Below are 121,896 nucleotides of genomic sequence, written 5' to 3'. Positions count from 1 at the left end.
CCCCGAGCAGATCAGGTCCCGCCCCTTACCCGTGCCTCGCCCCGCCCCCCGCTAATCCGGCCCCACCCATCACAAGACCACGCCCCTTCCTAGACCGTACACTTCCCGTCCCCAGACCTTGCTTTGCCTTTCGCGCTGGCCACGCCGTCCCCACTCCTCACCCCTAACCTACGCCCCACCTCTCCACAGACCTGGCCCCTCCCTTTGCCCCGGGCCCCGCCCCCTCCGCCGGCTGGACCCCTCTCCAGCTCCACCTCTCATCAGACCGCGCCTCCTCCCGACCCGGACTCACCCCAATACATCACCCCTCGCCCTGATCTTGCCCTGGCCCCGCCCTTCATCCGGGCCACGCCCCCTCTATAATCTACCCCGCCCCTTCCGATCCAGCCCCGCCTCTCTGCAGGTTGGATCTCTCTCCAGCCCCGCCCCTCAGACCACGCCTCCTCCCTTCTCCAGCCAGGCTCATCCTCAGACCACGCCCCTCCTAAAGACCACGCCTCCTCCAGACCCGGACCCACCCCAATCCCTCACCCCGCCCTGGCCCCGCCCCTCCTCAGAGAGGGCTCCGCCCCACACCCCGGGACCCACCCCCTTTTGCCATCTGGACCCAGCCCCGCCTTGCCGTTCCTCAGGCCCCGCCCTCCCGACCCGGCCCCGCCCCTCCGCAGGCTCCGCCCTTCAACCCGTTTCCCGCCCCCTCTGTGGTCCGGACCACAGACCCGCCCCGCCGCTCTTCAGGCCCCGCCCCAGTCCCGGCCCCGCCCCCGCATCCCTATCCCTGGCACGGCGCGCGGGGCTCCCGTCACTCGAGCGCGCGGCGGCGGAGGCGGCGGGGGCGGCGGGAAGATGGCGGAGTCCGGTGGCAGCGGCGGCGGCGCTAGCGGCAGCGGCGGCTTCGGCGCGGGCCAGGGTCCCGAACGGCGGAGCAGGTGAGGCTCGACCCGCAGGGTGTACCCGCACTGCCCGGAACCCGGGCCCTGTGGGGAGGCCGGGGGTCTGAGCCCCGGCCCGGCTCCAGGGTCTTTCCCGGAGACTGCGGGCTTAGGGGGACCGTGGGTGCCGGGGGACCGAAAGCTGCTGAACGGCGGCTGCAGCGGGCTGGATGCCCGCGGACCTCGAGGCGTCTGCATGCGGCCCTGGGGCCTGAGGCTGGAGGTCTCACGGGAGCCGAGGGACTGGGGCGCCAAAGGGGTGGGAGACAGGTCTGAGCAGGGGCCATGGGCAGTCCTGATGGTGTGAAAGGTGTCTTGGAGGCTCGGGAGAGGGGACTGAGGCCGAAGGCTTCCCGGGGTTGGGTAGGACCCTTCGGTGGCTAAAGGTGGTCCTGGGAGCATGCTGAGGGCACCTGGGAGGGGTGAAGAGGGTGAGAAGCTGCAGTGGGGGGTTCAAGTGAACCTGAGAGCCTGGAGGGGGCGTCTGAAGGGGTCCCACCGGGTACTGATGTCAGTGAGGGGTCTTGAGGAGCCTAGGGGTCCCAGGAGTCCTGAGGGGCTGGGGTGGGTCTTGGAGAGCCTGAGGATGGGGAGAGGGCCCAGAGGGTCTATAAAAAACAGAGGGAGGTCCTTCTTTGGGTCTTCTGCCTCCTACCCCCAGGTTAAAGGACTTGAAGCAAGGTCTTGCCCTCAGACAAGGGGGCAGAGTTCACCCCTTTGCTCAGTAGGAGGCCCCTTTCTCCGTGGCCACGTCTGGTGATGGGTTGCTTGAATCCCGGAATTTGCATAAAAATCGTAGGTGTTTGTATGTGTTATTCTGGATTCTCAGAGGGGAAGAGCACCTGCCTTAGGGAACATTAGCTCCTGCTTTCCCCGCCGGGCAAAGCCAGCATGACCCAGGCCTTCCCACCCCGTCCCCCAGGACAGCCCGCCACCCTCCGCTGGCCAAGGAAGAAATTCAGGCTCTTTCTTGCTGGTGAGCTCACAGGAGCCAATAATTTCGGTCAACATGGTAAATGAAGTTGGTCAATACTCAAGTGCTGTGGAGTTGGTTCTCATTGCAGGGCTCTGGGCTTGTGCTGGCAGGAATGGCATGAGGCCTGGGTGTGTGAGCTGGGCTTTGGTAGCTGGATGGCATGGAGCTAGGATAGTGGGTTGGGGAGGAATGGCCAGGCCAGGGAACAGAGGGCGCAAAGGCCTTGCCTGTTCCCAGGGATGCCAAGTGGCACCTTGAGGCTTAGGTGTGTGGGCAGAGTGAGGCAAGGAGCCGAATCTGGTCTACCAGTGGCTATGGGGAGCCAGGGAGGTGTATGACAAGAAGAGTGTACGGGGTTGAGGTAGGGGTGGAGCAGACTGGAAGCCTGCAGTAGGGCACAAGGAGGCATCAGAGGGTTTGGGGAGACGTTTAAGGAGTAGCGTGGGCAAGGCTTGGTGACCAGGCATGAGGTGGCAAGTAAGGGACAGACAAGAGGGGGCAGCGAACGCTAGGTCCCTCCCTGTGTTGGGCCCTGGGGTGGGATAACCTGGGACTAGGGCCCTTTTTTCCTCTCTTTCTCTTTTTTGGTGGCTGGATTGTACAGGGATCGAACCCTGGACCTTGGTGTTATCAGCACCATGCTCTAACCAACTGAGCTAACCGGCCAGTCCAGGGCCCTTTTGTGTAAACAGCTTTATTGAAGTATAATTGATTAATAAGTTGATGTATTTTTTACTGGACAGTTCATTGAATTTGAACACATTTACTGAGTTGTGCATCCATCACCACAATCCAGTTTTTTAGAATGCTTTCATGAACCCGGAGTTCCCCCAAGCCTGTTTGCCATCAACCCGCTGCCACCTCCAGCCTTTGGGACATCCTGATCTGCTTTTGCTCTCTGCAGATTTGCCTTTTCTAGAAATTTTATATAAGTGGAATCATACAATATGTGGCCTTCTGTGTCTCGCTTCTTTCCTTAACATAATGTTTTTGAAGTTCAACCATGTTGTTATGAGTATCAGAAGTTCTTTTTTTAAAAAATAAGTTGAAGGCTGGCCCGTGGCTCGCTCGGTAGAGTGCGGTGCTGATAACACCAAGGCCACGGGTTCGGATCCTTAAAAAAAAAATAAATAAATAAAAATAAAATAAAAAATAAAAAATAAGTTGAACGTTTATTTATTTATTTACTTATTTGGCAGCTAGCTGGTATGGGAATCTGAACCCTTGACCTTTATGTGATAATAGCACGCTCTAGCCAGCTGAAATTCTTTCTTTTTTACTGCTGAGTGACAGCAAACCTGTGTCCATCTATATACCATGTGTATGGGTGGACACAGTTCATCCGTTTACTGGTTGATGGACTGTGGGGTTGTTTCCATTTTAACAACTGCAAATAAAGTTGCTGTGAACATCTGGGGGTGTGTCTCTGTGTGAACACAGACTTTCATCCTCATGGGTAAATTCCTAAGAGCAGGGCGACTGGGTTGTGTGGTAGATGTATGTTTAACTTTTGAAGAAACTGCCAAGCTCTTCTCGACAGCCTCTGTACCATGTTACGTTCCCACCAGCGGTGTTTGGGGTCCAGCTGCTCCCTATTTTCACCAACACTTGGTAAGGCTAGTCCTTACTTTCAGCCATTCTTATAGGTGTGTGCCTGTATCTTACTTTGGTTTTAATTTGCATTAATGATGTTCGGCATTTTTTTTATGGGCTCCTCGACTATTCATATCTTTTTTGTTGTTGGCAACTGGTGGCAATGAGGGTGGCTGGGCTCTAACCAGCTGAGCTAGCTGGCCAGCCTGTATTCATATCTTTGGTAAAGTGTCCTTTTAAATCTTTTGCCCATTTTTTAATTGGGTCGTCTTTTCATTATTGGATTGTGGGAGTTTTTTATATATTTTGGATACAAGTCTTTCATGGAATACATGAGTTCCAAATAATTTTCTCCCCGTCTGTGGTGTCTCTTTTCATTGTCTTAATGATATCTTTCACAGGGCAAAAGTTTATCATTTTGATGAAGTCCAGTTTATCAGTGTTCTTCTTTTATGGATCATGCTTTTGGTGTTGTGTTTAAGAAACCTTTGCCTAAATAGAGGCACTTTTTAAAAGATGTCTTTGTCATCCCTGAGATACCCGTTGTGTTTTTTTTTTTTTCCCCCCTTCATCCCAGTGAAAAGTCACTATCGTCTGAAACAACTGATGGGAGCATCTTATCTCCAGTGGGGAGGACCCCTAATGTGGCAGGATGGGGCCTCCAGAAAGAGGATCAGGTTTTGAGGGAGACTGGTACAGGATCTTTTCCCAAAGATCTTCTGAGATGTAGAGGCCTTTTTTGTGTTGCTCGTACATATGTTACTTCATTTATTCCAAAGGGCTGGCCAGGTGTGGTGCAAGACCCCCAATCTGCCTCAACATGCCCATGCTCCGTTCTTCACCCTTCTGGACTCCAAGGTCATGACCCTCAGAGCCACCTGCCTGACCATCTGAGCTCAAGGACCCTTAGAACACTTTTTCTGGTCACCTCATTGTGTTTTTTTTTTTTTTAGGTAAATTTATATAACATAAAATTCACCCATTTAAAGCAAACAATTCAGTGGCATTTAGTACATTCACAGAATTGTGCAACAATCATCTCTGTCTAGTTCCAGAACATTTTCATCCCATGAAAAGGAAACACTATCCCTATCAGCAGTCATTTCCTACTTTCCCTCCCCGAGCCCCAAGCAGCCTCTAATCTGCTGTCTGTCTCTGTGGATTTGCCTGTTTGGGACATTTCATGTAAATGGAATCACACACCATGTGGCCCTCTTCTGTCTGGCTTCTTTTACTCAGCATCATGTTTTTGAGGTCCATCAACATTGTAGCATGTTAGTGCTTCATTCCTTTTTATGGCCAAATAATATTCCACTGTATGGATGGATCCCATTTTGTTTATCCATTCAACACTTAATGGAGATTTAGGCTGGTTCCAACTTTTGGCTATGATGAGTCATGCTACTGTGAACATGTGTGTATACATTTTTGTCTGAACACCTGTGTTCAGTTCTTTTGGGTGTATTTCTAGGAGTGGAGTTGCTGTGTCATATGGCTGTTGTATATCCTCCATTGCGCAGGTCACCACCTGATATTATCTGGTGTGTTCATTTGTGGAAGTGCCTTGAGGGTGGAAAGCATGTTTCTCTCTTGTACCTGGAACATGGGTGGCACAGAGGCAGCAAGTGTTCAAGGAATGTGGCTGGGAGGGAGAGAGGAGGGATGCGTGGATGGATGGATCATTGGGGTTGTGGAAGTTTTCTGTTCTCCAAGGCTTGTAGTCTGGTAGGTGGGAAGTCCCGAGGACTGGGTCATTCCTTTGCCTTTTTGGGGAAACTTGTGGAGCTTCTGAGGGGCAGGGGGAGGCTGGCCTTGTCTGTGAGGCTGATTCTCTAGCCTGCCACGCAGCGCCTGCATCTGACTTTTTGTTCCATGAAGGGGTTTTGTCATTTGGCCAAAGGTGGGGGCTGTTCCTGTCACCCCCTTGGCCCTTCCACCACAACTCAAGAAACTATCCCTGGGAGGGACTGCACTCCCCCACCCCCCACCGCCCCCAGCATCATATAATGTGTTTGTTCCAACTTCTCTTTTCTGCAACCAAGGGGAGAAAAGAAAGAGAAAAGCTTATTCTGCTTCCTTCCTATCTCCAGGGATCAACAAAAACCCGTTGCCTAGTGGAGATGGTCGTTAATGACCGAGCTGAGCCTCAGGGATGGACCAAGGGTGGCTGCCTCAGCCGGGGGCTCGATGGGGGAGGCGGGGTTCTAGCTGTGGGCTCACGTGCACAAAAGACACTTGTTTTCTAGCCAGCTTCCTCCCCGCTCAGGCTTCAGGCCCTCGAGGGGGTCCAGGCTCCTTGGAGGGAGAAGAGGTTCGGACCATGTGGGGTGTTGATGGAGGGTGGAACCCTCTGGGGAGTCGCACCTCCCCAGCTAAAATTCCATCACTGGGAGGTACCAGGCCGGCAGAGTTCGGGAGGAGCCTTCAGGCCACGCAGGCCCTTCAGACATGGGGCCTCTGGTACTTTCCCTCCTTGGCCCATCCTACCTGAAGGTGCCTGGACGGGGCCCAGTCTCACTGACTCACACTACTCCTGGGGGAAGAGGCAGGTGTGGCGGGGGACATGCCAGCTGCAGGTGTTTCTGTGCGGAGTCGTGGGCAGTGGGTTTGTCAAAATTGAGGCTGGCTCAGTGGCCTTTGCTTGTTTAAACTTTCTCAACAAGCCTAGATTGTCTCCACTAAGCCTCAAGGCCTCGGAAGAGTCCAGACCCCCAACCCCTGTAGGAAGACCTTGGGGACGAATTGGTCTTCCCAAAGATTCTTGTTCCTTTGGCCTCATCCTCCTTTTAGAAGGGGGGACAGGCAGGATTTTGACCCTTCAGAGACTGGGACTTGATTCCTCCTCTCAGGAAATGTGGGCGGATCTGGTGGCATTAGGCACCTCATTGGAGCCACAAGTGTCTGTGGCCCCCATGTCATCTGTGGCCCCATGTGCTTGCCACATGAGATTCCTCATCTGGGAAATGGGGCCCCAGCCCACTGGGCGGGGTGGCTGGGAGGAAATGAGCTGGGGAAGGTCACATGTGCCTCATAAGTGTTAGCGCTGCAATGGTGACATTGCCCTGCAGTGTTGATGTTGCCAGCGTCTTGTCCATGGCACCCACGTGGGCCACATGGGTCTCGAGGGGATCGTGAGGTGCCAGCAAGCCTTGGCAAAGGAGTTGTTGCATCAGGCGGGGAAAAGAGAAAGTCGGCCCAAGCAGTTGGGAGGACGATGATGCCATTACTCAGTGGCTGTGAGAGGGACAGAGGCAGGGGGCAGTCTGAGCTGCCTGGCAACATGGACAGGGCAGGTGTGGCCACGCGAGGCCAGCGCCCAGGAGGAGCAGGGCTCAAGCACAGCAGGTGGGTCTTGGAGGGGCGCTGGGTGGGGGTGGTGAGTCTGGGTGAGCTGGAGGGAGCTCTGGGCTGGGCACACGCAGGCCACTCAGTCTGCCCCACAGCTGATCTCCTCACTGGGGAGGGACGGAGGGACCTGAGACCTGGGATGCCAAGGAGCTCTGAAGTGCATACCCTGCCCTGGATTGTGCAACGCCACTGTCTCGCTACTAGACCCTTTCTGGCCAGTAGCTGCAACCCCTGGGATGGCCTGCTTTTCATCACTATAGTCCCAGGGAAGCAAGGTTTTACTAGCCTGCACCACATCGTGACATGTTGTCCCACCTTCCTCACGGTGGCCACTTTTCATCGTGCATGTGTCTTTCTCTCCGCTTTCTCCTTACTCCTGCCTTTTGGTTTTCTGTTTCCAATTGTTTTATTGTGACCTGCCTTTTGGTTGTAAGGGATGTTTTAGATTTGGGATTGAAGGCCCTGGGGGAGGAGGGGGGGGAGGAGAGGAGGAGGAAGGGCCAAGTAGAAACAGTGACTTGGGGCCTTGGGCCTGGAAGGCATGGTTGGGATTGGCTGCAGACATTGGGTGACATGTGTCCTGGCATCTGGCTCCTTGTCCTTGTGGACAGGGTTCATTTGACACCTTCCTCTGCTTTCTGGCAGGTGTCGCAGGCCTCCTGTGTGGCTGCTGCTGTGCTTGATGCCAGGCATATGGAGGTCATGGGCAGATGGCCCTGCCTGTGGGGCACTCATATGCCAGCAGGGAGTTAGAGCAATGTTTGTGTGGTCAGTTCCTCAGGATCTCCATAAATGATCCCAGTTGGAGGTTCCCAAGTCTCTTCACAAATGAGGAGGGGGCTGGTAGGGTGAGGGGGCTGGTAGGGTAAAGGGAGCCAGTGCAGGGTTTGGGTGAGGGGCACCTTGGTCAGATCCTCCATTTTGTGAGAGAAGAGGTAGCCTGGGCCAAGGTGGTGCTGGGGCATGGACTGGGGAGCGCCACTGGACGACTGGAGGTTGAACTTGTGTGACAACTGCTGACCAGAAGCAGAGGGCTCTCAGGTTTCCACAGTGCATTGACTGGTGGGTGCGAGGGGGACCTGTGGGGTGGGCAGGAGGACAAGGCTCCTCTTGGGCCCGAGCAGCTACACTGCCCGCAAGTGTCCAGTGGATGCAGAGGTGACCATCTGGCCTGGGACTCGCCGTCCCTCCTCTGTTCCAGAAAAGCCCTTCGTGCCTCTCCTTACTCAGGGTTTGTACCAACTGGGCCCCCCACAGTCCTTGAGGGCCTCAGGTCTTCCAGCCAGCAGTTCCCAGCCCAGGAGTGTCCCTCCTTGAGCGGGTCCAGCCCCTCATCCCACCTCCTCCTCCTCCCTGCTCTGAGCTACCATTGACTCTTGCCCTCTGGCCACCGTCTCCCATTCCAGCCAACGGGATCCTCCAAAGGCAGGCATCAGACCATGCCGCTCCCCTGCCTGACACCAGGGGCTCCCTTGCTGTCAGAACAAAATCCACTTCTCGATGTGACTCGCCTGCCCCATGAGCTTCTGTAGCCCTGCTGGCCCTGCTGCTCTCCAGAGCACACTCGCCTGGAATGTGCTGTCCCAGCGATTTGCACGGCTCACGCGTTGCCTCCTGGGGCCTGGCCATGCTGTCCACCGTGGCGCCACCACCCACCCTCTGTGTCCCCTGCCCTTCCCTGTTGTCAGGGTACATTCTACATGCTTAAGATCTGTGTCCCCTTAGAACGTGCGCTCCCCGAGGGCACGGCTTTACCGGTTCCACTGCCATTGGTGGCCCCAGCCCCAGCCCAGTCCCTGAGTATAGATCCAGCAAATGCGTCCCCCCACAGCCTGCGATGGATTGGCGAGAGAAACTGGCCTGACTGAGAGGCTTCTGGGACAGCCCTCCATGCCTGGCTGGACAAGGGTCCTTCCTCGCTCCCTCACTTTTTCTAACCGGTAGGGGTGGGGTACTGTAGCATAGACTTATAGGCACATCGTCAGTGAGCCAGCCCCATCCTAGAGACACCCTGCACACTGCCACTTAGCGTGTGTTCCATGTGGTTAACGAGCAGAGCTAGCGCTGTCTCTTACAGCTAGAGACGCAAGCGACAGCCGCTCTCCCGTGCAGCTGTGTGCAGTGGGAGGTGGGAGCCGAGCCCTGGGTCCCCACTGCCGGCAGGCCCTCATCCTCTGGTAGCCGCTGTGCAGCTGTGCGGACGAGCTCTCTTAACACTTGTTAACCCCAGGCCTCTGGTCCCCTCCTGCCCCCGCCCTTCCCTGTCTCTCCAGAGAGCGCCTCTCAGAAGTCATGGGGCTGTCCCCGCAGGCACCAGCGTTCCCTCGCATGCCTGCCTGCAGAGCAGATCAGCAGACCCCTCCTGAGTGGCCGCGTGCCTGATAGCTTCGTGTGCCACTGCCACGGCGTGCATGGAATCACTGCGATCCGGGAGGAAGTAGCCGGCTCCTTCAGGGACTCGCAGACCTTGCCTGAGAGAGCAAGGGCTTCCGGAACTGAACATGCTGGGCCAGGAGGAGATCTTGGGGGTGGACCTTTGGGCTTTTAAAGGCCTTGAGGGGGGTCAGTCGAGGATCAAGGCCAAGGATGTTCTCTGACACCACAACTGTGAAATTCCACAGGGGTCAAAGATGGAACTGGGTGGGAGCGGTCTGGCTGGCTCTCTGGAGTTCTGCTCTTCATGGGATGTTAGCATTGGAGGCAGTCTGCTGAAGGCAGCGGAGCAGGGAGCGTGTGGTCACTGGAACTTTCTGTTACTGGAGCTGAGAGGGGGCCATTTTCCCGGGGTGGGGTGCGAGGGGTGGCAAGGTGGCTGTGAGGTAACAGGCACTAGGGGAGCCCTGCTGACCACCCCCGAGGCAGCCTCTTTGTCCTCATTGGCCTGAGTCACCCTCCACATGGAAAATTTCCAGGGCTGTCGTTCAAGTCATCACCGAGTGTTCTGGTTGGTGAGGTCTGGCCAGTCCCAGGAGGACTTCTCTTGATCCCTCTGTCTGCCCCCCACCCCCCTGGTTTCTTGTGGGTCTCTGTCGCGTGAGGCAGGGCAGTCGGGAGCACACAAATGTTTATGCTCCCAGTGAGTCACTTGGACAGATGATGGGTGGTGTCTTCCTTGCCGCCGCTGACGGCATCGGGCCCCTCTGCTGTCCCTAGTCGCGCCTCCAGCATGTTAGCAAGTGGAGTTGCTGAACTTCGTGTTGGTCGGGGGTGTGGGCAGCTTGCTGACCTTTTGGAGGAGTTGTGGTGGGTGCAGTGGAGCCGTCTGTCTCATCACAGACTGGCGGGGCTCAGGTTGGGGACGGCTGCTGCTCATTTGCCCTCGGAATGGCCCTCAGCATGGCTTCCTCGCCCCGACCCAGCCCCGGTCCCGGTAGGCAGCTCGTGTTCAGTGCAGGCAGAGGCGGCAGCTGGAGGAGCATTAACTCCACGGCAGTTTTTCCAGAGGCTCCTCTGGAATGCTGTAGATGAATCTGAGGCTTCTGACATCCAAGGCCCCTGTGGTTACAAGAGCCAGAAACGTAACAAAGGATCCTCCATTAAAAACCGAAAGTTTAAACCAAAAGTTTAAAAGTTTAAAAGTTTAAAGCATAAAAACAAGTACAAGGGGAGGTCCAGTTTTATGTACTTTGGAGTTGAAGGCTTGAAGGACTCCGCTGGAATCTGTGACTCCCATTTCAGTTCTGCCTTCCGTCTTGTCTGGGTATTACTCACCTGGTGGAAAGGTGACCCCACCTTGCCCCCAACCAGTCCAGTAACCCCACGGGGAAGGTGAATCTCCATCTTGGTGTCTCCAGCAGAAGTCCCAGGGAAGGCTCTGACTGGGTCAGAGGGGCCACCCCCATCCTGGGACAAGTCACTGAGGAAAACAGCGAGCCCTTCTGAGAAGAGGGGAGGAATGTCGACACCCCTAAAATGAAAATATTCCTGACAGGCCCCTTCTGACACTTAAATGCACGTTGTCATCAGAAGACCCCAGGCCGAGCCATGGGGATGCCCACATCCAGCCCAGGTCCACTGGGATGGGCATGAGCTGTTTGCCAGCCCTGTCCCTTTTGGGGCCTCAATGTCTGCCCCGCCAGGGGAGGCAGTGGGCTGGGCTGCCTCATGGCACGTTTCCTCTCTGAGGTGCTGGAATTTGGCAGTGCTGGAATTTCACTGGGGTCCTTTGGGGCTGTGCAGTCATGCGCCTGCTTGCCTGATCTATAGAGCAGAGGGGTTTTGCTCACTCAAGTGGCCCTGTTTCCCAGCCCAGCGCAGCTGGATAAAGTCGGGGGATGGGCCGTTGCACAGAGCAGTCTCATGTCAATGGGAGAGAATGAGCAGAGGGTGCCTCAGCACAAGACCTGCCGGCTTATGTGCCCTGGGTAGGGGGACCCAGCTGGGCTGTGAGGGCCAGGGAGGGCATGGCAGGGACTCTACTTCTGCAGAGCTCCAAGGTGGAGGTGGCAAAGGCACTGAGCATGGAAGAGCCCGTGGACTGGGGAGTGCAGTGTGGGGAGGAGGGTCTGGGGGACCGGGAGGTGTCAGCCATTCAACACAGGGAACAGCATGAGCACAGATGTGCAGGCCAGATGTCCTGCAGAGAGTCTTGCCGCGGACTTCCTGGTCAATCCCAGTCGAAGGATAGCATACCTAGCACAAGCACTTGGGCCAGGAGGCCATGTGGGGGGATGAGCAGTGAGCAAAGTGAGGAGTTGGGCTCTAGCCCTGTGCTGCCACCTAGGAGTCATCCATCTGCCACCTCACGCACCTGTTCACCCTTCCAGCCACCATCCATCCTTCCATCTGTCCACCTACTCTCCCACCCACCCATTCACTCTCCCACCCATCCATACACCCTTTCACCTACCCATCTGTCCTTCTGCCTGTCCATCCATCTACCCACCTGTCCATCCATCTACTTACCTGTCCATCTATCTACCCATCTGTCCATCTGCCCTTCCACCCTCCCATCCATCCACCCATTTACCCATCTACCCATCCACCCACCCATCTACCTACCCACCCATCCATCTACCTTTCCACCTACCCATCCATCCTTCCACCTGTCCAACCATCTACCTACCCACCATCTACCCATCCACCGCCTATCCACTCACCCACCCAGACATCCATCCTTCTACTTGTCCATCCATTCACCCGCCCATCTATCCATCCATCCTTCCACCTACCCATCCATCCTTCTACCTGTCCATCCATCCACCTACCCTCCATCTACCCATCCACTACCTATCTACCCACCTGTCCATCCATCCACCCTTCCACTTACCCATCCATCCATCTACCTGTCCATTCATTCACCCACCCACCACCTATCCACTCACCCATCCGTCCTTCACCCACCCATCCATCCACCTACTACCCGTCCATTTGACAAGCATGACTAAGCTTCAACACATGCTGGGTGTGGTGGTGGGCACAAGGACACCACAGGAGGCAGAACCTTCCCTGCCTGGACCTCATGGGGCTCCCATTTCAGCCTCGGGGATGCAGGCTGGAAAGAGGTGGACGATGTGCCAGGTGGAGTGGCAAGTAGGGAAGACAGCAGGACTGCCTGGTTGAGGATTATGGGGCAGGCTGGCTGATGAGCTGGGGACTGGCAGGTGCCACCCTTTGCCTGCTGAGCAGGTTCCCTCTCTCGCTGGGCAGCTGGGAGGATTAGTGGGGTAAATCCACATCCTTACCCTGGGCTGGACCGGAGGGGCCGCCATCCTGCTTTTCCTGCTGTCAAGCTCACATCCGTCCTTCCGGCTCAGGCAGAATCTTGGTGAGGGGTCTCAGCCACCTGAGCCTCAGTCTTCCCAACTGTATCATGGTGGTGATCGTGGGGCCCACCTGCCTGGGCCTGTGGAGAGGCAGATCTTATGGCCGAGGAAGGCCTTCACCGGCTGGCCCTGGTGTCTCTCTGCCTCTTGTTTACTGTGTGGTGAGTGCCTGAACCTCTCTGTGCCTCAAATTCCCCATCTGTCAAGTGGGGATGGTAGTGGTGTCCCCTTTTAGGCTGCCTGCTGAGAGGCTAGCCGGGAACCAGGACTGCAGCACCCTGGCAGACAGCCCTGCACAGTGTGGGTGCTCACTTGGTTGGTGCGGACTGTTCTGATGGGGATGCTGTGACATGTGTGTGGCCATGAGCCAGGACAAGGGGTGCTGTAGAGGCAGAGAGCTTGCTGCTGGCCAGGGAGGTGGGGTCTGAGCACCCCCTTTCCTCCTAGGGTTTTTATCTCGGTGGCGGAACCTCCTTGCTGGCCTTGAGTAGCAGCCGGAGTGGGGTGAGTGTGGGATTGGCGAGCCCCCAGGCTCTCCTGTGCATCAGCAGCAGCCAGCACCCTACACATCCTGGACTCCGAGGGGCATCAGTCAGAGGCTGGGGTGGGGCAGGATATCATGGCCTGGCCTTAGGGACACTGGGCTCCTGGTGACCCCTGAGAAGTGGGTGTGGGGTGACTGTGCCGACTCTTCTGCCCCCTTCCTTCTCTGTGGCACCTCCCATGCTCCTGGGACAACACCCTGCAAATCACTGGCCCTCTAACCCCCCATTTTCTGGAAGGTTTGAGGAAGCTCAGGGAATGGGGGGCCCAGGGGCTTGCCCGGCCCTCTGGTGGGGCTGGTGACATGCAGCATGGGCAGGCCGCAGCCTTCTGCTCCCAGCACTGCCTCATCGGGTCCTTGGGGGCATTGGTGATGGTTCTCTTGAGGTGAACGTGGGTTCCAGGACCCGTCTGCCTGCCTCCCTTAAGGCCCAGTGTGACTGGGGCAGCTGGCTACCCTATCTGAGCCTCAGCTTCGCTGGCCACCAGTTGGGGGCTTTCTGGAGGTGCCAGGCTCGGGTGCAGGCAGGTTGTACAGTTGCCTCCTGCCAGGCACTTTCTGATGCCCTGTCTCCTATCATACTGTTCCTGCTTGATGGGCACAGACAGGCCAGAGCCAAGTACGGACACACAAGGGATGGCTGTGGATTGTGGGACCACGAGGAAAATGAAGGTGGGTGAGCTGGGGGCTGGTGCCCAGGGCTCAGGAAGGACGCATGTGTGGAGGCCACGAGATGGGGAGAGGAGCGAGGCTCAGGCCTGGCACTGCCTGGCACACCTGGCTGCCCAGGACACTCACAGATCTGCTCCCCAGTGCAGAGATGGCCTTGGCACTGGGGGTTCTGTTTTGAATTATTGATGAGGATGTAGGAAAGCAGCCAGCATGATGACCAGGAGGGAAGTCACAACCCAACTGCTGATGTCCCAAGTTCGAGGGACATGGCTTCTCCTTTCTCTCTCTCTCGATCTCTCTTCCTCTCTCTCTCTTAATCTCTGACTGAATTTCCTCTCAGGTCTCTGTCTCTCCCTTTGGGTCTCTGTTCTTCCTCTCCCGTTCTCTTCCCCCTCCCATTATTGTCCCTCCTACCCATCTGGGTCTCTGTCTGTTCCCCATGGGCTTCTGTCGCTCCCCACTGGCTCTGTCCCCCTCCTCTTGGTCTCTGTTCCTCTCTCTCTGGGTCTCTAGGCCCTTCTTCCTGGGTATCTGTCAGCAGTTTGGTGTCCTGGTCTGCTGGGACACTCTGCCGTGGGGACCGTCACTGCTCCTGGGCTCCACATTTGTCCATCCACAAGCCTTGACCTCTTCTCTGCTCTTATGAGAGCCAGGGACCAGAGAACCACAGGCGTCTTGGAAAAAGCCACCCCTTATCAGGAAGGACAACCCTGAGATAGGGCCCCTGGCTGCTTGTGGGGAGAGGAGGGAGGTGGGCTATGGGGCCCTCTGAACAGTCCCTGGAGAGAGCCACTGATGTGAGTGTGGGGTCGCCGGCCTGCCTCATCAGTTGAGAGCCAATGTGAGTTGTCAGAACACAGCGACATCATCCTGTGGGCTGGGAGCATGGCACCCAGAGCTGTGAGATGTGCCTTGGGCCTGCCTCTGTGGGCATGTGGGACCCTCGCTCTCTGCCCCATTTACCCTCGGGGACATGGGCCCAGGAGCCAGCCAGGGCCTGGGTGGAGTCAGCAGGCTGCGTGTAGATCGAGGAGGAACTGCCTGCAGCCAGGGGTGGGGGATGGGCTGCTATGGGCCTCAGTTTCCCCATCTTGAAGGAGGGCATTCGTTGCCTGACCTCTTGGGCTGGTGAGGGATTTGTGAGATTGTGTGTGAAGACCCCTGTCCAGCTATTCTCAGGGGTGGGCAGGCTTGAAGGGTCGGGGGGGGATGAGAGAGGTCCTAGTGTGGCCAGGCAGAGAGAGAGAGGGAGGGAGGGAGGGAGGGAGGGAGAGAGAGAGAGAGAGAGAGAGAGAGTGTGTGTGTGTGTGTGTGTGTGTGTGTGTGTGTGTGTGTGTGTGTGTGAAAAATGAGGCCAAGGTGGGCAGTGGGCCACTGAAGCTGCAGAGCCTGAACCGCCCCCCTCTGCGTCTCTGTCTCCCTCTCTCTCTCTCTCTCTCTCTGGGTCTCTATCTCCTCCTCTTTCTCTCTGGGTATCTCTCCCTCTCTCTCTCTGGGTCTCTGTCTTCTCTTCTCTCTCTCTGGGTCTCGATCTCTGCCCCCCTACCCCCGGTCTCTGTCTCCCCACCCTGGGTCTCTGTCTCCTCCTTTCTCTCTGGGTCTCTGTCTCCCTCTCTCTCTCTGGGTCTCTGTCTCCTCCTTTCTCTCTGGGTCTCTGTCTCTCTCTCTCTCGCTGGGTCTCAGGTGAGGCTTTTGGGGGATGGTCTTGGTGATGTTCCAGTTGCTGGCCTGGAGCTGGCCAGGGCAGGGACTGGAGTGGGCATAGGCCCCTCAGCTGCACTGATGTCCCCCTGCTGTGCCCTGAAGTCCAGCATCTTCCCCGTCCATGTATGGTGGGACCCTGGGCAGGAGTGGCCTGGACACCCTGAGCCACAGTGCATCGGTCCTGAGACAGCCAGCTGTGCCATGCCACCCGCTCCACCACGGCGATGAAAGCAAGCTGGCTTTGGGAGGGACGTGCTCTCCTCTGGAGGGAGTGAGGGATGTGCGCGTCAGAGAAGACTGTGACAGGGCAGTGTCGGCAGCCTCCGTTCTGGCCGTGCTCTGGGCTCTGTGTGGGGGTGGGAGAGGATTTTACAAAACCCCAAAGAAATGTTTCCATGAAATTCATGAAATTCATTCTTGTTATGCCTTGTTTTTTTTTGGACATTCCAATGAAAAGAACTGTTCTGGAGCTTTGGATCCCTCCTGTTGGGTTGGGAAGCCAACCGTGTGGATGGGGCCAGCAGCCAGGCAGGGGCCAGAGGAGCACCCACCCCGGCAGGTGCTTGGTCCCCCTGTCCCCCGCCCACCAGCTCCTGAGGCAGCACCCACCTCTCCTCCTGCTCCTGATCCCCCACGGGGCTCCCTCAACAGGGCACCAGCTGCAGTGTCTCCTGTGACCTCTCCACTAGGCTGTCCTGCCTTGTACTGGATTCCCCCCGAGCAGACCCTGAGGCAAGGATTCAAGGCCCCCACGAAGGACTCATGGGGGCAAGGAAGGAGCCCATGGAGGGGGTGTTGGCAACAAGCAGGCCACACGGGGGTGGGGAGAGGGGGGGATGCTTTAATAGGTGGTCCACCTGGAGGTGTTTGCCCCATCCAGTCCCACTGGACCGATGTCAGCTGCAGGCAGCGCCCAGTGGCCCCCTGTGCTGAGGAACCCCAAGGGAGGCAGCAGGGGTGTTCTCAGGCAGGCCTGGGGGTGTCCCCACGTCCAGCACAGGCCTGGGTCCGTCTGGGGATGCCTGATGGCAGTGCTGAGGGGATGCAGATGCTGGGAGGTGTTGGGACATCCCTGAGCCCAGGCCAGGCCTGTGGTGGGGGAGTGCAGCCACGAAGAGGCCAGATCCAGGCTGAGGGCACAGCCAGGGCAGGCAGTGAGTGGCCTCCAGAGACGGCCCTGACCGGCGGTGCTGACGCACTGGCTCTGATGACTCACGTGTGGATGACCGTGACTCGGGTGGCCGTCTGGAGGCTCGGACCAGCCCAGAGCTGCTGCCGCCTTCCTGGGGCCCATGGCCCCACCGTGCTGGCCGCCCCCAGTCTGGGGCTGGCCTGAATAATGGGTTCTTCCCTCGTCCCAAGGGCGGGCTGGGAGAGCCTTAGTCATCAGGCTGGCCCAGTTCTCCTGCCTCCTGCCCACCTCCGCCCAGGCCAGGCCTCGCTTCCCCTCTAGGTGTGGGGGGCTCTGGCCCTTGCTGACCTCCAAGCTCCCATGCTCCCTAGATGCAGTGCAGCCTTGAGGGGTGTCAAGGTGGGGGCCTCAGAGACAGCTGTCCTGAATGTAAAGACGGGAGGAAGAAAACAACCTTGTGGTGTGCTGTGGCATTGCCTGGGACACCAGGAGGAGGGCCTGGCGTGGGGTCAGGGGACAAGGCTGCTCCCCATAACCAGCAGCGGGCGGGCCTCCAGGGCCGTCCTCACTCCTGGACAGGAGTGCTTGAATGCTCAATTCACCGTTGTCACACTTGAGTGGCAGCTCGGCTGTGCAAGCCATTTTGCCTGGGCTGCTGGCCTGAGGGCCGCCTTCTTTGCCTCCTGCTTGCTCAGCCCTCAGGGCACAGCTGGTGTCTGCCCCATTGTGCAGCTGAGGAGGGGGAGGTTCAGGGACCTCCAGGTCCTCAGCTAGCCAGAGTCAGCTTGGCCACAGAGACCCCAGCCTGCCCTCGCTGCCACCTCTGAGAGGCCAGCAGGGCAGCCCCTCTTCTTGCTGGAGAACCCAGAGATCTCGTGCCTGGGAGAACTGCTGGCCAGCTCCATGGTTTCCCATTCTTCAGTGAAAGTAACAGCAGGGGAGGCAGGGAAGTGTGACACCCCGGCCCCCTCCTCCGCCAAGGCAGCATTGCATTCTTTGTGCCCCGAAGGGTGGCTAGCTCGCTTCTCATCTCTGCCCCGGCAAAGCAGAGTTGCTAGGTCAAGGACATGAGCCTTTAGAATATTGCTAGGTCTACTGAAATGCCTTCCCAGCAGCGGTCCTGCCTCATACTCCCACCAGGAGTGGATGTGTCTGCTGCCAGATGGCCCGATTGCTATCTGAGGCACAAAGCTGGCCCTCAGTGAGTGCCCTCCCTTACCACGGGTTAGGGAAGACTCTTAGGTCTTTTCCAGCTGGCTATGCTTCCTTCCTCATGAGCCATCAGCTCACATCCTTTGTGCATCTTTCTTTGAGGTTGCTGGCTTTGTACTAATTTCTTGATGCTCTTTATATATGGAGGAGCATGGTAAATATATGTCCAAGGACTGAGTGGTCCCATGATGAAGTTGCCTCTGGTATAAGATATTTTTTCTTGTGAAAATGTACATGTGCATACCCACCCCCAGGGCTTAGGAGAAGCACAAGGAGTCCTCCCACCCTGCCCCTAAATCTCCTTGAACTTCTAAGGAAAAACTAGTCCAGCTGAGAATGAAATGGCAGAGGCTGGCAGGGCTGTGCACAGGATCTGTGGGACAAGGGGTCCATGGAGAGGTCATGGGGCTCCCTTGGCATCCACCACATGATGGCACTCTGTGGGTGGTTTCGAGCTTCAAGTTCCCAATTGTCTATCCCCATTCATTGGCTGGAGAGAGCATGCAGGTGGCTTGTAGGGGCGGTGTCGGATGTAGAACCCTGTCATTCTTGCCACCTCCTGAGCCCAAAGGGAAGCTGGGGAAGTCGGTGGTCTGTTGTCCCTCATTTGCCAGGAAGGGATGGGAACTGGGGAGCATTGCACCTTGTGACATCTTTGCCCCATTTCACAGCTGAGAAAACAGAGACCCAGAGAATCAGGGAATGGGCTGAATCACACAGCTGGCTGACAGGGCGGGGTCCTCATGCGCTCTGCACCGTCCATCCTGTTATCCAGCCCGTCTTCCTTCTTTGAGTCTTTAGGATCCCTGTCCAGTTCCTCATGTGTCTGATGCTCGTCCACAGAGGACAGATGCCTGCGGGTCTGTGCAGCCAGGATGCCTGTTCCATGATCATTGGTCCCATGTGTGCACCAGGGCTTCCGGTGCCATGTACACATTTGAAGGTTGTGTGGCCAGGGCACTTGGGAATCCTGGGTCTGCCCCCTCGCTGTCCTGCTGTCCAGGTTGCACAGAGGCGTCTGTCTCTACCCGTCTCCTCCTCCTCCCGATCATTTAGGCTTCTCTTCCTCAGGTGGTGCCCACTGCTGCGGGTTCCCAGAGCACTTAGTGGTTATTTACATTTACATGTCCTCATTGACATCTGTATTAGTCCGTTTTTGTTGCTTATAACAAAATACCTGAAACTGGGTGACTTATAAAGAAAAATGACACTTTGAGCTTACAGTTTCTGAGGCTGGGAAGTCCAAAGTCCATCTGGTGGAGGCAACAGTGAACCATGGGTTTCATATTGCAAGATGGTGGAAGCAGAGAGCAGAGAGAGCAAGAGACAGACTCTCCTCTTCTTTTAAAGCCCTCAGAACCACGTCTCTGACCACCATTTTTAATCCATTCACTACTGCACAGTCCTACAATCCAATCACCTCTTCAAGGCTCCACCTTTCAATTACCATAATAAGATTTCCCACCCTCTTAACAGTCACAGTGGGAGCTAAGTTTCTAATACATAAAACTTGGGGAACACAGTTCAAGCTTCAGGGAGTTTTGAGGGGACATAATTCAATTCACTACATTCCGCCCCTGGCCCCCTAAAACTCATGTCCTTTTCACGTGCAAATACATTCATTTCATCACCAAAGTCTTAACTTGTTTCAACTCAGAGGTCCAAAGTTCAAAGTTCCATCTTTGAATTAAAAATAAGTTATCTATGGGCCTGGCTGGCCTGTGGCTCACTTGGGAGAGTGTGGTGCTGATAACACCAAGGCCACGGGTTCGGATTCCTATATAGGGATGGCCGGTTAGCTCACCTGGGAGAGCATGGTGCTGACAACACCAAGTCAAGGGTGGTTAAAATCCCCTTAGCGGTCATCTTTAAAAAAACAAACAAACAAACAAACAAACAAAAACACCCACGTTATCTACTTCCAAGATACAATGGCGAAACAAACATAGGGTATATATTCCAGTTCCAAAAGGGATAAATAGGCCAAAAGAAAGGGGTAACAGGTCCAAAATAAGTCTGAAACCCAGCAGGACGTGCACTGAATCTTAAAGCTGGTGAATCTTATAACTTGACTCCATGTTCATGATCCTCTGCACACTGGTGTGGGGGTTGGGTCCCCAAGTCCTCAGGCAGCTCCACTTGTGTGGCTCTCCTGGACTCAGGTGATGCTTTAACTCTCGCATGCTGGCGTTGCACCCTGGTAACTCCACAGGTCTGGGGTCTCCATGGCAGTCCCACTCTCATGGCTCCACTAGACATGGCGCTGATGGAGTTTCTCTGCTGCAACTCCGACCCCACATTTCTACTCGGCATTGCTGTAGTTGTGAAGGTTAATTCTAGATGTCAACTTGGTTCGATGAAGGAATGCTGAGAAACCTGGTAAAGCTATCTTTTTAGGTATGTCCATGAGGGTGTTTCCCTCAGAGATTAGTATGAGAGTCTGAGTGGCTTGGGTGGGAAAGACCCACCCTCAGTGTGGGTGGGAACCATCCAATCCACTGGGGGTCCGGAGAGAACAAAAAACAGAGGAAAGAAGGTGAAGCTCTCTCTCGATCTGCTGGAGCTGGGATATACTCTTCTCTCCTGTCCGTGGACATCAGAGCTCGAGACTCTTCAGCTTTTGGGTTCCAGGACTTATATCAAGGACATTATCAGCTTCCCTGGTTTTGAGGCCTTTGGACTTGGACTGAGCCACGCTACCGGCATCCAGTTTACAGACAGCCTATCGTGGGACTTTTCTCCATAGTCACGTGAGCTAATTCCCCTAATAAATCCCTTTCATATAATTATAGCATATCCTATTGATTCTGCCTCTCTGGAGAACCCTGACTAATAAACTAGTGAAGGTTGCCTGCGGTGACACTGCCCCGCAACAGATCTCTTCCCCCAGACTTTTCCATACATCCTTTGAAATCTGGGTGGAGGCTCCCAAGCTTCCACAGCTCTAGCATTCTGCAAGCCTGCAGACCTAATACCACGTGGATGCCTCCAATGCTTCTGGCTTGTATTTTCCAAAGCTGCATGTCCAGCCACACTTGGGGCCAATTTAGCTACGGCTGGAGCATCCAAAGCAGCTGGGGTGCTGGTGCTGGAAGCAGCTTCTTGAGATGGTTCTGGGCAGTGAACCCATTGAGGGCTCCTCAAACCTGTTCCCCAAGACCATTCTGTCTCCCTATGTCTTTGGGCCTGAAATGGAAGGGTTGGCCCCAGAGGCTTCTGCAATGCCTTCAGGGCCTTTTTCTCCTTCTCCTGATAATCCCTTTCCTTTGTACTAATCTTCTTAGCTAAGGGTTGCTGGGCTTGCACCATTGCATGCTCTCTGCTTCTCTGCCACATGGCCAGGCTGCAAATTTTCTAAAATTTCATGCCCTGCTTCCCCTTTAAATTCTGGCTTTACATCGTGCCTTTGCCACCATAACTCAGCATAGGCTGTTGCAAGTAGCCACGCAGCTTCCTTAATGCTTTGCTGCTTAGAAATTCTTCTGCCAGATACTCTGGTTTACAACTCCTAAGTTCCAACTTCTACCAAGTCCTAGAGCATGGATACAATGCAGCCAAGTTCCTTGCCAGTTCACAGCAAGGGTGATCTTTGCCCCAATTTCTGATAAACTCAACGCTCTCCCAAGTGAGCTAACCAGCCATCCCTATATAGGGATCTGAACCCTTGGCCTTGGTGTTATCAGCACCACACTCTCCCAAGTGAGCCATGGTCAGCCCTACAGTCCATATTTCTATCAGCATTCTGCTCACCGCCACGTAACCAGTCTCTAAGACATTCCGAACTTTTTCTCATCTTTTTGTCTTCTTCTGAGTCCTCCAGACTTGTCCAACCTTTGCCTAACACCCAGTTCCAAAGCTGCTTCCACATTTTCAAGTATTTGTTATAAGCAACACCCCACTTCTCTGGTATCAGTTTTCTGTATTAGTCCATTTATGTTGCTTATAACAAAATATCTGAAACTGAGTGATTTATAAAGAAAAATGACACCTGTAGCTTACAGTTTATCATCTCTTCAAGGCTCCACTTTTCAATTACCATAATAGGATCTCCCACCCTCTTAACAGTCACAGTGAGGGCTAAGTTTCTCATACATAAAACTTGGGGAGCACAGTTCAAGCTTCAGAGAGTTTTTAATTTAATTTAATTCACTACAGCATCTGTACCCTCCCCTCCCCGAACCAGAGCCAGTGTCATGGCGCAGGCCAGGCCCCATCTGTGAGGTGTCAGCTGAGTGAATGAATGATTGAGAAGTGAATGGACTGGGGGAGGACCCTGGAGTCAGGAGTCCTGAGGCATGTCCCTTTGTCTCACTTGACCAGTGTCCCCTGACTCCAGCCTGGGTATCCCTGTCTGTGCTGGTTCCCGGGGCGGCCCTGAGACACAGTCTGCCCGTGGGCGCTTGGTGTGCAGTGGGGAGCAGTAGCGCTGACCAGGCACTGGGGCCTTGAGGGCCATGGTGCAGCTGGGGCAGTCTTCCTGGAAGAGCGGGCCACGTGAAGCTGCATCTATTGATTTCGGGCCCCAAGACACTGCTCAGGGCCCGGCTTGAGTCTGGATGACTGTCTAGGGGATCGTGGTGATGAAGGTGGTGTACATGCACATTGTCCAGCCCTCGCTGTGCCAAACGGTGTTCATGGAGCAGTGACAGCACCATCCTTGGGCCCCCTGCACCTGCTGAGTCTGAGTCTGTATTTTAACACCATCCCTGGTGATTCACAGGCACAGTAAAGTTTGAGAAGCATCACGCCTCCAACTCTGGCAGGGAGGCTCCAGGAGGTCATACCAGCTGTCCACAGTGCCGTGGTGGGATTTGACCATGGCCTTTTGTTCTTAGCTCCTGCCCTGACCCTCAGGTGCTATGCTGTGCAGAGAAGGTGCCAGGCAGAATGCAGGCAAGAGGCGGGTGGGTGCTGATGGCAGGAGCCTCGGCCAGGCCAGGCGGTTGGGAGGCCCTGGACACCCTCAGGGTCCCAGGAGGGGCTGTAGGGGGTGGGTTTGGCGTCATAGGCACAGGCACCTGGGACACAGCCAAGCTCCCTGCTCCCAGGAAGAGGCTGGGCCTTATAAAGTTATGTGTCATTGTCTAATCACGGTTGTGACAGGGCTGGGACAAGAAGCCGGGACATCCCCCCATTCTGGCCTCCACACCTCTCTGCTCCTGGCTCCTTTCCCCTCTTCCTGGAACACTCAGAACTGCTTCCCTAGGGACCCGAAGGCTTTGCACTGAGTGGAGGCCCCACGCCAAGTCCACTACTCCAGGTCATCCCCATGCTGTGTTGGCTCCCACTTTCTGGGAGTCTGAGCATCTTGCAGGCAGGGCTAGTGCTCGGGCAACTTGCTCTGCCAGCAGCACCTGGCCTGGCTATGGTCAGCACCCAGCCCCACAGCCCCTCTACCCACCCTTTCCCAAGAGTCTGTGCGGGGCCACCAAGGCAGGCACCCTGTAAGAGGTCAGGGACTTCCAGTGGCAATGGCTGCATTGAGTGATTGCCAGGCATATGCCTGTGTTTGACATCAACCTCTTAATGACTGGCCTTGTTTGGGGCTGGTAGGCGGGGGGGCCTAGGAGCCTTCTGTCTCCTCCCACTTTCTTGGAAAGACCGGGGCCCACATTCCTGGCTGTCTCTTGCAGGCAGGTGTTGGTCCCAGTAATGGGAGAGCAAGTTCCAGAGGGCTGGAGGCTGGGGGAGAGAGCAGAGTGCTTGGGAGGGGGCTGGGTGCCCTGGTGGGGGTGGAGCATGGGCTGAGGAGTCCTTGACCCTGGAGGTTGCAATGATACCTTCTCCCGTTGTGTCTTGAGGATGATGTGGTGTGTAAGGCCTCCTAAGCCATTCATTCACTGGTCTGGGGCAGGTGGGGGCTGTGGGGCTGGACCACAGAGGGCCTTGGACAGTCTGAGGGTGCTGGGGCCATGGCAGGGTTTATACAGGACTGGGAAGGCCCCTACACCCTTGTTTGTTTGTTTTTTGTTGTTTGTTTGTTTAATTGCACTGACATTCACATAATACAAAACTAACCATTTTAAAGTGCACGATTCAGAGGCATTCACTACATTCACAAGGCTTTGCAGCCACCAACATTTCTATCTGGTTCCAGAACATTTTCATCCCCCCAGAAGGAGTTTCCTTTATGCCTTAAGCAGTCACTTCTCCTCCCCAGACCCTGGCAACCACCAGTCTGCTTTCTGTTTCCATGGATTTGCCTGTTCTGAATATTTCATATCCATGCGATCACTCATGAGGTGGCCTGTGTCTGGCTACTTTCATTCAGCACTGCGTTTTCTAGGTCCTTTTCCACTGTGATGTATGCGGGAACTCCAAGGCCTCTGAGCATCATTCCCCGCTCTGTTCTCCCCACAGCATGGCCGATAAGAACGGGGCCCTCAAGTGTACCTTCTCTGCACCCTGCCACAGCACCGGCCTCCTGCAGGGCCTGGCCACCCTCCGTGCCCAGGGCCAGCTCCTGGACGTCGTGCTCACCATCAACAGGCAGACCTTCCACGCGCACAAGGTGGTCCTGGCTGCCTGCAGTGACTACTTCAGGTGAGCGCAGGCCGGGTATGCCCTGCAGGGCCTGGGTGGAGGTGCAACCTGCTAAGAGGGATGGCTTCGAGGGAGAGGGGCCCGTTGCTGGTCGCTCTTCTGATTTCAGAAAGAAGCCAAACGGCTGGCAGACCTGCAGGGTTTTCCAGGCTTGTATTTGCTCAGACTTTTTGGGCAGAACAGGCCCAAGGGAGAGAGTTGGCTTGTGGGTACCTGCGTAGTGGCATCTGTGCCGGGGTGGCAGAGCATGGCCTGGTTTTTATTCTAAGTCTATACTTGACACCTGCTGTAGGCCAGGCACTGTTTAGGCCTCAGGGATCCAGCAGTGATAAAATGGACACAAGTCTTTTATGTTGTGACAGCCACTCTCAGGATGTCTAAAGCGGCACAGCCGAGGGATTGGAGGGACGCTGAGAACCACAGCAACCCCCACATCCTGCCAAGGCCTGAACGAGGTCTCCTCCCTGTTACCCCGCACAGTGGGTGCTTCCCCCTCATGACAGATGAGGCCTTGGGGCATGTGGGTCTGTCAGTCTGTCCCTGTGCCGTGGCTGGGATGGAAGTCAGAGCCCCATGGAGCAGGGCAGGGGGCTGTTCTCCTCAGCTGGGGGCTGTCTCAGGGCTGGAGATGGTCTCTCTTATTCCCTTGGTGACCAGCAAGTGAGCCTCCTTCCTGTCATGTGGTGACCACGACCAAGAGAGCCACACTGTCCTGGGGGCTGTTCCTAGGTTCACCCCAGTTCAGGTGTGCACCATGGGCCGCGTGTTCCACAAGACTCAGGCGCGTGTCCTGGCACCCCCCAGCTGCCCACCCCGTGGGCTTGGCGAGGCTGTTGCGGGGAGTCATGGTAGCCAAGCCAACTGGGGCCCCGCTTCTATTTTTATTCTGGGTTTGGGGACGGGTGGGCCAGCCCAGCCAGCAATGCCCTTTAAAGGCTCCCCTGCGCTGGCACTGCAGCTGGCAAGGCCTTAAAAGGCAAAGCTCCCTACCGTCCCCGTGGCTGCCTCTGCCTTCTTCACACAATGCCTGAGGGCCTGGGGGTACTTGTGGGGACAAGCAGGGGCAGGATTTGGGGAGCTGGCAGGCGCTGCTCCTGGAAGGCCATGAGACATGGAAGAGTGACCTGTTGGGCAGCTGTTAGTCAGTGGCCCCGTGCCAGCTCTCTCACAGCTGACCTGGCCCCTGTGGCCTCAAGCCATCTAGTGCTGGGTGCGCAACTGGGGGATGGACATCTTTTGGATGAGAAAAATTCCCTCCATCCTGGGCGACTGTCTTGGCGACTGTCAGGGAAGGTACACTGACAGTAGTAAGAGTTATCATGAAATACCAGCCCACCCCATGGAAGGACCCTCCCACAGCCTCTCAGTAGGTGCTGGGCTTCTCCTCCCGCTTCCTGTCTGGGGCCTGCCTCCCTCACCAGCTCTCATGTTAGTGTCACCTTCCAGAGCAGGGCAGGGTGGTGACAGAGCTGGGGTCTCTAGTTTGGGTTCTCATGGGAGGCAGGGGATACAGTGGACGGCTGGCTCCTCTGGGCCGTGCTGGGGGAGAAATCACTTCCCTGACCACCTAGGCCTCTCTGGAGACAGTGGTGACCCCAGCACAGACCCTGCTTGGTACTATGCTCCTGGGGACCCTCTCTGCTGCCCCATTCCCCTGTGACGGTTGCTGAGGCCCAGGCTGGGAAAGTTGGAGCCGCCCATTCAGGTCAGTGAGGAGGTAGGGGCTGGGCTCTGTGAATCTGGGTGCAAAGCGCTTCAGAGCTCCAGCCTTGTCCCCTGAGCTCAGGCATCCAGGTGGGGCTAGAGATCTGTCCCCAGAGCCACAGGGTGTGGTCACCTCCTGTGCAGTCACACCTGGTTCCTGTGCCCCAGCAGTCCCCAGCAAGAGTGACCTGGGCTGGCTGCTCCTGCAGGGTTAACATGAGAGCATCAGTCTGGTCACAACAGGCTCAGGCATGGCCCCATGCAGGGGGCAGAGCAGGGAGTGGCTGTTCACAGGAAGATGTACAACTTGTGACAGATTAAGAATCTTTTTTTTCTTTTTTGCATTTTTTTTTTTTCTTTTTTTTTAAGATGACTGGTAAGGGAATCTTAACCCTTGGCTTGGTGTTGTCAGCACCACGCTCACCCAGTGAGCGAACCGGCCATACCTATATAGGATCCGAACCTGTGGCCTTGGTGTTATCAGCACTGTACTCACCTGAATGAGCCAGAGGCCGGCCCTACTGTTTTGCATGTTTTTAACGAGCATCCATTCTGCTTTCCTCTTGCTGACTGTGCCCTTCATTCTGTGTCTTGGGGCCACCATTCCTGAGGCCAGGCCATTCCTGGCTGGCCATGACACCCTTAGCCTCCCCGAGCCTACAACTGTGTTTCTGACTTCCAGGGCCATGTTCACGGGTGGCATGAGGGAGGCGAACCAGGACGTCATTGAACTGAAGGGAGTGTCGGCCCGTGGCCTGCGGCACATCATTGACTTCGCTTACAGCGCTGAGGTGACCCTGGACCTTGACTGTGTGCAGGACGTGCTGGGCGCAGCTGTGTTCCTTCAGATGCTGCCTGTGGTGGAGCTGTGTGAGGAGTTCCTCAAGGCGGCCATGAGTGTGGAGACCTGCCTCAACATCGGCCAGATGGCCACGACCTTCAGCCTGGCCTCACTCCGGGAGTCCGTGGATGCCTTCACCTTCCGGCACTTCCTGCAGATCGCCCAGGAGGAGGACTTTCTGCGCCTGCCACTGGAGCGTCTCGTCTTCTTCCTGCAGAGCAACCGGCTGCAGAGCTGCACTGAGATCGACCTGTTCCGCGCCGCAGTCCGCTGGCTGCAGCATGACCCAGCGCGGCGGCCCCGTGCCAGCCACGTGCTCTGCCACATCCGCTTCCCGCTCATGCAGTCATCGGAGCTGGTGGACAGCGTACAGACGCTGGACATCATGGTGGAGGACGTGCTCTGCCGCCAGTACCTGCTGGAGGCCTTCAACTACCAGGTGCTGCCCTTCCGGCAGCACGAGATGCAGTCACCACGCACTGCTGTGCGCTCGGATGTGCCCTCGCTGGTCACCTTCGGCGGCACGCCCTACACTGACAGTGACCGCTCTGTCAGCAGCAAGGTGTACTACCTGCCCGAGCCGGGCGCCCGCCACTTCCGCGAGCTCACAGAGATGGAGGTGGGCTGCAGCCACACATGCGTGGCCGTGCTTGACAACTTCGTGTATGTGGCCGGGGGCCAGCACCTGCAGTACCGCAGCGGGGAGGGCGCAGTGGATGCCTGCTACCGTTATGACCCGCACCTGAACCGCTGGCTGCGCCTACAGGCCATGCAGGAGAGCCGCATCCAGTTCCAGCTAAATGTGCTGTGCGGCATGGTGTACGCCACGGGCGGCCGCAACCGGGCTGGCAGCCTGGCCTCCGTTGAGCGCTACTGTCCCCGGCGGAACGAGTGGGGCTACGCCTGCTCGCTGAAGCGCCGCACATGGGGCCATGCTGGCGCCTCCTCGGGGGGCCGCCTTTACATCTCGGGCGGCTACGGCATCTCGGTGGAGGACAAGAAGGCACTGCACTGCTATGACCCCGTGGCTGACCAGTGGGAGTTCAAAGCTCCCATGAGCGAGCCCCGTGTGCTGCATGCCATGGTGGGCGCAGGCGGCCGCATCTATGCCCTGGGCGGCCGCATGGACCACGTGGACCACTGCTTTGACGTGCTGGCTGTCGAGTACTATGTACCCGAGACGGACCAGTGGACCAGCGTCAGCCCCATGCGGGCCGGTCAGTCGGAGGCTGGCTGCTGCCTGCTGGAAAGGAAGATCTACATTGTCGGGGGCTACAACTGGCGCCTCAACAACGTCACAGGCATTGTGCAGGTGTACAACACAGAGACGGACGAGTGGGAGCGAGACCTGCACTTCCCAGAGTCCTTTGCGGGCATCGCCTGTGCCCCTGTCCTGCTGCCCCGGGCTGGGATCAGGAGGTAGCTCCTGGGATCCCTAGGACCCCAACTGCATGCTGTCTCCAAGCAGGGCTTGGGGAGCGCATGTCCGGGCTGAGAGCCACAGCCCCCCACCCCCTGCTTGCTGGCCTCTAGGGGCCTGCTGCTGATAAACGCTATCCCCCCGCCCCCGGTCCCTTTCTCCTTTCTTCCTGAGGCAACCCTGGCTCTGAGTCCCACCGAGGGTGCCTACCCACCAAGAGGCCAATGTTTCGCGGCAGCAAACTCGTGCCCAAGGCAGCTTCCTTGCCTGCCCTGCAAGTCCCAGCTGGTGGGTCAGAATTGGGGTGTCCCTTCTGGTGGCCATTGTGTGGCTTTTCCTTACTGTCACCCCCCTGCCAACCTCCCAGCCCAGTGGTTTCAGACGCCGAGATGTGAGCTTATTAATGTCGGACCCATAGTCCATGGTATGCAACTCGCCTCCCTTCCACATCTTTTGCCTGTGTGTTTTTAAAATAAACTCCCCCAAAACCTCCATGACATACGGACCTCCTGGAGCAGTGAGAGGCATCTTAAAGGTCCCAGCTCAGTTCTGACAGGCAACGAGGGCATGTCTGCCTCCCCCATGAGTGCCCCCTACACCTGCCCCTCCACCTGGCTGCTGGGGGAGGCTCTAGCCATGGCTCTGTTCCTGTCCTCAACTCCAGCACCATAAGGGCACTCACTTGTCTGCTTTCAGGAGGAAAAAACACAACCAGCTCCCAGAGACAGTTCTTATGGGCATTGGGTATTCAGTTTGGCACTGGGTGTCACGTGGGGCCCTAACGAGGAGTGAGGGCTGAGACGCCCCTGTCCTGTTTGCCCCTGGTGGCAGGGCCATTGGAACGGGGCCGCTGGCTTAGATCTCACAGTGCGTCTGTATGCTGCAGGTCTGTTGGGTGATTTTTATTTCCTTTCCTCCTTCCCACCCCTCCAAGTGACCCTAGCCCAGCCCTGTTTTAGGTCATCATGGGACCGCAAGCCCACCCTGTGTGGGAAGCCAGGCAAGTGGTGAGGCCTTCCCCTTCAAGAGCTTTGTAGGGTCTCCTGCCACATTCTTTTTGTTGCTTGAACTGCTAAACCTCCTTTTTTTTTTTTTTAATGACGCCAGCACTGTCTTCTTAACGGGATTTGTACTCTTGGGGCAACTTAAAGTGTCTCTCTTGCTGCTAACGGACGATTGATGCCGTGTCTCTGTGACCCACTCACCATGTAGAGAATTAACCTCATGCCTTCGCAGACGTCGTCTCCTAATATTTCCCTTTATTTAATAAAAATGTTATGGTGAGAAGATGGAGTGGGCGCCGCGCCGAGATTGTGCGGCTGAGGCCTGATTGGTCACAGATTCCTCATGTGTCTTCTGTGTGTCTGGGGGCTCCTCTCACCCGCCTTGGCCTTTTCCAGCATTGCCGAGGAGCTGGAAGGGGGGCCGGGCTTTGGCTCGGGGACAGGGGCAGTGAGAAATGTGGCCAGGACTTCCACCCCGGCACCTGGAAGATGGAGGGCAAACCTGGGCCCAGGCTGGGACAGCCTGCGGAGGCGAGATTCTCTCCATGTCACTCGGCCCCTGCCACCGGGCGGCTCCCAGCCCTGGCAGATTCTGTCTCCATCTGCTCAGTCCCAGGGCCCAAGTGCAGATCGGATGACGAGGAGCCCCTCTCCCCAGAGGCGGTGATGGGGGAGATGCAGCGCATGTCCTAAAGGAAGCATAATGTCATCACCCTTCCATGTTGGCCCAAGAGCTCCACAAAGAGCCCCCAGCCCCCTGCTTTTGGGGCTGGCCTTGCTGCAAGCCAGGCCGCATGGAGCAGGCCACTTACTGTTTGCACGCTGGCGGAGGATGCCTGATGTTCACAGATGGCCTTCCAAGAGGGGAGGTTTCTGGGTTCATCCTCCAAACGCAGATCTGCATAAGTCACCTCAACTACAGTCCTGGTGCTCCTGCGTGGTAGCCATGGGGGCCTGGGTGAGGCTGGGGGTGGCGGCAGTGCTAAAATAGCAACCTGGTTGGGAACCTGAAAGGACCCCATGCTGCCAGGAGCACCGAAACAAAAGCAGCGATCCTCCTCGGGGACTTACCAGAACTTCCCAGCCCCCAGCCCCAACCTGAGCTCCCCCAAAGAGAACCCTTCCCCGCTGGAGGCACGGCCTCTTCAAGGGGGGCAGTGAGAAACCTTTGCCAGCTGCAAGTCCCCTAGATCAGCTCACACCTCAGAACATCTTGTCCCCAGTGAGCTGGCAGCGGTTGGGCCCTGGGCGGAGGGCGCTGCTGTATCTAACCAGATAGATTGTGCATAACCGTCTGGGCTGGTTCATGGAATGTTCTCGGGGGCCCCTGCTCCTCCCTCCCACCCCCCCACCCCCCCGGAAGAAAGGAAAATTATTTTTTGTATTGTAAACTTTAAACACGAAAAAGCTGTTTTTAATTTAGCAGAAACTGGCTTGAATCTTCACTTTGTGAACATTTGTGTCCTTCAGAGAAAGGCAGAACACGCTTGTGCACGCACACACCTGCACACGCGTGCTGTGACACGCTTGTGCATGCCTGCACATGCGTGCTCTCGTGTGCCCATGCATCACCCCGCTTGTACACTAACGTGCTTACATGCTTGCAAATGGCCCGACGCAAGCTCCCATGCATGCACACGCCCACGCCTGCACATGCCCCTAGGCCAGCCCGGCCCCTCCCCACCCCCAGTCCAGCACCCTGAGGGCTCTGGAGCCCACCACTCCCCGTCCTGGGGAAGCCATCCTGCTTCCAGAGCTTGCTCCCTTGATGAGGTCTGGACATGGTCTGCAGGAACCTCCCTCCGCACCTGGGCTCGGGCTGTGGGAAAACGCTGTCTCTCGGGACAAGACGATCGGATGCAGGCCCGTGAGAGGGAGGCCACGTGTGATTTCTGGGGCCTCGAAACAAGTGAGGGCCAAGGGGGCCTCTGGGGAGCCATGTGAGGTGGGAATCTGCCCCAGACCTGGCTCTGTCTCTAAGAAAGCAGCTCCAGCTCTGTTCCCGTGGCCGTGGAGAGTTGCTCTGCGTGATGGAGCCATAGCACCCAGGTTTTACTAGGGGCACCTGGCCATGCATCCCAACGCTCCATGCCCAGTACGGTGCATAGCACAGGGGCCCAGCTTGAATGCTTGTCACACGAATGAGGGGCTCCGGGGTAGGAGGTGAGAGCAAAGCCTCCTTCCCTCCAGTGTCCATGGGCACTGTATTTGTGGGCTCCAGGGCAGGAGGCCGCCAAGCTGTGCTCTCACCCCTGCCAGGTCCCTGCATGATTCGTGTCTTCCCGTCATCCTCATGATGGACCCTGCAGGTGGCCAGCCACAGCCATTCCTCTCTCCACACCAACAGAACCCTGACTTGGTGCCAGCAGAGATGTGCCCAGCCTTGGGGGTTGATTCAAGAGTCAGCTGAGCCATTCTTGGCAATGACTTTTGCCAGGGTTGTTTTTGTTCTGGGCACATTTCCCAGCTCTGGCCAGCAAGCTCTAAGGGGTTGGGTGTTTCTGGACAAGGGAGAGGCCTGTTGCCCCCTTCCCTCCCTTACTGTTTCCTATGAGGACATGATGGCAGGAGCTTCTGCAGCCATCTTGTGGCCATGAGGAGCAAGTGAAGAGAGGCACAGGCATGCCCCCTCCTAGAACCCTGAAATCATGGAGCCACCAGTTGCCTCCTGACACCTCTGACCTTCAGACTCCTTATTATGAGAAATGACTGTGCTGCTTATGAGATGAGTGGTCAGATATTCTGATACTTGTAACTAAACAGTTCCAGAATTACAATAGAAATGTGACAGACGCTGGAGTTTCCCCTCTTATGTAAGTCATGGTTTTTATTTGAAACCAACAGAAAATGATTCTGGCCGATTTATTTTCTTGGCATCTGGCCTGTACGGGGATCTGAACCTGTGACCTTGGTGTTATAAGGTTGCATTGTAACCAACTGAGCTATCCAGCCAGTCGTGGCCAATTTAAATAGCTGACATGCATATTGGAAAACTGGTAGCTCACAGAACAGCAAGAAAGAAGACCGGACAACCAGGCTCCAAAACCAGTAGGAATCAAAAGGGTGAGGCAGTCAGGCCCTCAGCTGAAATCATGCCAAGGGATTGGTTGGTGAGGATGCTTCTGCCACCACTGCAGATCCAGATGCCTCTGCTGGCACCACCATCTGCTGTTGACACTCAGCCATAGCTGACCCTGGAAACCAAATGGCCCTGCCCTGATGCTGTTTCTTTGTACCACTTGTGCCTGAGTAGAAACATCCTGTTGGCCCAGCCCGTATCCTATGCCAATGCCAGGGGAGCCGGGAAAGTGAATATGTCAGTGTGGTAGTCAGCTGCTGCTGCGTAACAAGCATCCCCATGTCTCAATGGCATGCAGCAATACACGTTTGTTTTTCATGTGTCTATGAGTCAGCCAGGAGTGCCTGTTCCAGGCCGGCCTCAGTTGGGCAGCTCTACTTCCAGGTGCAAGGCTGTGGAGTGGCTAGTAGCCTCTGTTCTTCCTGTCTTGCATCCTTCTAGCATCAGCAACTGGGCAGGCCATGATCTCTTGCAGTGCTGCCTGAGGGCAAGTGGAATCACATGAGGACTCCTAAGGTCCAAATTCGGGACTTATACCCTATCACTTCTGTCCATATACCTTTGGCCAACCAAATCACATGGCTGAGCCCAAAATTGAGAGTGGGGAAATATCCTTCACATGGGAGGAAGAACTGCAGGGTCACATGGTGAAGGATGTGGACACAGGAATGGGTGGGGAACGGGTGTCGATTATTCAATTGATCACTGTTGGCTTGGGGACTTCGGTTGCTGTGGGGAGGCTGACTTCCCCCTGTGAGGACTCCCCAAACTTGGATGGGGAGCAAGCTGCTGGGCAACCAAAAAGAAAAGTCCCCTCTACCTCCCCTGCAGCCTCTGCCAACTGAAGGTGGGGGAATTCCTCTCTTTTTGTCAGATGGGTGGGGTCTGTGAGTGTCCTGGGCTTTTGGATAGCAGGGAGGGGGTCTGGATGGGGGAGATCAGCTGGGGCTCTGCCAAATTTCAGGACACAGGCATTGTGGGCATTATTGGGAGCCTGCCCAAGATGTCCCTCAGCGCAGACAGTTCTGGGGGAGAAGCTAGACTGTTGGCCATCCCCTAGAGCCGACTCCTGAGTCCCCTGCCCACTCAGCTCCAGCCTCTTGCTACCATCCTTGACAATCCTACTGTGTCCCACCCTCCACCCCACACTCAATCCCGGGGATGGGGAGGATGAGGGGCCTGGGTCCTCATCTAACCATCTAATGTCTGCCCACTCTGTGGTCAGGAGTGGCCTTCATGTCTGGCGTTTCTGGCTTCTGTCAGGTCCTTCTCTCTCACTTCACAATCAGACCCTGCTCTTGGTTTGTCTATTAAAACTCTGTCTGTGGAGGGCCTGGTTTGGAAGTCAGAGATGGGGCCTGGATGGTTTTCCTCTTTGCCTTCCAGCTCCAATGGCCCTAATTCACCACTGCGTGGTGTGGGTACCCCAAATCAACTAAGATCCCATATAAGGAAGAGTAAGCAAAGTGTGAAAACTGACATTGCAAAGCAGCATTTTGCTTCCCTGACACTTAACAAGTGCTTGTGATGGAGCAGGCAGTGAGTGTTTTCCACACGTCATCTGTTTAACCTTCCTGAGAGCCTGCTGCAAGGAATGCCACTACGCACATTAAAAGGGAGGATAGCGTGGCTCAGGGGTTGAAGACAATTTCCCACTGTCCCACAGCTAGAGAAAGGACAAGGGCTGGGCCACACAGAACTGTCAGGCGTTTAGGTTCTTATCGAACTTGTCTTTAGAGGCTCAAAGTGGAAGAGTGCTATGGCTTGGATGCAAGGGAAAGAGCATTCTGGGGAGGGGTGACAGCCTGTGCAAAGGCCCTGAGGCGAGATGCAATGAGGCTGGAGCAGAGGGCGTGAGAAAGGGAAGGGATGGAGGTGATGCTGGGGAAGATGATGAAGCCGGGAAGAGGAGAGAAAACTAGCTCCTGGAGGCAGCGGGAAGTGTTGTATAAGATTTGCTCTCAAGTGAAGTTCTTCAACAATTGGAAAATCTCAGCTTCGTGGGATCAGGGCTGGCCGCAGAGTGGTTGGGTGAGCCTAGAGGGAGGAACCTCGTGCTCCTTGAGGGTCCAGGTGGGCTTTCTGGAGGAGGGGACCTTTGAAGTGGGGTTTGAAGGATGAATAGGAGTTTCCCGTGCAGAAAATGAATTTATTCAACAAATGCTTCCTAAGACACCCCTCTGTGCCTGGTCTTGTGTTAGCCTTGAGGACCCAAGGGAACAGAATGAACACAGGTAAGTATGAAATGAGGCCTAAAGTGCTCAGACTCTTCAGAGGATAAAGACTAAGCCTTAAGAGCAAGGAATTGTGTGTGTCTCTGTCCTTTCTGCATCACACAGGGAACTCTGGCTGAGCCCTGGTATGTTTGAGATGGGTGAACATACTTTCAGCTTCTGATCTTAGCTCAGTCAATGGGGGAGCAGACAGGATCCCAGAAACAGCTGCCTTCAGAGAGTGGCATATCCCTGAGTCATGGGACAAGACACTGGGGGGCCACTTCAGATAGGCCTTTAAGGAGGGTCTCAGAAGACAGGCCTGAAAGATGAGAAGGTGCCAGCCATGAAAGGATCTGAGAGGAGAAAATCCAGGCAGAGGGGACAGCATATGCAAAGATCTGGAGGTGGAATTGGCAATGAGGCCGGAGCGGCTGGGTGAGGGTCGAGGGGAGCAAAGACCTCACAGGCTGCTGGGAGGACAGTAGATTTTTTCCTATGTGTGATGGGAGCGTGGGACCTGCTTTGGTTTACAAAGCCCATGGCCTTGCTGCAAGGAGCATCAGTGGGCCACACTGGGTGGCAGCAACTTCCTTTGATGAAGGAAGCAAGTGAAAACCTCAGGGCTGAATTCTGCCCAGGTCGCTGGATACCGCAGCCTCACCCTCCTTGGGGGGGGGGGTGTCAGGGGAGCAAAGAGGAGGGCTCCTGTCACTATCTGGCCATTGCACAAGGAGCAGGCTGGCGGCTTCCTCTGAGTCATCGTCAGGGCTTACGATGGATCAAGTTACACGCTGGGACTGAGGTGAATGGGGGTGAGTAGGGAGAGCACTAGACTCTCCCTTCTGCACGTGCCAGCATGGCTCCTTGCTGTGACCTGACAGCCTCTGCTACCTGCCAAATCTTTTCTCCTCTTTCCTTCTGTGTCCGGAAACTGGCTTAGTGCAGATACATGTAAGCAATCAGGGTAACCGGAATTTATCCAGCATGTCTCACGAGCCAGGCAGCTGACACATATTAACTTCATTTAAACCTTACAAAACCTGGTGTGGGGACGGAAGCTGAGTTCACTGTCAGGCCTGAGCTCTGGCACTGGCTCCAGTGCTTAACTTACTATAGGCAGCTGCTGTCCAAGCTATCTCCTCTCTGACCTTACAGGGCAGTAGCAAGAACTAGAAGCTACAAATGTAGCATGTCCAGTTTCTCACCTGACTCACAGAAGCTATGACCTCAGTCAGTGCCAGGGATGGAAAATGGACATTGAATCGACTTGAGCAAAAAAAGGAATACATTTTTGTCTCATTTAACTAAAAAGGCAGGTGTGTCTAGCTTCAGGCATGGCTGGATCCAGGATCTCAGATGATGTCCCTCTACCTTTTGGCTGTTTTCCTCTCTGTGGGTCAGCTCTCTCAAGCCAACTCTCTTCACAGGGTGACCTCTGGCATTTCAGGCTTGTGTTATTCTTTAAACTTGATGCCCAAGCAATGGGGGCTGGGGGCGTCCTCTCTTTCCCACGGTTCAAACAAAAGTTCCAGAGCTGCATGTCATTGGGCAAACTGGGTCACATGTCTGGCTTGAACCAATCATGATGGCCAGAGCAATGGGCTGGGCTGATTGGCCAAGTCTTCCACCTTAGGGCAGGGTGATTGTGGGCAGGGGGAGTGGTGAGGCCAGCCTGATTCACAGCTCACAGACTGGAAGTTGGAACGAGTGTTCCTGGAGGGATGGTTGCTGACACCAAAAGAGGGAGGGGAGATACTTGTTAGGCAAAAGTGGTAGGAGTTGAAAGTGCTCAAAACCACATGAACAAGAAAGATGAGGGAGGGCAGTGGCAATATCCAAGACACTCCAGATGAAAAATCTGTGTGTGTATATGTACTTAATATGCATTTTACTAAGCTGTTGTAAAGTATGAATAATAGCATGTTTGGAAAATGTTTGTATCCCCCTAAAATCTCCATCATCACCGTCTCCAGCCATCCCTCATTCTAGTAAAAAGTGTGCCCGCTGTGCAATTAGAGCCATCCCGAATTCCCCCAGCTATTCTTCATGTCCCCCTACCCTTGACCCTGCTCATGCTCCGAAATTCCTGGAGTCTCCTGAATATAAACTTTTGATGTTGGTGGTTGGGATCCCTCTGCTTGGGGAGGGACAGCTAGATATCAAAGCCCTTCCTGCTTCTCTGAGTCATTCCCCTGCCATAGGGAAAGACTCTTCCCCTTTCACTGCCAGGTCTAGGAGAGATTTTGGGTCCTCCTGTTAGCACCCTGTGTGTGGCAAAGCAGGGATCATTGAACAAGACTGGACTGGAGAAATACGCAGAGAGGAGGCTAAAGCTCTGTAATTCCGATTCTTTGAGCGTAAGTGTCCAGAGAACAGCAACTGTTCAGGAAAAGAAAAGTGCTGAGGACAACCCTTGGGTTCATGAACTGGGGGCTGCTTGCAAGGTTTAGGTCCCAGCTCAAATTTCCCCCTTTTCCCAGTGGTGGCTGCAGAAACCTCCCTCCCTAATGTTGCTCTCCAGCTGGTCCACCTCTGGTCTTATTTTCCACATCACATTCATCTGTGTCTTAACCGTTTTGGGTCATTTGTTAGTTATGTCTGCCCTCTTCCGGGACAGTGCACCCCATGAGGGAAGGGAACGCATCTGCTTGTTCAGGCCTGTAGTCCAGTTTACCTGGCAAATAGTAGGTGCTCAACCAATGTTTGTACGGGGATCCGAACCCGTGACCTTGTATTGTAAGGCTGCGCTCTAACCACCATTTAGCTAACCGGCCAGCCAACCGAATGAATGAATGGATGAATGAATGCAAGGTCCTGAACTGATCCGAGCTCTGGGTCCCAGCTCAGGCGTACCCTCGGGGTGCTACCTGTGCCTGGGGGGTGCCTAACCCCAGCTTGTGATTTGGGGGAGTCTGGATCAGGCTGCTTTCCTCTTGGGGTCTCCAGCACCCCAGCCCGTTCGCGGACCTTGCCCGATAGCCGGGCGGCGGACCACTGCGCCTGCGCCGAAATTCACACGCGCGCTCCCCTCCTTTTCCCGCGTGCCCCGAGAGCGCCTCCCGGGCGCGCGCATGCGCCGTCGCCCCCACGCCTCGCGCTACTGTCCTGCGCCTGCGCCGCGCTTAGGACGGCCGGCGCGCCTGCGTATTGCCCGCCGCCCGCGGGCCCGGCTGGCGCGTGCGCGGTGGAGCGGGCGGGTGGGGGGGCGAGGAGGCGGAGGCGGCGGAGGAGGAGGCGGCGGCGAGAAGATGGCGACTCCGAACAATCCGCGGAAATTCAGCGAGAAGATCGCGCTGCACAATCAGAAGCAGGCGGAGGAGACAGCGGCCTTCGAGGAGGTCATGAAGGACCTCAGCCTGACTCGGGCCGCGCGGGTAAGGTGGCCGCCGGCGCCGACCGCAGAGGGCCGGGGGCGGAGGGAGGGAGGGGCGCGGGCCCGGCGCGTGCACGGCGGGGGCGGTGGGGCGGGGCCTGGCGCTGCCGGGGACAGGTGTCCCCACGTCCCGGGCCTCGTGGGCGGGACAGGTGCTGCTTGTCATCGGTACCTGAGGAGGGCAGGTGCCCCCACATCACTGCTACCTGGAGGGGACAGGGGCCACTGCATCACTGCTACCTGGAGGGGACAGGGGCCTCTACAGCGTTGTTACCTGGAGGGGACAGGAGCCACTCCATCATTGTTACCTGGAGGGGACAGGGACCCCCACATCACTGCTACCTGGAGGGGACAGGAGTCAATACATCATTGCTACCTGGAGGAGACAGGAGCCACTATAGCTTTGCTACTTGGAGGGGACAGGGGCCACTACATCATTACTACTGAGAGGGAACAGGTGCCCTACAGTATTGTTACCTGAGGGAGGACAAGTGTCCCTCATCATTGCTACCTAGAGGGAACAGGAGCCTCTACAGCTTTGCTACCTGGAGGGGACAGGGGCCACTATAGTGTTGCTACCTGAAGGGAACAGGGGCCTCTACATCATTGTTACCTGAGGGAGGATAAGTGTCCCTACGTCATTGGTACCTGAGGGGGACAGGTGCCCCACATCATTGCTACCTGGAGGGGACAGGTACCCCTATATCATTGCTACCTGGAGGGAACAGGTGCTGCACATCATTGCTACGTGGGTGGACAGGATGACACTGAGGCATATGAACTGGGTACTGGTTGCAAGCATTATTGTTACCTGGGGGTGGGGGCACAGGTGCTTCCACATCATTGGTACCTGCGGGGGACAGCTGTCCCCATATTGTTGCTACATGATGGGTGTCTCTCCGTCATTGTCACTTGTGCCCTCACTCCCTGGGTGTTGGTGGAGGAACAGAACTGTAGACCTGAGGCGGGACAGGTATGTCTCCCTCGTGGACACCTGAGGGAAAGATCAGATGCCCTCCCTTCTGGGGTTTTGACGGGGGTGGGGGTCAAGAAAGCAGACTCTGCTCAGTCCTGGAACTTGGGGCAGATACAGCTGCTCCTTCCTCATGCAGCCCCTATGGTGGGAACCAGGTGATATACTCCCAGTGGGACAGGGGACATCTGGCCACAGGTGGTTCCTGTCCTCTCAAGCCTAGGGTAGAGGGACAGGTCTGCCTCAGGTGGCTGGGTGCATTTGGCGTGCATGGGCAGGCCAGTTTCTTCCAGGTTCCTGGATGGCAGAACAGGTACCCTGCTAATTTCGCCTGGACAGTTGGAGTGGGGGCTCGGATCGGGTTGGGGTACGAGGCCTGGCTCTTCTCCTGGGCCCCACCTCTCTGTTCATGTAACCACGGTGAGGCACCCAAGCTCCTTGGGCCTCAGTTTCCTTCATTGTCAAGCGTGTAGCAAGACCTTCCTCGCAGGTCAAGGAGGTGATCATGTTTTGCACAGTGGTGGTGAGTCTCCACTGTGTTTTTGCAGAGTGCTGGGATCTCTGTCCTGTACTTGGGAGCCTTGGGAGGGTTGGGGTGGGAGTTGCAGAAAACCCCACCTGGGTTTCTGGATTCTGCAACCAATCTGACCAGCCTAAGGCAGACTTTCCTCAGTCTCTGATTCCTCAGGTGGAACTTTCGGGTCACCTTATTTTATAGTTGCTTGTTTCTTGGCAAGATTGTGACCTTATAGACTAGGGTGTGTGTTTTCATTTCTGTGCATTTGTTCAGCACATATCGATTGGTGCTGGCTGTCAGCCAGGCAGTGCTATGAGTGTGCTTGGTGAGCGGGCCACATCTGTCCCCGCTCCCTACAGCGTACATAATTACTCAGCATGTAGAGAAGGAGACAGTTGGTGGATAAATGAATGAAAGAAAGGAGGAAAGTGTTCAACCTCGAGTGTCCTCGCAGTCAGGGCATCTGAGGCAGGCGTGTCTGCTGCTTCTGGTCCCCAGCACACAGTATGTGCCAGCATGCAGTTGGTGTCAGATGTTTGTAGCGTGACAGCAAGAAAAGAGTAATGCTAGGTCCATGGCTGTCATCACCGTTGGAAGTCCGGTTTCTATGTGGGATTGGACATGGATTATTGTTGTTGAAAAGATTCCTTTAAAATAATAGCTTTATTGAGATATAATTCACATATCTTACAATTTACTTGTTTAAAGCGTATAGTTTGGTGGCTTTTAGCATATCCATAGAGTTGTGCAACCATCACCACTGTCTAATTCCAGAACGTTTCTTATCCCCCCATTGGAAACCCCGTCCCCATCAGCAATCACTCCCCCCACACCTCCCCCAGCCCCTGGCAGCCACCAGTCTGCTGTCTGTCTCTATGGAAGTGCCTGTTCTGGACATTTCATATCAATGGAATCACACATCATGTGGCCTTTTGTGTCTGGCTTCTTTCAGGATCATGTGTTCAAGGTTCATCTGCATCGTAATGTGTGTCAGGGCTTCATTCCTGTTTATGGCTGTGTAATATTCCAGTGCATGGATGTGTTATATTTGTTTATTCAGTCATTGGTTGATGGATTTAGAAAAGATTTTTAAGATAAGTAGATGGTAATTCTCTTGGCCCTGGTGACCATTCCCCATCTTCTTCCTCCCTCTCTCTGTGGCCTTCTGTTATACCTGGGGTTGGGGGTGCGTGGGCCCTAGCCAGAGGTGAGCTTACACTGGATTTCTCGAGACAGATCCGTGTTCTCTACTGGGGGTGATTTCGCTCCTCCAGGGCACACTTGGTCGTATCTGGAGACATTTTTGGTTATCATGACTAGAGGGTGCTCTTGGCATCTGGTGGGTGGAGGCCAGGAACGCTGCTCAACATCCTACAGTGCACAGGACACCCCACCACGGAGAATGATTTTGCCCCAGATACTGAGGTATTCCAGGGCTCAAGACTTGCACGTGGGCAGGAGCGTTTAGCACTCTGCTCGTACCCATAGGCTGTGCCACCTTGAGCAGGCTGGGACCAGGAGGGGCAAGCTCATTCCCAGCTGGATTGGCTGTTGCTTGTGTCCAGTGGAATGCTGCTGTGCTTGGTACAGTGAATGAACCCACCTGATACAGGCCCCCCTCCTGCCCTCCCTTGGTATCTGCAGATAGACCCCAGGGATTTGCCTGTGTCTGCAAACAGGTGAGGCATGTCCTGGTCGGCGCTTAGTCCTCTTCTGTGAATTCTGAAGGACAGCATGCCCGTGTGTGTGTCTGCTCATGGTTGTTGGTGGTAACAGGCACATCTGAGCTGCCTTCCCGCCATGTAAGGCCAGCCACCAGGCATTCAGCCAGATGAGTAAATCCTCACCAGGGGACAGGGACCCAAGGGCTGCGTTGTGTGGGAGTAGGGGGCCTAATGTCAGGAGACCGTTTGCAGGTCTCAGGTTGGAGGGTTGGGTGTGAAAACATTCCTTCTAATCCTCAGACTTGGGGCAGCTCGGTGTCCAGGGAGGGCTGTGGTGCTCTGCTGTGTGACTTTGAGCTGGTTTCTTAACCTCTCTCGGCCTCAGAATCCTGACCTATAAAGTTGGGACGGCTTGTTCACTCCACCAAATGACAATTTTCACTGCCCAGAAAGTACCAGGGACTGTGTTGGGTGCTGAGGACCCAGTGGCATACAAGGCATCCCAGGCTGTGCTCTTGGGCAGCCTGCATGGTTTTAGGGGCACAGGAGAGAATCGCTGCAAAGGAAGGAAGCAGATGCTCTCAGAGGGTGATAGGTGCTGGGAGCAAAGTTGCAGAGTGATGTGCTACGCGTGGCTAGGGCAGGGACTGACAGAAACACAGAGTCCCCTGAGTGTGCTCCACGTAGGGGGTGGGCAGGTGCAGAGGCCCGAAGGTGGGACAGACTTGGTGAGGTCGAGGATGGGTGGAGGGCAGTGATGAGGCTGGAGGGGCCCAGGGAGGGTTTGCAATGGTGAGTGGCCTTATCTGTTGCTTATCTTTGTAACAGCTGTATTGAGATAGAATTCCTGTAACATTCAATCCACTGTTCAGTGGTTTTCAGTATATTCAGATTTGTGCAACCACCACCAGTCAACTTTAGAACAACTCTGTCACCCCAGAGGAAACCCCATCCCCATCAGCAGTCACTCCCCATACCCCCTCCCCAGTCCCTGGTAACCACTAACCTGCTTCCTGTCTCTATGGATGTGCCTGTTCTGGACGTTTCATACAAATAGAATCATGCAAGTGCCTTTTGCGTCCGGTTTCTCTCACTCAGTGTATGTTTTTAGGGCTCATCCATGTTGGAGTGTGTGTCAGTGCTTCATTACTTTTTAAAAAAATTGTGGCAAAATATGCATAACATAAAATTGGCCACTTTAACCTTTTTTAAGTGCACAATTCAGTGGCTTTAAATGCGTTCGCGATGCTGTGCACTGTCACCACTCTCCATTCCTTCCTTCCCCAGTGTGGATGGATAGTATTCCATTGTAAGGATTGACCGTGTTTTGTTTGTGCATTTGTCCATTGATGGACACTTGTGCTTTTTCCACCTTTTGCCTGTTGTGAATTGTTTTGCTATGGGCATTTGTGTCCACATTTTTGTGTGGACCTGTGTCTTCATGTCCTTGAGTGTGTACCAAGGAGTGGAGTTGCTGGGTCGTATGATAATTCTCCAGGTCAGGACATACGTGAAGGTTGCTATGGCTGTCAGTGGAGTGGGTGTGGGTGACAGGCCACCATGGGTGTCTGGTTTGGGGGGTGGGAGGAGTGACAGCTTGAGCAAGGAGATGCCATGGGGGTGACCCAGGAATGAGTGGATTTTGGTGGCATTTTGGCAGCAGAACTGTCCAGACGTGCTGGTGAATCACATTTGGGGGATGAGGGGAAGGGAGGGGGTGTGTCATCTGCCGGCCAGGGGCTCAGGACACAGGAAGCTCCTCATGTGACTGTCATTGAGCATCTCAGACGGCCGCACCTGGGCCAGAAAACATCTCCAGGCAAAGCAGTCCATGGTGGCACAGCCAGGGCTGAGGGAGGACGTTCTCCTGGTCCTACCCTGTGACGGGTGGTGGCTTTGCACAGGCTGGAGTAAAGCAGGTGTCTGGGCCGCAGGCACGGTGCAGTGTTGGCTCAGGTTAGCTGAGCATGGAGGCCACCCCCAATCCTGGCTTTGGCACTGCTTGCCTCTGTGCCGGCTGCTTCAGCTGTCTGGTGCCATCTGCAGCCTCCACACACATACAGGGCTCCCTGAGCTGCTCTGTTGAGAGGAAAGGGTGAGCCGCCCCTGTTGCTCCCTGGCCCCCTCCCTCCCCAGACCCCAGCAGCCTCAATACTCTCCAGATTTTGAGCTGCACACCCTGTAGTGGGCTGAATGGTGGCCTCTAAAAAACATTTGTCTACTTCCCAACCCCAGACACCTGTGAGTGAATTCTCAATTGGTAAAAAGGTCTCTACAGATGTAATTAAGGTAAGGATCTCGAGATGTGATCATCCTGGATTTAGGGTGGCCCTGTATCCAATCAATCACTGGTGTCCTTATGAAAAGAGAGGACACAGAGACACAGGGGAAAAGGCCATGGGCAGAGGCAGGGACTGGAGTGATGTGGCCACAAGCCAAGGATCACCTGGAGCCACCAGAAGCTGGAGGAGGCAAGAAGGATTCTCCCCTGGAGCCTCCAGGGGGCATGTGGCCCTGCAAACACCTTGACTTTGGACTTCTAGCTTCCAGAACTGTGAGGGAATAGATTTCTATTGTTTTATGCCCCCCAGCTTGTGGTCATTTGTGCTCCCAGCTGGAGACAGAGCCTGCTGTGATAGGTACCTGTGGAAACCACCTCGGGATGGGGGTTCTGGGGGCTGCTTGCAGATGCGCTTGTCTATCCTTCTCTGGCTGGCTCCCATAGGTTGTGCAGAGTTTACCACTGAGACCTGTGGTGGACACTATTCAGTCATTGTCAGGATCTAGGGGCCTTGCTCTGCACTGGGCCCAGTGTGGTCAAGGAGACAGTAGGAACAAGGGCCTGGGTGGGAGGGACTGCCTTCTGGTTAGGAGCTGACCAAGGGGTCTTGGCCAGAAGGCATTGGGTTGTGGGGGATTATAGGGGAGGGGGCAGCAGGGGATGGAGTAACCAGAGGTTATTCAGAGAAGAGGGTAAAAGTCTGCCCTTTGCACCTGAGGATTTCTGCTCTCTGTTCAGCACCATGTAGCTTTCACCTAAGCCCAGGTTTTTGGTGCTCACCCCTGCTCAGAGAGGAGGTGTCTTCTTCCCCATCTGTGGATAGGGAAACTGAGATCCACAGCAGCGTTCTGGCTGGGAAGAGGCAGAGCTGGTGTTCAGCCCCAGGGCAAGCATGTGATGATGTGTCCAAAACAATGAGTTAAAAACACAAACTAGAATCTTCTGTCGCTTGGTAGAGCCCACGTAGCCCTGCTTGGGCCTTGGTTTCTGTGCATGTAACTCAGTTTCTCAAGCCAAGCCCATGTTACTCCTGTGACCTCAACCCGGGAATCACCATTTTCTGCTGTTCACTGTAATGGTCTTGGAGGTGGGGGGTGGGGGGCGCCATCACATGAATCTTTGTGTGCTGCCTGCAGCTCTTCTTCCTACAAAGGCCACTTCCTTTGGGGCTGGACCAGGCTGAGTGCCACACTCTCCATGGTCTGCGCAAGACAAGCTTCTTAGTTACTCTGATGGGTTGCCATTTGGAAGGCAGCGTCCCTGGGGAACCCCAGCCCTGTTCCGGGCATTTCTGTTCACCCATCCCCAGGTGACTGCTGAGTGCTCCAGTGAGCCCGGGGTCCTGCGGCTCATCAAGGCCAGTGGGAGGCAGACTTTAGAGCCATGCTGTGTGTGTGTGTGTGTTTTGTTTTTTCACTTTTTAAAAAATTGAGGTGAAATTCACATAAAAGTAACCATTTTAATATATAATTCAGTGGCATTAATACCTTTGCCATGTTGTGCAACCATCACCTCTGCCTAGTTCCAGAACATTTTCATCAGCCCAAAGGGAAGCCCTGTCCCCATGAGTAGTCACTCTCCACTCCCCTTCCGCCAGCCCCTGGCAACCACTAATTTACTCTCTGTCTCTGTGTATGTGCCTGTCCCGGACATTTCATGTAAGATGGAATCACACACTGTGTGGCCTTTTGTGTCTGGCTTCTCTCACTCAGCATGATGGTTTTGAGGTGCATCCATGTTATGGCATGTGTCAGAGCTTCATTCCTTTTTATGGCTGCATAATATTCCAGTGTGTGGATGGAACACATTGTGTTTGTCCGTTCATCTCTTGATGGACATTTGGGTCGTTTCCACCTTTTGGCAATTGTAAATAGTGCTGCTGTGGGCATTTGTGTGTAAGGGTTTGTTTGAGTCCTTGTTTTCAGTTCTTTTGGGTAGAATTGCTGTGTATACGTGCATGGTGATTTTTTTCCCCCTTTTTTAGTTTTGGCAGCTGATCGGGAATGGGATTTGGACCCTTGACTTTGGTGTTGTCAGCACCAAAAAAAAAAAAAAAAAATGCCACTTGGGACTCACTGAATTGATACCTTAATCTACTAGTCCGGCTCAGCAAACTACACCTGTAGTTTATTTTTATTAGAACACAGCCACACTCATTCATTTATGCGTTGTCTGTGGCTGCTTTTGTGAGACAATGGCATGTTTGAGTCTTTGCGACAGAGACCATATGGTCCATAAAGCTGAAAATATTTGCCATCTGACCCTTCACAGAAGGAGTTTGTTTGGCCCTTGGGCCAAGAGGTCTCACCTGCAGTTTGAGACCTGGTATCCTAGAGCAGCAAGGAGGATGGGCTGGAGGATGGTGAGAGGAAGGGTGTGGCAGGTTGTGGTTCTGCCACTTTTGGGGAGCTCTGAACTGCCTGGGAGTTGAAGGATGTAGACTCCCAGGATTCTGCTTCTGCAGGTGCAGGGTGAGGGGCCAGAATTCCGAGTGGGGTTCCGAGGACCCTGCCACACTAAGGAGCTGGGCATGGGACCAGGACTGTGCCATGTGGAAGAGAGGGTTTGCCGTGGGCAGGGGAGTGAGTTGGCTGGCCGGCGCCCTGGGTTGGTGGCATGGCAGTTGATCTGTACAGCTTGGGAGGGTCTTCCACTGTCACTGTCCCTAAGGTCAGCCTAGGCACAGTGCCAGGTGACTCCCACCTCAGCTGGTCCCATCTCCGCTCTGCCTCTTGGGCTCCTGTCTATGTGGTGGGCCTTCCAGTCCTTTCATATGGGACTGGGCGGGGTTACTTAGGTTATGCTGGGTCAGAGCCAAAGGCTGAGTATCGGTGGTCTCTGTGTGGGGGGCTTTCTGCTTTCAGCTGGGGGTGCTCTATGAAACACATAGGGGATGGCACCTCAGAGTTTGGAATTCAGAGTCCTTGGTGCTGGGGGTTTCTTTTTAAATGGGATTCTCTGTAAAATGCCATGTAGACATTGGGGTGCGGTCTGGCCTTGAGAGGGACCGGCCTGACTGCAGTGCTTAGGAAGCCTCAAAAACTGCAGGTCACTCCGTGTAGAGCAGGGTACTCACCCAGGGCTGATTCTGCCCCCAGGGAAATTTGGCGATGTTTGGGGACGTTTTTGGTTGTTATGACTGGGGGTGGGAGGTACTACTGGCATTGGGTGGGTAGAAACCAAGGACACTGCTCAACACCCTACAGTGCACAGGATGGCCCTCACCAGAGAGAATTATCCAGCCTTAAATGTCAGCAGTGCCAGGGTTAAGACACCTAATGTCAAGCCCTTGGCTGTTCTGGGATTGTGCAGGTGCAGGGGGTTGGGTGGCGGCCCCTGGCTGCATGAAGTGTAAACCTCGAGCCTGCAATGTATGACAACAACCCTGGGCATACGGTGACATCCTTCCTGGCTTACAGAAAGGGAGACTGTGGCCCGGAGAGTGAATGTCACAGAGTGCTAGCAGTGGGGAGAGCTGGCATTTGGACCCAGGTTGGACTAACCCAATAGCCTGTGTGTTTTCTCCTGTGTCTTGCAGCTCTGGGAGTTTGCCAGCTGGTCAGGGTGGGGAAGGGCATCCCATGCTGCCGGAACCCTGTGTTCAGAGGAGATGGCTCTCATAAGCGTCCATGGCATCGGGAGAGCAGCTGAGAGGGAGGTGGGCAGGTGCTGGAGGGCCCTGAGCCGGGCCTTGCTTGCAGGCGCTGGGAAGCCATGAATGGTTCCAGCAAGAGGGCAACATGAGTGACTGGGGGGGTGCAGGAAGTGGCAGGAGATGCCCTTGTTAGAGTCCGTGTGTTTTTGCCTAGTGGATTGTTGCAGTAACCCACAAGAAAGATCCTGTGGCCCCCCTCCATTGCACAGATGAGAAACTGAGGCATAGGAGGTCGCATGGCTTGCAGTGCAAGGAGGAGCTGGGATTCGAGCCCATGTCTGACCCCAGGCTCATGACTTTCTTAAGTGAGCTGTAGGGAGCCTTGTTGTATGCTGAGCCTCCATTTGTATTCATCTGGTGAGAAACACGTAGGTTGTCCCCCTGGTTTCTCTCAAGCCAAACATTCCTTGTGTCTGTCCCCATGCGTGTATGTGCACATGAACCTCTCTAAGGGATGAGCCTGGGAATGGCCCCACCTGTGTTTCTCGAGCCCTCTGCAGTGGGGAGGAGGGTGCAGCAGCTTGGGGTGTGCCATGGCAGGAAGATGATCTGTGGCATCTGGGAGGTTTTACTGGGAGGGTGGGGTGGGGACTCTCAGGTTGCAGTGTGGGAACTGGAGACAAGGGGCAGGATAGGAGGGTCCTGCTTCCCCTTGGAGCATATGAGATGGAACAGACCCTTCCCCTGATTCTGGCTGGTGTATGTCTCTGACCCCCTCCCCTCCCCTTGAGCCACCACATGCAGCGTGGCCCCAGAGCAGAGGCATGGTGTGGCCTTTGCCCTGCCCCAGCCAGGCGTGGCTGTGGTGCCACTGGCTGGATGGGGGTGCAGGTGCACAAACAAGGAAGCCACCGCATACCTGGGGGTTAGGAATGCAGAGAGTCAATATTTATTATTTGCCAAATGGAAACAAAGTGTGGCTGGGACCTCTTCCTTGGGGTTCTCAGACGGGCTCAGATAGGACAGAGCATAGGGCTCCTGTAGCACCTGGCACCCTGCCTGGGCCATGTTGCTGACCTCGGCCTGTTCCCCGCTTTCTCCTCCACAATTTAGACCCTGGACTTTCACACTGGGCTCTGCTTCCTCTTTGGTGAAGCCAGGGTCACAGTGGTCTCTGCCTCTGCATTGTGGTGAGATTTGGCTGAGTTAAGGTGTGTCTGGAGAGGGGCCCAGCACAGAGATGCTCTCTGTGTGCTTACTGCTGTTAAGATTCTGGAGGTGTGTACACCACGAACTCTTGGTGGGCACTTAGTGTGCATTGGGAGGGCATTCAGCAGGCAGTCAGGAGGCACTTGGCTGGCATAATGGAGGCATTCAGTAGGTGCTCAGCAGGCATTCAGCAGGTGCACAGTGTGTACTCAGGAGCTTGGCAGGTACTCGCAGGTGCATGGTGTATACTTAGGCACACAGTGTGTATACAGCAGGCACTTGGCAGGCATTCACCAGGTGCTCAGCGGGCGCACAGTGTATCTTCAGCAGGTGCACGGTGTGTACTCAGCAGGCACACAGTGTGTATTCAGTAGGCAGGCAGTGTGTACTCAGCAGGTGCTCAGCAGGCACACAGTACGTACTCAGCAGGTGCTCAGCAGGCATTCAGCAGGCTCTGGACTCTGACCTCCCTTGGGTAGGCCTGTCTCCAGTTAATTTGGAACCTCCTAGATTCAAGTGCTCTTTATTTATTTATTTATTTATTTATTTATTTTTTAAAGATGACCGGTAAGGGGATCTTAACCCTAGGCTTGGTGTTGTCAGCACCACGCTCACCCAGTGAGCAAATCGGCCATCCCTATATGGGATCCGAACCCGTGGCCTTGGTGTTATCAGCACCGCACTCTCCCCAGTGAGCCACAGGCTGGCCCCTTCAAGTGCTCTTTAAAAGGGCCAGTTCTCCACCACATGACCAGGCTCCCCACCTTGAGTCCTGGGAGCGTGGTGTGGGGTCCTCTACTCAATCCAGGAACGTATACCAGGCACTGAGGGGCCCCAGAGCCAGGAGAGTGACTCACGTGGTGCTTTCCGGGGTGGACTGGCAGCTTTCACAGGCTCAGGGTGGGACAGGCCTGGGGCAGTGTGGCGGGCCCTCCCAGCACTCTGAGCTCCCAGAGGGAGAACGTGAGAAGCCCCAGAGTTGTCCTGTGAGGTCACCCTGCAGTGGCCAGGGTTTGGACTGGAAAATCCATTCCTTCAGTCAGTCGGTCAGCCTTTATTGAGCACCTTCTGCATGCCAGAGTCTGGGGACACCTTGCCAAACAGGTCACATGGAGACCCTGCCCTAGGGAATGCACAGAAAACCACACCAGCAGCCACTCCCCTGGCCCCTGAGCTCATGGCATTGAGAGTGACTCTGGATGGAGATGGTGCCTCTTTTGAGTAAAGGGGGGTAATCGGGGGAGGTGACTTTCAAGCTGAGCCCTGGGGGAAGAGGATGAGCCTTGGGGACAAGGAGCCCGAAGCCTCCTGTGGGGTGGGGAGGAGCCTGGCCTGGCCAGGTGCAGTGGCTGATGCCTTGTGGACCAGGATGTGGGCTGGGGTCTGGTTCAGGAAGGTTTTGAGCAGGGTGGTGATGTGAGATTTATGTTTAGCAAAGATCTCTCTATCTGCCACTTTAGTGCAGGCCTGGGAGGAATGAGGGCAGAGGCCACAGGAGACCTGGGAGAGGGCTGGAACAGGTTTCCCCCAAGAGGTGGTGGGCACTGGGGCTTGGTGGTGACATTGGGACTCGTTACAGACCACCAAGCCTTGCTGATGCCTGGCCCAAGGTGAATCACACTGGGCAGAAGGTCTTTCACCCAAGAATCATGAGTCCGATTCCCCAGGAGGGGTGGCAAGGGGAGACTTATATTAAATGCCTTTTTCTTCATGCTCTGGTGGCCCCACACTGAAGAAAGTTACTTCTGCAGCAGAGTCTTCAGGTCTTCATTTCATACATGAAATTCCCCCTTTTCTGTATTTGGGTTCTGATACCCTGCTGGTCACGGACATTTTACCCCCAAGCGGTGTGTGTGTGTGGTATGTGGTGTGTGTGATGTGGGTGTGTGTGTGTGTGATGTGTGTGGGGTGGTATGTGTGTGGTGCATGTGGGGTGTGTGTGTGATGTGTGTGGTGTGTTGGGGGGGTGGGGGGTGTGTAGGTATGCATACATGTATGGTGTGTGTGCGTGTGTGTGTGTTTTACCCCAGAGTCAGTATGCGTGAGAGGTGTGTGTGTGTGGTTTGTGTTGTGGGGAGGAGTGTGTAATGTGTGGGTGTGATGTGTGTGTCTGTGGTGTGGGTGTGTGTGTGTGTCCGCATTGAAGGATGGGCCACTCTGTCTGAGGGCCGTGGCCCGTGTGTGAGCAGCCATTCTGTGGGCCACCACGGAGCCTGGGGCACCCAGGGAGGGAGGCCTCTGGGAAGGTGTTGCAGGCCGCCCTTCCCCTTCCCACTGGGATTCGTTTTATTGGGAAGCTCTCTGCTGCACCTTCTTTTATAAATAAAAAAAGCAATTATGTATGTTTAAAAATTTGCATTAAAATGGAAAACAGAAAAACCAAGGCATTTCCCGTTTCCTCTGGGTATCTGGCACAGCTCACCTGGGTGCGGAGGGTGGGTGGGGACATGCCAGCTGGTCATTTGCCTGGAAATCTCTGGGAGGAAGTGTCAGCACAACCAGGCAGGGCGCCCGGGGCTTACTGTGCAGGGCTGGCCGTCCTCAGGCTGGGGACATGGGGAGGCGGAGTGTGTCTGCAGAGGTCGCGACCTGTCCACATTCCCGGCTGTTGTGACCTGAGGGGGTCTCTGAGTCGGCTTCAGTGTTTCTCCAGTGACTGAAGAGAGACGCCCCGGCTGCCCTTTTCCATGGGTCCTTTTGCACGTGTGAGCATCCTGCTTTCGTGGCGCTGTGGGGATCCCTTCTGTCCTCCCAGACAGGCGGGTTTTGTGGCTGTAATTAGGACATGAGCGGCTCCTTAAATCATTGCAGAATAAACGCACAGACCCCTGGGGCTGGTATATGGCCCCAGCAGCCTGCGTCTTTGCCCCAAGCGGCCTCACCCTCAATGCGTCCAGGACCTGTTAATTCCTTCACCCCTGGCAGGAAGAGGGAGAACTTGGAGGGTCAGCTGCAGGGACTCCAAGACCCACCCCAGGGAGGGCCCCAGCGCCCAGCGCTTCTCTGCAGCTCAAACCCCACCTGTGCTGCCTCCTGCCAAATGACTCCTCCCCTCTGTGGCTCAGTTTCCCGTTTGTAAAAAGGAGATGCTAGCAGAGCCCCCTTGTAGAGTGGCTGAGCCTGTGCCTGGCCTGTAGTAGATATGCTGCTTGGGATGCCTGCCTGCCCAAAGCCAGCTGTCAGGGTGCCACTTGGTGCAACCGGCGGGGGGAGTAGGATTGTGCCCTTTGTACCTTTGTGCTGTGGTCTGGCATGTGGCAGATGCCACTCTCTGGCTTATGAATCATCTGCCCAGTTTCATGGGGGCGGGGGTATACATTCCTTTTAACTTTTTGTTTTGAGATGGTTTTAGACTTTGACAAGTTTCAGAGAAAGTGCAGAGAGTCCCTAGAACCCCTCATCCGGCTTCCTTCACCGTGAACATCACACATAACCAGGGCGCGGTGGTCAAACCAGGCCTCGCGTTGTCACAGTTCCATTGTCTCTAGACAGTGTTTGGATGTCCCCAGGTTTCCCCCGATGCCCTTTCTCTGCTCCAAGATCCCACATTGCATTTCATTGAAGCATCTCTGATCTGTGATGACTTCTCAGTGTCTCCTCCTTGTCCATCACTCTCTTGAAAGGAACCGACCAAACATTTAGGAGAATGTCTGTCATTATGATTTTGCTGATATTTTCTGGCAAATGGTCTGAGATTGTGTGTTTTTAGGGGGAATCCCACAGACATGAACTGCTCATTTTCTTTTCCCCTTTTTCCTTTTTTTTTTTTTTTTTTTATTGTGGTAAAATACATGTAACTTGAAAGTTACCACATTAACCTTTTTAAGTGTATGGTTCAGTGGCCCTGAGTATGTTCACATGGTTGTGTCCCACCACAACCATCCATCTCCAGAACTTTTCCATCTTCTCCAACATCAGTACCCCATACCCAGTAAACACTGACTCTCATCCCTTCTCTCCCAGTTCCCCGGCAACCACCATTCTACTTTCCGTCTCTGTGACTTTAATGGCTCTGGGTACCTCCTGTCAGAGGAATCATATAGTATTTGTCCTTCAGTGTCTGGTGTATTTCATTTAGCGTAATGTCCTCTAGATTCACCCATGTCACAGCATGTCAGACTTTCTTTTGAAGGCTGAATGTTCCGTGTATGCTATACACCACTTTTCTTTTTTTTTTTAAAGATGACCGGTAAGGGGATCTTAACCCTTGACTTGGTGTTGTCAGCACCATGCTCACCCAGTGAGCAAACTGGCCATCCCTATATGGGATCCGAACCCGTGGCCTTGGTGTTATCAGCACCACACTCCCCCGAGTGAGCCACAGGCCAGCCCCTACATCACGTTTTATTTATCCAGGCGACCCTTGATGGAGACTTGGGTGGTTTCCACCATTTGCCTATTGTGAATACGCTGCTGTGAACATTGGTGTACACATGTATGAGTCCCTGCTTTGAACTTTCGGGGGTGTATTCCCAGACGTGGGATTGCTGCATCATGTGGTGATTCTATGTTTAATTTTCTGAAGAATGTCCATACTGTTCTCCATTCTACATTTTACAGCGTGTAAGAGTTCCACTTTTTCCACATCCTGTCAGCACCTGCTATTTTCTGGTTTTTGGATAATGGCCATCCTAGTGGGTGTCAGGTGGTATCTCATTGTGGTTTTCTTTCTTTTTTTTTTAAAAGATGACCAGTAAGGGGATCTTAACCCTTGATTTGGTGTTGTCAGCACCACGCTCAGCCAGTGAGCGAACCGGCCATCCCTATATAGGATCCGAACCCATGGCCTTGGTGTTATCAGCACCGCACTCTCCTGAGTGAGCCACGGGCCAGCCCCTCATTGTGGTTTTGATTTGCATTTCCCCAATGATTAGTGATGTTGAACATATTTCATGGGCTTATTGGCCCTTTGTGTGTCTTTGTTGGGGACATGTGTATTCAGGTCCTTTGCCCATCTTTACACTGGATTGTCTTTTTTGTTGGTGGCTTGTAAGAGTTCTTTATATAGTCTGGATATTAATCTCTTATCAGGTATATGATTTGCAAATATTTTCTCCCATTCCATGGGAATGGGGCCTTTTTACTCTGTTAATTGTGTCCTTTGATGCACAAATGTTTTTAATTTTGGCAAAGTCCAATTTATGTACTTTTTCTTTTGTTGCCTGTATGTTTGGTGTCAGATCCAAGAAATCATTGCCAAATCCAGCATTATGAAACTTTTCCTCTGTTTTGTTCTAAGGGTTTTATAGTTTTAGTTATATGTAGTTTTAGTTTTATAGTTTTAGCTTTTATAGTTTTAGTTATAGTTATATAGTTCAAGTTTTAGTTTTTTTACTTTTATAGTTTTAGCTCTAGGTTTCTGAATCTGTTTTGAGTTAATTTATATAGAGTGTTAGGTAGAGTTCCAGCTTCATCCTTTTGCGTGTGTATATCCAATTTTCCCACAGCCATTTGTTGAAAAAACTGTCCTTCCTTATTGAATGGTTTTGGCACCCTTGTTGGAAATTATTTGACCATATATGTGAAGGTTTATTTCTGGGCTCTTTATTCTATTCTATTAGTCTATATGTCTGTCTTTATGCTAGTACTACACTTTTTGACTACTGTAGCTTTGTAGTAAGTTTTCAAATCAGGAGGTGTGAATCCTTCAACTTTTTCAAGATTGTCTTGGCTATTGGCAGTCCCTTGAGATTCTATATGAATTTTGGGGTGGATTTTTCTATTTGTGCAGAAAGTGTCAGGATTTTGATGGGGATCGCATTGAATCTGTAGACTGCTCTGGGTAGTATTGCCATCTGAGCAGTATTAAGTCCTGCTCTCCTCTTCCTGGCTCTGCAACCCTGGACAAGCTGAGGTAACTGGCTTCTGCCTCAGCTTCTCCATCTGTAAGATGCGCCATGGAGGGGGTTAACCCTGTCAGTGCGTGAACAGCACTTAGGGTTGTAGATCATGTGTGCCAGGAGGGCTGCCTGGGGGAGGAGGGTTCTGCAGTGGGACAGGAGGGATGGCCTCCAACTTGCTGGTGCAGGATGGGGTGGGGAGGGGTAGGGTCTTCAGGTAGAGGAGGAACAGCTCATATGGAGGCCCAGAGGACTAGAGGGGGTGGGTGGGAGGGAAGAGAGAGGAGCCAGGTCCTGAAGGGCCCCCGAGAGTCAAGCTGGGGAGCTTGGACACCATCCCAAGCTACAGGATGTGGGGAGGATAAGGGAGACCCAGGATCAGCTTCGAGCTTTAGGAAGAGCTTGAGAAAAGATGGGGGGAGGGCAAGGAGACGAGGTAAGGGAGGTGTTGGGCCTGGGGGGGCGGTCAGGAATTGCAGAGGAGAGGTGACTGCCCGGCTGGCCTCAGTGGGGGTCCAAGGGAGGAAAGGGGCCACCCCCAGGTTCCTGACTGTGACATCAACATCAGGAAAATCACAGTGCCGTCTGCCAGGGCTAGGAGGAGCAGGGGTGTGGGTTGGAGGAATCGGGGACATGATGAGCCTGGTGAGGGGCTGCTGGGATGAAGGAGGCTCCCGAGAGCATCACAGGAAATGTTCTGGAAGCAGAGCTAGGGTGGCCCTTGGGAATTGGCGATGTGAAGGGGCGACATGTGAGAAGTACGGAGGCCAGGCAAGGGAGGTGGTCCCCAAGTGGGGCAGGCTGTACGCCAGGCTGGAGAGGCCCTGAGGTCAGGGCTCGTGCCAGGTTGGCCCTTTGGGTCCCCGCAGTGTCTCCCGTGGGCACTTGTCCTTGTCCCCAGTGCATAAGTACTCAGATGTAGGCCAGACTGTAGCCTCCCTCCCTCCTTGTCCCACCTTGCACATGTCCCTCACACCCCTGCTTGTTCCCTCTGCCCCCTGCACCAGCATTCCACATCGTGGAAGGCCCAGTTCTGCAGTTCAGCGCTGGTGGCCGTGCAGGTGGCCCCTGGCTGGCTGCTCCCCACCTACCTGTTCTTGGCAGAGTGACTGTCTCCACCAGATGTGGGAAAGGCCCCACGCCCTCAGTGGACAAATGTCCACCCAGCACTTGCTCTGAACCTGCATGGTGCTTGGAGGTGCAGGGTTGTTAGGCTGTTCCTGGAGCAGTGAGTGCCAGGCAGGGCATGGGGGGAGCTGCAGGGAGCCCAGCAGCACTGTTGAGTCAGGCTTGATCTTGGAGTGGGCAGGGGTGCTCCTGGTGGGGCACAGCAGCTGTACAGGCAGGCGTGGAGGTCACATGTGAAGAGGCTTGTGTTGTCCCGCCTGTCCCTTGCATTAGCTGCCTGAGGGATGACTTCGAAAGGCAGGACGGTCTTGGGAAGGAGCCGTGAGGGGACAGCAGGGTGGAGGCTAGGAGGAGATGGCAAGGAGAGGGAGGTGGTCCCTGAGCAAGGGAGCCCGTGGACACCAGGCTGGGGAGGCCCTGATGGGGAAATGCCCACACCTGTTCCTGAGAGCCAGCTCCTCTCTGAGTGTGATGAGAAGCCAAGGAAAGGATTTAAGCTGGAGTGACCTGAGCAGCCTTCCCTTCAGCAGAGTCCCCAGGCTGGAAGGAACAGGACCGAAGGGCCAGCATTGGGCAGGCAGTGTGGGAGCAGTGGCCCGTCTGCGGCGGGGACACAGGCAGGTGACCCAGGCATCGGCCCTTGGGGCCCGTGGGCCATAACTGCAGGGTTGGGACCCCTGACCCTGGTCACATTCTCGATTGGGGCCCAGTGAAGTCTGGACAGATGGTCCACCATCCAGTCAGAAGAAAGGCCATCCAGGGGACCTGCAGATGCACTTGTTCCTGGGGCCCATCTCTCTTAGGTCATGCCCCAGATGCACTTTTGGCTTACCAGAAGGTCCCAGGAGGGGTGTTGACAGGCACACTGGCTCACCCCAAATCCTGCGCATAACTTCACACGGATGCAGCCTCTGGTTGGCCCCCAGATTCTCTTTCTGTCCCCCTCTTTCCCCCGCACAAATGCTGTCTGTCCTTCTTCCTGACATCTTTCTCCTTCCTGTCCAGGCCCCAACTCAGGTCTTGAGGCCACTCCTGGACAGTTTCAAAAGGTGCTGGGGACAGTCTGGCTGTCCTGGTCACTCCCTGAGCCCCTACCCCCGTGCTCACCATGTGACCTCAGGGCCTTTGCACTTGCTGGGCCTCCTGCCCAGAGTGCTCTTCCCAGCTTCAGTGTCACTTCCTTGGCTCCCTGCCCCCACTCCCCCATTTCCTGCTTGTTTACTGCATAGCCTGCTTACTCGGGAGTCCCCAACCTCCTTCCTTCATTTGCTTGCCCAGCTGCCCAGCCTGGTGCACTCTGTGCTGGTGGGTGAGCACTCGAGCTAGTGCTGCATGTCTTGGGCCAGCCGCTTTCCCTGCTGTGTGCTCCCTGGGCCTTGTCACCCTGCTTAGGCCTCTAGTCCTATTGTCTGGGGGCAGTGCCGAGCCATCGGACTATCCCCTGAGGGGAGCAGTCCTCATGGCAGGACTTTCTGGGCTGCTGGAGGGTGAAGTTCCTGGGTGCGTTGAGCTTATCCCTGACATGGGGGCTCTGGGTCAGGGTGTGGTGTGGGCCACACCTCCAGGAAACCCGACTCTCAAGAAAGCCTGTGTGTGCCCAGGACTCACCACTGGCCCTCGGTCTTGGCTTCCATCCCACCCCACGGTGTCCCCTCACACCCCAGGGCTTTGCAGGCCTCTGGGCATAGGGGCATCCACTCTGGCTGGGGCTACTAAAGGTTCACTGCTGGGCAAGCAGCAGGGGATTGCTTTGGGGTTTTGGCTCAGGGTGAGACCCACATTCCCAGCCTCGCTTGGCCCCCGTGCAGCATCCTATCTCTGCACCTTCCTGTCCCAGATGGCCTACTTCTTGGGGAGGGGCTTGGGAGGCTTCTTGGAGGGAGGGATCTGCCCTCTAGTCCTTGGGTCAGGCCACGCTGCTGCCATGTGGGAGTGAGAGACAGCGGCCCCGGGCTTGCAGCCTGCTGGGTGACCTCTGGCCATGAGGACCCTCTGGAGCCCAGGGCTGGTGTGGATGCAGGGCAGGAAGGGACTGATTGCTGTACCTTCACTCCCGGGGGCGGAGGGGGAGCTGGCCGATAAATCTCTAGCCAGAAATCCAGGCCCTGGGTTGTCGGCACTTCTAGCATTTCAGGAGAAGCCAGCAATTCTGATGTTTAAGTTAATTTCCAAAAAATTTAAAAGTTGGCCACCAGTCCACATTTTTTGGAAATGCTTCTCAGACCTCAGGAAGGCCACAGCTGCGGCCGGCCGCGCTTCTGCCTGCCAGGTTGCAGGCTCCAATGGGGGCCTGTCCAGCCCACTAGGGTGGGCCTTTCTGGGCCCCTCCACTCACCCCACAGCCGCCAGAACCTTGACAGTGCTTTTCATTTCTCCCTTGTATTGATTTTATTGAGTTAAATTACACATAACATAAAACTAGCCATTTTAAAGCGGGCAGTTCAGTGGCACTTAGTATAGTCACATTGTTATGTAATCACCACCTCTACCTAATTCCAGAGCATTCCTATCACCCCAAAAGGAAATCATGTCCCAATCAGTAGTCACTCCTTGTTACCCCTCCCCCACCCCCTGGCAACCACCAATTTGCTGTCTCTGTCTCTGTGGATGTGCCTGTTCTGGACATTCCATGTAAATAGAATCACACGCCATGTGGCCTTTTGTGTCTGGCTCCTCTCACTCAGCCTGATGGGTTTTTTTTTTTTTTTTTGGACTGGTAAGGGGATCGCAACCCTTGGCTTGGTGTTGTCTGCACCACGCTCAGCCAGTGAGTGCACCGGCCATCCCTGTATATAGGATCCGAACTCACAGCCTCCGCACTACCAGTGCCGCACTCTCCTGAGTGAGCCATGGGGCCAGCCCAGCCTGATGTTTTTAAGGTTCATCCACATTGTAGCATAAATAAGTGCGTCTTTCCTTTTTATGGCCAAGTAATATTCCATCAGGGGGAGGATTCGACCACTGCTGGGTTGTTTTCCACTTTTTGGCCTCTCAGGGGGCTCACGTGCAGGTGATTGTGGGGTGCATGTTTTCATATCCGTGGGTACATACCTGGAGGTAGAACTGCTGGTCACAGGGTAGCTCTGCGTTTCGCTTGTGGAGGAAGCAACAACTGGTTGGGTTTTACTTTAAATAGGATAGAAACCCACTGGTGTGTTTCAACTACGAGAGTGACGCGATTTGGACTGAATTAACATGCAGAAGGCTTTCTGGCAGGGGGAGTGGGAGGCCTAGGAGGAGGTTGTGCAGTTGTGCGGGTGTCTGGGTGCGAGATGACACAAGCTGAGACCAGGGAGGTGGCCGCTCTCGGGCTCTAGAGGTCAAGCTGCCGAAACTTGTAATACTGGGGAGAGGAGAAGGAGGACCTCTGAGCCCCAAACCTGTTTCCTCTACCCTGCTGGGTGGAGCTGTGGGTGGTGACCTCTACTCCACGGTGAGACCAGTCCTGGCCCTTCCCTGTGTCGTGGGCATCTACTGGACGGCCTGAGCATGCTGCAGGATGCTGCTGGCCCAACATGTGGTTGGAGCACAGCGACACAGGCAAGGGTGGACTCTGCTGGGTCCCCAAGGGCCGGAGCAGGGGCACTCAGGGTGGGGCCGTGAGGGCGCCTGAGAGGTACAAGGTGGGTCCCAGCAGGCCCGGGATGCAGCCTCCCAAATCATGAAATGACATTTGATGTTATTATGTAACTCTGTGTCTAAAAAATGGAGCATGAAAGCTATTTGGGCTGTGGTAATGAGGGCATCTCGCTTTTGTCTCCCCTGGCCCTGCCGTCCTGGGGGCTGGGCAGTGTGGAAGGGGAGGGGTGGTTTCCACCCAGACCCCACGCAGGCGTGTGTGTCACCTGCGGACGCTGCTCTCAGGATCATTTGTGCAGCCCGGGCTAGAGGCAGCGTTCGGCAGATCGCCAATTGGTGCTCACACCCTGGAGTGGGCGGGCACTTGTCCTGTGTTCTGCATCCGCAACCTCTCCTCTGTGAGGTCAGGTCAGGCACCTGTCACGAACCAGGCCTGACACTTTCAGGATGGGCCCAGCTGTCCTGGGGGACGCCCCAATGCATCATTGTGGGCGGCGGCGGCCCTGGGCTCCCTGCCCGGACTGAGGGGCTGCTCTCAGGGAGGCATCCCCATTTCAAATCGCTGGTGTCCGGCTGGTGGTTTGCATTGTGCAGTTGATGATGAGATTTAAAACTGAACTGCAGAGGGTCTGCTCCCCCCATTACAGATAGAGCTGTGTGCTCGCACATTCCAGAAGCCGCAGTGCACCGAGGGGTGTGTTTGGAGCAAAGGTGGGGAAGCAGTAGGTTCCAGAATTCTCTCTGTCTGTCTCTGTGTAGGCTGCACACACATGCATACGGGCTTGGGCCCCCCTTAGTTTCCTGGGGCAGATGTGATAATTGACATGCACTGGATGACTTAAAACAACAGAAATGTATTCTCTTATAGTTCAGGAGGCCAGAAGTCTGAAATCCAGGTGTCAGCAGGGCTGGTTCTTTGTGGGATCTCTAGGGGAGGATCCTGACTGGCCTCCTCCAGCCTCTGGTAGCTCCAGCAATCCTTGGCTTGTGGTCACATCACTCCAATCCCTGCATCAGTCGTCAGATGGCCTTGTCCCCTGTGTATGTCTGTCTCTGTGTCTCTCCTCCTTGTTTTCTAAGGACACCAGTCATTGGATTTGGGGCCCAGCCTACTCCAGTACAGCCTTATCTTACCTTCATTGATGATAACCTACGAAGACTCCAAATAAAGTCACATCCACAGATACGTGGGTTAGGAAGTGGGCATGTATTTCTGGGGGACACAAGTAATCCACAACAGGTACTCTGCCAAGTATGTCCTCACTGGCCCTTAATGAGGTCCCCAGCTTCCTCTGAAGTTGGCCCGAGAGGTGCTGCGATGTGCCCCACCCCTTTCCACCCACAGGAGCGCACAGGTCAAGGTGAGGCTGGGGTCCTGGGCTCCTCCACAGTCGCTCAGCTGAGCAAGGGTGGGCTGTGCGCTATTTGGTCGTTAGCTATGGGTTTTGTGGATGGGCGCTGCAGGCCCCTCCCACCCATGCACCAGAGGCCACGCCAACACTTCTCCATGAGAACTCATCCTCAGCCCTCTGTCATCCTGCTGGGCAGGACTCCCAGCCCCTTGTCAGGAATGAGGAAACTGAGGCCAAGAGGCTATGAACTCATCCAGCATACCTTAGCCAGGGAGAGTAGACCCAGTGCATGGGCACAGGCCCTGGGCATGCATACCTCTCGTCCAGCCTCACAGTGCTGCTGGGGTAGTTGATTGAATAGTGTCCCCTAAACACATATGTCTGCATCCTAACTCCTGAAACGTGACTATGACCTTATTTGGAAAACTGGGTTTTTTGGGTGTGATTAAGTTAAAGATGTTGAGATAAGGTCATCTTAGACTTAGGGTGGGCCCAGAATCTGGTGACTAGTGTCCTTGTAAAAAGAGGAGAGGCCACAGGTGATGGTGGAGGCAGAGACCGGAGCGATACGGCCACCAGCCAGGGCACTCCAAGGTTCTGCCGACAGCTACCGATTCCAGAATTGAGATGGGAGTCATGTAACGTAAGATTCATCATTTTGACGTGAATGGGCTGGCCGGTGAGCTCAGTGGGTGAGAGGATGTGCTGATAACACCAAAGTCCAGGGTTCCATCCCTGCACCAGCCAGCCGCCAAAAAAATAAATAAATAAAAATAAATAGAGTGAACAGTTCAGTGTCATCTAGCACATTCACAGAGTTGTGCAACCATCACCTCTGTCTAGTTCCAGAACATTCCGAACACCCCAAAAGGAGACCTCATCTCCATCAGCAGTCACTCCCCATCCCCTCCACCTCCTGTTCCCTGGCAACCACCAATCTGCTTTTTGTGTCTGTGGATTTATCTTTTTGTCTCCATGGGCATTACATGTAAATGGAATCATACACTGTGTGACCTTCCGTGTCTGGCTTCTTTCACTCAGCGTGATGTGTTTAGGTGCATGCACGTTGCGGTGTGTGTCAGAGCTTCATTCCTTTTTATGGCTGCGTAATGTTCCAGTACATGGATGACTGCATTATGTTGATCCATTTGTCTACTGGGTTTCCACCTTTCATCTGTTTTGAACAGCCCACCTTTGTAAATTTATTTCCACTTCATCTTCCATGTCCCCGTGTGCAACCCTGTTTGCCCCCATGCCCTGCCCCTGACACAGCTCTCAGGAAGTACCAGCAAGTGAAGAATGGATTAGGTGGTTGTCCACATCCCCACAGCCCAGAGGTGCTGTACCTGTGCCAGACGCAGGGCTGTCGGACCGCAGAGTCTACATGGCATCTCCATGCTGGGGCTTAAAGTGTTGGAAGTTTGTGGTGAGGCTGGCTCATGGGAGCCTCAGGCCCAGGACAGGGTTCTCAGCGGTGCTGGCTTGTGTTGCGTTGGATGGAGGACCTCAGGAAGAACTCTGGAAGATGAGGCCTCTGTTGGAGTTTCCTGCCTCATTGCCATTTGCCTGGGGCAGGAGGAGGAGCCTCAAAGAGCCTTGTGTCTCCAGTGGCCAGAGGGGCCTGTGAGCAAGAGGGGTGCCCTGTGAGGGTGCCAGGCACATGTGGAGTGAGCCAGTCCCTGCTGTGTCCGGCCCACGGCAGCCTGGTCGGCAGTGGGGCAGGCAGCAAGCACCGCCGTTCTCCTGAGGTGCTGGTGGCTGGAAGGTGCATTCAGAGCCCTGGCAGGAGGGTGGGAGTTTGTGGGTCCAAGGCGATGGCTTTCCTGCATCACTGTGGGCAGAAGCATTGCTCAGATGACACCAATACTCTGGATACGTTTATACGAAGCGTGAATCCTCCAGAGCAGAACCACGGTGTGCCATCTACCTAGTCACACCAGTGGAGAGAGTGGTGCCCTGGGCGGGGGTGGCTGGCACCGATGGGGTGTACAGGATACCTCCACAGCATCCTCAGGGCTCCCTCATTCCTCCTCCAGACTGTAAGGACTTGAGGAGGGAGTGGTGGCAGCTGTTAAGTCTGTGGGGCGGGGTGTGTGGGTGCGTGGCGTGTTGTTCCTAGTACTTGTTGGGATCTGATTTCATTTTCATGTTAAAAGAGAGAGGGGTAATGGGGTGTCATCTGTGCATGGGGGGAGTCTGTGAGGAGCCAGGCTGTGGACTGAAGGGCTGGTGGTGCTGAGGCTCAGGGCCTCCAGCATTGAACCCTGCCCACCACCCCGGCCCTGCGACCCCTGGGCTGGGGAAGGTGTGTGCTGGAGTGTCCTGTGGTTGCTGTAACAAAGGACCACAAACTGGGTGGTTTAAAACAACAGGAATTGATTCTCACACAGTTCTGGAAACCAGAAGTTCAAAGTCTAGGTGGCTTCAAGGCCGCACTCCCTGCAGAGGCTCCAGGGGGGGACCCTCCCTGCCTCCTCCAGCTTCTGTGGCTCCAGGCGATCCTTGGCTCAAGGCTGCATCACTCCAGGCCCTGCCTTCCCCTCTGTGCCTGTGTCTCCTCTTCTGTCCCTCGTATAGACCCCAGTCATTAGATGAGGGTCCTCCCAGATCGTCCTATGATTTTTTCACCCTGAGATCTTTCCCTTAACTACATCCACAGAGACCCTTTTTCCACTTAAGGTCACACACTCAGTTCTGGGGGTGAGAATGTGGACTTAACTTTTGGGGGACACAGATGAACCCACTACCGTGTACTGAGCTGACCACACTGAGTGTTTAGATAGCACCCATGTGTGGTGGGTTGAGCTCGGGGTTGGTCTCGCTGTCACCCTTTTCATTGCCCTTGTCAGTGAGGGGCCTCTGGCCCTGTCCTCTCAGCACACTGGGCCCATCTGGGAGCACCCCTCTCCCTCTCTTGGGCACCCTGCCTGGAGCTGGGGTGCCCCTCTTCACCCCAAGTACACCTGGGCAGACCTCTGTGTGCTCCTGTCCTGGGGGAGCTTAATGTCCCTTTTTCTCGGCCCTCCAGACCAGTGTCCAGATGCAAAACCCCACTCTTAGTGCCGCCCTGTCCCTCCTTGCTGACCCCTGACCTCTGCGGGCTCACCTGAAGCCCCTTCTCCTTCCCCAGGTCTGGCCTGAGGCCAGCCGGCCCTGGGCAGCTCAGCCAGCTCCAACGTCCCTCCCACAGCCTCCAGAGTGCCCCCATCCTCACGGAACACTCACTGTCTGGGTCATCACGTTGCTATGTTCTTAGGTTTGTGCCTGTCTCTATCCTGGAGAGGAGGGACCTGGAGTCTTTGGTTCATGTCCAGAGCCCAGGAGGCCTTGGTCACTCTCCTCAAGCAGAGGATGGTGCAGCCTGGCTGGCCGTCCCCATGCATGGGACCCTCGGCCAGTGCCAGGCCTGAGCTGTCTGTGGGCATGGGGCCACCAGGTCTCTGGCTGCTGCTTACATCCCCAGGGAGGCCCAGCCTCGCTGTCCTGGGCACTGATCCCTCTGCCCTCTTCCAGAAGGCACACATCTCCCTGGCCTCGGTCGGGAGCCATCTCCCTCTTCTTCCTGAGTCTTAATTCCTTCCCTGTCACCTTGCTGGTAATTGTGCAGTCTCCTGGCTCATGTGGTCCACCTCGACCCTTCCCTTGCTCTGGTGAATTTCTCTTGCTATGTGTGGGCTTTCTAGGGCTGCTGGCCACCCTTTCCTCTGCCCCTGCCCCTTCCTGCCGCCCATCCTCTCTCGGGGATGTCCCTGGGAAGCGGCAGCCTGTCCTCATCCCAGGGCAGCCTGTGCCCACATGGATCTACCATGGAGATGTTCTGGAAAATGCCACAAAGGGCAGTCACTTTCAGTCCATCCCAAAGCAGGCTGTGCGTCCTCAGTCTTCTCGAGTTGAAGCTGTGCCCTGAACAGGCTCCAGTTCCTCACTCTCCCAATCGGTGATGTAGGAACATCTTTGCACATAAATCTGTGTTTTGGACCATTTCCCTCAGGATAGCTTCCCAGAAGTGGGATTACTGGGTCAGAGGGTAGGAGCGTTGCTCATGCTCTCGGCAGATGTTGCCAAATGGCCCTGCCGACGCTCCCGGCCACCTGCCTCTCGGAGTCCCAGTCATTTCCGCCCCACTGACGTGTGCCGGCCTCATTTCACCCCTCGGCCCCTGGGTGACAGCAGAGGAAACTGAGGCCTGGGGAACGGAGAATGCTGCCCCGCGGACCCTCTGGTGGCAGGCATCAGGTTGGGACTTGGGCCTTGGGCTCTTGCCTCCCTGGGACGTTTCTTAGTGTGGGACTAGAGGTGACCTGGAATTTAGTGACTGTAGTGGGTTGGACAGTGTCCCCCCAAAAGTTTGCATTCAGGGCCGACCCCGTGGCGCACTCGGGAGAGTGCGGCGCTGGGAGCGCAGCAGTGCTCCTGCCGTGGGTTCGGATCCCATATAAGGATGGCCGGTGCAGTGACGTGTGGCCGGTCACAAAAAAATAAAAATAAAAAATAAAAAATAAAAAAAAATAAAATAAAATAAAATAAACCCCAGCTCTTTTCGGAAAAAAAAAAAAAAAAAAAAGTTTGCATTCAACCAGAATCTGTGAACATGACTTCATGTGGAAATAGAGTCTTTGTAGATGTAATCAGCTCCTGATGAGGTCATCATGGGATAAGGTGGGCCCTAAATCCAGTGACTTACGTCCTCATAAGAGACAAACAGAGACGCAGGCAGAAAAGGAAGGCCATGCGAGGATGGCAGCAGAGATTGGGGTGATGTGTCCACAAGCCCTGGAATGCTGAGGACTGCCACGGCCACCAGAAGCCAGGAGAGAGGCCTGGGACGGATTCTCCATCAGAGCCTCAGAAGGAATCGACCCTGCCGACACCTTGGTTTTGGACTTTTGGCCTCCAGGACCGTGAGGGAGTACAGTCCTGTTGTTTAAGCCGCCTGGTTTGTGGTCGTTTGTTATGGCAGCTCCAGGAACCTGATATAATGCCCAAGCATGAGGCCTTGGTGGAGCTGGGCTCTGGGGTCCCTGGACACCTAGTGCTCCTCCCTGGTGCCCTGGACACCTAGGATGTTGCCAGAGGTTGGGAACGTGCACTGTCCTGGCCCGTCCCCATCTCTCTCTGTCTCTCTTTTGTTTTTCTTTTGTCACAGGCAAAGAATGACATTAACCTGATTGGAAACTTTATTCCCAGGCTTCTTCAGCTTATTTAGTTGCCTGTGAGCAAAACCCAGAGCGAGTGTGGCATCCAAGGGGCCTGGGCTCATACCTGTTAGAGCACTCAAGTCTGTCCATCGCTGAAATCCAGTCAGTCTAAAAGCAGCTGTAAAGGGGCAGGGGGTGGGGACAGTGAACGGTTGGTTAATGGACACAGAACAGCTAAACAGGAAAGATGAATTCTGTGGTATACAGTCAAGCTGAGCTCTGTGACTAGCAGTGGTTTACTGCGTGTTATCAAGTGGCTAGGAGAGAAGAGACTGGATGTCCTCCTCATCTCAGAGGAACAATAACGTGTTGTAATGACGAATTTCGTTAGCCTGATTGGATTATCACAGTTGTATACATGTTTTGAAATACAACTCCATACCCCATACATATGTATAATCAATATGTTCCAATAATTTTTTTAATTAAAATTTTTTCTAAAAAGGAGTAAAAGAGATATGATCATGTTTTATAAGTAGGCCGTATCAGTTACTCTATATTTTTAGGTAGTTTGGGGGAAATGAAACAAAATCAGAACAAGTATACGTAATACAATTCCTATTTGGGATATGGTGACATTTGGATCTGTTAAAAAAAAGTCGTCATACTATCAAAGGGCAGCTCTGAGGAACGTCTTCAAGTTCTTTCTGTCTTAGCTTCCCGACGTTGCAGGTGAAAGCAGGAGCTGTGGCTCCTGCCTGGCCCTCGGTGATGCTGACAGGGCCATGCACAGTGTGCTATGGTCGGTCCCCCCCGCCCCCCCGCTGGGGACGCTGCCCAGCAGTGAGTGCACTCAGCCGCCTGGCAGGAACCTGACTCTCTCAACAGATCAGGGGTGGGAGTGGGGTAGCATTCAGTGTCTGTCGTCCTGTGCCCTGTAAGGTGGCCAGACTCCTGTCCCTTGGCTGACTGTGCCCGGGACATCCAGATACAACTAGGGGAGCAGTGCCTTAAATGTAAGATGTATAAATCCACCTCTGCATCTGGGTGACAGTGGACGGGCGGCCTGTGTCTGCAGTGGGCCCTGCAGCTGACGTTCGTGGGGTGGGCTTCCCAAGGCCCTCAGCAGCCCCTGCAAGGCAGCACTGGCCTTTGCCTTTAGGCTTGCATGGACCCCACCAAGCAAACCCCTTGCTTCCCCCTTGCGGCCCCTGTTCCTCTCCCATACCTGCTGGGACAAGTCCAGGGCAGGGGTGACCTAGCAAACACCACACCCTCCCAACCTGCTTCACGCAGTCGCATGGAGACCTGCATGGTCAGCCTGTGGGTGAGGGGTGGGTGGGAAGTCGTGACGCTGCAGCTCCTGCTCACTTGATCTCATCCCAGCCTTACCACACAGGGGAGGTGAGGCCGCCCCTTGGCACAGCCAGCCCTGAACTCCATGCTCTGTGAGACCCCACATCCTTGTTGCTATATCTGGTGCAGTGCCACGACATAGGGCCTTCCGGGGAAAGTGTGCCTTGGGGACAGTCCCTTCTCCCGGTTGGCCGAAACCCCCCCACCTCGCAAGTCCACTGTGGGCTCACTGGCTGGGCATTCACCACCCCTGTGCTGTCCTGGTCTTGGCTCCAGCATCACCCTCTGCAATGACTGCCCATGAAAGCTGGCCTGACCTGGTCCCTGCTGCCCTCGATTCCTGGGGCTCCCTATTCCATCTGCCTGACCATCTTCCTAGTTCACCCTTCACCCTGGAGGGTCCCCTTTGTCAGCCCTTCCCAGCCGTCTAGTGTCAGGGTCCCTGCCTCCCCCTCACTTAGCTCTGAGTGGTCATGTCTCCCTGTTCTCTGAGGACCTTGCTCTGCAGCAAATGACGTTACCCCAGGACTTCTGCCCTTGGCCCTTCCCATCAGAAATCCTTGTCTTCCAATGATGCTCTTCCATTACCTCCCAAACCCATCTCAAGGGTCGCCTATACTCCTAGGACCAACCCAGAGTCCGCCTCTGGCCCCCATGGCCTCCTGACTCAGGGCAGAGCTGGCCACCTCTTCCTCCTGTGCCCAAACCTCAGTTGACCTTGTGTCTTGGATGGGGATTGCAGAGGGAAGGGCTTGGTCCAGGCCCGTAGCAGGTTAGGAGGTGGGTTCATTTTCTCAGGCTGTCATAACAGTGCTGCAAGCCGGGTGGCTGAAAACAACAGAAATTTATGGTCTCTCAGTTCTGGAGGCCGGAAATTTAAGATTGAGGTGTCTGCAGGGCTAGCTCCTTCTGAGGCTCTGTTGGGGGATCTGTCCCTGGCCTCTCTCCTGGACTCCGAGGCTGTGGCAGCCCTTGGTGTCCTCAGCTTGCGGACCTCTTATTCCAGTCTCCTCTGTCTTCACACGGCTTCTCCTTTTGTCTGTTCTCTCCTCTTGTGAGGACACCAGTCACTGGATTTAGGGACCTCCCTGAATCTAGGATGAGCTTTTTTCAATTACATTCTAACTAATTACATCTGCAAAAATTCTCTATTTTCAAATAAGTTCACATTCTGAGGTTCTGGTAGACATGAATTTTTGGAGGGACCCAGTTCCATTTACTACAGGGACTGAGCAGGTTCACCTTGGGCTGCCCAGCTTTAAACCCATGCTGCTTCTGTTGTGTTGTGCAGCTGCCCGAAATACCCTCCAGGTGGACAATGGGTCCCCTGCTGCCTCCCACCTGTCCCCCAGCTGGCAACCCCGCTCAGCAGGCACATTGCTTTCCCTGCGGGAGGCTCATCTTAGAAATGCTGCCCAGGATTCCTGCCCGTCCACTCTCAGCTGTCTAGTCCTTCGGGGGATCAGACACCTGTGGTCACCCCTGTGTCACAGACTCTTGGGCTCCCCGGGGCTAGGGCACACCGGAGCCCAGGCCAGGGATACCCTCCCCCTGGTCCCACCCTGCACCTCGGGGGCTTTGCAGGGAGAGTCCTGGGATCCACGGGCTTTGCCTGGGATTGGCTGTGGGTGCTCCTTGAAGACTTGGGGTTTGGGGTGATTCTGGGCTCCCCAGTTCCACCTGCCAACGGTCACTTCCTGGGGGTGGCACCTGGTCCCAGCTGTCAGGGTAGGTTGGCCTGCTGGACAGACACAGGCAGATGACATGTCTGTGAGCAGGGGCTGTGGAATGAATTATTTCCCCCCCCCCGTGCATATGTGGAAACCCTAACCCCTCACCATGAAAGTATTTGGAGATGGGGCTTTCCAGAGGTAATTCAGGTTAAATGAGGGCATAAAGGTGGGTTCTTGATCTACAAGACTGGTGGTCTTACAAGAAGAAGAAAAGGGAGAGGTTTCTCTGTACCCACACATACCCAGGAAAGGCCATGTGAGGACTTGGCAAGAAGGTGAGCCCTGTAGGCCAGAAAGAGGGTCCTCACTGGGAATCAGATCAGCTAGCACCCTGATCTGGGATTCCAAGCCTCCAGAACTGTGACAATGTAAATCTCTGTTGTGTGAGCGACCCCCTGGCTGGTATTTTATTATGATAGCCCAAGCAGACTAAGAGCATTATTTTGGAAGCAGAGGTTGGGGGCCTGGGCAGGCTCCCTGAGGAGGTGGCGTTTGAACTGAAACCCGGGTGATGAGCAGGAGCCACCGTGGAAGGTTCCAGACAGAGGCACACTGGGTTCAAGGCCCAGTGGCAGGAGGCAGGGGAGGGCCTTGTGGGCTGCGGTGGGAAGTTGAGGTTTGCCTCTGAGGACAGTGAAGAGAGGGCTTTCAACCAGGGGGACACTCTAGGAGTCTTTCAGAAGACAGGAGACAGCCCTGCTGGCCAGGGAAAGAGCCTGGATTGTAACTGAGGCCCCTCAGGTCATCCTTCAGTGCCTCTGTTTCCCCACTTATAAAATGAGGTGACAACTGAGTCTCCCCTTCTCAGGGCTGCTGGGAGGCCCCACCCAGCGTGGGCGCTCAGCCAGCTGGCAGGGCCAGGGCCTCCTCCAGGAGGTGAGGGAGGCCCCTGTAAGCCAGCTGTGCTGTGCTCAGACCCCGAGGGACCCTTCACACGTCCCAGCTGGAATGTCTGTGTACAGCAGCCGCCACCAGCGAGAGAAATACAGCATGCTCGTGGCAGACCCTCTGATTGAGTCGGGTCTGGAAATTTGGCAGCGGCAGCAGACCCTGATTAAAGGCGTTCCAAGGGGCGCTCGGTGTTTGTGTATCTGGTTCTGTGTTTACACTTTCAGATGAGTGAGGAGGCAGTGGAGTGTCTTAGGGGGCTGGGGCGACTCAGCCTGGACCCACACATCTGTGATGCCTTCATTTCTGCCCCCTCATTCATCATTCCGTCCTGTGCTCGGCGGACATCTAAGGAGGAACCCTGGTGTACCCAGGCATGCGCCCTGAGGGTCAGCTCGCTCTTCTGGCTGTGGAGCCCTCAGCCAGCATGGGGAACCTTGGTGTAGCGGGCCTGCAGTAACAACAAAGTTAATGTCAAAAATTAACTCCAAATGGACCAAAGACCTAAATAGAAGAGTGAGAATTATAAAACTCCTAGGAGGAAACATGGGCACGTCTACCTGGCTGTGGATTAGGCAATGGATTCTTAGACGTTAAAAAGAGCGTCAGCAGCAAGAGAAAAATAGATTGGACTCCATCAAAATTAAAAACTTTTGTTCCTCAAAAGACACTCAGCGAAAACTGAAAAAACAGCGCATAGAATGTGAGAGAATAATACCTGCAGCTTGTACATCTGAGAAGGGATTGATATCCAGAACATGTCATGAACTTACAGTTCAACAAGAGAACGAGGCAATTTAAAAATGGGCAAAGGACTCGAATAGCCCTTTCTTCAGAGAAGATACACAAATAGCCAGCCAGCCCTTGGAAAGGGGCCCGACATCACTGATCATTGGGGAGATGCAAATCTAAACCACAGCAAGATGCTCCTTTGCTGGTAGCCACTTGGATGGCTGCTCTCAAAACCAAGCTCACAAGGGAGGTTGTGGAAAAAGTGGGCCACGTGTCACTGGTAGGCGTGAGATGGTGCACTGCTGTGGTAGACAGCGTGGCATTCCCCAATGTGTAAAGCAGAGGTACAGCTTAACCCAGCAGTTCTGCTCCTGGGTATGCACCTGAGGGGTTTGAACACAGAGTCTCACAGAGATGCACATACCCCCGTGTTCATAGCAGATTGTTCATGATAGCCAAAAGGCGGAAAACACAGCCCAAGTGTTCACCAGCTAACAGCTGAAGAATGAATACACCAAAATATGGTGTATCTGTACAGCGGAATTGGGTCAAATAAAGGAATCGAGTGCTGACCCACGCTGCAGCATGGAATAAGCTTGAAAACATGGTGCTGAGTGAGAGGAGCCAGACACAAAAGGCCACGTGGTGTGTGCTTCCATTTACATGAAATGTCCAGAACAGGCACATCCAGAAAGACAGACAGCAGATTAGTGGCTCTCAGGAGCTGAGGGAAGGGGATGGGGAGTGACTGCTGATGGGCACAGGGTTTCTTTATGGAGTGATGAGAATGTTCTGGAACTCAGTAGAGATGGTGGTTGCACAGTATACCAAATGCCACTGAGTTGTTCACTTTAAAACAGGTCAGTGGTGAATTTTATGTTTGTGCATTTTGCCACAAGTCTTATTTATTTATTTATTAGCTCACACCTGTCTGCTCACATGAAACTCATGCAGGCCCTGGGAGGCTGAGGGTCATTCTCACGGTGCCCTCTAACGAAGTGCAGATAGCAATCCAGTGGGCGGCTGGGCCTTGAGTCCCCTCTGTGGACCCTCTAGGGTCAGGGATGGGATGAAAAGTGTCTCCTCTATCCTCTTCCTGGACTCCCCTCCCCCTTCCTGGTCCCTCCCCAGGTGCTGTCACTTGAAAGCTCTAGGTCCTGTGCCTTCGCAGTCTCCCTGTTGGTTCCTGGCACTACCTAGGCCAGCTAAGAAAGAGCAGGAGATGGAGGCAGGCAGCCCAGGCCACGGATGTGAGGGATATGGGGCCACAGGGGGCTCAGCCTAGGGGCTTTCCACCTCAGACTCTCCTGCCTGTGGTCGTTTGTCCATCACCCCAGGACAGGGCAGACGGACAGAGGGGCAAAGCATCGGGGGCCCCAGAGCCCAGCTTCCCCTTAGCCTGGGAGATATCACAGCATTTCAGCATCAGTCCTATTTTAAAATGATCAGTTTTTATATAATTTTAAAAAAATCATTTATAAATAAAACAGAAATACACAGTTCATTTCCCTGGGATGTGAGACCAAAGATCAGATTCTATTTTTTTTTTTTTTTAAAGGTGACTGGTAAGGGAATCTTAACCCTTGACTTGGTGTTGTCAGCACCACGCTCTCCCAAGTGAGCCACGGGCTGGCCCTCAAAGATCAGATTCTAAGAATGGCCTTAAGAAACTTCTGGGAGGGCTGGCCTGTGGCTCACTTGGGAGAGCGTGGTGCTGACAACACCAAGTCAAGGGTTAAGATCCCCTTACTGGTCATCTTTAAAAAAAAAGCTTCTGGGAGAACAGGGTGCTTTGGGGGGTCTGGGAGCTGCCACAGGCAACTCATATGCCAGACCAGCAGTCAGACGTCCCCTGTCTCCAAACGGCTCGCCCTGGAGGCCCAACATTGCTGGGGTCCCAGGAATGCAGTCTGATCATGCCTTGTTGGGACCCAGCCCCCTTAGGAGAAGTATGGGGAGGGTCCCTGTGGCAAGGACTTCTGTAAAGTCAAGGCACACGGGGCTGTGATCTGGGACACAGGCGAGAGCTCAGTTCTCAGCAGTAAGGGATGAATGAGGTCAGGAGCTCAGTAGCCTTGGGGTCTTCCCAGGAGGCTTGGTTTGGCTCTGGAAGCCGGTGACAGGGAGGGGTGGGCCCAGACAGCTGGAGGAAGGTGTGAGCGTGAGCATGGAGGTCTGAGCTGGGTTTGGTGCAGGCCAAGAAGCAGGTTGGGGCTGAGCCGGTGCCCCGTGGCAAGTGCCGAGGTGGCCTACCGCGACTTCCTTTCAGTCCCTCACTATTCTTCCAGTTCTCAGCTGTCTCCAGGGCACCAGGGGTGGGTGTGTGGCGTGGGGTGTGGGGAGAGGAGACAAGGGCCCGGCCAGGCTAAGGTAGGCAAGAACACCGGTGGCCAGTGGCATCCTCCAGTGGAGGCCGCTGAGTGAGAACCAGAGCACACGTCATCCAGTGGCCCCCCAGGGCTGGGTCTGGAGGCCGGGGCTGCTCTGGGCCTTCCGTTGCTGCGGGCTGGGGCTGTACCTGCTCTGGGGTGCCCTGGCTGCTGCTCAGCTGAGTCCCTGTGGTCTGCAGGAGAAGCCCTTTCGATCTGAGATTGGTGACATGCCCACCTTGCCCCAGGGTGGCCTGTCTCCTATGTCTCACCTTTATCGCTGTCTTTAAAAAGGCATATTTTTAACTTAAAAGAAAAAAAAAGAGAGAAACGAGCACCAAACAAGAGAATGCGATCATTCTCCCACTGCCTGCCTCGGTCGCAAACAAGAAGGGTGTTGGGGGGCATGCACTGGACCTCGCCCACAAGCTGTGGCTTCTCTGCTCAGAGCTGTGGTTTCTCTGCTCAGAGCTGTGGTCTTGCCCAAGGTCTCCAGAGGTGGCTAGGTGGTGGCTCCCCCAGGAGGGGGCTTGGGGCTGGCAACCCCTCATACACAGCAGGCATCTCCCTCTTTCACCAGACCATTCTTTTAGTGCTGGGGGTCTGACCCCTGGTGGTGGGTGGAGGTGGCAGTAACCGAGTTCTGTGTGACCCTCACCACTCTCTGACCCTCCAACATCCTTATTGTCACCTTGTGTGATATGGATGACAGGAGGGTGCCAGGCAGGGGATCTGTTGTGGTGGGCCATGTGAGTGTCCTCTGGCCCTTGGTGAGGCTTCTGGGTGTAAAATCCTCCCAGTTCACACAGGTGGAAGGCAGAATCTCAGCAAAACACACCTCGACTGTTCTGGCCTGGGGCGCTTCGCCATGCCCTTGGGGGAGCACAGAGGGAGACACCCAGGTCAGACCGTCCCACTTCCTGCTGCTGTAATCTGGGGAGCAGAAGCCTTCACTCCAAGTTCTGATGCAGTTCATGGGGTTTGGGGGATGCCCTGGGGGTGGGCGGAGGCCTAGGGGGTTCTCCCTCTCACCCTGGAACCTGCCCCTGCCACTGCTGGAAACGCCATCCCTGCAGTGCGTGTCGTGACCAGCCAGCCCCCAGAGTGTTTGCTTCATTTGTTCTGCTTGACCTAGGGTGGTGTCGTGTGGCAGTCCTCAGAGAGCTGGGGCTCCTGAGCGTGGTGCTGGGATTGAGGTGCACGCCAGCTCCTGCAGGCCTCGTTTTCAATCCGAGGTCTCAGCTACAGGGAGCAGATGGTGTGTGCCCCAGGAGTGTGGGGGGTGGGAGTGGTGACGGCTGCGGGGCTGGTTCCCTTGCCCCAGCCTAGGAGCGTGGGCAGGTGAGGCATCCCTTGGGGCCCTGGACCCTTTGGGTCGAGAGTCCTGGCCCAGCTATTCATGCTGTGTGGTGCTAGAAGCTGTGCTGTGCCGTTAAGTGTATGTCTTCCTCAGACCCTGTATGGGTCCAGTCCCAGGGCCTTTGCACCTGCTGTCTCCTTTATCCCTGTGGTTTGTCCCCTCTCCCGGGGCCTTCCCTGTGCTGTCTCTCTGCTGCTTGGCTACCCATCTGCCTTGTCTGGCTGGCTGGCCACCACGTCCCCCACACTCAGAAAACTGCCCAGCACTGGGCAGATGCTCACTTTCCTTGTGTCTGTGAAGGGAGCTGGGAACATTGTCATGTTGGCCATCTCGGGGTGGGTGCCAGACTGGCTTCCCTGGCAGAGCTGGTGGGTGCTGAGCTCTGGTTTCCAGCCATTGTCCTGGCCTGGCTTTAGGTCAGCAGCAGCAGCCCCAGCCCCAGCCAATGTGGACTTGTGAGGACACAGGCCTCCATCCCGTGGTGAGGTGGTGGTCAGAGACCTCCCAGGACACTTGGAGAACCCAACAAAGCCCTGGTACCTCCCTCCCTCCCAGGGAAAACCCCTAAAGGAGGTCCTGTTCCAGGGTCCCTCTATCCTTGGTAGCCTTCCAAGGGCTCCACCTTGGGCAGCCCTGAGTCATGGGGTTGCAGGGCCAGATGTGGGAATCCCCCAGGGTCCCTGTCCCAGCAGTGTCATGCACTTGAGCTGGGTTCACTGAAAGTGGTAGTGCTCCACTTCCCTCCAGCGGGTGGTTCTAGGGACTGTGCCCCAGACTGGGGCACACACTGCCTCTGCACTCAGGCAGTTGTCTGATCTTTTTGAGCCTCAGTTTCCCTATGTGGAACATGGGGGAAGGGGCAGCCCTCTGTAGGCTCAGGAGAAACAGACCACTGCCTGGGAGCCTGAGGGCTTGTCTGTGAGTCATTCCTGTGCTCAAGTGTTGTCCATCTGGTTGTTTGTTTCGCACACACGTGCAGAGCTGCACTGCTGTGCCAGGACCTCAGGAGGCCGACCGTCTGATGGGGGAGACTGACAGACTTTTGTCGGGGGGTTTCAGACCGTAACCCATGGAGAAGGCGACCCCTCAGGTGAGGTGCGTGGTGTTGGGTGCAGTGGTTCAGTGGGAAGCGCCTTCTGGTGGAGTCAGTGCCTGTGCAGAGGCCTTGGGTCAGCGATTGGCTTGGCTGGTAGAGGGGCTGTGAGGGGCCTGGGAGCTGGAGCACAGTGGTCTGGCAGAGCAGAGGGTGAGATCTCATAGGGCTTCAAGGTGAGAGGGAAAAACGGAGGCCTGCTTGGGCACATAGCTCCTCCCTGACCCCCATGCCTGCCTGCCATGGCCATGTAGGGCAGGACTCAGCCCTCAGCCCGCCTGATCCCTCATCTCATTAGAAGGCCGCCCGTTGCCATGGCGATTGCTGACAGGCCTGACCAAGGCCTCTTCCATCTGCAGAATGAGGCCTGGGAGGGGCCCGGAGGTGGGGGTGTCACTGGGTCCTGTGGGGGGTGCCCTGGGAGACTGGAGTTTAAACATCTCTTCCCATACAGAGAAGTAGCTGCAGCCATCTCACTTCAGGTCTTCCCGGGGCCCTGGCCTCAGGGCCCTGCTCTGCCAGCTCTGTGGGTGCTGCTAGATTGGAGGTTCAGGCTCAGCAGAGGCATCAGACAGAGGCAGGGTTCTGCATTATGTGGGGCAAAGGTCCTGTCAACAGGGGTGGGGTGCAGGGAGGCCTGAGAAGCCACCTTTACCCAGCGGTTGAGGTGGGGAGGAAGGGCTTTGTACAAAAGGGGCACCGGCACAGGCAGTATGGGATGGGTCCCTGCAAGGAAACGAGGGTCTAGGGCTGAGGAGGGCAGACGTGGCCAGAGGAGGCTTTTTACAGTGAGATACTCACTGAGCCCCACCTAGAGGGAGTCATCATGGTAGGGTCTTCATTGAACTGCTGCTCTGACCAGAAGCTTCCGGGTCCACATCTGTGTCACTGTTGCCACCAGAGGAGCTGGTGCTCTCTTGTCCACCATGGGGGGCAGTCTCAGTAACACCCTTGTGGTCCTAGCCGTGCAGGGGTCAAGTGCCAGGTGTGAGGTCCTTGGTTTTCCCATCTGGAAAGTGGAGTGGACTAGAGCCCCTCTCTAATGGCCTGTAGCAGGGTGGGTTATGTCCCCAGAAGATATGTCCACTCCTAGAACCTGGGAATGTGACCTTATTTGGAAGTAGAGTCTCTGTAGATGTAATTAAAGGTCTTGAGATGAGAGCATGCTGGATTAGGATTAGTGTGGGCCCTAAATCCAACGGTAGGAGTGATTGTAAGAGAAAGTAGAGGAAGATTTGAGACGTGGTGAAGGAGGAGAAGCCCACATTACAGTAGAGGCATAGATGGGCAGAGTCCAGGAGGAGCTAGGCTCAAGTTTCCAGTTGTCCCTCCCAGTGAAGTTGTGCAGACAGTGCGCAACTCTCCGAGCATTGGTAGCTGACAACATGCATGGTGCACCGCCAACCAGGGAGTTCCCCCAAGCCTTCGTGTTCAGGGTTTTCTGGGGGGTTGCTCCTGTACACATGGTTGACCACTCATGTGGCTGACCTCAGTCTCCAGTCCATCCAGAGGTCAAGCAGACACTGCATGACTCGAGGCCCCCACCCTGAGTCACAGTGTGAGACTATCCCAGGTACTCAGTGACACTGTTATCAGGCAGGACATTCTAAGGGCTTTGAGGTCACCTCCCAGGAGCCAGGATCAAAAGCCAGACCTCTCTTTGGGCCAGGCTAACCCTCCACTGCATAGCTCCACTTGCAACCAAGGACAAGCATGGAGTCCCCCAAAAGAAGAGCAGAGTCCCCACACGATGTTCACTGCAGAGCCTGAGGGTCTCTTAGCCAAATGGCAGGGGCCGGTGGGAACATTGCAGGAGAGAGACTTGGATTGAGGTGGAGCCTGGGAGCTGGGAGTGTCCTGGTGGTTCCCAGTCTTGTAGATGATCCTGGACTCCGGGCTTCCTCTGGCTCAGAGGTGTAGCTCTTGCCCCAGTGTCTGGTGTCCCAGGAGCTGGTGGTTCCCTGTGAGGAAAGCGTATGCAGTGTGTGTGCTTCCTGTATCATGTGCTGGGTGTTTGCACGTGCACCTGTCTGTACAACTCACTCTGGGGAGGGGAATCCAAGGCCTGGAAGGAGTCACGGCCTCCCAGGCTGCACGGTCCGTGAGAGGTGGACGTACCACAGGCTCCTTCCATGCAGCTTGGCCACAAAGAGGGTGAGGTTGCCAGAGGTCAGAAGCCACATGCCCAGGCAGGGGGGCCCCTGCCCACCATCGCCTCCCCCTCCCCCAGCCCAGAGCCAGCTGGTTTCATCTCCTGTGGCCGTGAGGAGCAAAACAGTGAGGTGTTCATGGTGGATGTGTCCAGTTGGCAGCCACCAAGGGCCAGGGCCTTCCAGCACGTACCCTGCAGGCTCTCGGGAACGAGCAAGGTCCGTCTTACTCTCGGCTCTGCTGCAGCTTGCAGGAAACAGCTGTTTACCTGGGCGCGGTGCTGAGCTGGGCTGGCAGCCAGTTTCTGAGTTTCACTTCCCCCTCTGGTGTCCAGGGCCCCCCAGGAAGCCTGGGACAGCGTGGGAGAGTGGGGCGGCCTGGCGGCAGTTTGCAGAGCACGGCCAGGATCTGTGTGTGTGGGAACGTGAGCTGGCCTTGTTGCAGTCACAGTGTCGACCCCAGCAACCACCCCTACTTATGACAGCCACCTCCCCTGGCGGCGTGAGGATTGGTGTCCACCCAGGTTCGGGTCATCTGCCATTGTTGCTGCACATTGGAATCAGCCGCTCAAGGGACAAGAGGCTGGGTCCCAGCCCCCTCTGAGGCAGCATGACTTGTCAGGGAGCTCCTGGCCTAAGTCGCTCTCCAGTGATGTAGTGATGAGCCCAGATAAAGGAGATCAGCCGGGCCCGGCCCCCTGAGGCTGGTGGAACATGCAGAAGGAGCTAGCGGCCTTGGGCAGGATGCCTCAGGACTCAGGCTGGGTCTAGGGGACCCGCCTAGCCCCATGGCCTATGGGGGCTGCTGTAGGGTCACAGGTCCCACCCTTTGAAATCCAGCAGTGCGCTTGTTGAGCAGTCCTCTCTGATTCAGGCCATTGGAAAGATGATTTCTCCTGTGTCCAGCAGTCAATTTGCAGCTTCTGGCTGTGATAAGAAATGGCTCCCCCGGGCGGGCGAGGGGCCTCCTCTGCAGGACGTGGGGCCTCTTGCTTATTCACTAACTGCCGAGTCAGGCAACAAGGCAACTGGCTCCCCAAGTTCACGGTTGTGGGCTTTCTTGGGGCACACCACCCTGCCTAGGAAGGGTTTCCGATTCTGCCATTTTTGGTTTCTCTGAGAATCTGAGTCACGGGGTCTTGCAATCTTTCTGACTGATGCTGTTGACCCTACTGTTCAGGTCCTTTTGGTGCCTTGGGCCTGGCGCTCTGTGGGCCATGCTTGGAAGGTGCCCCTGCTCCCACCACAGCTGCTGGCTTCTTTCTCGCAGCTCCAGCTCCAGAAGTCCCAGTACCTGCAGCTGGGCCCAAGCCGTGGCCAGTACTATGGTGGGTCCCTGCCCAATGTGAACCAGATCGGGAGCGGCACCATGGACCTGCCCTTCCAGGTGAGCCCCCCCACCCTCTGCCACTGCCTCCTTGGTGGGGGGAGCCTCCCCTGGCCTCCCACCTGGGGCATGTCACACTCTAGGCCCTGCCCTGGGCACAGAGCATGCTTGACAGATGCGGCGGACAGCTGGAGTCACCAGACAATTGCTGGAGCCTTCCCTGCCCCCGCCTACTCCTTTATTGTCCTGGGGATGGGAGGAAACAGAATGGCCTGGTCAGGGCTCACCCGGATCCCCCCAGCCCGCCCCCTGTCAGCAGACTCCGCAGCGAGCCCTCCGGCTAGCCGGGAGCATTCGGCAGTCACTACACCTGTTGGCTGGCTGTGCAGCAGCGGGAACTGCTCAGGGCCTCTGGGGCTTGGCTCTGTCCTGCCTCACTAATCCACAAGCCCAGCAATTCTCAGAAGGAGGCCTGGTGGCCTGACCCCACTTGTCTGCAAACGTTTCTTGGCAGAGACCCACACAGCGCAGCTCCCGCAAGCCACTGCGCACATCCTTATCATAAATGACAGAGAGATAAGGGCCGTGGTCCTCGTCCCTGTCTGTGGTCTGCAGGTGGAGGCAGGGGTGAGGTGGGGGAGCTGGCCTGTGATTCAGGGCCACACCCAGGACTCTGTCTGGGCTCTGTACAGAGAAGTCTACCTGATAGTCACACACCCGCCCCACCGCTGGGAAATGGCTTGGAAGTAACCATATCTGCTTGTGCTGACGGGCCAGGTGGAGCTGCTCCAGGGCTGTCTGCAGGGAGCTCAGTGCCCCCTTGCCCAGTTACCCTATCTCCACCGCCACTACCACTGAGACAGGGGAGGTGACCCCCAGGCTGCCTCAGGATCTCCCAGCTGGGCTCCTCAGGGTACCTCACTGAGCAGACATGCGGGGCTGTCACTCTGATCCACAGCCTGTTCCTTGTCAAGCTCTTTCTGGGTTGGGTTTTCCCTGCTCTTCCCCTTCTGTTTCCCTCATCCCCTCTTCCTTCGAGAAGACCATCTCTCTGGGCACCTACTGAGCTGCGCCCTGTGTGGGGCCTGCTCGGGTGGAGGGGCACAGGGCCCGTTGGGGCATCTGTTGCCCACAGCCGGGGGGGCCCGGGCAAGGCCAGAGCATCTCAAAGTCTCGGTTCTTTGCATTTGCAGCCCAGCGGATTTCTGGGGGAGGCCCTGGCAGCGGCTCCTGTTTCTCTGGTAAATGAGCCCCCAGGCTGAGGCCGTGGCATCCCCGGTGCCAGCCTGCAAGACCCCGAGCCATGTGGGCACTGGGTATCCCCGAGCTCCCCACCTGACCGCCCCTGTGGCTCCCAGGGAGGTGTCCCATCCACCAAATGGAAATGGATCCGTTCTGCACCCCCATCACGGGAAGTGCGTATGGTCGCGTCAAGAGGCCCCCAGGACTCTTGAGGTCCATTTGGGGCAGATGCCACAGCTGCGCATCCCAGTCTGGGTCCAACCTAGCAGAATCTGAGCATGTGCCTCAATGCTGCATGGTCCGTTCCTCTGAACACATGCACCTATGTGTGTGTTGTAAACCAGGCTGGCAGGTGAGGCCTGGCGAGCCAGGGAGTGACCGGCTCAGCTTCAGTCTGCCTCTGGCTCTGCTTCAGCTGCCTCAGTTTCCCCTCTGGGCTTCAAGGCATCTCTGGGAGGAGATGGACAGCCCCTGCCCTCCCATGCCTAGGCTCCATACAGCAAGTTTCCCACCCTTCCTTGGTCATGGGGTCTTCTAGGCCCACAGCCTGCTGGGGGCAAATATGCAGAAGGACCCCAGCCAGCAGGGTCCTTGCTGGGTCAGAGACAGACTTGGGAGTCCTCAGATGCTTGGGAGAACAGTCAGCCCTGAACACTGGCCGGGGTGTCTGGACAGGCGGGAGGAATAGTGATTCTAGCCATTGACAGTCTTCTGGAAGGGGAGACTCATTTTAATATCAGGATCGCTTTCTGCCCGCCTGCCCAGAAAAGGTTGAAGAGCCCAGGGGCCGGATGGTCAGGCAGGGGGACTGGCCACATCCAGAGCTGGCAAAGGCAGCCAATCTTACCCCAGTCAGATGGTGAGTGGGCAGCCCAGGGCCAGGGCAAGCAGAGAACAGGCTCCTGGCAACCCCAGGAGGTCAGAGCCAGTGGGGAGCAAGGCCTGGCCAGGGGCCTTGTGCCAGCTCCAGGTGATGGAAGGAAGCCCTCTGGCCAGGCTGTGGGTCAGGGCTCCAGAAAGCGCCTGCTCTTGGCTCCCAGTGCTGCCTGGGGGAGGGGGGAGGGGCTGTTGGGGGGGCCACATCTCAACCAAGAGCAGTCCTGGGCTCGACTTGGAATCCCCCTGGGAGCTAGCGTTTGGCCAGGTGGGCCCTGCAACAGTGTTCGGCTGGAAGCCCCTGGGCCGGCTCTTGGCAGGCCCCTCCAGGGATGACGTAGGTGGGGATAGGAGGCCGGCCAGGCCTGGAGAGAGAGGGCGGAGGCCTGTCTGCACCTGGCGAGGCTGGGAAGGGGGATGCTCAGGCCGTTTGCATCCCTGGCACCCTGGCTAGTGCCAGGCCCTGAGCTTGTGCCGCTCTGCCTGGCCCATGCATGCCGTCTGCACTGCAAGCCTGCCGTCCCAGATCCCAGGCTCCCCCGGCCCCCGGTTTGCACCCCCTTCCCCTGTGCTCAAAGGGCTGGGGAACTGGGACCATAGGAGGAAGACCATCCCAGGCTGCGGAGTGATGGCTGATGGTGTCTCCGGAGCGGGGGCCTTGAAATCAGAATCTGGGGACAGAGCTGGGGCAGATGTTGGGCTATAGCTGGTGACCATTGTTTGGGTTTCTCTCTCTTTATTTCCCTCTCCTCCTCCCCACCCCTAGACACCCTTCCAGCCCTCTGGCCTAGACACCAGCCGGACCACCCGGCACCATGGGCTGGTGGACAGAGTATACCGGGAGCGCGGCCGTCTTGGCTCGCCGCACCGCCGGCCCTTGTCAGTGGACAAACATGGACGGCAGATATCCTTTTTTTCTGGAGGGTGTGGGCAGGGAGTGGGGTCCTGTTGGCAACTGCAGGACTCCACATTTGCCTAGCAAGCTCTGGTGGACCTGCCCACTGCTGGCTCTGGGTATGGAATCAGGGTAGCATCAAGAAGGAGGCTTAATCTTGGGGAAACCCCAGGGGACTTCCTGGAGGAGGTGGTGTTTCATGCTGAGGAGGCTTTGGCTAGGTCTGGGCACTGGGGGGCCAGGAAACGACTCCTGAGGCAGATGAAGCCAGACACAGAGAACCCAGATACCTGGCTGGGCAGGGGGCTGGGAAGGCTGTGAGCAAGGAGCCCACATGTCAGGGCTGTGAGCTGACGGGCCCTTCACGGATACCACAGGGAGGCAGCCCCGCAAAGGCAGTGAGGCTGTGGGGGTCTGAGCCAGACCCAGACAAATACGAGGGGGGTTCCATACCTATAAGACACAAGTAAAATTTGCCTCCATGACTCAGGCAAGCAGAGATCAGCCAGAGTCCCCCTCTCCCGGCTCAGGCAACCCCCTCTTGGTGCTCGGCCAGCCAGGCCCCCCATCACCAGAATCTGAGTAGCCTCCACTTGCTCCTGGGATCCCCAGCTCTCCAGAACAGAGAAACCTGTTCTCCAGTTCTCATTTCCGTGGGCTGGGGGAGCTCCACCAGCTGGGACCCCACCCGAGCTTTCAGGCCCCGGGAGCCGCCCCATCAGCTTAGAATGAAGAGTCGAGACCAGGGTCAGCTGCACTTAGACTCCCTGTTGCCCCTGCGGGCCCTGGATTCACAGCTGAGGCCCCCCCTCTTGGAAAGGGTGCAGCCCGCACGTGCGCTCACAGGAGTAGAGTGCTGAGTGGTAGGTGGATGGGGCCGTACCCCTGGGGAGCCCCTGGAACGGGGGCCGCTCGCAGCCAGGCGGGAAAGGCCGGCAGGAAACGCCGGTGAGGCAGCAGACGCCCCCGCCCTGTTAGCCCAGCTGCTTGCAAGCCCCACTTCCAGCAGCCGCTTGGGCTGGCATGGGGCCAGGTGCCTGCCCTGGGCCTAGAGTGTGTCACTTTGCACAGGCAGGTTCTGCACTGACTGTGTCACCCCCTTAACTGGTGCTCACGCCGACAGCTGCCCGTACAGCACCGTGTACCTCTCACCGCCCACGGACACCAGCTGGAGAAGGTTGGTGACCAGAGCCAGCTCCCTGCCCTCTTGTCAGAAACAAAACCAAACTTGTCTCATGGTTATGCGTGGAAAACCAGTGCATGGCCACTTTAAAATGACAACACTGAGAAGCACCCAGAAGTTTCTAGAAATCAGCTCTATCTGCAACACTGAGGTTACAGCTTTGGGGATCTTAAAGATTTCCCCCCCATATATGACTTTTTTTTTTTTTAAACCAAATTTGGGACCATATATGACATTCAGTGATGTAGCTTGTTTTCTTTGATTTAATGCTGTATTATGAGCAGTTTTTCGTGTTGCTCAATAGTCTTTGAAATGTGATTATAAAATTATTATAAGTTTATGGTAGAAGGTTAGAAAAATTCATAAATGTAGCTAAAAGAGAAAAAAAAAATCAGCCATCATTCCATCACCTAAAAAGGTCCAAAATAATAACTAATAGAGTTAACATAAATACCTGCAATAATACATGTAGATGGCTGTGTAACAGTGTGAATGTACTTAATGCCACAGAACTGTACCCTTAAAAATGGCTACAATGGTATATTTTATGTTATGTGTGTTTTACTGCAATAAAGAAAACATATACAGTCGTCCCTTGATGTCCATGGGGGATTGGTTCCAAGACCCCCTCAGACATCAAAAACCACAGATGCTCAAGTCTCAGATATAAAATAGTATAATAAACAGTATTTGCATATGGCCTACACATATCTTCCCGTGTACTTGAAATCTTCTCTAGATTACTTATAATCCTAATACAATGTAAATGGTTGTTATAAATTTTGTATTTTTTTCACATTTTTTTAAATTGTTTTTTTCCTTGAGTATTTTCAATCCGCAGTCAGTGGAATCCACAGTTGTGGAACCCGCAGATACAGAGGGTTAACTGTATATATAGACAATTTCAGTAAACAAAGACCAGAAGTAAGCAAGCTGTTCAAAATACTTATGTATAATACAACGTGGAATACGATACACAATGCCATAATGTAGTTAAATATCCACCACGCATTTGTCTGAGGTCAGGTCCTGTTCCCACCATCACATGCACCAACTGATGTAAAATGCACGGAGCTCTGTGGAGTAGGCACTGTTTTCATCCCCATTTAGACATAAAGAAGTGGAGCACAGTGAGGTCAGGATACTTGCTCAGGGCAAAGCTGGCGGGGGGTGGGACCAGGATCCTAACCAGCTCGTCACTGCTCAACGCCTGGCCCCAGGGTCCAAGGCTCTTTTGTCCTGATTCACTAGAACCTTTTATCCTCAGACCAAATCACTTCCAAGTCCCTCTCAGTGGCTCGGGTGTCTTCATCGGGTGCACGTGGCCCTCCCTCTCCTTCTTGAGTTGCTGGCTATGCAGAAGAACCCACATTTTGCTGGGCAGCCCCCCTGCAGCCAGGGGCAGATTGTCCTTTCTCATCAGTTCCCAGAACTGGGGTCACCAGGGCAGAGGGTGGAGCCTCTCCAGGCTCCCAGCAGTGCTTGAGCTGGTTGAATCAAGACCCTCTGCCCTCTGTCAGGTCATTTTCTCAACTAGGGAGACCCCAAGGGGCTGCACTCCTTCCAGGACCATCTCCAGGCCTTCCCTTCTCACCCATCACACCTGTTTTGTAGCTGAGCATCCCTGAGGGCAAAGTCCCCTGTTGGTGTTTGTTACGGGGGGGGACCAAGTGATGGGCTAGGGGCTCGTACCCCCAAGGCTGGTCCCCTGTGGCACCACTGGGCTCTCCCTCGGGGGGTTTCAGCAGGAAGGCACCATTCTTTCTCTAGAGCCAAGGAGCTCATAGAAGGGCAGGGATGGGTGGGGCTGGGTTAGGGACAGAGGGACATCTCTGCCCCTGCTTTTTGTTTTCAGCAGACTTTGCAGACAAAAACCATGGTCACTGTGGTGGTTCTTTTCAGTACGATGTCCTTAGGGCTTTGCTCAGGTGCAGCAGCTTGCAAAAATGGCCCACAACTGCCCCTCTCCCCCCGTCTTGTGGAGCATGTCCTGGACAGGGTGGAGATGGCAAAACGTGAGTGGGATCAGGAGTGCTCTTTCTTTCCCGTGAGGCCGAGGCTCACTGTCTCTCTCCTGTCCTCCAGGACCAATTCTGACTCCGCCCTGCACCAGAGCACAATGACGCCCACCCAGCCAGAATCCTTTACGGGTGGGTCCCAGGACGTGCACCAGAAAAGAGGTATGGACAGGGACTTGGGTGTGTTTGCTGGGTTCAGGCAAGTCTAGCAGACAGCCCTGGTGCTCCAAGAGGTCTTAAGCACATGGGTGGAGACATCTTCAAAGGAAGACTTGGACTGTGCTGTGGGTTTGATGTGGGAGCTGGGGAGGCTTAGAGGAGCTTTCAGAGGTGCTGGTACTTGAGTTGGGTTTTGAAGAGTACATAGGAGTTTTCTGGGCAGAGAAAACAACCCCTGCAGACATACATTGGCTTTCATTCAGGGATTCAGGGCATGGCCACAAAGTCTGGGGGTCATGCAGATGATGATTTCAAATGTAGAAGGCAGCAAATCCATGCAAGGGGCATTTATGAGCTCATGACAGAGCAGTCCAGGAGCAGGCCTTCAGCTTCAGGTGTGGCTTGATCCAGGGCTTCACACTGGACTGTTTCCTGGCTCTGCTGCTCAGAACCCTCCTTGTCCACAGCCCCCGAGCCCATCTCTTCCCAACTCTCACCCAGATCCTCCTCTCCAACTGGGCGCACATCCCTGGGGCCTTCAAGGAGAGAATATGCCATCCTAAAAACTGGGGTAGCATCATGCAGAGACGCGCATGCGGATGCCATGAGGCCAGCCCCAGGAAACCCCACATGGGCCTCATCTGGCCCAAGATGGGGAAACCAGAGAACAGCATATAATAAAGGCCCAAATGCCTATTGCTTTTGTGGTAGCATTTCACTGTGTGGGTGTGTAGATATACCAGGGAGGTTCTGCTCAGAGAAGGCTTGTCAACCACACCTTCACCATGGGGCCCCAGCTCAGCAGGCAGCAGAGGCAAGATGCAGAAGGGAATGTCTCTGTAATAAAAGCAGAGCCTCCAAAACATCCAGGGCTGAGGAGGTTGGACATGATGTCTGGAGCTTGTTGAGGGCTGTTCTGAGGCTGCCATCTCCCCCGGTGGGTTCCCTGCAAACAGGGCTTTTGGGGGGTGGGTGGGAGGATGTCCTCATTCCCCGGGACCCTCTGTAACCATGGAAGGGAGCTATAACCTGGGTATCAGGTGTCAGCAGGGCGGTGGGTGCAGAATGGGCACCGTGGGGCATGCAGGGCCAGGTGGCCACTCAGGGGAGAGATCTTCCGTTCTCTGTAGCCCGAGGCTTCCGAGGCCCTTTTTGGTTCCTTGGGAGGTAGAATCAACATGTCCTTGAGCTCCAAGGCTTTTGTTTTCATTTCTTTTTAAGACACAGATTCTCTTACTACTTGAATTTTTTTCTTTTTTAATGAAACCCCTTTCTGTAGCTTTAGTACAACCCTTAGAAGTTATTGTTAGGACAATTACAGCCTTATCACGGTCGTGACTCTGTGTGTCAGGGAAGCATCCTCCCAGTGCCTCCAAGGAGGCTTCCAAGAAATTTCTTTTCTGATTCTCCTTCTCCACCATCCCCCTGCCCCAGTGTTGCTATTAACAGTCCCGGGAATGGAGGAGACCGCGTCGGAGGCAGACAAGAACCTTCCCAAGCAAGCATGGGACACCAAGAAGGTGAGTGCCTATGGGCTTCTGGAAGAATTTTTCCCTCTTGTTCTTTTCAAGTATAGCCGGGGTGGAGATAAGGAACAGCGTGTCAGAGGGCATCACCTTCCCTGAGGAATGAACCACACTCAGATTTGCTGGTGTCCAGATTCAGAGAATCCCTAAGTCCATTTAATGTCCACAGCAGGCCTGATAAACTGCTAAAAACCATGCAGAGCACTAAAACCCGTTGCTAGTCAAGTTGTGCTGAAAGAGACAGAATTGCCAGGTAGTCATTCCTTCTGGGAAACAGTACACGAGCCCGCCTCAAAACCTTTCAAAAGTTTGCATCCCAGTTCTCTCATTCCTCAGGAACTTGACCGCAGGGAGTTGAGGAATGAGCACAGAGGGTTGTATGCAGAAGTGTTCATTCAGAGCTTTTGAAATTAACCGGAACAGCCTGAATGTTCAACAATGGGAGATTTGTAGTGAGATCATCTTCACTCTCTCACCAAGATGGGATTCTATTCTGCCATTTGCAACAGCATGGTTGAGCTTGGAGAAACTTATGTTGAGTGAAATAAGCCAGGCACAGAGGGATAAATACCACATGTCCTCACTCAAAAGTGGGAGCTAAGAGAGGAAGAAGGAAGGAAGGAAAGATCACAGTAGTGTCTTGGACTTGCAGAGAATATACCTCGGGGTACAGTGTGCAGTGGGGGGAAGTGGGAGGGGTAGGGAGGTTGGGGATTAATTGGGTGGGGGACACGAGGTGTAATGGCAATTGGTGGTAATGGACATGCAGCCAGTATGGATCTCGTCATCACATCTTGGGCACAAGTGGTAATGGTCAGCTTTGTACCCCATGAATATTCATAACCAATAAAAATTTTTTAAAAAGAAGGGATTCTGAAGGAATTCTAAAGGCAGGAGAGAAACTCACAATGATGCTGTAGGAGAAAGGTATTTAGAGAAGCATAAGACCCACAGAGATACATGCAAGCAGAGATACGTGCACACAGACAGACCAGGTATGTGAGTATGTCTGACTGCACACAGACTGTCCCTATGTTCCAGTTTGGCACAGAGAATGCCTATGATTGTCATACTTGGGGAAAAAAAGCTTTTTAAAGAATTCTAACAGCCCAGACAAAATCAGAAAACAATCGTCCAGCAGCAGCAGAAAGGTGGATAAAGACATGAGGGTCCATTCACATGGCTGGATGTCATTCTGTCACTAAGGAAAAGAAAGATGGGGAGTGTCTCAATGTGGAGGGGGACACCCCTGATGGCAGGGGAGGGGGAGGGCAATGGCAAATTTTTAGTACTGTTCAGAAACCCATTAACATCTCCATAATGCTCACAGAATGCTTTTCAAAGTATTCTTTAGAAAGTGTCAAAGCACTTCACAGAAATCTGGTAACAAAGCAGATGTTTACCCACAGAATTTAGGAGCCTTTGGCCAAGTAGAAACCCGTTCTGCAGGCGCTCCCAACGGAGGCTTAATGCCCACTGGGGTCGCACGCCACCCCCAGGCCCCCCGGTTACACCTCTGGTGTGCAAGGCGGCTCCGCCTTCTCAAGACCTCAGCTGGAAGTGTCTGAGGGCCCAGGCAGCAGGCAGGGAATTAGGAAACGTGACGCAGAGCCCCCCCCCCCCCCCAAACTAGATGGGACTCTGTCCGGTCATGCCTGCTGAGAGCAGAAGAGGATTCCCTCCTTTATCTTTAGACGAGAGTCTTGGGGGCCCCTGCCTGGAGCCTGCAGTTCCTGGGGCCTGCAATGATCCCATATCCTCCAGCCCTCTCTGCAGCATTAGCATCTCTGATATCCAAAGGAGGAAACAAACCAGGGCCCTCCTGCCAAGAAGTTTTCCATGGGCACCCCCTCCCCGGGGCTGACCCACAGGGCAGCCAGGGGCTCTGACCGTGGGCAATACCCCTGAGTCCTCGTAGACCAGAGCCTGACTCTGCCCTGCCTGAGCAGCTCTTGGAGGTGCATTGCCGTGTTCTTACTATGGTCATGATTTACTTTGCCATCACTAGGAGTCCAAACCTCTTAAGCAGGGAGGAAGAGCTCTTCCCAGGGTGGGTCCTGGGTGGGAGTCACACCCCTGGGTTGCCGCTGGAAGGTGGGTCAGGTCAGAGCCTGGGCAGTGGCCTGTGAACTGTTGAGGGCATCTGGTCCAAGCCTCCTTGGGTTTCCCCAACTTAGTGTCCTTTCCTGCCTTGAACTCAGGGCCTGACCCACTCCTCAGAGACTGGTGGCTGTCCCAGTCACCCTGACCTGGGAATTGCATGGAGGGTTGGGGATGGCTCCGTGAGTTCTTAGCCTCAGGTGGTTGGGTTTCTGGTGACCCACATGCCAAGCTGGTGGCTAACCATGTTTTCCCTGGACACCTGCTGTGACAAGGGACCATGTCACCCTTGGCTGTGCCCATCCCACCAGGCAGAGGAGAGCCAGGCCCTCTCCCACCAAGGGTAGGAGCTAGGGGAGGGAGTCCTTAGGGAGACCCTCTCCACGCAACTCTTGGCTTTGCCCCAGGGTGTGGCCGGGCAGGCCCTCCACCCTGTGGGGGCTGCCCAGCCTTCATGTATGAGACTCTCTCATGCCTGCTAAACTTGGTTCTCCTTGAGCATGTCTTGGCCCTTGTGGGAAGGTTGGCCATGCCTCCAGGAAGCACAGTGCCCATGAGGAGGCCCCCAGCACCAGCTCAAGCCTCTGCTGTCTTCTCTTTCAGACGGGATCCAGACCCAAGTCCTGTGAGGTTCCTGGAATCAAGTAAGTCTCAGCAGAGCCCACCCTGCACACCCTCCACCGCATGGGGCTACCTGGACCACTCCAGGGCTTTCTGTCTGCTGTCAAGGCTGCAAATCCTGGCACGAGGGATGCTGTGCTGCTGGAGCCACCCAGCAATCCCCGTGTGGGGGATGCTCCAGCCACCCTCTGCCTGAGGACGGAGGCTCCACACACCCATCCCTCAGACACACTGCACCCCCAGGGGAAGTGGCTGCCCCTGCCTCCCACCTACCTGCAGATAGGCTGCTTCTTGAGGTCTTGTTCCAGCTGCCACTGACAGTCCTTCTATGAACCTGGTGACACCTAATCCAGGGGTGTCGTTTTGCGCCCCTAATTTTCTCCCACCAGCCCCCTCCTGTCCCCGCCTGCCCCTGCCTGCTGCAGCTTCTGGGGGAGGCCTGGCTGGCCCCCATCTTGAGAGCTCACCTCTTACCTCTGCCTGGCTTTTCTCCAGCATCTTTCCATCCGCCGACCAGGAAAACACTACAGCCCTGATCCCCGCCACCCACAACACGGGGGGCTCCCTGCCCGACCTGACCAACATCCACTTCCCCTCCCCACTGCCGACCCCACTGGACCCTGAGGAGCCCACCTTCCCTGCGCTGAGCAGCTCCAGCAGCACCGGCAACCTCGCAGCCAACCTGACACACCTGGGCATCGGCGGCGCTGGCCAGGGTAAGGGCCTAGGACATGGCACCGGGAAGTGTTCCCGACAGCTCACTACCTAGTGACAATGACATGTGCATTTGAACAGTGACTTAGCAGAGTCTTATTCATAATGCCAGGCGTCCCAGGGGTGGGAGGTAGGGAACCCTCCATGGGGGCTCAGCATTGTCAGGCTGACCCAACAGAGAATGACATCCCAGGTAGAAGGCACAGCCTGGGCAAAAGTCTGGGCTGGGAAAGTGCATGATTCTCCCAGGGATCAGACAGTGGCTTTGAGTTTGGGGCAGTGCTCAGGACCTCACAGAGAGGCTGGGGGAGCCCTGGAGGGCTTAACCTAGTCTGGGTGGGTCAGGCTTCCCCTGCCCCTTCTCACTCCCAGACACTCATGGGGGGTGGAACCAGGCCTAACCTGCCCGCCCCCCACATCTGACTGTGGCCACCTGCTTATGACACTCTGGTTCTGTCCCCTCCCCAAGCTCCATACTCATTTCCCTTTAACCACATCCACAGGGACGTCCCATGAGGCCCTCACCTGTCCCAATAGCCCCTGGTGTTGTGCTTACCCTGCTCCTCCCAGGGACCATCCTCCATTGGCTCCTGTGACTGCAGAGGTGTCCCTCTTAACTCCTCTGTCCTCTCGCCTGCCCTGACCTGTGGTCAGCATGTCTTTGGCCTCACCGTCAGGACCCTGCCCAGTGTGGACCCCCACCTCCTGCCCGGCCCCTCTCCCTTGCCCCCAGCCTCTTCTCTACCCAAAATAGCCATCAGCCCACAGCTCTTCTCTGCTCAGGACCTTGCGTGGCCCCCCAACTCCATCTCAGTGAAAGCCCAAGACCCCCGGGGCCTGAGAGGTCCGCCATGGTTCACCCTCCACCCTCTGACCTTGTCTCCTGCCTCTGCCCCCCACAGCCCATGAGCTCACCTTGGGGCCTTTACACATGCTGCTCCTGTGGTTCTCTTCAGGAGGCTACAGGGCACCTCTGTCAGCTACCCTGCCCCACCCAGACCTCATCTCCTCTGTGACGCCGTGTTGGCTCTGGTCTCACACTACAATATTTTTCTGCGCTCACCTCTGGCTAACGTTGCTACTTGGCTCCTGGGCTGTCCTGTGGGTTAGGCCTCCATTGCCCGCATCTCCAGTGTTACCATAACACCCCCGTTGCTGTGGGTTATGTGGGTTTGCATCCCAGGGCTGGCAGGCATCTGGCTTTCAGGGAGGAGATGGGTTGGCCCCAACCAGCCTCACGTGGTGGGATGGGCAGGAGGGGCCATGGCAGGGGTATGTTGGGAGGTGGGTTTGTCCCCACCGTGTGCTCTGTCCTGCCTCAGAGCTACAGAACGAACCTACGCTCCCCTGTCCGTGGTCCACCCTATCTCCACCCCAAGCTTGGTGGGCTGTGCTGTGCAGGGTTTTCCATGAGAATCACATGCTTAAATTTGGATTTGGCAAAGTTCCTCTGGCCGCCCTGTGGAGAAGGAGCTATCAGGAGCGCTGACAGCTCCTGGATCAGGGCAGAACCCCAAGCAGGTGCTTGGCAGAGAGACTTCAGGGTGAAATTGGCCCTCCTGGGAGCTGGGTTGATGCGAGGACTGGAGGTACCCAGAGTTGCCCTGACTTTGGTGCTGATGGGTTGGGACAGGTGAGGGCATTAGGGATGATACGGATGTCCCTGGGATTTTGGATGAGGGTATGGAGGCCAGAAGGGTGAAGAGAGGAATAGAACCTGGCTTGGGGCATCGAGGCAGTGTTCTGTCTTCTACACCCTGGCCTCAGGATCACCAAGGAAGGTCCAGAGACAAAATGCGCAAATTTAGGGGAGCAGAGGTTCATTGCCCCTGAGAGACAAGACCAGGCAGGGGTGTCTGCACGTGCCTGTGCAAAGCGAAGAACCCAAAGGTCAGCTCAGGGCTGCCAGCACACTCACCCCCACCCCACGCAGATGCCTGTCTGCTGGCCCCCTTTTTCCCTTCATGTTTCACGGTGGCCTCCAGAGCATATCACCCCCTCTGCTGGAGGGTCCTTGGCAGTCCCCCAGTGCCCGCCCGGGAGCCGCACACCTCCAGCTGGCGCCCAGTCTAAACAAACACAGGAAAACACACAACACATGTGAAAAGCAGAGCCAGGCTGGCCGGAGCACGCGGCCCATAATGTCTGACATGTGTTGGGTTGTTTGTGAACCTGCCGCTCCAGCAGCATGCCTGGCAGGGGCCTTGCTTTCCAGGCGCTTTTCAAGTCAAACTGAGCCACCCACCCCAGCACACGTGGAGCTTGCATCCCCTCTCACCCCTCCCCCCCTGCAGCCCATCCGCCAGTCGGGACATGAGCCCCTCGGGGAGGAGAGGCCTCTGCCTCCCAGGGGACTGTGCCCCTCTCATCTCCTTCCGTGTTTGCCAAAGTCATGTCCTTGGCTGCTTGCCAGAATGCAGGAGGAGGGCAGGCTCCAGGTCCTCCTTCCTGGCACAGCTCTGAGGCCAGCCGGTCCCACTAGCAGGGCTTGTGTGCCACAGGGTGGGCCCTGCCACCTGGTCCACCCTGCCCACCCAGTCTGCCCTCCCTGGCAGCTCTCCCTGTCCACCTCAAACTTCCCTTTAGGGAAGTTTGAGCGGGCTCTGCTCCTATTCCCAGGTGATCCACGTTGCCAAAAGGAATTCAACAGCACGGCACCCGTCACCCTCCTGGCCCAGCTGGCCTCTTGGGGCGGCCAGGAGCTCATTTAGCAGCTCCGAGGAGGATTAAAAACTCCATGTATTCAGGGCACCCACTGCAGAATAGGCAGATCCAGCTCAGTGGTATATTTCATATGGCCCACAATTGTGTGTGTGTGGTACTTGGAACTGGCATTTAAAAATCAAAGGAGTACATGTGGAAAGTAGGATTTCTCTTCGGCTTCTCTTGAAGAATCAAAAGGTTCAGCAGCAATGGGTTGACAACCTGCACCTCGAGATGGGCCAGAGCGCTCCAGTTTGCCATGGGCCCCACCTGCCTCTGTTTCCCCATGTCCACCCTCCCTCTTGGCATTTGTCTCTGTTGCTTACCAAACCCTGACATCTGCTTCCAACCTGGGCATCGGTGTTTCTCGGCACACTGGATGCATGAAATGGGGTTCACTCAGAGAAGAAGAGGAAGTGGCCCAGGGTCACAACTCTGAGTGTGGTCTGAGCAGGTGTCTCCCAGACTCCCCCCGTGTAGGCCTTGCTGATGCCTCCCTTGACATCGTTGATTCAGGCACCCAGAGTCTGTGCATACACCAGCCCTCGGGGCTCTGGCAGGAGCTCTGGATGGCACCAGGCACCTCCCCAGTGCTCAGCTAAGTGGAGCCGCCAGGGAGTCCAAGGGGAGGTGCAGGCATGACCAAACTCGCCCAGTGAGAAGCTGCCTTGGGCACAGACAAGGCTGCTCATCATCTCCTCAGCGTGCTTTTGGGTGCATTCATGGAAGCCCATGAACCCGCTGTCCCATCTGCTGGAACAGGGTTGACTTGGTGCCCTGGGCGGGATGGGCCCGGATATCCCAGGGTGAGTCAGCTGGCTTTACCCCGGCTTGGCTGCAGGACAGACTCTTCACAGCTTGCTTATGACCTCTCTGGGGCCTCCTGGGTGAACCCCAGAGGGCCCCTGTTACCATTGCCATTTCACTGATGAGGTAACTGAGTTGAGGAAACCAAGTCTTGGGATGGATAAGGGGCCAGACCCCCAGAACCCCCCAGCTTGGGGTAGCCTGTTGCCTTCCTGGCGTGGTGCCCTGGGATAACCCAGCAGGTCCTAACTGCTGCCACGCTGAACTTGACTTCACCCTGCTCCCTCACTGTGCTGCATCCAGGGATTGGATTGCTTGGGGACAAGGGTTATGGGGGCCAGGGTGAGGGAAGGGACAGCACAGAGGCCCTTGGCAGGAGTTCCAACAGGAATGAGCATGTCAGATCCCAGGGCAGGGAGAGGGGAGAACATTAAGGAATAACAGTTTTTATTTTGGGCAGCCCATTTGGGGCGGTGCTGCAGAATGGGGAATGCACAAGGTGACGTGGGGGGAGGCATTGCACATGGGATGTCAGAGGGCCAGCGGGTACTCAGATATGGGGGCCAAGAGGAGCAGTTACAGGAATGGACACATTCAACAAAGGGGGGTGAGAAGAGCTATGAGGCTGGAGAGGAAACCGCAGTGTCAGGCAGGACTGACGTGCTTGAAACTAACTGAAACCCAAGCCAGTTTAAGCAAAAGAGGGGATTTATTGTCTCCTGAAATCAGAAAGCGCCAGCGTGGCTGGACTGGTGCTCAGGTGCCACTTCTCCCCCTTGTGGCCCCAGAATGTCCCCCACAGTTTCAGACAGCTCTTCCTGGAATTCTATCCAAAGTCCCAGGGCAAGCTCTCATTGGACCAGCATGGTCACATGCCCATCTAGGGACCAGTCACACACTCCAGAGATGTGGAAGTGCTGACTGGCTGGGCCTGTAGGACACGCCCTCTTGGAGGGATGGTAGGGACAGTGGGGAAGAATGGAGGAACAGACCATGGAGGACCTGGTTGGAGGACCCCAGATTTAGGGACTTGGGCCTCTGAGGGGGCATCCCAGATATGGCAGTTGGGATGTGCCCCACTGGGCTCTGTCTAAGCAACTGAGCTGTCCCCATGCAGTGTGATGGTGGGTGTTGAGCAGTCGGTGGCTGTGTGAACAGCCTTTCCTCAGCAATCTCACTCCCACTCCCTCCCTGCCTCCCTTCTTCCTTTCCAGGGATGAGCACGCCAGGCAACTCCCCGCAGCACCGCCCCACCAGCGTCAGTTCCCTGTCCCTGAGCACAGAGGCGAGGCGGCAGCAGGCCCAGCAGGTGTCACCCACTCTCTCCCCGCTGTCACCCATCACTCAGGTGCGAGGGTGTGGTAGGGGCAGGTGGGCAGGGCCCTGCTCTGCTTCAATGGGAGGCCTCCTGGTCCTTCCGGGGGCCACGGAATCCTGAGAAAGTTCCCAACACTTTTACTTGTTATTAACAAATTTTCAAACACATGGGAAATGCAAAAATCAGTGGTCTTGGAGTCCCCCCACCCATCGCAGGCAGATGGAACGGCTAGCCATCAGCTTCTGCCTGTTGTGAAAAGGCGTTCTTCAGCATTGATGCTTTCTCTTCTTCAGGGGCTAGTTGAAAGGTTACATAATAAAATGCAGAGTTTAGCTTTTGTTCTGTCAATTTGCTGTATTTGCTCCATCTGCCTATTTTGATAGTTTGTACATGTCTAGGAATGTCCATTTCATCTAGGTTATCCAACTTGTTGGGCATAGGATTGCTTATAGTACCCTCTCATGATCCTGGTTTTTTGCAGCTGGCTGGTAAGAGATTGCCATCCTCATTTCTGTGAAGTTGGTAGCAAAGTTCCCACTTTCATTTCTGATTTTAGTAATTTGAGTCTTCTCTCTTTTTTTACTTGGTCAATCCAGCCTAATAGAATGAGTTGGGAAGTGTTTCCTCCTTTCCTAGTTTTCAGATGAGGATGAGAAGCAATTTAATTCCTCTATAAACGTTTGATAAAACTCACCAGTGAAGCCATGTGGGTCTTGGCTTGTCTTTGTTGGGAGGTTTAAAATTACTGATCCAATGTCCTTACTTGTTGTCAAGCTATTCTTATTTTCTATTTCTTCTTGAATCAATTTTGGTTGCAGATGTGTTTCTAGGAATTTGTCCATTTCGTGTATTTTTAAAAAATCTCTAATAGGGAACTTTGTCGTGTTTTGTTTGTTTGCTTTTTAACGTAATCATGATGGCCTTGTCCACCACCAACAAAATTAACAGTAATTCTTCTGTACCTTCAGATGCCTGGCTTGGGCCTGGTGGCCACCTGCCCCTCACCCCCCACGTCTCTGTCTGCTTATAAGGTTGTCTTGTTGGGATCAGGATCCAGACAGAGCCATGGGTGGCTCCTGGTGGCTTTGTGTTCAGTCTCTTCAAGAACTAACTTGTCTTGTGCCTCCTTCCTTTTCTGGAAATTCTTTTTATTTGTGGACTACCCACTGCTTATTAGGGGCCAGGTATTCCGCTAAATGTTTGCATCCATCCCATAGCTCCTGGGCATGACCAGCCTCTCTCAGAGGGACGCCCACCTGCCCTAGGGACTGTCAGCTTCCCTGCGGCCCTGGCTATGAGTTTCTGCACAAACTGTGTCACATTCTTCCCTGTGCTTATTTTTCTCTTTTCAACTCTGAGGTCAGTCCTTGCTGAGTGACCACACCAGTGCCTCTCTCACCTGCAACCTCTCCAGCGTGGGCAAGGCTTTGGGGTAGGGGTGGAAGGTTCTTCCCCACTAGGACCCCAGAGCTGGCTGCCCACTGAGCTACTGGAGTGTGGCCTCCCTGTGGCTGCCCTGCAGCAGCTGGGGACTGCCTGAGCCGCCTGACATGTACTGAGAGTGAAGGGCCCACTGGGTGCAGGGTACAGCCAGCTGGTTTAGACACCCAGGCCCCATCCAGCTCCAGCCTAACTCCTTGTGGGCCCTGGCTAGGTCTTTAGGAGCTCCCAGTCCAGGGGCCGGACTTCGTAAGGTTTGTCTATTCCGTGTTGCTGAGCATGCCAGGCCGTGGGGGCCGACAGAGACCAGGTGCTCGCGGCCTGGCCCCATGCAATGTGCCTCCGCCTGATGCCCTCTTCTCCCCCCAGGCTGTGGCCATGGACGCCCTGTCTCTGGAGCAGCAACTGCCCTACGCATTCTTCACCCAGACGGGCTCCCAACAGCCTCCACCACCACAGCCCCAGCCCCCACCGCCTCCTCCACCGGCGTCCCAGCAGCAGCCATCCCCACCGTCCCCACAGGTGCCCGTCCACCTTCCCCCGGGCGGCCCCCTGATGCCAAGAGCCAGCTTGACACGGGGGCCGCAGCTACCCCCACTTGCTGTCACAGTACCGTCCTCTCTCCCCCAGTCTCCCTCAGAGAACCCAGGCCAGCCATCGATGGGGATCGACATTGCCTCGGTAAGCCCACGACAGGGTCCTGTGGAGCCTGGGTGGGGGGCTCATAGAGGAGGAGCCTGGGCCTGCAGGGGGCCGGTCAGGGCACCTGGCTGCATATGCAGTCCCACTGAGGCCGACCTCTACCAGGATCAAGACCAAAGCAAATGCTGCCCTGGGCCTGCCCCAGGCTAGACGATGGGGTTTACAGCTTGGGATCTTCAAGCTAAGGTTGCCACCCTGTGTATAAGCGGGGAAACTGAGGCATGAGCAGGATCACTGGCCCCAGACTCCACCAAAGTGGGCCACCCTGTGTTGGGGGAGCTCTTGGCCCCTGCTGTCCCTCCTACCCGAAGCCAGGCTTCCTTGGAGGCAGGAAGAGCACAAAGCTCTCAGGGCCTGGGAAGCAGACTTCTGGAAGTCAGGGGGCACAATTGAACTCAGGGGAGGGAAGGACTAACCCTAATCCTAACTCTGTGAGGCAGTGGCTCATGCAGCATGGTGCCCGGGGCTGGGGGGGCTGCAGCTCAGACTGTGGGACCCCTGCCCAGGGCCAGACTCAGGGAACAGGTGCTGGGTTGGATCCCTGCACCTGCAGGCCTTTCTGACTGTTCAGACTTTCTTCCTGGCCACTACAGTGGGAGGAGACGGGTGGGTCACAGCTATGTTTAGCCACATCCAGGGGAGTAGGGGCCCATGTTTGGGGTGCAGTGAGTCCACTCCATCCTGGGCTGCCAGCCCCAGACTAAACATTATCAGAATGTCACATGCTCTGCAAAGAACAGACCCCTGAGCTGGGCAGGGCGGGTGGCTGACCCAACAAGCAGAGACCCACATTCCCAAGCTGCTCTGACGCCTTGGAGGGCATCCACCCAGGGTCCCCCAGATAGGGAAGTGCCCAAGTCTTTCCTTTGGCGTAAACACAGTGGGTGCCAAGGGAGGGGGCCTCACGTTAGAGCTTGGGGCACGTTGGAAGCACAGGGTTTCTGGGCCAGGTGTAGAGACAGCCCCTCCCATGGCTCTTGGGTCAGGTTGTTTACCGCCCAGCCCCACTCCCCCAAAAAAGATGGATTCCTGCCCCCAGGGACTTCTAGCTTCCATGGGGGACAGACTCTGGTGGCCTCCTCTGTGAGTTTCTGCAGACTTACTGAGCAGAATTTCCCTCTGGACATTTTCTTTCCAACTCTGAAAGGCTCAAGCTTGTCATCCTCAGTTGACCGAGTTGGCACCTCTATCCCCCCACACCCTGCTGAGTGAGCCCATCCCCCCCTGCCCTGCCCCAGCCCCACCTGGACTCAACCCTCACCCCAAACTGCTTAGAAAGGGCCACTGAGGATGTGGGGGAAATGGAGAAATTATGGGACCCTGGGCCAGTCAGGCCAGGTCTCACTGAACAGTAGGCTCAGAGAGGTCAGACAGTTTGTCCAGAGGCATACAGCGTGGCTGTGCCAGCCCAGGAACAGATGGTCCTGAATTCAGATCCTAGCCCAGCCTGGCCTGCCTCGGATGGGCCTGGACTACAGCATTGACAAGCCAAGGACCTCTGTTCCTCGAATGGGTTGAAGACGTGGCTGCACCTCAGGGGCCTCTCAGATGGGATAACCCCAGTGGGCTTGTTCTCAGGGACACCAGCTATGGTGACTGACCCATGCTGGGAGCCTGCAGTGTGCCCAGGGTGGCCTTCACTGCCAGTCCCACCACCTCGAGAGCAGGAGGACCTGCCGTGGGCATGCAGCTAGAGGGAATTGGGAGCAGAAGGCTGCGCCCACCTGCCCAGTCCTGGCCTTCCCTGCCTGTGTGGGTGTGTGCAGACACATGCATATGGGGGCTGTGCATACACGTGTATGTACATTTGTGTGAGGGTGTGTGCATGTGTCAGTGTGGGTGTACGTGTATGCATGTGTATTTCTGTGGGTTTGTGCATACATGTCTACACTTGTGCATGCACGTGTGGGTGTGTGCATGTGTCTGGGTGTGTGCAAGCATGTATGCATTCATGTGTGGTGTGTGTGCATGCATGTGTGTGTGCATGCACACGTGCGCCCAAGTGTGTGTGTGCGTGCATGCCCATGTGTGGTGTGTGTGCATGCACCTGTGTACATGTGTGTAACCAAGTGTGTTGGTTTCTGTGCATGCACGTGTGTGTGCCCATGTGGTGGTGTGTGGCAATGCATGTGTGGGTGTGCATCCATATGTGTCTATGGGTGCACGTGTGTGTCTAGGTGTGCATGTGTAGGTGTGTGCATACCCGTGTGCATGTGTGTGCACATGTTGCAGTCCGGCCCTGACATCTGAGTCGAGGCCAGCCCTTCCATTTCCCTCCTGGGAGGGAGGGCAGTTCTGTGGGGCTGGGCTCTGGGCTCTTGTAGCAACCCACACACACCCCTCCTGGGGGAGCTGGGTATGGAGGCAGGTTCCCATGACATCTCAGGCTCAGACGGCTCAGGGACATCCATTTCCTGCAGGTGCCTAAGGATTCTCTGCTTACCCATGAGGTGGCACCCACCACCAAGGCATCTGGGGGGGGGGCTGCCAGAGGGCTTATCAGGGTATAGGCCACTTTCTGGAAGCCAGGATGAACCCCATGTGCAGGCATCCAGGCCCTGCTGGTGCCCTGACCCGTCTGTCCTCGCAGGCACCGGCTCTGCAGCAGTACCGCACTAGTGCTGGCTCCCCGGCCAACCAGTCTCCCACCTCGCCTGTCTCCAATCAAGGCTTCTCCCCAGGGAGCTCCCCGCAAGTAAGGGACGCCGCCCCCCCTCCAGCCCCCACAGTCCCGCCTTGCTTCATGTCCCCATGCCCCCTCCTGCCCGCCTGCTGTCTGTGCCTCACGCCTCACTCCATCCCATCTCATCCAATCCGTGGAACCAGAGCTGTGCACCCACCAGGCTGCACCAGGGCAGAGACCAGACCACTGGTGGCCACCCTGGGCAGAGGAGGAGGCACTGCCTCCCGCCCCCTCATGCCCCTTCTCGGGAGCTGCTGTGTTCCTGTTCTGTCTTTGTGGTTTCTGCCGAGCACTGGCTGAGGCTGGCAGGGGCTTCTCACTTGGATTAGGTACGTTAGTGACAGCTGCGGCCCCGTGGGGCTACACCCAGCATCTCCACGGAGTGGCCCAGGGACGATGCCTCTAAACACCCATGGGCCATCAGAACCCATCCCAGTGTGAGCACTCCCACTTTGGGATGCAGCTGAAGTGACCGGCTGGCCTGTGGGGGAGGCTCTGACCCCTCACTCAGTCCCCACTGCTCCCCTCTGCTCTGTGGAAGGGTGTGTCCCTCAGCTTACTAGCCTGGAAAGCTCCAAGGGGCTCCATGGCATCTCAGGTCTTCGTTTCCATCCCATGGATGAGGAGACTGAGGCTGGCCCCAGGCGATGGGGCGGGGTGTGACCTCTTTGTCACACTTGGGCTCTCCTTCCTGCCACACCTGGCACAGTTGGGCCTAGGGCTCTGATGCTCCCCACCTCTCCCGAGCCCAGGTTTCTCAGACTCTCCCCTATACCTCCAGAAGCCACTTCAGTGCCCAAATAGAGGGTTCGATCCTCCTTCTTGGCTTGAGCTGGCAGAGAAGCTGTCCTTCCAGCTGGGGCCTGGCAGGAATGAGGTCAGGCTCCCTTGTCCCAGGGGACACACCATAGGTGCCAGTACAAGGATAGTGAGGACCCATGTGTAGGGACACCTGCCTCATAAGCCCAGGGTCCTGCTGGGATCACTGCTCACAGCTCCTCCTCTGAAGGCAGGGCAGGGGGTGGGGGGTCTGTGGCCATGAACTTAAGGCAGGGCGTGGTCAGCCTGGTGTCTGCACACGCTCTGTCCATCCACTGCGGCTCTGAGCTCTTGGGCTCCAGCCACGTCTGGTCACGTCATGTGGTGCTGGTGGGGGAGGGGCCAGAGACTCTGGTCCAGGCAGGGGAAGTGGCAGGTGGTGCCTGTCCCCTGTGGGCAGCCAGTGAAGGTCTCTTGCAGGACAGAGCAGGAGTTAGGGGTCAAGCGGATTTCTGTCAGGAGTCACATGAATGGCTGGTTCATTCTCTGTCCCAAGCCAAAGTGGGTTAGTCTGCCGCACAGCAAGTGTGTTGCTGTCTCGTCAAGGCCGTGTCTGTGTGTCTATTGTCTGTTGTGTACTGGTGTGGAAGCAGGTGGCTCACATGGTCTGAGGACAGGACCATCAGGACATGGCACCCCCAACCAGAGACGAGGCACAGGGGGCTCTCTCAGGCAGCAGGTGCCAGGCAGAGGCCATACCTGATTTCCCACTGTGACTGTTTCCAAGGACTCAGTCGTTGGCCTGTGAGCTTGGTCACCCCACACCTCCCTGCCTGGGCAGCATCTCCTTGGGGTGCACTGGGCAGCTGCGATTTGGTCCTAGGTGAGGCATCCCACACCTTCTGAGCTGACCTCCTTGGCAACCCTTGTGGCACAAGAGAAACAGCCTGTTTCCCTGTGTGTGCTGGGTCTCTCTGAGTCCAAGGCCATGGGGACAGGACTGGGGCCTATCTTGGAAGCCCAGTCCCTCCCCACCCCACCCGGGGTCCTGAGCCCCAGAACAAACCTGCCCCAACGTCGGACGAGGTCTGTGGCAGCCGGTGTGAAATTGATGCCTCTTTCTTACTGGCTAAACCCAGCCACTACCTTGAGGGCCCTCTTCTCCAAAACCTGAAGCTGTCAGTTTTTAGGGCAATGGCAGAATTTTGCCACATTGGCCGCTCCTTCCCTTCCTCGTTTCCCCTTTTTAACTCCTCCCTGGCATTTAAATGGAATGTCCAAGCTTTTGGTTGCCCAAGTACACGGGGATCTAGAACAAAGCGAAGATGGGGAGCTCAAGGGGAAGAGGTTCAGGGCCTTTGATCTATGGAGACATTTACTGGGACTCCAGCCGGGCACATGTGTCACATGGTACTCTGGGAATGGCCTCAGTGCAGCGGCTTCTTCAGGCTACCCTGTCCCACAGAGGAGGAAACAGGCCAGAGCTCCCAGCCGTGGGGACACTGCTGGCTGGGCTGTGGATGTGTTTCCCGAGGCCTCAGTACCCCAGGCATGACCTGACACATGCACACCTACCCCTGCCCTCCCACGCCCTGGCAGGCTCTGTCCTGACTTCTCCCTGCTGGCGTGGGCTTTAAACGTCCCCTTTCCAGTGTCTCAGCCCTCCACTCCTCTCCCAGAGACAGCCCTGGTCCCTGCCCCTGAGAGCCCCAGCTGGCCTTGGATCTCAGGAGTCAGGCTGTGCCATTCTCCCACTCCCCCCAGGCCCTGGGGTGTCGCAGGGCAGGGGCTGTCCTGGGTCTATCCTGTGCTTGCATCGCTGGTGGTCGGCTCTGTGCGCCTGTCCTGTTCACATGCGTGTGGCCTAAGCCCTGTCTTGTGTCTCCCTGGTGGCCCCCCAGGGGTTGCCATTCGTATTGAATGTCGCATCTGGGCACCTCCCACCTTGGCCCATTCCCAGGCTCTCTGAAGGTTCCTCATCCCTAAATGGGGTCTCCCACGCTTCCTCAAGTAGGGGAGATGGGGTGATGCTTTGGGGGGCACCCCAGGAGCCCCAAGATAAACGTTGGCAGCAGCAGGCTCCTGCATCCCAACATTCGTCCAGGCGGCTCCAGGGACCTTTGTCCTGCCACTCGTACCCCTGCTGTCTGGGGCGGTGACCACAGCAGGCCTCTCTTCTGTCTGCAGCACTCCTCCACCCTGGGCAGCGTGTTTGGGGACTCGTACTTTGAGCAGCAGATGGCGGCTAGACAGGCCAATGCTCTGTCCCACCAGGTGAGCGGGCACCCAGGCCGCCTGGCTGGTGCCCATGGCAATGCTCGCCGGGACCTGGGCCTCGCGGGTCAGGGCTTTGCTTCTTGGCCTCCCTCCCTCTCCTGTCTGCCAAGGCCCCCGATGGGGGTGGCTTGGCTTGGCCTTCCCTGGAGTCTGCACCCAGCCCCGCAGAGCGGAGGCGGAGGGCTGCAGGCAGGAAGGGCAGGCGGGAGCACCGAGCAGGGCGGGGCGAGCGCCAGGGGCCGGGGCGGGTCTGTGCCAGTGGGGCGGGGCGAGTGGGGCGGCAGCGCCTCTGCCTGGCGGTGCACATGGGTTTGCCAGGAGTTTCGCTGGCTTTGCTCAAAGGCGAGGGTCAGGGCATCAGGGCACGCAGGGGTTTCACCACGTCCTGGGGCTGTTCACTCACTCGCTCATGTATCCATTCATCCATCAGCAAGCCCTGAGTGTGACAGGAGGCCTGGGACGCGGGGCACTTGAGCTTGAGCAGCCCGGCCAACAGCAGCCAGGGGCCCTGGGCGGCGACTCAGTGGGGTGTAGCCGTCTCATAGCCTGGTTCTTCCCTTGCCAGCTGGAGCAGTTCAACATGATGGAGAACGCCATCAGCTCCAGCAGCCTGTACAGCCCGGGCTCCACACTCAATTACTCGCAGGCGGCCATGATGGGCCTCACGGGCAGCCACGGGAGCCTGCCGGACACCCAGCCACTCGGCTACCCCAGCCACAGCAGCATCCCCAACATCATTCTCACAGGTGAGCACCAGGGCCTGCGGGGACCCTGCACAGGCATCCTTGGGGGGGTCTCCTTCATGGGACCCCCTCGGACCCTGTCTCAGATCCCCTGTCCTGGAGGGAGATGGCGTGATGGAACTGAAACTGCCACCCCACACCGGGTGGGGGCCCAAGTAGTCCAGACCCCCTCCTCCTTGAACTTGACTGACTCCTGGGGCTTTGAGGCAGTCCGGTGGGGACACACCTGACAAAGCCAATCACTTGGCCTGCCCCACATTAGCTGAGTGTGTGCTAGGGCCACAGGTGACTGTGGGGTGGGTCCTGCCTGGCAGGGCAAGCACCATGCAGTCAGCAGACGTGTAAAGGCTCCCATGTGCTGTCACAGGCACCTCAGCAGTCTGAACATGTCTCCCAGGCACCGGGGGGACAGGCCAGCCTCCGTCCTGCATAGCATTTATGAGGAGGTCCCTGCTCTATCTTGCACAGAAGCAGATCTTCTGTGGCCACCGCCCACCTCATCTTCCACCTGAAGATTCTAGGTTTTGTCAAAGAAAAAAGTGATTTTTCTATACTTCAGGGCTGTTTGGGGTGAGACGACCCCCCTGCCGGTGATCTCCGTTGGCATCTCCAGTGTGAAGGAGCCCTGCCGGCCATCTCCGTTGGCATCTCCAGGGTGAAAGGGGTCCATATTCAGAGCCCCCCATGGTCTGGGCTCTTCATGCAGAGTCCAACTCCTCCTCAGGTAGCGGTCAGCAATAGATACAGGTGCTCCTCAGTTTATGACAGGGTCACATCCCAATAAACCCATCATAAGTTGGAAAATCATAAGTCATAAGCTGAGGAACATCTGCACCAGCCTCAGACTCATGAGAAGCTCCAACTCCTGTGATTGCCCCAATGGCCCAGAAAGACAGGGACTTTCAGACCCATTTCCCAGATCTGGAAACTGAGGCCCATTGCCCAGGTTTCAGCCTGGGTCTTTGAGGGACAACCCAGGCTTCCTTTATAATCTGAGCAGTGGCTGGGGCCCCCAGCACACCCACACTCACCCAGCCTGCTTCCAAGAACTCTCATAGGGTAGACCTTGCAGCAGAAGAGGTCCCTGCTGCCTCCAGGTCACACTGATGTTTGTCGGTGGCACAGCCCTTGGCCCAGGGTTTCTCCTTGTTGGCGGTGCTGACATTTGGGGTTAGATCATTCTCTGGTGGGGGCATCCTGTGCCCTGTAGGGTGTTGAGCAGCATTCCTGGCCTCCACCCACCAGATGCCAGTACCTCCCCTTTCCTCGCTGTGACAATCTGAATGTCCCCAGACGTTGTCAATGTCACTAGGGGACAGAATCACCCTGGTGAGCACTCCTGGACTGAACCATGGATGGCCATGGAAACACAGTGTTGGGGCCATGAAACTAGGAATAAGCTGTGCTTTTTGTCCCCACCCCACCCGGCAGTGACAGGAGAGTCCCCCCCCAGCCTCTCTAAAGAACTGACCAGCTCCCTGGCTGGGGTCGGTGATGTCAGCTTCGACTCCGACAATCAGTTCCCCCTGGATGAACTGAAGATCGACCCCCTGACCCTAGACGGACTGCACATGCTCAATGACCCTGACATGGTCCTGGCCGACCCAGCCACCGAGGACACCTTCCGGATGGACCGTCTGTGAGTGGGCACGCCTGGCACCCTGCCGCTGCCTAGCGGTTCCGATGGTGTCTCCCCAAGCCTGGGGATGGCTGCGCTCCATCCCTTGCCCACGGCCGAGCTTGTGATTCCGAGCTTGCAGTGCCACCAAGCGCCCCCGCCAGCCTGCCCCTGGTTGTTAACCTCCCACTGAAGCCCAGGCTGGGATAGGAGACTGTGAGCCCCCCGCCCCTGCAGACTTTCCCTGCGCCCGCTCCCTTGTCCCCTACCCTGGGGCATGAGCCGTCGCCACCCTGTAAGATGTGGAAAGCGTCTACTCCCCAGGGGGGCAGGAGGCTCGGGGTGGGGGACACTCATGGTCCGTGGCTGGCTATGGGCTGAGGTGCATTTTCCGACTGTTGTCCAGCTCTCACTGCCTTCCTTCATCCCTGGTCCCCCAGCCCGCCTGCCCTTCCCAGCCTGTGGTTAGGTAGAGAGCAAGCCCTGCCCTGCTCAAGTGAGAAGGCACCAGAGAGAGGGGCGGACACACAGCGAAATAAACACTATTTTGACTGCTGTCTTCTATATTTCTGAGCACACCCAAAGCGCTGGGATCCAGCCAGGGCAGGATGCAAAGTGCGGACCGGACCAAGCAGGCCAAGAGTAAACCCTGACGCCCCCTCCCCGCTCACTCTGTTTCCAGCCTCCCAGCCCCGCCGCATCCCCAGGCAGGTGCAGCTGCAGCCACCTTTGCCGTAGTTCGCCTGGCCAGGTTGAGAGGGCTTGCGAAGGTCACACCTGAAGGCAGGGTTCCCTTGGGGGTGGGGAGGCGGTACAGCTCATTTCCAGCCTTGTTCCCTGTGCTGTGGTCACCATTACTGTTATAGATACATGCTGTGATTTAAGGCATGGGGGCGGGGGAGGCAGCCAGGGAAATTTTATTGTGTTTTTGGGTTTTTTTGGTTTGTTTGTATTTACAATTTTGGTTGTAGATGAGTAGCTGAATCCTTCGAGCCAACTCTTACCTGAGAGCATGATTTTATTCTAGAAATACTACATTACTTGTTTTTTTAAGCTAACTGGAAATGGGGGCGGATAAACCCAGAAGTGGTCCAATGCCTGCCTGGGTCTGAGTGGTGTATCCGGCCTTTTTTGTTTCTCTCCAAGTTATCTCAAAACAGAAGGGTGGCTCAAGTGCTGGTGGGCCAGGCAGGGACTTGGCAGAGCTCGTGGTGGCTGTTGGTGCCTTCACTATGGCCACAGCAGAGACTTCAGGAAGGAGCCTTGGCTTTTATTGATGGTCTCTTGAAGACTGAGCCCCACCTGTCCCTCCTGAAGGTGCCCACCAGTCCTCAGAGATGGCACATTGACCACCCCATGGCTGGCTGTAGCCTAGGCTTCTCTGCTCCCAGTGGATCAGGCCTGGGGGTGGGGAGCATGTGCCCCCCAAGATGAGGTTGTCCTCTGAGAATCAGGGCAGTGCTGGCATTTCGTCCCCTCCCCACTGACCCTCTGGCTTCCAGCCCACACCCCCCTGACGGGAAGGGCCATCTCCTGGCTGGCCCTTCTCAGCAGCTCAGAGCTGGCTGGGGTGGACTCGGAGACAGAGCAGTGGGCATTTCAGTAGCCAGTTTCCAGGTGCTTTGAGAAGTGCCTCCGGAGGCTAGTGTGACAGGGCACCTGGGGCTGTCCATGATCCTCCAAACCACAGGCCCTGTGAGGGGAGCAGCGGGGCTGGCTGTTTTCTTTCAGTCACTTTGGAACATGAACTTCTGTTTTAATCCCAAATTGCATCTTGATGCTCTCGCTCACTCCGCTCCTCTGCCTGCCGGGCTGGCACCTTCTGCTTGGTGCATTTCTTTGTGGCATCGCGGCCAATGCCTTCACTGGGATCTTGGGAACCCTCGCCTCTGTCCTCAGGAGCTGGATTGGAGCCTAGTGGCCATCCCTCCCTCTCTTTCCCCGGCAATGCTGTTAGCACGTGTCTAAGCAGTCGGGTGGCCGCTTGCATGAAAGGGCTCCTCCTGCTGTCCATCCTTTAGGGCTGAGGGGGCATAGTATCCCTCTGTTGAGCTCACCTGTCCAAGTTGAGGGCCCATACTCTTACTGTGGTAGTGGCTGGGGGCACATTGTGGGGACTTTTTTTTTTTTTTTTTTTAAGAAAAACTACATGTACATAAGAGAGTTTGATTACCATTAGACTTGTGTGTAGAACTTTTAAAAAATGGCCTTAATAAAATTACACACAACCCACCTGGATGCAATTTTCAAACAAGGCATTGGGGACCATGCAAGGGACTCTCATCAGCACCCGCTTCTTGGCCTTCCAGCCGCTGGCCGGTGCCCATGGCCACCACTCTCCCCAGATTCCTGGGTAGACAGGCAGGAGAAGAGGGACTCGGTACCGACCTCTGGGCATCCCAGACTTGTGGCCCCTTTCTAGCATCCCACAGCCAGGAGCACAGGTGACGTATTAATGTGATGGCCTCAGTCCATAACGGAGTTCCTTTTCCAGTGAGAATGTGATGGGCTGAGGCCAGAGCTTTCCTGGGAGGGCGCTGGGCTGTGCTGGTCCCAGGGCCCGGCCAGTAGCCAGCAGCAGCCAGGCAGCCCCATGTTCTGGAAGGGCTCACACCCCTCCTGGGCCTGGGAAGGCCTCCTGGGGTCTGCAGTGGGATTTTGTGTGTGTTTGTTTAAATATCACTTCTCTACTAAATATTCTTGAGTTGCCAAGACTTTCTGAAGCAAGACAGCTTGAGGGAATCAGCCCTTTGTGACGTAAAAATACTGTGATTTCAGACGAGCTGCGCCATGAGGGCGGTCCAGGGTCCCGCAGCGTGTGTATAGACCCACCGCCCACATCCTTGCGTGCTTGGGACAAGCCTGGATGCTTGGCCTGAGCTGGGTCAGAGACCAGGCCAGGCTAGGCTGTTCCCCCCCACCCCACCCATGTGACTCCAGCTTCAGCCAAACCCCTCAGCTGCACAAATCTTTTCCCCAGGATGGACACAAGGCAGGGGTACTCCTGAAAGTGTGACATCCCCTCCTGCCTTGGTTTACCTTCCCTAAATGGGGCCCGTAAGGTGGTGAGTTTTTCCCCCCATGAGGCTCACAGGCTGAGGACAGAGCCTGGGGTTGGCCCCTCTCTGTGTCCTCAGAGAAGAGGGTTTGTGCCCACGGTGGGGCCCTGCACTGGGCACCTGGGCCCTTTGTGGCCTCTCCCTGTTTACTTGCAGGTTTTCAGCGCTGGAAGGAGGGTCCTGACCTTGATGTGTCTGGCCTGATTTCTTCAGGTGGCCAAGCTCCCGGAGGACACTTAGCTGGGAGGGCCCCCTGGTGATGCTATTGTGTCACAGTGGAGTGGGCGAGAGGCCCCATGTCCGTCTGTCTGTCCATCCTGCTGAGGTGTGGGTGTTGGGTTTGGGGCTTGTGTGTTGGGAACTTGCCACAGCTTGGTCAGGTAGGACAGGAGCAGGAGAGGCCCATGGGAGCTGGTCAGGACTCAGGCTGCAGGGAAAGCCACCTTTCTGTCCAGAGTCCTGGGCCTGACGAACCCCCATTGGTGTCCAACCCTAGAGTGGGCTCTGGTGTCCCCCTCAGGGGTCCTTGATCTAGTTCACAGCTAGATATCCTTCCAAACTCCTTCCCCAGCCTGGATTCAGTGTTTTCTGTATGTCCAAAAAAGACACTCCCCACCCCCACTGACGCCCTTGTGCAGACAGGGGAGGGGGTCTGGTTGGAGCCGTCGGTCAGAGACCAAGGAGCCTTTGGCACCAGGGCCACAAAGCCAGTACTGAGGTTCCCCTGGGCCTGGCCCATCGTCTGCAGGTGGTGCTCCAGCTGAGGGGGTCGTGGCTGCCAGAGCCCTCCCTGCATGGCCTGGGATGGGCGTGGGGTTGGGGGGACTCAGTTCCTCCCCATCCCTGGAGGCCTGCTGTGGTGTGTGGGCATCTGAGTCCCTTTCTACCCCCATTCTCCTTGAACCCTGGGCCCCCACCTCCTGGGGGTAATGCAGTGTGTGTTAGGGCTATGGGACGTTCCCTAGCTATTTGGCTCCCAGTTTCCCTCAGCCTGCAGCCTCCCCAGGTTCTGACCAGGCAGGGGTCAGGCACCCCCTAGCCTTTGGTTTGGCACAGGTATCCACCCACCCACAAGAGGGAGGTGGGATAACCTGCACCCCTAGGTCTGTGTGCTGAGGTACGCTCAAGGGCGTGGGGGGGCAGGAATGGGTGTCTCATGACCCGAGCCTCAGTTTCCCTCCTGTCATATTCTCAGACCCACAAGTCTCAGGGCCCCACCTCCTCCTGGGGAGGGTGTGGGGCAGGGGCTGGCTTGGGGTGGTGCTTGCTCCAGAGGTTCCATCCACCTTCCAGCCTCCCAACCAGCGCCAAACACCCTGTCCCCAGAAGCCAGGGACATGTGGCATGTGTTGGGGTGGGGGTTGCCCACATCTTGCAGCGTTCTGGAATTTGGGGGCAATCCATTCCCAACTTGCCAAGCACTTCTGATCTGTCCACCAGGGACAAGGGCACATAGCCGTGGCCTTGGCCACCAGGTCCCGGGAGGGAGGGCTTTGGCAGCCAAGGTCTGCTGGCCCAGCTGTGTCCCCCAGTAGGAAACTGCCCCGAGGGACTGAGCAGCCCCACTGATATATGCAAACCCACCGGTCCAAGCTCTGTCCCAGCCTGTGCTCCTCTGTGCTCAGGCTGGCTCTGCCCCATCCCAGCATGTACGTCTGCTGTGGACGTCCCATGGGTGGCCGCGGTGGTCAGGGGCGGGGGTTCAGGGCACACTCGGTCGCTACTGCCCACTCTCTGGCGTGGACGGCTTTGTCCTTGTACCTTTGCATCCTTTGTAATGAAATGTAATAAAAATCCAATGTTTTCGTCTCTGCCTCTTCCCCTGTTTTCCTACCCCCTCCCACCTCCCTTGGGGATGAAACATGACCATGGCAGGGGCACCTGACAGGAGCCTCGGCCCTCACACAGGCCACAAACATAGGCACATAGGTGTGAGCCCCTCACATACCCCCAACCAGGCAAGGGAAGGAATCCTCAAATTTGGGGCAACTGAGACCTGCCCCCTGGAATGCTGGGACAGACACTGCAGTGGGGGTCTCAGCTCATCCTTGGTTGGGGTCTAGGCCCATGACCACAAGGGGGTGGAATGCAGTGACCGACTTGGGGACCTCCCCACACCAAGACTGGACAGTCCGCAGGAGAGCTGGCAGCAGCTAAGCTGCCAGTTTCCATTCACAGGCCCAGATTTGGGGTCCCCTGGCCCAGCCCTCCCGTGGAGGCCCATCCCCACCATATCTCTGCAGCAGAGAGCACCGCCACCACTCCTCCACACACACTTTATTTTGTCCTCTCTGAACCCCTCTTCCTTCGCCCCCAGGCCAGCCTCCCCTCTGAGCTGGGTGCTGAGCCCCCATTGTGCCACAATGAGTGTGGCCACTGTCCAGCGGTGGGTCCCCCCTACCCAGTCCCTAGGCCTGCTGCAGCCGATGAGTCTCATAGTCCTCAGGGATGGTGTCTGCAGAGAGAGAGTGGGCAAGTGAGAGGACTGGCGGGGGCCTGTGGGGCATGCTCCCCGCTCCACATGGCTGGGCCCCCTCTCACCGTTGCAGCGGTAGCGCAGGTTGGCCCAGATGATGTTCTCCTGAGAGAAGCAGAAGACCCCCAGGCGGCCGCCCCGCATGGTCGTGTCCAAAACCATGTTGCTATCAGCCACCAACTCAGGGCCCTCATAGAACCGCACCCTGGGCATCAGAGACAGCGAGGTGGGGGCATGGGCCAGACCCTCCCCTCTAAGAGCCTCAGTGGTTAGCCCTGCAAGATGGGCTCACTCCTCTCTGTCTCCCCAGCCTGAGCCCTCAGTGGTGCTGGTCGGTGACACAGCAGGTGGGACCCTTGACCTGGGCCTCAGTTTCCCTGCATGTGGATGGACATCAAGGGCCCTGCATACAGTAGGTGTTAAACAGAGAACCTGGGCTTCCTAGAAGCATGGAAAAGGGAGTGAGAAATGGAGACACCAGCACACAGTGGGTAATGACCCAGGGCCAGACCAAAGTTAATTCTAACTGCCCCGGTAACTCTCGTTTTATAGATAAGGGGACCAAGGCCTCAGAGCTCCCCACCTTCCCAGGTGGGACAAAACAGGAATGCTGCCTGGGTCTGAGTGTCTCCAGCCAAGCCTGTTGAATGGGTGGGGTCCCCACCTAATGTAGCCCACTTGGGGCCGGTGCTGCAGGAACCAGCGGTAGGATGTCTTGTCCTTCCAGCCCACATTGCGGGGGTCCTTCCACAGCAGCCGCACCTGTGACGCTGTGTCCCCTGTATGCCACAGTGCATTCCGTAGGTGCTCCCCAGGACCCGTGGAGGATTTCACAGCCTGCCATGCCCCGGGACAGGGGAAGGGGCTCAGAGACCTCGAGGGCCCCTAGAGCACCACAGAACCCTGCCCAGTGGGGTAGAGGAGCTGCAGGTCATGGAAAAGTGGCTGGGGATCCTGAGGGACCCTGGATGGGAGACCCACAAGGAAGCCTTCTTGGGGGTCAAATGGGGTCTTGTGAATGGATCACTGGGGGCAGCATTGGTCTGGACGCTCATGAAAGATTTTGGGAGTACAGATTTGGGGTCTGGGAGGATTTGGTGGCCTGTACGTTTTGGGCGCCCATGAGATATACTGGAGTCTGGAGAATAACGGGAACTCACTGGAAGGTTTTAGTGATATACTGGGGTTTGGGGTGTCTGCAGTAGGATTTGGATCCTGAGGGAACGTTTAAGGCTCTGGGAGAGGGTTTGGGGACCCAAAGGAAGATTGAGGGGCCCTGGGTGAGAGTTTGAGGACTATGGGAGTAACTGGTAGGATTTGGGGCCCGTTGAGTCCAGAGCAGGGCTGGATTGGGGCGGGAAAAGTTTGAGGTCCTGTAAAGGCATTTGGGGAGTCCGTGGGAGGGTGCAGGGACCAGGGAGGTCAGGCAGAGCCTGGACACCTTGAGCTGGATGCCGGGCTCAGCCACAGCACGGAAGGGGTTCGCCTGCCAGTATGTCTGCTCCATCTGCTTCCACATGACCACATAGAAGCTGGAGCTGTCCTGGTACCCAAAGATGAAGCCTGCATAGTCGTCGTCCGTGGCCGTGTTCACGTGGAACGTGCCCTCGAAGTCCACGCCATTGAAGGCCGTGTAACCTGGGGAGGGGCAGAGAGCAGGGAGGCTTGGGAATGCCAGCCCCTGTGCCCACCAAGCCCAGGCCCGCCCCTGGGCTCCGCCCCCTCCCACCCACTGAGGCCAGACCACTCCCCCCGAGTCCAGAACCTTTCGGGCCCCAAGCCCACACCCCGCCTGGCCCCGCCCCTCCTGAGCCCAGGCCCGCCCCCGGCCCCGCCCCCGAGCCGGCTCCCGGCGTGGCCGCGCTGCTCCCCTCCTCTCACCCACAGCCAGACCAGGGTCGCTATTCATTGTCTGCACGATCTCCATTCCCTGATGGGGTCAGAGGAAGAGAGGTTTCAGGCCAGCCCTATGGGCCCGAGGCTTCCCATTCCCAGCTTTGGCCCCGCTTAGGGCGTGCTGGGCTCCTCGTGTCCCCACCCCGCGCCGCGCGCCCCCACCTGGTTGAGCACCACCCAGTTGGGGTCGATCTGCGCGTCACCCTCTGGGTCCAGCACGACAGTCTGGAAGGCCCGGAAGTCAGTGAGGGTGACCTCAGCATTCTCTGGACACACGTCAATCTTGTCTACCACCTTGTCTGCATCGAAGTCGCCCTGGCACGTGTCACCCACGCCGTCCCCTGAGAGGAGGTGGGAGACACAGCCCATCCCGCAGTGGGTTCAGCTCCAGGCTCTGCCTCAGGCCACGCACCCCACCCCACCCCCCGCCACTGGCCCCTCCGTACCCACCCCAAACCCTGCCCCAGTAGCCCCACATGGGCCCCGCCCCCGTCGTACTGTCTGCGTCCTCCTGGCCTGGGTTGGGAACCAGGCGGCAGTTGTCCCGACTGTCAGGGACTCCATCATTGTCGTCATCGTCGTCACAGGCATCACCCTGGCCATCCTGATCTGAGTCCTGCTGGGCGCTGTTGGGCATGGTGGGGCAGTTGTCCCTAGAGTCCTGGTGCCCGTCTCCATCCCTAGAGTGGGTAGGTGGGACAGAGAGATAATGAGGTCCCTAAAAGATTTCACTGGAGTTGCCGGGATGCCCACCACAGGTGGCCTCCTTACTGGTCTTGGTCACTGTCACAGGTGTCTCCCACAAAGTCATGGTCCACATCCCTCTGGGGGGTGTAGGATACAAGGGTCCACAATCAGGGTAGAGGAACTCAGAAGCCTCCCACTCACCCCTAGCTCCACAGCCAAGGTCCTTCCGACCCCACGGAAACCCCCACCCCAAGTTGCTCAGACTGGAAAGCCATTTATCTGGCAGGGCAGAGTGCTCTAAGCTGGGCTGTGGTCTCAGGAATCCAACCCAGGGCTCACCCAGGGGTCTGACCCAGCTGGGGTCTGCCCTGCCCTCACCTGGTCCGGGTTGCTCTTCTGGGGACAGTTGTCACAAGCATCCCCTACCCCATCAGCATCACTGTCCCTCTGGTCTGAGTTGGGTACCCTGGGGCAGTTGTCCACAGTGTTGCGGACCCCTGCAAGAATCAGAGGAACAAGATGGGACGTCAAGATATGAGCCTCGCAGGATGACTTCGTCAGGGCAAGACCCAGGCCTGAGGCCAGCCTGGGACAGAGCCCCAGCTTCATAGGGACTTAAAGAATGGATGGCCAGTGAGGCACGCTAGCCCTCACTCCCAGAAGCAGCTCAGCCTGGTTCCCTGTGAATGCCACCCTAAGCCTCTATGTCCTCATCTGTAAAAATGATACCCCCACCCCACCCCCGCCAACCCCCAGGCTCACACCTCTGTTCTCCTCTTACTTTCTGCCTGCAGCATCCTCACAGGGGCCACCTCCCCTCCTATACACGTTCCTGCCTTCTTGCTGGCCTCCTGGCCCGGCTTGCATTTTTCTGCTAGCTCGGGCATGGTCCACAGTCGACGAAGCCCAGACAAGCTTGCCCCATGCCGCCCTTGGGTGACCGGCCCCCCCACCCCGCGCTCACGGTCGCCGTCGATGTCGTCGTCGCAGGCGTCGCCCCGCCCATCCTCGTCTGTGTCTTTCTGGTCGTCGTTCTTTTGGGACCGGCAGTTGTCGCACGCATCGCCCCATTTGTCGCCGTCCGTGTTGCGCTGGTCTGGGTTCCGCACCAGCGGGCAGTTGTCCTGGGGGGCAGGATGAGTTAAAGAGAGGGTCAGAAGGGATAAAGGTCACTTCCGGATCCACTCTGCAGGGAACCCCTCACCCCTCGTCCAAGCCACGTCCACCCCCTTAGACTAGGCCCCGCCCGTGGCCCCACCTCCTCGTTGGGAACCCCGTCCCCGTCGGCATCCGGGTCGCAGGCGTCTCCGATGCCATCGCGGTCTACGTCCTCCTGACCTGAATTGGGCACCGTCACGCAGTTGTCCTGGGGACGGACACGGCGGCATGAAAGGCGTGGCCGTGTAGCCCGTCCGCCCGCCCGGCCAGCCAGGCCCCGACACCGCCCACCTTGCGGCACTGGAGCTCGGAACAGCTCAGATTCTGGTCCGGGAAGCCGTCCAGGTCGGTGTCGCGGCCACAGACGAGCCCGTTGCCGGCCCAGCCAACGGCGCACTGCGGGGAGCGTGAATGGGTGCCCGGCGTGGCCGCCCCCCAGACCCCTTTTCCACGCCCTGCCCCCGCCCGCGCGCACTCACGACGCACGACCGCGAGCCGTCGCGCTCCAGGACGCAGTCGGCCTTCTCGTGGCACGGGCTGGGCGAGCCGTCGGGACAGAGGCGCTGGGCGCGTCGCTGGCAGCCGGTCGCCTGGTCGCCCACGAAGCCGGGCTGGCATGAGCCGCACTGGAAGGAGCCCTGCGCCGGGGTCGCTGGCGGTCAGCAGGGCTGCGGTCCCTCTCCCCACCTCCCGAGGTCCTTCCTCCTCCCCCGCAGGCCTTACTCGGGTATTGATGCACACGGAGTTGGGGACGCAGTTGTGCTCCCCGGTCTCACATTCGTTGATGTCCGTGCAAACCTAGAAGAGGGGGGAATCAGAGGTCACCGCCCCACGCAGACAGCCCCCCATCTCCCACCCGGCCCGGGCCTCCTCCGCCTCCTGCCTCTCCCCTTCGTCCTGTCCCCAACCCCGACCGGCCACGGCCACGCCGCGGCGGACCCTTCTCCCCACCCCTTACGCTGGAGTGAGGCAGGAGAAAGGGCGCGAGGCCGGAGGACGAGTTTACCTCCCTTCTGCTGCAAAGGCGGGCCCACGCCCCTCACCTGCTTGTTGGCCTTGGCGAAGGCCAGCCCCACGCCCTCGTGGGCGGGGCCGCTGTACCCCGGCGGGCAGGCCTCGCAGCGGAACCCGGGACTGGTGTTGACGCAGCGGACGCGCGGGAAGCAGGGATGGGCGCTGCACTGGGGGAGGAGGGCCACCGAGGGTCAGAAGAGACCGAGCCGGTCCCAGAGGGCCGCGCCTCCCGGTTTCCCGGATTTGGAAAGTTCAAGGGCCGTCAGCCAGCACTTGGAGTGGGGCGCCTCGGGGGACGGGGGCAACCGTTCCAGGGCTCACACGCGACTCTGCCTTGATGGGGCGCGGGCGCGATCGAGCCGGGAGAGGGGCGCGCCTGGAGGGGGTTGTTCCTTCATGGGTGGGGGGAGGGGTTATGAGGGCGAGCATCCCCAGCGGAGGGAGGGAGTGGTCGTCGAGGCGTGCGTGCCCCGCGGTGGTGCGGTCGTTGGGGCGGTCGGCCCCGGGCAGTGGAAGGGTTGGTGGTTGGGGCGAACCCCAGTGGTGAGGAGGGTAGTGGGGGCCGAACGTCCTCGAGGGTGAAGGAGTCGTCGCGACGGGGGTCACTAGCGATGGAGGGGGTGGTTGGCGTGGGCATCCCCGGCGGTGACAGGGGTGGTCGCGGTGGACGTCTACCGGCGGTGGGGCGGTCGTCCGAGACTGCGCCCCCGACAAAGATGGGCTCGTCGGGGAGTGCACCCCCAGTGGAGGAGGGGGTCGTCAGGACGGTGGGAGGTTGTTGGAGGGGGGATGGTCGGGCCGGTGGGGGTCGGGGTTGGCGCACCTCGTTGATGTCGGCGCAGTACGAGCCGTTGCCCGTGAAGCCCGCGGGACAGGGGCCGCAGCGCGCGCCGCTCGCCGTCTGAGTGCAGGCCACGCCCGGGAAGCAGGAGCCGGGGGCGCAGTGGAGCAGCGGCCTCACGCTCAGGCCGGGGGTCCGCGCCGGCTGCATCCCTGCGCAGGGCCGGGGCGGGGAGGTCAGGGCCCCACCCTGGGGCGGAGCCCACCAAGACCCTGCCCCCAAGGCTGGGTGGCTCTGGGGGCGGGGCGAGACCCCGCGCCCTGGGCGACCTCGCCCCGGCAGTGCGCTCTGCTAGCCGCGCCTCCCCGACTCTCTGCGTCTCCGCGCCGTTGTCTTCGCGGCCTGCGTCCAACTCCCCGCGTCTCTCGCACGGCCTCTGTCTCTTTGTCTCGGCCTCCCCCACGTTCGTCCCTCCCCGTCATTCGCCCCTTCTCTCCATCTCCGCCCTCTCTCCAGTCCGCCCCGTCGCTGCCACCCCAGCCGCGCTCACCGCACGCGTCACACTCCATCACGGTGTTTTTCAGGAACGTGATCTCCTTGACCTGCGTGGCGGGGGGCGGTCAGTGGGGCTCCCTCCCTCTCCTCTTCCCTGGGGTCTCCCCTCTCCCTTCCCCGCGCTCCCTTTCCACAGATGCTCGCACTCCCCTCGAACCCTCTCGCCTGGGACTTCCTACTCGAGACTCCCTCCCCTCCCCAGTTCCTCTCCTTCCCCAGGACCGCTTTCCCCTCCGTCTCCACAAACCCCCTCCCACAGGTCCCCTTCCTCCGCCGCCCTCTCCCGCTCGCGCACCCCTGTCCCGCAGGTCCGTACCTGCTGCCGCAGCAGCTCCCGCACATCCTGCAGCGCCGCGTTCGTCTCCTGCAGCTCGCGCAGCATCTGCGGGGCCAGCTCTGCGCCTGCGTACAGGGGGCGCTGGTGGGGCGTCGGTGCGGGGGCGGGGGGCCCTGCACAACCCCTCACCGCCGCGGAAGTCTGGACCCCCGACGCCCCCTGAGATCCTCGGGCCTCGCGCCCGCGCCCGCCTTCCGCGCCCTGCACGCCCTAGCGAACAGTCGCTAAGCTCCAAGGCGCCCGGAACCCAGGCCTCTCGGGGGTCCTCCCGTCGGTCTGAGGCCCGGGGGCTCGGCGCAGGGGTGAGCACGGCTTACCCAGCGGGATCTGGCCCTGGCCAGACACGCCCAGGGTGGCCAGGGTGAGCAGGAGAAGGCGGGCGGCGGCGGGAGCCATGGCGGCGGCGGGGCACAGCACTGCGGCTCACCGTCTACCGCCCACGAGGTCCGCGGGGCCTATTTATCCCCGTGGCGCGGCCGGCCTGGGGGACGGCCCCCGGCGGCCCTGCCCAGCGTCCAGCCGCAAGGTAAACAGACGGCGCTGGCCCCTGCGCTCAAGGCCGCGCCCGGACTACCCGGCGGAGTCGTCTGTGGCTGAATAGGGACAGGCTGGGGAAACTGAGTCACGGGGGTCTATGGAGAGGAGCGGTGGGGCGGGGAATCAGGTGGGACCACTCCCCACCCCGCGCCCTTCCATTCATTCATTTATTGAGTGCTTGCTGTGTGCCAAGCCTGAGGTAGAGCTGGAAACAAGGCGATCTCTGTAGCGGCCCGGAACGGAGGGTCTGAGAGACTAGGGACCTCCCGCTGTGGGTCAGGCTGACTGGACATGCACTCCCTCCTCACTTGCTTCAAAACCTGGCAAACAATGTCTCTCTGTGCCTCAGTTTCCTCCCTTGCACAACGGAAGTAGTATCCTTGTTAATGACTAGTGTTATTACTAGGAAATGGGGGAGGGGCAGGTGAGAAGGGGCCCCTTTTTTACCTGCCCAGGTCCAAGGGAGGCTGTTCCTGGCCCCCCACTCTGGAGGGTTGCAAGTGACCCCTCTACCCCATTGCAGGTGTCCCCTTCCCTGTCCCCCAGTTCTTCAGCTGGTGGATGGGAGGGCAGTCGGATCACCAGGGGCCCACTCAGTTTCCCAGTCTGTACAACAGGGTGTGTGTCTGTCCCCAGCTGTGGGGTGAGCCCCCTTCCGAGGGGAGCAAGTTAAAGGGCTCTGGCTGGAGGAGGTGAGGGAAGCCTGGGGCTCCTGTTTGTCACTGTTATGCCATAGCTTCCAAGCTGTGCTCCAGCTGCTGTGGCAACAGCCTGTAATAAAAATAAAAATTACTGCTAATCAGGAAAATCGTCTCTCCCAGCCCAGCCACTCTACAAAACACCTTGACCTCCCAGAGTTGGTTAATCCTCCCCCCCCCCCCCCCCCCGCAACTCCAGCACTCACAGCCTCTATTCTATAAACAGGGAAACTGAGGTCCAGAGACGGGAAGTGACTGGCCTAAGGCCTCTGCATGGGGCAGGGGTAAAGCTAGAATCGTATCCAATCTATTATCCTGGGAGGCCGCAGAGAAGTCACAGAGGGCTTCCTGGAGGAGGTGGCAAGAAGCCATGAAGGAAAGGCAAGACTCAGGTCAGTGGAGGAAAAGGTGAGGGCATTGTGGTGAAGAGAAGTGTGTGGAGCTTGGAAGTGGGGAGATTTTTAGGTACATTTATTTATTCCACAAACATGCACTGAGCACCTACTGTGTGTGTCATGTACTGTGCTGGGCCCTGGGGACACGAGGTGAACAATCCTCTCTTTCATGGAGAGCCCAAGTAGCTACATAATCCCCCCAGAGTGGCCAGGACTGTGCACAGTAAGGACAGGCTTCTGGAGAAGGAGGGGACACCAAGGAAAGGTGTTTCAGGTAGAGAGAACAGCGTAGGCAAAGTCCCTGAGGGAAGAATGAGCCTGGTCTGGTAAAGGGACTGATCTCAAGGTGGCAGGATCTTGGGGCTCCAGGAGAAGCAGGACACGAGACTGGAAGGGCAGAGCTGGTGGCGTGGGGGCTCGGGCTGTCTTCCGAGGCCAGTGGGGAGCCACAGATGGTGAGTAAGGAGGGGAAAGCCTGAAGGGGGATGCTGTATGGGAGCAACCGGCCCCCGCCTGGACATTTCCAGTGAAGCCTGTGCCCCAACAGTGCCTGCGCTGCCTGCTGCCTACATCGGGGCAGTGAGCTCACCTCCTGTTTTCCTTGGCATCTGGCACACCTGGGGGCCGCTCCTGGCCTGTGCTGGAATTCTCAGGAACATCCACAGCTCCAGCAGGGCCTGTGGGCAGGCGTGTGCTGCATGCAGCTGGGACAAGCGCACATGGAAGCCAGGCCCCTGCCACAGGCTGAGCGCAGGGCTGGGACTTGGACACATGCGGTCAGTGCATGGGGAGATGGAGGGAAGAGCATCCCCAGGCAAAGAGAAGAGAAAGGGCAGAGGTCCTGAGGATGTCCCAGTCTGCAGATCAGACAACAGAGGCCTGGAGAGGGGCAGTATGGTATCATGCTCCTGCCTCCTGGATCCCACCAGCCCTGAAATCCTCCTTCTAGGCAGCAGGCTCCTCCTGTGCACACCATGCTGGCTTCACATTACAGAATAAGTCTCTATAGGAGTCTTTTCAAGCTTTGTACCTGATGCTCCTGACACTACATACAACCTCCTTCATCCTTCAGGTCCAGCTGTGATGCCCCCTCCTCCGGGAAGCCCTCCCTGCTGACAGTCCCCTGCCATCCCAAGCAGAGTGTTCCTGGCAGAAAAGATTGAGAGGGGGTAACCCTCCAGCCCAGCCCTGACCTGGGGACCGAAAGTGTCTGTGGTTCGCTCTGTCCCTCCCAGCCTGGGGGATCCCAGGGGTCTGGGTTGGTGCAGAGAAGGTAAGCTGGAGGGTTTGGTAAGCTGGGATCTAATTAACACAGCATCGTTACTATTAATAATAGTAATCCCTGCCACCACTGCACTTGACACAGTAGGGAAGACAGACTTAGGGGCTACATGACCTGGGGTTTGAATATCAGCGGAGCATTGCCTTGCTGTGTGACCTAGGGCAAGTAGCTTAACCTCTCTGTGCCTCACTTCCCTCACCTGTAAAATGGGTACAATCATTGTTGAGAGGATTGAATGAGCCAGCCTATGGGCTCCAGCATTAGCCTGGTTATACAATATGGAACTTATACACTCGTTGCTTATGTCTCAGATTATTCTTATTCATATTAGACTCAGAGAGATGAGACGGGCTGAGGTCACACAGCCAGGATTAGAACTGGAGAATGTGAGACCCTCAAGCCTTTCACACCCCTCCTCCCTGCCCTTGCCATAGAATCCAGACAAGAAAGGCTGGCCAGAGCCCCTCATTAGCTGTGATGCCTCTGCTGCCGAGGACTTCCTGGCCTTAGCCTCTGGCCAAGCGCCCCAGCCAGCTCCCCTTCCCATCAGGCTCAGTGGTTCTGGGAGCCCAGCCCGGCTGGGGCAAAGGGGCTGGTGCCTGCGTGCTGGGGCCCCTGGGGCCCTTCCTGGCAGACGCCTGCTGGGCCAGGAGACATGTGGGCACCACTGGCTGCTTGCCTCCCATCCAGCCACCTCCCCATGTGAATCCAGAGGGAAAGTATTTTGGGAAACAGCCGCCCTGCTGTGGGCGGGCCCGGCCACAAGCTCTGGGTCTGCAGATCTCATCAATGTGGCAGGGAGGGCCACCTAGCCACCTCTGCATCCTCAGCCAAGGAGCCCCACCCACCCTGCCTTGGACAGTCACGCTGCCCCCATCTGCCCAGAAGGACTAAATGGCGGGGGTGGGATGGGGGCTCTGTGCACTGGAACCCAGCAGACTCACCCTGACTGGTTGTGTGACCTTTCTGATCCTGTCCCCATTCCATTCTAGGCTCCTTGTTGGGTGATGATAAAGGTAGAAAAAGATAACAATAAGTATAGTAGCTACAATTTTATTGAGCAAGTGCCAGATGCTCAAAATTTTGTCACTCAACTTTTGTGGGGTTTCCGTTTCTGTCCTAACAGAAGCTCCAGAAGGCAGGAAGACACAGTTATGAAGGTCTTGATCTCTGTCCTCAGGGGCTAGAGTGTCATATCTCAGCTCTGCTATGGGACCTGAGGCAAATTGCTTAACCTCTCTGTGCCTCTGTTTCTTTCTTCTCTTCTTTTTTTTTTTTTTTGCCACCTTCGAAAGTTTATTATACTGAGGGCCAGCCCGTGGCTCACTAGGGAGAGTGTGATGCTGACAACACCAAGTCAAGGGTTCAGATCCCTATATAGGGATGGCCGGTTAGCTCACTAGGGAGAGCGTGGTGCTGATAACACCAAGTCAAGGGTTAAGATCCCCGTACTGGTCGTCTTGAAAAAAAAAAAAAAGTTTATTAAACTGGACATTTTTACTTCTCAAGGTTAGCATCCTGAAGAGTTGATTCAGGAGAGAAAGAACTTCACTAGGAACATACTGGAATTTTGCGACATGTTATTCAAGGGGTACCGATCACTGAGAATGATTTTACACAGCCGTTATCTTCATGATTTTCCAGGGATAACTATGGTAGGATGAATGAATGCCCACATTTAATGAGAGTTTTGTATGTAACAGTGAAAGAAACTTGTGTTTGTGTTAGGAAAAGAGACTGCCTTTGGGATGAACTGTAGAAGTTTTGTTCTCTCCCTGAGTCTAATGAAGAGAGAAATGGAAATACCTTAAGTTGTGTGCCACGTAACCATAGCAGCAAAACCCAAGGTGAAATGGGTACGATCAGAGCCCCCACCTCTTCGGGCTGTCATGAGAATTGAATGAGTTTGTATGTAGAAAGTGCCAAGCACTCTATGTTGGCTAGTAACACCCCCACTTTACAGGTGGGAAAACTGAGGCTCGGCGAGGCACGTCTGTCCTGTCCCCTTGATTTAGGCACAGGATGCTCAGAGAGGGAAGTCACCCCCTCGCTCCCACTGAAGGCACATAGTCCGGCCACAAAGTGAGGGTCTCCCGCCCAGGTTTCCGCAGCTCCGTGTGCGTGGGGAAGGTCAGCAGAGGGGGTGCGCAGGCAGAACCCCACCCCAGATTTCTCAATCCCCCTCTTGCGCCTGTGCAGGTTCCCCCCACCTCTGGCTCATTAACAGGAGGCCCTTGTTCAGGGAATGGTAGATGGAGCAGGAGGCAGAGGGTGGGGTGTGTTTACCCGCCAGCC

General features: G+C 56.3%; 3 protein-coding genes across 6 annotated transcripts; 2 read left to right on the top strand and 1 right to left on the bottom strand.

Annotated features, from left to right (window-relative positions):
* Positions 1 to 820: 820 nt before the first annotated feature.
* On the top strand, positions 821 to 29,727 carry KLHL26 (kelch like family member 26). Its single transcript, XM_063112642.1, has 3 exons — positions 821 to 929; positions 24,239 to 24,421; positions 26,808 to 29,727. The coding sequence occupies exons 1-3, from the start codon at positions 847 to 849 to the stop codon at positions 28,387 to 28,389; spliced, it is 1,848 nt and encodes a 615-aa protein (XP_062968712.1). The 5' UTR covers positions 821 to 846; the 3' UTR covers positions 28,390 to 29,727.
* Positions 29,728 to 37,911: 8,184 nt separating this feature from the next.
* On the top strand, positions 37,912 to 109,575 carry CRTC1 (CREB regulated transcription coactivator 1). Of its 4 annotated transcripts, XM_063110634.1 has the most exons (16): positions 37,912 to 38,059; positions 78,286 to 78,402; positions 79,536 to 79,583; positions 81,227 to 81,364; positions 82,471 to 82,532; positions 84,624 to 84,718; positions 86,150 to 86,235; positions 88,945 to 88,985; positions 89,458 to 89,678; positions 94,401 to 94,534; positions 96,314 to 96,466; positions 96,575 to 96,625; positions 99,237 to 99,341; positions 102,276 to 102,362; positions 102,931 to 103,111; positions 104,540 to 109,575. In XM_063110634.1, the coding sequence occupies exons 1-16, from the start codon at positions 37,934 to 37,936 to the stop codon at positions 104,749 to 104,751; spliced, it is 1,857 nt and encodes a 618-aa protein (XP_062966704.1). In that variant the 5' UTR covers positions 37,912 to 37,933; the 3' UTR covers positions 104,752 to 109,575. The 4 variants fall into 4 exon arrangements, with proteins under 4 accessions (XP_062966704.1, XP_062966705.1, XP_062966702.1 ...); XM_063110635.1 differs by lacking the exon at positions 79,536 to 79,583; XM_063110632.1 differs by having other exon boundaries at positions 96,314 to 96,625.
* Positions 109,576 to 110,193: 618 nt separating this feature from the next.
* COMP (cartilage oligomeric matrix protein) lies at positions 110,194 to 117,085 on the bottom strand. The gene is made up of 19 exons (XM_063109694.1): positions 117,007 to 117,085; positions 116,669 to 116,754; positions 116,348 to 116,399; positions 115,840 to 116,009; positions 115,046 to 115,183; positions 114,726 to 114,800; positions 114,482 to 114,640; positions 114,294 to 114,398; positions 114,103 to 114,210; positions 113,809 to 113,968; positions 113,223 to 113,341; positions 112,929 to 112,981; positions 112,656 to 112,837; positions 112,320 to 112,498; positions 112,143 to 112,191; positions 111,703 to 111,899; positions 110,926 to 111,098; positions 110,327 to 110,466; positions 110,194 to 110,240 (listed from the first exon to the last, which is right to left on the bottom strand). Exons 1-19 carry the CDS (start codon positions 117,083 to 117,085, stop codon positions 110,194 to 110,196), a joined length of 2,271 nt encoding a protein of 756 aa, XP_062965764.1.
* Between the last annotated feature and the right edge of the window lie 4,811 nt (positions 117,086 to 121,896).

Source organism: Cynocephalus volans, chromosome 10, assembly GCF_027409185.1.
Source record: "Cynocephalus volans isolate mCynVol1 chromosome 10, mCynVol1.pri, whole genome shotgun sequence".
In the NCBI taxonomy this organism is placed as follows: domain Eukaryota; kingdom Metazoa; phylum Chordata; class Mammalia; order Dermoptera; family Cynocephalidae; genus Cynocephalus; species Cynocephalus volans.
This window is presented reverse-complemented; position numbering and strand designations above follow the sequence as displayed.

What these genes read in the sequence shown, in the direction of transcription:
- KLHL26 (XM_063112642.1), top strand. Translation starts at nt 847, where the DNA reads ATGGCGGAGTCCGGTGGCAGCGGCGGCGGCGCTAGCGGCAGCGGCGGC. An exon ending in GGTCCCGAACGGCGGAGCAG is followed by an intron (nt 930 to 24,238) that starts GTGAGGCTCGAC and finishes TTCTCCCCACAG; the next exon opens with CATGGCCGATAAGAACGGGG. An exon ending in GCCTGCAGTGACTACTTCAG is followed by an intron (nt 24,422 to 26,807) that starts GTGAGCGCAGGC and finishes TCTGACTTCCAG; the next exon opens with GGCCATGTTCACGGGTGGCA.
- CRTC1 (XM_063110632.1), top strand. Translation starts at nt 37,934, where the DNA reads ATGGCGACTCCGAACAATCCGCGGAAATTCAGCGAGAAGATCGCGCTG. An exon ending in ACGGACACCAGCTGGAGAAG is followed by an intron (nt 82,533 to 84,623) that starts GTTGGTGACCAG and finishes CCTGTCCTCCAG; the next exon opens with GACCAATTCTGACTCCGCCC. An exon ending in CCAATGCTCTGTCCCACCAG is followed by an intron (nt 102,363 to 102,930) that starts GTGAGCGGGCAC and finishes TTCCCTTGCCAG; the next exon opens with CTGGAGCAGTTCAACATGAT.
- COMP (XM_063109694.1), bottom strand. Translation starts at nt 117,085, where the DNA reads ATGGCTCCCGCCGCCGCCCGCCTTCTCCTGCTCACCCTGGCCACCCTG. An exon ending in GGGAGCTGCTGCGGCAGCAG is followed by an intron (nt 116,400 to 116,668) that starts GTACGGACCTGC and finishes CCCGCCACGCAG; the next exon opens with GTCAAGGAGATCACGTTCCT. An exon ending in CGACGACATCGACGGCGACC is followed by an intron (nt 113,342 to 113,808) that starts GTGAGCGCGGGG and finishes TGATTCTTGCAG; the next exon opens with GGGTCCGCAACACTGTGGAC.